Source organism: Podarcis gaigeae, assembly GCF_964106915.1.
Source record: "Podarcis gaigeae genome assembly, chromosome: 12".
NCBI lineage: Eukaryota > Metazoa > Chordata > Lepidosauria > Squamata > Lacertidae > Podarcis > Podarcis gaigeae.
The window spans coordinates 28312096-28433991 of record NC_139688.1 but is presented as its reverse complement, the minus strand read 5'-3'; the positions used below and the strand labels follow the sequence as shown (position 1 = coordinate 28433991).

General features: G+C 44.2%; 1 protein-coding gene across 2 annotated transcripts; it reads right to left on the bottom strand.

Moving 5' to 3' along the window:
* Positions 1-583: 583 nt before the first annotated feature.
* COL1A2 (collagen type I alpha 2 chain) lies at positions 584-65130 on the bottom strand. 2 transcript variants are annotated; one of them, XM_083705194.1, is made up of 50 exons: positions 64177-65130; positions 58121-58156; positions 54717-54800; positions 54262-54318; positions 48558-48602; positions 48009-48062; positions 47468-47521; positions 46753-46806; positions 45208-45261; positions 43589-43642; positions 40655-40699; positions 40091-40144; positions 39937-39981; positions 37720-37773; positions 36207-36305; positions 35928-35972; positions 35726-35824; positions 34290-34343; positions 34047-34154; positions 31809-31862; positions 31597-31695; positions 30781-30834; positions 29477-29575; positions 28865-28918; positions 28424-28477; positions 28090-28143; positions 26693-26746; positions 25769-25813; positions 25179-25277; positions 22445-22552; positions 21244-21297; positions 20758-20811; positions 17727-17780; positions 17552-17605; positions 17347-17454; positions 15997-16050; positions 15845-15898; positions 14583-14744; positions 12981-13088; positions 11656-11763; positions 10329-10382; positions 9959-10066; positions 8060-8113; positions 7182-7289; positions 6374-6427; positions 6127-6234; positions 4431-4677; positions 3244-3434; positions 2325-2567; positions 584-1036 (listed from the first exon to the last, which is right to left on the bottom strand). In XM_083705194.1, exons 1-50 carry the CDS (start codon positions 64273-64275, stop codon positions 890-892), a joined length of 4092 nt encoding a protein of 1363 aa, XP_083561320.1. In that variant the 5' UTR covers positions 64276-65130; the 3' UTR covers positions 584-889. The 2 variants fall into 2 exon arrangements, with proteins under 2 accessions (XP_083561320.1, XP_083561321.1); XM_083705195.1 differs by lacking the exon at positions 64177-65130 and adding an exon at positions 59190-59297.
* Between the last annotated feature and the right edge of the window lie 56766 nt (positions 65131-121896).

Genomic DNA, 121896 nt, shown 5'->3' with positions numbered 1-121896 from the left:
AATATCTCTTGAGGCATTTAAGCAAGGAACTTTACTCATTCAGTGGTTTCTTTTGGAACAGTGGACATGCTTTATTTCAATTTTTTTCACAATTTATTTAAACATCTCACATATACAAAATAGGTACAATTTGTTTTTGAGAAATGATGATTCCTTTTCTGCCCATTGTAGAGGATGAAAATGAGATTTAAAAGAACGGACACCTGATGTGGGAGAAGAGAATGAGGATGGGGTGGGAGAGAAATGATCCACATGCTTAGTCTGGGGGTGAGATGGGATAGTCTGACTTTATTCCGAGACAGATTCCAAAGAAACAATACAACTTAATACAGAAAAGTGGTGTGTTTTTTCTTTTTTTTCTTATCCAAATGACTCTAGCACCATTAAAGTTCAAGTATTGGTTATATATTCCGTAAGACTGAATCAGCACCTTTCACTTATGCACGGGATCAAAAGCACCTCAGATCGTATGTATAAGAATGTGGATCACACTTGGCTTAGAAGTGTATGAGGTAGTTCAAACCTTTGGAAGTTGTGGTTTTAAACTTCCTCTGTGGAAGATAGTCAAAGGCCACAAGTGGTGCAGACTTTCAGGATTTTTTTATTTGGTTTTTGTTTTTTTGGTTTTGTTTTTTTACACAAAGGCTGACATTTTCCACAACAAGGTGACAAAATCTTGGAAAAAAAACACCTCCTGATTCCTTTTTGGGGCTGTATTAAATTGCATTGCACAACGTTCCAACAAATCCTTCTCCTCTTTCGCCCAGATTTTAAGCTAGTAGATGAACTGAAGAAATGGAAGGAGTCAGCTTTCAGTATAAAAGAAGAAATGGCAAAGAGAGAATACTTTTTTTTTTTTTGGTTTTGTTTTAAGTTAGTTTTAGTTCATTCATTTGAAACAGACTGGGCCAATGTCGATACTGAATTCTTGATCAGGGCCACCAATGTCCAAAGGTGCAATGTCAAGGATGGGCAAGCGAGATGGCTTGTTTGTTCTGTATTCAATAATTGTTGAGCCCCATTTGTTCGTCTTTCTCTGCAAGATAGCAATAGCAAATAGTAGTCAGAACAGTTATTCAGGCACCGATTGATCACTGTTTACCAGGTATCAATAGGAGTTCTAATTCACTTCCCTGCTACAAACACCCACCAGTCCAACCCTCCGGCACATTTCACATCAGCTAACATGCCGGGGGCCTCCTATCTCCATCCCCATCACTTCTATTTCCCCTTCTCCTTTGCAGCACCACTGCCCATTTCTTGAACTAACACCACTCATACTCTCATGACATTTCCTTTTCAATCTGATGCCTGTACACTGGTGCTTTAGTAACAGCATTTTGTACAGGAAAGATGCACTCCAAACAGGCACTTTCAGCTTTTCTATGAGTGCCCACCTTGTGTTCAGAGATTTGCAAAAGACATATTTCTTGTTCGCATTTTGTGAAAAATTGCCTCTGTGTGTTCAGCAAGCACTACAGTCTGGGCCTTCATCTAATGGGGGGTTTTATTGTAGAAAAGGCAGGGGAGGGATGAGATGGGTAGCACTGTACCAGTTAAACAGAATGATTCCACAAGTCAACTAATTTATAGTCTTCGCTCTCCAGGAGTGCTAATTTTCCAAGGCCCATGTAACTGATAATATGGTGGCTCTGAGTCAAGCTTTTCTTATAAATTATGTCTCTGACTACTGTGAATACACAGGTAGGGTGTGAAGCACCAATGGCAGTCTGCATGGACCTTGTGGCACTCCAGATATTTGACTCCTCTGTCACTAGCCAATGGCACAGCCAGCATGGCCCACCGTCAGGGTTGACATGGCTTGCGGAGCTCATCTTGCTTTACAGGCCGAGGGAGCCGGCATTTGTCCACAGACAGTTTTTCCGGGTCATGTGGCGAGCATGACTAAGCTGCTTCTGGCGAACCAGAGCAGCGCATGGAAACGCCGTTTACCTTCCCACTGGAGCGGTACCTATTTATTTACTTGCACTTGGATGTGCTTTCGAAGTGCTAGGTTGGCAGGAGCAGGGACTGAGCAACGGGAGCTCACCCCGTTGTGGGGATTCAAACCGCCGACCTTCTGATAGGCAAGCCCTAGGCTCTGTGGCTTAACCCACAGCACCACCCTTGTCCCTTGGTGTTACAATAGGGAGAGATTTTAGTAGTGCCTTTCACAGGTGCTTGGAAAAGCTGAAGACTTACCTTGGATAAACAAAATAACCCTTAATGACTCCCTATTCTAACAAGTACATTAAGTGACCTGGCTCTGTAGGACGGCAGTAACCCTCAAAGATAGTGATAAGCAGGAAGAAACTGGTACTTACAGAGCAGCCGTCTTCAAGAACATTGTACATGAACCTGCCGTTGCCTTCAGCTCGGAGTTCGACATCGTTGGATCCCTGCACTAACAGAGCGCTCTTCAGGCTGCCTGTTTCTGCATCCATGTAAGCGATGCTGTTCTTGCAGTGGTAAGTGATGTTCTGGGAAGCATGGTTAGCCAGTAGTCGCATGAAGGCAAGTTGGGTGGCCATGTCCTTGGTGGTTACACCTTCCTCGTTGTACTCAAACTAAAAACGGAAGGGGATAGCTTCAGTAAAAAATCACACGCATATTATGAAATACATTTTGCACATAAGTCAACACCGTGGCCTCTGAAGGGCAAGGAAATTGGGGGGTGGGGCAGAGTACCACCAGCATTTGAGAAGAAATCGTCAGAACTTAAGTTTTGTCCAAGGCCACTGGGAAGCTCCAGGCAAAGCATCATGGCAAGGGGCCCCACTCACTGGTCAAAAAAGGAGCAGCAGCAGCAGCAGCAGCAGGGAGTTTGTTTCCTCACCCCACTCAATCCCTATCCATGGCGATAATTCATGATGCTAAATGGAAGTTTGAGATTCAGAGGTGGTAGACTTGGGGTGGGAAACCTGTGCAACTCCAGATGTCATTGGACTGAAACTTCCATAATCTCCAGATAGTCGCTATGGCTGGGGACAATGAAGGATTGGAGTCCAGTGGGTCTGGAGGGTCACAAACTCCCTGGATCAAAATGCACCCTCTGTTGGAAGCAAAATGTGGGAATAGATGGTTTGCTGGTCTGATCCAGCCGGGGAGCCCTTCTTATGAACAGGGTTAATGTATCTGTTGTGTGGATTAAAAAATAATCAGCGGGGTTTTTGCCTTCCTTACTAGAATGTTTTTGGCCTTAGAGAACACATTTTTCATAATGGATACAGTATGGAAACTCACCTGAGTACCGCCATTCATCATTTCTCCAAACCAAACGTGTTTCTTTTCAGCAGTGTTCTTGCTGCTGTACCAGTTCTTAGCTGGGAAGCTTTCTGGATTGGCATGGATGCAAGTCTCACCAGTGGAGAAGTCACAATAAACTCTAATGGCATCCATGGTGCAGCCTTGGTTAGGATCGATCCAGTAGAAGCCTATCGTTTTAAAAAGCAACAGTAAGCCCATCTTCATGTTAAATACTCACACTGCTGCAGCCATAGGAACAGTACAAGTACAGTGGCACCTCGCAAGACAAATGCCTCATAAGACGAAAAACTCGCAAGACGAAAGAGTTTTTCGTTTTTTGAGTTGCTTCGCAAGACGAATTTCCCTATGGGCTTGCTTTGCAAGACGAAAACGTTCAATGCATTCCTATGGGAATGATTTTCAATGCATTCCTATGGGAATCCGTGCTTCGCAAGACGAAAAATTTGCAAGACGAAAAAACTCGCAGAACGAATTAAGTTCGTCTTGCGAGGTACCACTGTATGGACAATACAGAAACCTCAAATCCCCCTTTTTAAAAATCACTTACATGGAACTAATAGTTATTGTTTAAGTCTAGTTGTACCATTTATTAACTTGTTGATGTGAATGGCTAAAAGTGGAGAGGAATTAGGTGTGGGGTTGGAACAGAAGGGAGGGGGAGATCCAAAAGTTTTAAATAAAAAAGCCATAACCCCTGATATGGGCTTATTTGGGGGCTGGGGCTGGCTGTGTTGATAAATACAATTCCTGCAGTCTACAAGGAGAGATTTTATTATGTAGATGGAAAAAATTGATCCTCCATCTGTTCTTACCCCAATAGAGTTATGTGAGAGCAACAAAGACAGTCCAATGCAGGGTAACCAACATGATGCTCTGTAGATGCTGTCAGCCTACAACTCCCATCAGCCTCAGCCAGCACAGTAAATAGCTAGGGATGATGGGAATTGTTGTCCATCAACATCTGGAGGGCACAAACTTGGCTGTTCCTGGTCTAGTAGTTTGCCCACCTGCCTCTCCCTGCTACTACCAAAAGGTTTCCCAGACAAAAGGAAGAATGGCAGCTGCATGGACAAATGGCACACACAGATTTCCATTGGCCACCCACCCACGAGTGCATTACATGGTCAGCAAGCCACTGGGTCAAGCATCTAGCACTAACATACCACTGGTCCATTCTGGGTGGCTGAGTCTTAGGTCACGGCAGGTGCGGGCTGGGTTCTTCCTGGAGCCTTCTGGGGTCAGGAGGGTCTCGATTTGGTTGTTCAATGTTTTCAGGGTGGCATCAACTTCATAGTCCTTGGGTCTAAGAGATGGCTGATCTGCCCGGTAGTATTCTGCATCATAGCCAATTTCGTATCCACCACCATTGGGACCAGGTGGGCCAGGGTGACCAGGTGGGCCTGGTGGACCCTAAAAAGGTTCAGAAATGAGCATGCCTTTGTTGAAATCAAATTCACTTGATTGTGCAGAAAGCCCAACCCCTGCTCCCCACGAAGAGCCTAAACAGCAAGGTGCATCAAATGGTTCCTCTGGGGCCTATTACAGAAGTGGCCCATGTTCATTAACCCTAGTGATGAGGCAGTGGATGCTGGACACCAAACATGTAGTCTTAATGAAGCACTCACTAAGCAAAGAACGTGGAGAACTCTTTGCCTGGTTCAACATGACCACTGTCTTGCAAGAGTAAGGTCAAATGTAATATGAACATCAGACGATGGCCAAACAATGTTCCACATGAATTGGGTTTCTTCTACTTATGTTGCATTTTGAAAATTTCTTCTACCTATGTTGCATTTTGAAAATTTAATAACAGGCACCAGGGGGGCAATTTTAACTGGGAATGCAGCACATAGTGGAGAAGAGCTTTGCTGCTGCTCCCCACCCCCAAACAAAAATCATAACTAAAATTCTGATCAGGGTTCTAACTTGTGCAAGGGGCCTATGTGAGGACATCAGGGTCCCCTGCTGCAGACATGTGCCCTCTAATATGTGGAGGGTGGCAGGGATTGGCCAAGGGACATGACGGAGGGAGTGACGATGCCATGCTCACCCCTGCTCTTCCTCACATGTCTGGTAACTGTAGAATGCCCAATCAGGGCTAGAAAGTCAAACAAAAGGGGAGCCATTTTATTTCAAACATTCACAGGGCAATCTTACGTCTGTTTACTCAGGAGCAAGTCCCACTGTGTTCAGTGCGGCTCACTCTCATGTAGCATGCATCTGGAATTGAAGAACTTAAGAAAATAATATTTTCTTTTTTATTATTGCTTAAATTTTTATCCGAGGATCACAGGGCAGTTTGCAATAATAATAAAAACAAATAGCACGGTAACAAAACAAAAAAAACCCCAATAAATTAAAAATAAAAACCCAATACAAGTTTCTCAAACTAAATGCACTAATAACACATTTGCTTGGAGGTTTTGCTTTGGTGTTTTTTTTTAAAAAAAACCAATAGTGGCATATACATTTTATGAAATAGAATATAGAAGGACTGTCCTATGCAAGTTTGGTCAGATGTAAGTTTCACTGCATTCTTTGGGGCTTCCTCCCAGGAAAACTGCATAAGGTTGCAACTCAAGCCTGTAATCCTGTGTCCCTATTCAGGTGATGTGGGACTCCAGCTCGCATCAGCCTCAGCCCATGTGGCAATAATCAGGGGGGGGGGGGAGCAAGCTGTAGTCCAACATTATCCGGAGGGCCCCACATTGGCTACTCCTGCTATACACGCTTACCTGGGAGTTATCCCCACTGAATGTGGTGGGACTTCCTTCTGAGCAAACACGGACAGCCGGGTGCTGCTTGTGTTAAAATTGATGGTTTCAGCCCCATACCCTCAGCATCCAGTTTCATACTTACAGAAGGTCCTTGGCTACCCTGAGAGCCACGCACACCAGCAGGTCCAACAGGCCCAGGAAGACCGTTGCGGCCATCTTTGCCAGGAGGACCAGAAGGACCTGCAGGGCCCTGAAGGAAGCAAGCAAAGAAACACCCACAGATTAGTACACCACCAAAGCAATGAAATGTAGAAATATATAATCGCTTCTTTCAAACAACAACAACAAGACTGTTCAATACCCCACACAAAGGGAGAGTGTTCACATACCCTTGGGCCAGCAGGTCCAGTAGCACCAGGTGAACCTTGGTCTCCATGATGACCCTGTTGAAAGGAGAGAGGTTTTTTAAAACATGACTTACTCCTGTATTGACTTTCACGCAGAATATTCATCCTTGCGCAAATGGCAAATTCATGGTGGGAAGGGAATATAATGGAGGGCTTATTTTGATTCTCAAAATCTGTTTTTCTTTTAAACAAATAGGACAGGGGGTGCAGAAGGTAAGGAAACCTCCAGATGTTATTGAACCTCAACTCCCATCAGTCCCAGCCAGTCCAGGTAGTGGTCAGGGGTGATGGAAGTTGGAGGCTGAGGACATCTGAAGGACGACTGGTTCGCTGTCCTTATAACAGGATGTCCAGTCCCATCCCTGAGAAACAGGAAGTGATAATGACAACAAACATGCCATTGAGCATATATGGTCTCTCGCCCCCCTCACTGAATAACCACCGCCTGCCCCCATGTATCTGGGCACTGGGGCAGGATTTCTAGATGGGCTTCAGTCATACACAACATCTCTGCTTCTGAACATTAATTGCTGGCCTAATGGAAAGGAAATGCCGACGACTCTACAGAGAGCTGTTGCCAGTCAGAGTTGTCGATATTGAGCTATGTGGGCCAAGTCTCACTCCTAGTGTGAAAAGGCAACACCACAGCGATAGCTCCTTCACACAGACTAATCCCGAAGGACCTTAGAGCGTGCAACCAATGATGCAGGGCCTGTGAATGTGCTGATTATCAGGGAAGCTATATTATTTCTGTTGCTGTTTCGTCCCATTGTTCGGGCAACACACTTACAGCAATGCCAGGCAGACCCTGAAGTCCATTGTGTCCCTTGAAGCCAGGTGCGCCTCTGGGTCCCTTGTCACCAGGACCACCTTTCTCACCACGTGGACCTGCTGGGCCCTGTGGAGGGCAGAAAAAGGGAAAGGTGAAAAACAGAATCTTTTCAGAGAACTTTCCACCTGCAGAGTTTGTTTAGACACACACAAGTACGTTTGCTTTCGGAACATTTTCACGTCTAGAAAGCAGATTTACCTCTGTTTAAAAACAATTCTGCTGAGCAAGGACTGCGGCTCAAAATGTCTCAGGGTCCCTCTCCTTTGTTACTCTACCACTGATCTGGTCTAAGTAGGGACAGCCTCGCTTGGGACCAGTGCTATTTTTCTAGAAAAAGAGGTACTGGAACTCATCATGAATGCCTCCCTTGTTCTCTTAGAATGGCAATGGTGCCCACATGAGAGGTGCTGGAACTGAGTTCTGGTGAGTTCCAGCTGAAGAAAAGCCCTGCTTGGGACTAGAAAGTTTCCTAGGCATTGGTTTTTGCTTATATCCAGCCTTAAGACATATAGCAGGTTGTGTCCATTTTGATGAGCCTGTATCTCAAAATTACTACACTCGACACTTGCTTTCTCTTTGTCCTCAAAGGGCTCACAAGTCAATCGCCTAAGGAATGGGAGTTCGGCTAGGTACCCCACCATTGCAATCTTAAAACCTTTCAACCAAAGGGAAAGACCACCTCCATATTCTAAACCTCCTACCCATGCCAAAATTTCCCCATGATCTATACAACTCTCTGACTGACTTCCAGAACCCAGATCTCCATTCCTGTCCTCATCATGGGCCTTCTTACCAAAAGGACATAATTACAGAAGCGAAACAAAATCCGAACTTACAGCAAGACCTCTTGCACCAGCAGGACCAGCAGGACCAGCAATTCCAACGGGACCCTGAAATGGTGACAAAGCACAGTTAGAGAAACTGCTCACTGTAGGTTGTGATGGCAAAGCTCCCTTTCCTTGACCAACAAAGGAATGACCCAAGGGTGGCTCAATACATTCGTAATATGGACAAGAACAGGAAGCACAAGTGGTTCACACTTCATGCCCTCTGCGTTTCTTTTGGCCACAATGCCCAAAGTGTGACTGTAGGTAGTTTTTGTCCCTTCCTTCATTGGAAGCACATGCTAAGGGAAGAGCTGGGATGGTTCAGTCCATTATCAAATGCACTGAACTGTAAGTTCAAGTCACTTGCACTTCCTGTTCACCAGATGTGAAGAGAACACCCAAAGCCAGTCATAGCAAATGGCTGCTGGAATGAAAGAGCATGCGTGGCATTTTCAGAAGGCCCTGTTTTGGGAGGTCTGGTTGCAAAGGGACTTCTGTTTCAAGGGAGCCAAAAAGTGTAACCGTACAGAGAACTAATGCCACAGCGGGGAGTGATGTGCCACTTGACAACAGGTTGTCTTCATTCATTGGAGGCGAAATGGGAAGCGCACTAGGACCACTTCAATGAGAATCAAGAAGGAATACTGTGATCCCCACTGCTTTCTTTTACAATGAACTGGAAGTGGAATGTTCAGTGACACAGTGGAGGGCTTGGCCATAGTTTACAGGATGGTACTAGCCATTATGCCAAGTTTTGAGTAGCGTAGAGCTCCCAGGCAAATAGTGGGCACCCACCATGCAGAAAACAGGGATGGAAGAACAGCACCATCCTACTATTCACTAAGCTTCAGGGTTAACACCTGTAATTCCCTTCCCCATCATAACACAGAAGTGCAAGGGCCAGATTTTAGGTCTGAGAAAAGCTGGCAGATGGAAGTCTTATTGATACAAGGAACAGAATACTCTTCTTATTGGACAGGATATAAGGGGGGAATACTAGATGGAATGAATGGTAGTTAGGGGAATTGTGCATGTGTAGACTGATGAGAAGGTGTGCTTTAGGGACCAGACACTGAATGTAGACCAAAATATCATCATCATCAACGATAACGTTTCTCATGCTTTGGAAAGCCTTCAGCAGTAACAAAATTACCCCTCCATCTAATAGCAAACTTGGCTGGTGATGGACAACAGCACAGCAATCCAAATGGGGCCACTGAAAAAAGGAAGGTGCTGGTTTGTACAAAAATATTTAAGATGCACCCTCTCTATAAAAACCCGGCTTAATAAGGACTGAGCATGCTCAGTGGCCACACAATTCTAAGTGCCCACTGGAATCAGGTGCAATGGAGTACCCTAGAAGACAGCATGGCTGGCCAACATTGGACAGGAGCAGTCCACACTGTGAAGTTCTGCAGTAAATCCCACTTGCCTGGTATCTAACACCCAGCCCCATTCAATAAGCAGTTAAGTCTAGTACAAAACTACAACAGGTCAACTAAATTCATAGAATCCCACCCCACCCCTTCCTAAAGGTTTTGGCTAAGCTTCTCAATGCCACCAGGTAGACTGCCTGTAGGGCTTCTCAGTGTGGGAGGCACCCATTGGTGGTGTAGTGGTTACAGTGCCAGACTAGGACCTGTGAGACCAGGGTTCAAATCCCCACTAGGAAACGAAGCTCACTGGGTGACCTTGGGCCAGTCACTGCCTCTCAGCCTTACGGTCTACCTCACAGGGTTGCTGTCGGCATTAAACAAGGAAAAGGGAAAATCATGCATACCACCCTTGAGCACCTTGGAGGAAAAAGGTGCAATCAAGAAACATGGCTTGGGGCCCAAGCCTTTCGAATGCAGCCCTGATAGATTACATCTGACTTTTGATTTTATGAAAAGCTTAGAAGTCACATACAGGTTCGCCACGATTTCCAGGTTTGCCAGCAGGGCCAACAGAGCCATGGGGTCCAGGGGCACCGAGAGCACCAGCGGGACCGGGGTTGCCAGGAGCACCACGTTCACCCTGAAAAGATGAAGGCAAAGGACAAATGGAAGACATTTAATTTTTTTTATTTGCATTTTTAATACAGAGACAGAAAAGAAAAACAACACATCCCACACCCCCTTCCGTCCACCCCCCCAGTTGTACAACTTTCGTACCAATCTCGACATACAACTAAATACCTGGAGACTTCCCTAAATGGAAAACCTTTAGAAGTCCAAAGGCATGAGCTTGTAGCAAGCACAGGCTCACTTCTGCCTAGAGAAGGGGAAAACGCGATTACCTTGTAACCAGGAGTACCATCACGGCCTGGAGGACCATCGTTACCTGGATTTCCCTGTGAAGAAAAATATAGTCTTAACATCACACACGACATGGAAAAAAAGCTTTACTTTACTGACAGGGGAATGACAGCATGTTCTGTACCTCCCTCCTGCCCCCCAGCTCCAAATCACAGAACAGTTCCAAGTGGAATAATCTGTCACACTTTATTCTTCCATTGTGATTGTTTCCCCCCCAAATTACTAGTTTCAGAGGGATGGATTCAGTTTATTTCTAGATTGTACTGATTTCCTAAGTAATTTAGATATTATAGAAACACATTGATCCATTTTTTTGCACTCTATTTATGCATTTCATTTTATTACAGCTTTATTTCACCAGTCCAAAAGTAATGGAATGTTCTGAGAACTGTGTGATTTTAATGGAAATATTATTCCCCCCCTTCTTATCTTTTCATGTTATCATTTCTTCCTCACTGTGTACATGAAGGTAAAAACAAAAAACAAAAGGTAAAGGACACCTGGACGGTTAAGTCCCATCAAAAGGAGACTATGGGGTGCAGCGCTCACCTTGCTTTTCAGGCTGAGGGAGCCACATTTTCAATGGGCGAGTTTGGATAATCATATATTGGCTTAATAAACTACATTATGAGCGAGCCTTTTGGCCACACATGAAGCCCATTCAGTTTTCCCTTAATGGTGAGAGGGGGAAAAAGATGATTATATATCACCTAGAAAACTTAATTCCTAATTGTACAGATCAGGAAAATATGGCTAACATCTAAGGAACAAGACATCATATTAAGCCAACTTCAAACCATGGCTGAATATACTATCTTGCTCTAAAGCTGCAAACTGTATTTTTCAAGCCTACATGAAATGGGAAATAGTCAATGGAAGATTTCCTGGTTTGTTTTCTCACTCACACAAAGGGAGGAACAAAATGGCCAAGTGTACAGTTCAGACCTCCGTTTATTAAGCTGAGACATGATTATCTGAATATGGTCACTGTGAGTTTTCCTACAATGGCAGCTAGTGGAGCATGGAGATGGATCACTTTATAGGATCAAGTGCATTGCTGTCAACGAATTCCAAAGCACACTTCAACATGCAAAGTACATTACAACTGCTATCCTATTCGTGGATCCCACTTCCATTTCACTGAATTAAAAAACCCCCCACAAATGAACAAACAAAAACCTTCATGTGAATGAAAAACAGCTGTGTTAAATAGCCTTCAAATGTGATTTTAAATGCTGCTGAACATTTAGGATTCCACCTTCCCCACCTCTATTTTCCCCACTGTTATAACCAAAAAGGTATACTTACATCACGTCCAGCTTCGCCCTGGGCACCATTCACACCAGGGGAACCCACGGGACCAGATGGGCCACGGGCACCTGGGGGACCAGCAATACCAAGGGGTCCAGGCTCACCCTAAAAACAATAGCAGGGATACATTTCATTGCTGTTCGTACACTTAACTAGCAAAATATTCAATACATCCTATTTGCCCTTTCATTATTTGACTACTATATAACTTTCAGCTGATGCCAGTAGACCATGCTTGATGCTCTACAGCAAGGGTGGAAGAATCTTTTTAGCCTATGGTTACTAGGTGTCCCCGTTTCCCGGGTTCAGTCCCCAGATTTACAAATCTGTCCCCGGACAAAATCTGTCCCTGGAATGTCCCCAGATTTCATTTAATGTCCCCGGATTTATATTTTAAGCATTGTAGATTTATTAGTAGGGAATGAATGTTGCGTGATTAGTTCAACAGCACAAGACACATCATATGAGGACTTCTGGCGATGTAAAATGGTGGGCGCCACAGCAGCGAGCAGCTCCTGAAGCAAGCCAGAGCCCTAGATTCCTTGGGGAAAATCTGGTAACCTTATTTTAGCCCAGAATGTTATCTCCTTACCCACCAGCCACTGGTAGGCCAAGTTTGATGTCACAATGATGTTAGGTGAGGAGGTTTTTTGCCTGTAGGGGTCTCCAAAAGCCCCTTTCAAAGTGCTATTTAGCACAGTACTTTGAAATGGGCTTTGCAGGTACTACCAGTCAGCAGTGCCTGCAGACTCCCTTTTCACCTGAGCCAGGTTTTTACCTGCCTAACACCAGACATCCTATAGGATATTCTATACCACAGCTCAACAGAAAGCAGCTCTTGCTCATGATACATGTGCAGACTAAACTTCTGAGTCTGTTCCAGCTATGGCGGTGCAAGCAGGAGTTTCCACTGCCAAGGCAAAAACGTGATTGGTTGAACAGCTGACAGGGCAGGACCATATAACCGGTTCCCACTTGCCAAGCAACAGTCAATCCCGGACCTTCCTTCAGGGAATTTCTGGTACATGTCCTGCCAGAATGGTAGAGTCAGCCTCAGGAGGCAGCTAGCTTGAGGGCATCAGCTGAACTCCCACACCAGCATTGGTACCCAATGGCACATCTTATGAAACAGTGCCACAACACACTTGTAGGAGTAAGCCATGAGACAGAAGCGCACAACTCCAAAGGAGCAACTTTACACTGTGTTTCTCCTCCAGGTTAAAAAAACCAAGAGTTCAGCATTGAATTTAGCATGCACCATCCTAATTCCAGACAAAGCATATCCGCTACCTAGCTGAAGACTTGGCGAATATGGTACTCACAAGTGATCCAGCAATGCCTGGGAGACCACGTTCTCCTCTGCTGCCAGGAATACCAAGGATACCAGGAGCTCCAAGAAGACCTTGAGGACCAGGGGAACCAGGGGCACCCTACACAAAGAAAAGAGCAGAATAAAATTTTCAGATCCTATTTGCAGACTAGCAAACTTCCAATTTGTAACATAAATGAAACTGGTTCTTCCCATCTCCTTTGGCAACTTAAATTGATCTCAGATGTGCATGGATCTCTTCTGATGTACTCAGATTAAGGTTATCCAGCCTTCTTAAAGACAAATCAAGCAACCTGTACCCTTGCTTTGAAATCCTTATTCTGTTTAAGTTTGGGAATGGGACCGCATGGCAATGCCAGAATAAGCCTAATGACCTCAAGAGCAAATCAAATTAAAACATATTCATTATTTGCCACTTGCAGGGCCAATGAAACCAGCAGAAAGTGGGACTTCATGCTGCAGTTGCCACACCTGGAGAACGACTAGCAATTCTCAGTGGTGGTGTAGGCCAATGACATCATTGATCCATGGTGGATTATGCTAGCCATTCTCCAGGGGCAACACCTAGAACCATGCAGCCCCCCCCCCCACATCTATCAAGTGATGCCCTTTGCTAACAGGCACTGATTCCTTCCTTAAATTGTCCAAATAAGGTTATTGACCTTATGGTTGTGAATTCAGCCAGTGGCTACAAAGATTTAGCTTAGAATTTTCTGAGACCAATTTATATGCACATCAATACTTTTGTACTATTTGATGCAAGAACATATATTTTCAAAGTCTTCACTTAAATGCATTTTTTCTTTTTTTAGGCTATTCACAAGAGATTTGGGGGTGTGAGCCACATCATAATCCGGTGCAATGGGCAATCCATTGTGTCCAAACATTTTGTGGAATTCTTGCCCTGACTACCATGGAAGGTTGAAAGTCCACACAATACACAGAATTCTGGAGCCCTAAATATTGAAAATCAAGATTATATATATCCTTGACTTCATCCTGCTATTTAGGGATGGGCTCATATAAATAAAACAACTTCAAATAAATAAAGGTTGAATAGGACCTTGCTGAAAGCAGTCCTACTGAGAGCAGCAAAGCTCATGAAGAAAGTGACATATTCCCCTGGAGTAAAAAAATGAAGCAGAACTGGACTCAGAGAAGCCATGTCACTCCAATCCAGCAGAAGACCTGAATCAATAGATGCATCGGTTTATGTCTGCATGTACTTAAAAGGGAGATTCCTATATGCTTTGAAGAACACACACTCATGGGCTGTGTTGGCTGATGTCTGTATTTCTGAGAAATACGGCAAGAATGACTAACACAGCCTTGGCCAACCTGGTGCCTCTCTCCAGCTGTTATGGACTGAACTTCCATAAGCCCCAGGCAGCATCGCTGTGCTGGCTGGGGACTGATGGGAGTTGTAGTTCTGGAGGGCACTAGGTTGGTGAAGGCAGGCCTAAGAAATGGTATTCAGGCATGACTGATCTGAACCGTTTTTAATCCTGAATTTTACCTTGCTGAACAATGGGTAATAATAATGATAATGAAAATGAGGAAAAGGAAGGAAAATGAATTATTTGTAATAACTTACAGCAGCACCACTTTCTCCACTTGGACCTTTCTCTCCACTGAATCCAGGTGGCCCAACAATACCAGGTTCACCAGCACGGCCAACTGGACCAGTGTCACCACGTTGGCCTCTGATACCTTCTTTGCCAGCTGGGCCAGGAGGGCCAGGGGGACCAGTGATACCCTAGGGATAAAGTAGACAGGTAAATAAATGCCCATGGTTACATTGCTGGTGTAACCAGTTCACAGAGAGCAAAATATTAAACCACATAGCAAAGAACTGACAAAAATTCTTGGTGATAAACAAAACGACAACAACAACATCACAACAACTAATCTTGGTGGTGGTGATTTTAACCATGCAGGATTACAACAAGCTTGCTCCTGAGGATCACATGGAATCAATGGACTCCTTTCATTGAGGTTTCTACAGCAGCATTTTTCAGGTTTCCTATATACAGGGAACACTTTCCACACCGACTTGTCCAGTTGAGGAATTCCAGGAGCTCTGCCATAGAAATTTTACACATGGCGCAGGATTCTGGAGCATGTTCTAGCCAAGGATCAGTGGCATATGACATGCAAATGTGTACAAGAGAACTCCAGGAGCACACTTCAATTGAGAGCAAGTGTTAGGGAGGACATGACATGACAATATGGAGTAGAGAGTGAGGAGGGATGCTTACATCCCCCACCCCCAAAACCTTACAGGAAGCTGGTTAATCCAGCCTCCCTGCCATCTCCCTCTCTCCAGACAAACGTTTAGACAATATTTTTGTGAGGGAAAAGTAGTATGGAAATTTGTGGGTGGAAAAGCAATTTCAGGGAGGGGGATTTCAGATGAAAAGAGGCTGTTGGGGAAGGGTCAAGCAGCCTCCTACCCAAATTCCCTTCTTCCAGTGCTGCTTTGAGTAAAGGAGAGAGGAGTTTTCTTAGCCACATTCATTCATTCATTCATTCATTCATTCATTCATTCATTCATATGCACTGTATAGATAAGCCTTCTGCTAATCCAGGGTTTTGGGAAGGGCTGTTGAGCCCAATTGTCACTGTGCCATGTATTCAATGGCTGCATATTTGCTGAAGAAGGTTGGTAGTGATGGATAACTTTCAGAGAAGCTTGTCCACTATTTCAGATCTTCTTTTCAAACAACTGTTGACAAGGTTCCAAGAACCCCGGTTATCCAGGATTGTTCTTTGCAAAGAGGAATTAGAAGCACCAGACCCTTTATGTTTTCTACCTTGTTTAAATTTACAGATGGAATGTTTTCAATGGCTACTTACAGCAGGGCCAGGGGGTCCAGATCTTCCAGCAGCACCAGGGAAACCAGTGACACCCTGTTGGGGGGGAAAAGATCAATGAAGAGATCAGGACTTAGAAGGACCAGCAGGAGGGTAGATGTAGGAGCATCAACATAATAAGTTTCTACACTTACAGGTGGACCAGAATCACCACGACCTCCAGTGGGACCAGCAGGGCCAACGGGACCCTATGTACAAGAAGAAAGAGTAGGAAAAATTAAGATAAGTAGAGTACTGCAAAGTTCCAGCTGTCAAATATTGGCTTGATCATGATTGGAGTTAAAAATTAATGAAAGCTATGCTACTGACTTATTGAAAGCAGGATCAGACACTATTTCATACTCTAATGCAGGCATGGGGAACCCTGTGGCCCTCCCAGTGATGTTGGTGTTGGGACTCCAATGGCCAATGTGATGGGATGATGATGGGATTTGTAGTCCAGCAACACACCACTACTTTGTAACAGTAGTCATAATATGGACAAGACGCCATCCCAAAGTTGCTAACTTGGTTTTGAAGTGTGTTGCCATTACCACTACCTCATACATGAGATAATTTTTCTAAGAACAGTGGTGGTTCATATACTACCAACCACAGGCAGAAAAATTAACATACGAGTTACAGTGTTCACTCAGTTGTTGTTGGCACCCATCTGTCTCAAGAGACAATAGAGGAGTGCGCCATCGGGGGTAAAGTCAAAATGTTGGGAAGTTACAGCACCTGCTGTGGCTGTAGAAACCAATATGGGAGAGACATGTTTTGTCACAGCTGGGACAGATGAAGGCGGCTGGTTCCGCTGCACCATGGCATTTCTTCTCTCTGCACTCCTCCCAGCAGTCATTTCAGTCCAGTCAGTACTCATATACGCTTCAAAGTACTACTCTTCATTCAATGAATTGATAATGCTTATGATAATTGGATTATCAGTGATATACCAGGGGTGCTACTGTATGTCAAAACTCCTCTGGAAATACTGTACACACACAATCTACCCAAGAAAGATGGCCACTGGTATTGGTTCTTTACCACCAATCTATAGCATTTATATATTAACTCTTTGAAAATAGCTTATAAGGAAGGAGTAAGGACCACGACGTAGTTGCTGCTGGAATACAAGTCCCATCATTCCCGACCACTGGCCATGCTGGCAGGAGTTGATTGGAGCTGGAATTCATCAACATCTGGAAGGCCACAGATACCACACCCCTGCAAAGTTTACCTAACTCTGGATTCCTCCAAATGTAGTGCCAAAGGCAATCCAGAATTTCATCCTTTTGGGAATGGCATGCTTTGTTCCTGCTCTTTGGGAAAGATCCTAGGCACTTCACAAATCAGCCTAACAGTAATTCTAGATTTGAACCATGCAAGCATTCTGCTTCACAGCTATGTAATAAGTTTATGGATGTAGCACTATGAAATCCAAAGAGACTACACAGTTTGATCAGAAGGTGAGGAGAGTTTAATATAAAATTCATTTGACTTACAGAGGGGCCAGAGTTGCCAACAGACCCGACAGCACCTTGTGGGCCTTGTTCTCCTTTAGGTCCTCTCTGGCCTCTTTCACCTTTAGCTCCAGTCTGACCAGCTGCACCCTTAAAAAGTCGAGAGGGGAGAAATGTTACTCAAAACACATTATAGCCCCAAACTATTAAAAACCACGTGAAAGCCAATATTTCCCTTCATACTTACAGGAGGGCCGGCAAATCCAGGAGGACCAGCAGGGCCAACCTCACCACGTTCACCCTATGGTAGGGGAGGAGAACCAACACACATCCCAGTGAGAAAAATTAATCACCATTTCATATCAAAGGTTCCTAGAACCCGTTCATGTCACACTTTTAAAAGAAATTATTCCACTACTTACAGAACTTCCACGAGGACCAGCAGGGCCAGCGGGGCCAGCGGAACCGGCTTCGCCCTAAAACAAACACACAAAGGATTCATGTTGCTAGGATACGCACCAGGCCGTCCTCTACTGCAAGTCCATGGCTGAAGACATAAGCGTCTACCCATCAGCCTCTTGGTGATCCACTGATGCAACTCAAACCATCAGGTGCCACAGGCAAGAGAGCAGGTGCATTGCAGCAGGGTGCCTTCAGAACAAATTGATCCCAATGGCTTGGGAATGAGAGCTGAGCCACAAACAAGGGTTCAATCAATCAATCAATCAATCAATCAATCAATCAATCCCAAGGCACTTTTGGCTAGTTTGCCATATTTCACCTGCCAGATCCTGAACAAAACACATTCACTGCATTTTCTAAATGGATATGAGGAAGAAAGGTAAGTTGAACTCATTGGTGTTCTATTTAGGCCCTGTAAAAATGTGTTCTGTCCCCTTAAAGTAGAGCCCAGACTCCTCATTGCCTCTAAGACAAAGCTAGTGAGAAGGGTGTGTAAATAGCAACAACAGAGTAGGCGCAATGCCATCTTTTAAAATGTAATCCTTTCCCTCCAACATTTTTTTAACCATGCTTAACTTCTTTTCAATCAAAGAATGGCCATGAATTCAAAGTGCCATGTTAAGGATGTGCAAGCGTTCTTTGCACTGAAGGCTCCTATGCCATGACAAAATGGTAGTTGTTTGCCTTGTGATCTTGGTGTCGGGGGAAGCTGCTGTTTGAAAAATGTAAGCCAAATAACATCTCTCTGGGTGCACCGTATGGAACCAGTTACACCATTCATTGGATTTCCAGTCATTGGTCTTGACCACAGATCTTAACAGATATAAAACCATACAGACACAGGTAAAAAGGCAGGTAGCCATGCAGCCTACGCTTATCACCCAAGAAGGGGGGGAAATAAAATAAAATCATGAAAAGTACAGTTCAAGCTTTCAATTTGAAGTGTGTTCAAGCAATTGTCCTTATAAGCCTCTGCCTGAAATCGCATGAGAGCAAGGAGCCCCAAATGGCCATTGTGCTCATGTGGGGGGCAGTGGCGTAGCATGGGGGGTGCAGGGGGGGCCGGGCGCACCGGGCGCAACATCTGGGGGTTAGGGGGCACAAATCCATGGGTTAGGGGGCGCAAATCCATGGGTTAGGGGGTGCAAATTACTTGCCTTGCCCCGGGTGCTGACAACCCACGCTATGCCACTGGTGGGGGAGGGGGGAAACAGGATGTCCTGTTTTTTCCAGGGCAGTTGATGCATATATTTTACTAGGGATGTAGGGATGTTCCCTCAACCATTTCATTTCCTGGGGAATATTTACATCTTTAGGGAGTTTTCTGAAACATTATTATTATTATTTAGTTATATCCTGCCTTTTCCCCAAACTTGGACTCAAGGCAGCTTACGGATAAAATAGAAAAAGCTCAAAACATAGAAAAGATAATCATTAAAAAGCAATTAAACACTAACAGAATTAAAACTAGATGGGCAGATCTATGAAAAATACAGATAACAACAACAATAAAAACAGCACAGCAACAGCACCTTCCTTAAAAACAGTCAGTTCCTAAAAGCCTGTTGGAATAGGAAAGTATTCACCTGCTGGTGGAATGACAACAAGGAGGGAGCCAGTCTAATTTCTATAGAAAAGTCTGAGAGCATAAATATGGATTAATCTAAGCCAGGGTGTTGACCCTGTTGCCTTCAAGATGTTGCAGTACTGCAACTCCCATCAGCCTCAGCCAGCACAGCCAGGGATAGAGCTGTAGTTCAGCAATATCTGGGGGGTGACAGGTTCCCCATCCCTAATCAATGATTTAGGCTGCAATCCTATACCCACTTATCTGGGAGCAAGACCCACTGAACTCTGTGTAGACATGTGCAGGATTGCAGGGTTAGAGTCAACTGAGCCTAGTGCAAGAATGGGGAACCTGTGGCCCTCCAGATATTTTTGGACTACAGATCCCATCATCCCTGACCATGATGGTTCAGGGTTATGGGAGTTGGAGTCCAAGAACATCTGTAGGGCCACAGGTTCTCCACGCCTGGCTTAGCAGATAGCATATTTGGCAAAACTGGATTCAAATCTTCACTCAACCTTTGGCTGACTGTGTTCTTATGGGCATGCCATTTATGTTCATTTCTCCATCTGTAAAATGGGACTATTAATAACCACAGATGCTGAATAAGATAATTACTAGGAGGCTCTTTGGACAGGAAGAAATGCTATAGGAATAAGCAGCGGTTTTTTCTGGGGGGTATGCATACCTCTAAACATTTTATGAATCTTTGTACCTTTGTCTATTTACTGTATTTATTTTTCCGGATTTGAACTATAAAGTGATGATTTCCTTGAGTCAAAATGAGAGTACCCCTGAACATTTTTTTAAGGAAAAAAAAAAGCACAGGGAATAAGGAAAAAATAGGATAAGACCCAATGCGTAGGACGGCATTGTAGGTATTGTTTTAACTTTCTCTGTTGTGTGTAACTTTTACCTACCACTAAGATATTTTAAAATATGAAGCGGATTATAAATGCTTTCACACAAACAAACATCTTGATATTTTCCCCATTGTGTTTTATTTGGATGCTGTAACATTGGAGGGGTGAATCTCACCCATGAGAAGCTGCCTTATACCACTAGATTGGTCCATCTAGCTCAATACTGTCCACATTGACAGCCAGGAGATAGTTCAGTTGGCAGAGCATGAGATTCTGGATCTCAGGGCCGTGGGTTCAAGCCCCACATGGGCCAAAAGATCCCTGCATTGCCGGGGGTTGGACTAGATGACCCTCGTGGTCCCTTTCGACTCTACAATTATATGATTCTGATCCAGGGATTCTGTGATCCAGGGTTTCAGGTAGGAGTCTTTCTCTAGCCCTACCTGGAGACGCATTGAACCTGGGACTTTTACATGCAAAACACATGCTATACCACTGGGCGATGGCTCCTTCCCATACTAAATGCAAGCCTGCTAAGCATCTGAAAAGTCTGCCACTTACTCTTTCTCCAGTACTTCCAGCAGGGCCAGGAGCACCAACTGCACCAGGAATACCCTGAAAAAAATCAAGCAGAATTACAGGTTTGAATCTAGGGTGCTTTTTCTCCCCATGTTAAACCCACACCAGAAGAAAATTATCCAAGCTATGGACAATTGCACAAATGATAAAACGACACATTTAGTTTTTGTTTTTTAAAAGGTTTTGTATTGTTTTAAGTTTTCTTAATCCAGCATCAGAAATCAATGTAATAGTTGTCCAAACAAATTGCATTAACTTCCTTAATAATACCAGTGATGTATTTTCAAGATCTTCAGTGATCTAAACTTACTTCAGGCCAATATCACGGACGGTTAAGGGTCTGGGTGCAGAATTAATGGGCTATGTATTGGGACCTAAATCCAATTATTTTTCTCTCCCCCTCTTGATTACTAAAAGGACTGAAGGCTTGGCTCCTAGGAAATAAAGCAATTTAAGAAGTATACTTACCCGTGAGCCATCTCTTCCTGAAGTTCCAGCTTCTCCTCTGAAGCCTGTTGGACCCTGAAATGAAGCGGGACACAGCATGAATTCTGAGTCTCACTGTCTAATTCAGAGGCTTTCAACCTTTTTGAGTCCACGGCTCCTTTGACCAACGACATTCTTTTTGTGGCACCCCTGTGGGGCTCAGGAGCCCAGTTATGTCACCCTTTGCCTGCAGAGCCGGCAGCTCCTCACCCTTTTTCAAACACCCTCTGTTGTGGCGTGTTCCCTTAGCCCTCTCCCCTCTCTTTGGGAGTCCTCTATTATTTCCTTATTTTCATTTTTCATGTCTGTTGCGTCTTTATTTTCTCCCCCTTTGCAACTACCAATGCTCTGGGTTGCCAGTGGAGGTAAAAATCCTCTTAGTTGTGTCTTTTGCAGATGGAAAAACAAACACCCCTATTTTTCTCCATTTTTACTGAATCCATAAACCAGACAATTCTAATATCAACGCCTGGAAAAGAAATTGGATCCACACTAACAAGAGAGTTGAATGTTACAAACACAACCCAAAATACCTCCCAGTGAACTCAGTTCATCAAATAATTATTGCTAGCTCCCTCAAGATCATCTAATATTTTTTATTTTAAAAATCATGAATGACATTATGAAATGAATTTTAAATGTAGCCAGCAGAAGGCATGCTTTTGTAGACAGGAATGGAAGTGTTTAGCATTTTGCCATTACTATATTCCCCACTAAGCCAATTTCTTGCAGATGCCTATAATGTAGCGTCCCTGGAAAACAGTGTCTCACTCACATATTGATAAACCAATGTCTTGATAAACCAGTGTCTCACTCACATATGTACTCAGCTTTGGGTCTTGATAAACCAGAATAATAATAAATTAACTGACAGAATTAAACTTGCGGACCACTTATTACACAGAAGGTTTCCAAGTGACTTGCCGCATATGATTCTAAGCCAGGAAAACTGAGCCTAAGACTTCCTACTCCAGCACAAGTGCTTAAAATGGGGTCTCTTGATTACTATAGCTACTCAGGGGCCGAACCTGGGGTCATCAGCTTACAGAGCATGGGCAGTACCACTGAGCAGCCACAGCCTTTCCCCACCAAGGAAGACCTTGCAATTAAAATACACCAGGGGCGACTTTGCAGATGTGATGAATTATTGGTCAGGAATCAGATTGCCTCTTATTGGCCTTACCTTTTCGCCTTTGCCTCCTGGGACGCCAGCAACACCTCTCTCGCCAGGCATTCCACTGGGACCAGCTGGGCCTGGGGTACCAGCAGCACCAGCGGCACCAGGTTCGCCCTAGGAGAACAGGAAAAGAAAGATTCAACCTTCAAGAGCCCTAGGGGGAAATGAGCCACATGCTTCATTGTGCTGCCTGCGAATAGCTGCTTGCTAGTATTCTGAAAGGTACTGCATTTCTGAATACTGCTGGGGGGGGGGGGAATACTCTCTGCAGTGGCCGCCCAGGAGTGAAGGTGATGTTTCTTATCACGTGACATTCAAACGATCCATTCTCCAAACATGCAGGTAAAAGCAGGTGAATACCTCCTAAGAAGAAATGTCTGGTTTGGGATAGGTCTGGATCAATTTGGAGGATGTCTTCTGGGTGTTCAAAAGTAACCCGATATGAGATTGACTTCATTATCATCTTGGCAACATCAAGCGCTGCCAGGAACCATGTGAATTATATTTTCCAAGGGTTGTATCTAAGCTATAGTCACCATTGAAATTGATGGGCCTAAGCTGGTCATGCCCTTTGTTTTTATTGGGTCTTCTCTGAATAGGAATAACCCCTGAATAGCTCAGTCAGTAGAGCACGAGACTCTTCATCTCAGGGTCATGGGTTCAAGCCACACGTTGGGTGAAAGATTTTTGCATTGCAGGGGGTTGGGCTAGATTACCCTCATGATCCCTACTAACTACGATTCTAAGAAATCTATGAAACACTGGATGTGCTTTCTGTCATCCCTGCAGCAACATCCAGGGCTTGAAACCTGATGGGCAACTGGCAATACCTTTCTGGAGACCCCTGGGTACTGCTACCACCCCTCAATTTGATTAAGGGGTAGCGAAACCAAAAATAGGTCCACTACAGGTTGACGAGGACTCCAGATCCAGAATCAACGGGCAGGGTGGAAATTTACAGAAATCCATCACGGAGCATCCCTGTACATGTCTGGACTCTGCCTCATCACAAATGCTGCAGAGAAAAGTGTCATCCTAACAGGGGCGTAGGAAAGAAGGGGGGCAGGGGGGCGGTCCACCCCAGGTGTCATCATGGAGTGGGGTGACAAATTATCAAGGAAGAAGAAGAAGAGTTTGGATTTGATATCCCGCCTTTCACTCCCTTTAAGGAGTCTCAAAGCGGCTAACATTCTCCTTTCCCTTCCTCCCCCACAACAAACACTCTGTGAGGTGAGTGGGGTTGAGAGACTTCACAGAAGTGTGACTGGCCCAAGGTCACCCAGCAGCTGCATGTGGAGGAGCGGAGACTCGAACCCGGTTCTCCAGATTACAAGACTACCGCTCTTAACCACTACACCACACTGGCTCTCGAACAATTACTGCCCTACTAGGGTGGTTCATTAAAACTTTTTTAAAAAAAAAATGCCTGCTCCAAAGATCTTATCTTAATACACTAGGGATTATATACTACATATGAAATTTCATGCATATCAGTTAATATCTTGACCCTTCTCCACGAAAATAGCTGTTTACTTGGCTGTTTTCCTATGTCATGAAGGCTGTACTCTCAACAAAGCCTTTGCTAGACTCTTTTCGGGCACCTGCTAAAAGCATTCTTCTTTAGGCAAGCATACCTAGATGCTTAGGAAGTTGAAGTAATTTTAATCTTAATATTTTGGCTTTTGTATGTTTTAAAGTAGGGTTGTTAATTTTTCTTGATTTTACTGCTGTGGTGGTTTTTTGTTTTGGTAAACCACTTTGCAGGTTTTTAAAAATAAATTTTATTAAATAAACAAGCAATAAATATAAATAAAATAACACAAGCCAAAACACAATCCATCCTGTAGATTTAAGTATCTGTTCATAGTCGCCTACTTGTTATCAGAGGCTCAGAATCCACAGTCCTTTGTAAGAAAATATGAAATAATGTAAAACCATTTTTGCAGGCAAAAATGTGTGTGTGTGTGTGGGGGGGGGGTGAGACAAGAAATTTTTCGCACCGGGTACCACCTGACCTTCCTACACCCCTACATCCTAAAGCAAGAACGAGTAAGTATATATGAAGCTGCAACTATGCCAGTAGACAAAAGCAGAAGAAAAGGAAGGCTCAATCCCTGATCTAGACAAAGCCACACGACTGACAAGCTCCAGATGCATAATGAGGATTCCAGGCCATGTTCATCTAACAGCATCCTACCCAACCCCTACGCAACAACTTTATTTGAAATTTAAGATGATGTTCTAAAGCACCTATTAATACCAAATAAAAAGCTGCTACTCGGTCAACTCGGCTTGTTGACAAGCTCTTGAGTTTGCCTATGGTGGGTTCTCTGAATCACAGATGCCCTTTCTAGAACAAGGGTGGTGAGCACCTAGCCCTTCAGATGTTGGATTACAACTCCCTTTATCCTTGATGATTAGCCTTGCTGGCTGGGACTGGTGGAACCTGCAGTCCAACAACATTGGAGGCCCACAGGTTGCTCATTCCTCTTTTAATACTTCTCACAACAAAGACAAGTGACTGATACCTAAGCCAAAAATACCCCTATGTGACCACTGCACCCTTTGCCGATAATACAAGATCTTAAAGGCAGCAAAGCAGCAGACTGCTGACATGCTACACACACCAGGCACACATCTATATGGGAGGTTGCCATCAGGCTCCGGCTCAGTGCTTGCATCAAAGAGATGACACTGCCCTCCCCAGGATTTCAGAAAAATAGCACCCTTTTTGCCTTACCTTGTTACCATCAGTTCCTGGTGGGCCGGATGGGCCACGGCTTCCAATGGAGCCTACAGGACCTACAGCACCACTTTGACCTGGAAGACCACGCTCACCCTGGAGGAAGAAGATGGGCAAGAAGTGAATTGGAATTCAGAGGCCTTGAATTTGGATAGCAAGCTTAGCATTTAGCACTGAAGCCTGGAAGATGTTAGTGGTACCACCGGCAAATGCTATTTTTTGCTTCTTCGCTCATACATAGCTGATGAATGGGATCTAGGCTTAAGGGCAGGCCTTGCTCTTCTGCAGGAGTCCTGCATCTAAACAAGAACTCAGAGTGCTGCTCTCTAGATGCAGACATATTATTGACATCCCAGTTCCAAAGACACCGGGACAGAAGGAAGTCCCATTGGTTTCCATGGGACTTGCTTCTGAGCCAGAGTGCTTAGGAGACTGTGTTACCACTCAGCTGTGGTCCTTTCTTCCAAACAGAACCCACTCCAATAGCAGTGGTTATTCAAGGGTATTCTGAACGCATCTTCCTTAGTTCAAAGGCAGGTATTGCAGACTTTAGGAACAAAGCAAAACACAGTGAAAAATAAACTTACTCTTGGACCAGCAGGACCAGCAGGACCGAAATCACCATGAAGACCCTATGCACAAAAGAGAGACAGGTTACGCTTAACTCTGAACGTGTTTTCCTTACTGTCATTTTAAGAATTATTATAGCTACCGACTGAGGTTATTTCAATCCAGTGAGATAAAAAAGGAGATGCACATTTTGATCTCAAAACTGTGGTGCAGCAGAACGTAGGGCTCAAGCCACAAGAGAGAATTTGACTCTGTTGTAGCATTCATTCTCATTCTCTCTCGCAGGCTGGCAGACAACTTCACAGGGTTGTTGTGAGGATGAGGAAGGGACCAGTCATGCACACCACCATTGGAGACATATATTTTAAATCTGTGTGTATTCATAGTAAGAGGGGGAGGGAACCTACCAGTTTAACTGATTAAGTGGCCATATTTCTAAGGGTAAAATGTGGTTGTTGTTTTGTTTTGTTTTTTAACAAGAGCGTTTTCCATGTGTTATCCATATTCACAAGCCAAAAACAAAGGAGCCAAGGATGTCCAGTTGGTTGGAGCAACTCAGGGCAGGTACACTGAATCACTTTAACTTCCCCCTCGGTTTGAGAGGGGAATGTCAGACAAACCATGCCCAAATATTCCTACAGTGTGCTGTAAGCACTGACCATGCTGCCTTAGGGTTACATCAGGGAAAATGTAAAGGGTGATTGCTAGAACCACAGCACAGGGACTGCTATAGAGCTTGTCCCTACAGAGACACAATGGAGCCAGAGACATTCCCTCATGCCTCTTTAGAGGAAGTATGCCAACCTGCTTTTCTCCCGGCCACAATGGACACCTGCATATGACAGATGGACAGCAGGATTTCTCTCACTGCAGTTAGACACTGCATTTGTGTGGTTCAGAAAAAAACACATCTTATCCATAAATGTATTGTGTTCAATTACCCTTTCGCCTGGTTTGCCAGCTTCACCAACTGGGCCTGAGGGACCTGGAAGACCCTAAAATGAAAAGAAACAGATGGTAATAATCAACAACCCACAATCCTTTTGTGTATTATGAAAAGTCACAGGTGAGCTTGTGCAAAAGTATTAGTAAACGCAGTCTAAAATGTGAGGGCTCTTATGTCTCACAGGCTTCGTTCAAGACACAGGAACACAGGATGCTGACTTCCTGTCAGAGCGTTGGTCTTTTTAGCTCAGTATTGTCCACATTTATACTGGCAGAAGCTCTCCCAGGTTTCAGGCAGGGGACATTCCCAGTCCCATCTGCAGATGCTGAGGACTGAACATGGGATATTCTGTATAGGCAACTCCCCATTTACGAGGGGGGTTATGTTGCCAGACACCCGTGTGTTTAAGTAAAATCGTATATGTTGGGAGCACAGTTGAAAAAGCCTGCAAACATCCTCCAAACCTCCTTGCTCAAACTCTAACTCTCCACAGGCCTCAAAGGTCCTGCGGTTGCACTTGCAAAGGCTTGTGGGATTGCCAGTTGCTGTTTTTACGCCATTTTGCCATTTCCACACTCTTTCAGGGCTGTTTTGCCCCTTTGTGTCCCACTTCTGGGTTCCTGTGCACAGTCACACATGCCTTGAACACACATAAATGGGGAGTTGCCTGTACAAAATCCACATGGACTGAAACGTCTATGGATTACTATTGCTGTTCTCTGCCCAAACCAACTTATTATCGTAATTTGAGTGGCAAGCCTCAGATCTTAAAACAGCTCTTCCCTTCACTGAAGTGCATTATACAGATTTTCAGCATGACTCCCTTATATGAAAACCAAGCCATGTGCAAGACAACTCCTTGCAAGACCATATTAAAAGATTCTTAAGAAACATGTGGCTTAAATCAATTCAAATTATCTACCACTCCTGTTTTCGTACACTAAACACATTTATACTCTGTGCCTTGTGCACTGTATAAGCCAAGACATACTGAAATGCTTCTGATCATTTGTTCTTAGCACAGTTTCCAACCACAAACAGTGCAAAATCTGTGTTAACATTAGCTAGTAAGAAAGACCATATTTGGGATGCAAGGGATGCAAATTTTGGCCTCTGATCCTGACCAAGACCCACTGAGAGGCTGCCTCCCAGGAGGATCACTGTAATGTGGAGAGCAACATAACCCCACCTATCAGCCACTGAAGGAGCAGCTGCTCTAATCCTTGCTTTCCTCATCCCTTCCCATTCCTTTTTCCTTTTCTGCTGTGTTTATTAGATTGCGAACTCGTGCACAGAGACCCTCTTATGTTTTAATGTGTGTATAGTGCTTAAAATGTTTCAGGCACTTCTTAAATAATAATATTTATCATCATCCTCACCACCACCACTTACTTGGAAGCCAGGAGCACCAGCTGGGCCAGTTTCACCTTTAGCACCAGGGTTGCCCTAGAGGAATTAAAAGACAGAATAAAAATAAGCATGCAAAGCCTTTGGAGCGGAAGCATAGCTAGACAGCTCTCTCTCCCCCCTCCCTCCCCAACTTTTTTTTCTGTATTAAGATCAAGGAAGTTCAATGGCCACATTGAAATAGGCAATTGTCCCCCTGCAAAGCTACCCAAAGAAAGGCACATGGAGATCAGTGCCCTCCATTGAAGTTAATGGGCAGACACAGGTAGTGGAACTCTGTGTTTGTGTCAAAGGTTAACAATGATGATCATGTACTTACAACAACACCAATTGGACCTTGAGCACCGTTATTTCCCTCGGGACCAGGAGCACCCTACAACAACAGAGGGATGAGTTACGTAAGATATGGACAATACACACCATGTTTGTTATTTTCCTAAAAATAAAATGGCATCACCTTAGCTGACTATTTAATGGTGGAGGTGTTCCCTCCATGAGATGTAACCCAATGACTTTGAACATTGGTACCATGTAGAAACTAACTTATGGCACGTGTACACATACACAGGCACACAAACACATTCCTTGCTTGCACACATGGTAGAGTTGCTCCACAAAACAAACAACTGTTTCATTTGCATTAAAAATGGAAGATAATAGACAGGTAGTATAGACCTTCCTTAGAGGTTGGCAATTCCTGTACAGATCCTGCTCTCTTAACTAATGCATGTTCATTGGGACATAAGATAGCTGCACATACCCGTTGGCCAGCAACACCAACATGGCCTCTGTCACCAGGTTTGCCAGGCTCACCCTAGGGCAGAAAGAAAAGGAAATGAAAACAAGATTAGAACGAACATCAACTACGCTCAAGTTCCTTCATTTGGGCTTATGCATCTCTTCTATTTCCGAAGACCCACTTGTGCTCTCTGAGACTGGAGTCAGTTCTGGGGGGGGGGGGGCGGCACCATAAATGGGTACCTGTTGAGGTCCCTACCCTGGCCAATGAGAACTAGACTTGCTGCCCCTCCTAGTTATGGTTCCCACCTGTTTGCTCACAAATCCCCTGTCCCAGAGGGAATAGGCAAATGTCTAGTGACGGCAGGAAGCACGAAAAGAAGTTCTCTCCCCAGGAAGCCAGCAGGGCCTCCACTAAGGGCATTGTGCCTAAGGACCTTCTCCCCGAGCCCAAACCTGGGCAGGGCATTGATATGGACTGCAACCTTACACTAGCACTGTAGTGCCATCACTCTGGTATTTGTTGCTGGGTTACCAGAAAGATTAACACAAGGACATGAAGTTGGAGTTGCAGACAATTTCTCATGCTACCAGGCTGTTATATGGTGGTACCCCCAAGCTCCATTGCACTTACATTGGGACCTTTAGGTCCTGGGAATCCAATGATACCAGGTTCACCTCTTGGACCAGCGGGACCAATTGGGCCAGGTCTACCATCAGCACCAGCCAGACCCTAGAGGAGGGAAACAAACCTCATTGATTTTTTCCTAGGTATATTGCTTGACCTCCACTGACAGCAGCACACTTCCAATGAAGACATTATATCTATATTGCATATCAATACATTTCATATCAATATCATGATGCTGTAGACTATATTATATCTATGCTATAGATGCTACATTATGTATCAATATCACGATGCAACCTAGCCTCTAGACTCACCCTCTTTTTCTTCCCAGATCTACAAGAGGCTTCCTCAGCCTGATGTTATTGGGTTCCCAACTCCCAAGACCATCGGCCATGTTGGCTGTGGATGATGGGAGTTGTAGTCCAACAACATCTGGAAGACAGCTGACCTGGTTGAGGAAAGCTGGAAAGGGAGAAGTTCTGCTGCAGGCCTGTGTTCATAGGCATGTCTGGAAGCTTCTGTGAAACCATTTTAATAAACCAGCACCTGTGCAGAGCCTGAATCAGTAGACAAGACACCGCAGTGATGATTTCCTAAACTGGCCTGTACTTGGGCCTGGGATGGCAGAACGGCTTTGAACACGGGAATGTCCCAGGCTCAGACTCTGGGCTCACCAATGATCTCTCGAGAAAATTGCTCAGGGACTTGCAGGATGTTGATGAGTGTGCACCTGGGAGAGGGGACCAGTGAACTGTACCAGCCAGGAGGCAACAGTCAGAGGCAGTGGATGATTCAGAGAGGAAGGGTGGAACACAAGATGGGTTGGAAGAAGAGAAGGAAGAGGCAGGTTGGGCAAGTGTGTGTGCTGGCCCACCCTCTCTTTCACCACTGTCTCCCAGAACCAGGAGGGGATTGAAGAGGGACGATCGGAGACAACTTCTAGGCAGATGTAGTCTCAGGCTGTGTGGACACAGCCTGTCGAGCAAGGCACATAAACTGGTAGAGAGGGAGTGCCCCCTTGTTGCTGCAACTGCTCCACAGAGCAGGGAATAGTTGCCTGGACTCTAGACTGGTGTGTGTGGGTATCTGGAACGATAGAAACTACTAAGTGTCCACTTTTGACAATATTGTGTTAGCGATCTACTATGTGCATTCCTTTGCCTAGGGAGCACCGTGACACCAGGCTAAACAGGATAAAAATGTTATAGAACACAGCTGTGGAGATTACTTATAAGTCTATAACTGTTAACTAAAATCTACATTTTTAAAAAGTGATATATTTGTAGGGTAAAGTGTGGGCTACTTACAGGAAGACCTTCTTTGCCAGCAGGGCCTGGGCTTCCAGATTGACCAGGGAGACCCTAAAAAGCACAGACGTTTCATCTTAGTATCATCTTTGAAATTATTTCAAACAGGAATGTTTTGCATTTTTAAGTGAATGGGCCTCATTTTCAACCCAGCAACGTGGATCAGATTGTAATTATCTTCCAATTTAGCACTTCTCCAAATTTTGCGTTTTTGGCTCAAAAAATGCATTGAAATGCTTGTTTTAGGATAAAATGTGCACTGCCAGGTTCACCTCATGGACCAGCTGGACTTTTTAAACAGATTAATGGAGAAATGGGCTGGAATTGATTTATCAATGAACACGACAGAAATTGATGCAGACTGGTAGTAACAAGCGATTGACAGAGCAGTCTATCTACCAATTAAATTCATGTTTGCTGGGAAATGTCCATATTGAACTCATTGGGATTTCCTCCCAAATCACAGTGCAATCCTACACATGTTTCGTAAGCAGGTATGTATTACCTAAACTGCACATTACCTAAACTCATTGTGCTTAACCCCAGGTAAGTTAGGATATGGGTGCAACCCAAATATCCACTGCAGCCTTAGTCTCATATCTGTATAATGGGAATACGAATAATCTCACAACATGGTCATGAGAGTTGAATATAGTGATGGATATAAAGTTCTCATAACCAAACATTACTAACCATCACCATAAACATACTGCATTTTTAAAATGGACCACCCATTTTAAATGGAAACCCTCTATTTATTTGGACACTGCTGCCTTGCAACGTCACACAATCCTCATCCTCACCCTTGATACTTACTCTTGCACCCATGAGACCAGGTTCACCGGGGCGTCCAGAATCACCATTGGGACCCTTAGCACCAGCAGCACCAGTAGCACCACGATTACCAACAGCTCCCTACAGAGGAGAAAGGAACCCACAACCAGCTCCAATCAGAGGAAGCAATAACGACAAGAATAACATCTCTTCAAAAGAAAGAAAAGCAGAAGCAGAAGGAGAAGGTAGCTTACCATCACACCAGCTCTGCCATCAGCTCCAGGGAGACCACGAGATCCAGGAACACCCTACGAAGGAAAAGAAGACACAAATATCTGGTCAGAAAAGAAGAGAGAGTTTTAGCCAACAGGCAAAGGCAAGGCTTGCTACAGCTAAGGATTTACAAAGGAATGCTTGGCATTTGTGGTGGCATCGAGGCCTCCTGAGGAAGCAACTTTTCCTTCGCTTAATAAAAATAGTTGAGCTGGGCACATACGCACCCAATGGCTGGAGTGAAGCCAAAATAGGATGGTATCTCAGGGGCTTTTGCTGCCTTTATGCACTTGCAGCTCTGTCCTCCAACACCTTAGTGGCACTCCTCACCCTCCCCAGCACCTGCTGCGTAAGGTGACTGCCTCACCCTGCCCAATGATAGGGCTGGTCCACGAGAGGGATTCCAGTGGTCTTTAGAGGCTGCTGTAGAGCCCAATAAAGAGAATGGCAAGCTCTCAACTGGAATGGCAGGTACCATTTCAAGAAGGCCAATATAGCTCTGGGAACCAGCAGGGACCAGAGCAGGCAGAAGCATCCCTCACAATTATATTTATCAAAAGGGATGCAACTGTGCTCTGTGACCTTAGGTTCACCTGCACATTAAGCCAGTTTTGACAGGTCCATGTCTCAGTCTTGATCAATATCGTTGAATTTATAGTGGCAGATGAAAACTGATAAAGCAGACCAGGTGCAAAACAACCTGGGACAACCTTGTGGATATGATGAGGCTACCTTCACTACCTGACATTATCCTGCAATGACCATAATGTGTGTTGCAGAGGAACAGTATCAAAGCGCTGTCATCAGTGAGCATGTAGACTGTGAAAATGAGCTAACCACCAAGGCCTTCAGGACTTTTACAATGCACTGCAACCCAGGCCCACAAGACAAAAGGAATGGTTTATCCCAACGGGGGAAAATCAGGACCAATTCACCCATTCAATTTATCCACTAGAGGAAGCATTCCTGGTAAGTGATCTCTTATGCCTCAGCATCCATGGAAAAATAATTTGTGAACATGTGAATGCAAATTGCTTCTTCTTCCAGCGCTAGATCTGGAGATTGGCAATATGCAGCCTTGGCAAGGAACAGTTTTTCCTGTAAAACACAGTAAGTTTCCACTGCTATGCAGGCACAGAGATCACACACGGGACTGATCCAATGGCTAGAAAATACAATGTGCAGCTAAGCTGTCACTGTCGCAAGAGTGGGTTCTAGATCTCTCCCAGATTCTAAGTCCAGCCCCCAAAGGAACAACTGAAGAAAGTTTCAGCAAAATTCTTGGTGTCATGAGAAGCGCTGATTAGCATGCAAAAATTAGCCCTACTGTGTCCCCAATGCACCAAGTTCTAAAGAAGCAAAAAGCCCATTGACACAATTTTAATTGAACAATCATATATTCTCAATTCATTGTTCATTATCCTCATTTACTACTGCTGCTGCTACTACACGTTGGCAGCTAGTGATTTATTTATTTTTACAAAACCACAATTAGTTTGAAAATATTCCAGGACGTTGGATATCTAGCTGAGATGCCGCAGCTGAACTCTTGCTTAAGGCTAAAAGAATGGCCTTTGTCAGAGCAGGCCCTCTGGTAGCCCAGCACTGTCTACCATATTGGGGAGAGACTGGGGTCTCAAGTATTGCCTTCTCCTAGCCCAGCTACTTGGAATACTTTAACTGGACCCTTAGGTCCTCTACAGACCCAGGATGTGCTGCCTCCATCAAGCCATGACCTGCCCACGTATGCACACACATTGGAACATTGTCTGGTGTAGACAAGAATGCCCCTCCAAGCACAGGTAGGCGTAGTCATGTTAATCCCATAGAAAATTAGGAAGCCACCCTAAATACCAAGTCAAACTATTTGTCTGCCTGGCCCAGTTCTATCTACTCTGACCACCAACAGCAGCTCTTTAGGATCTCAGGCAGAGGAAGGTCTTCCACCTGTTACCTGATCCTTTCACTGGAGATGTCCTGGATGGAAAATGGGGCCTTCTGCATGAAGAATTAACATGTATATTCAGCCCAGTACCAATTATACTTCAGTTGGTAGAGCATGAGACTCTTGATCTCAGAGCTGTGGGTTCAAGCCCCACACTGGGGAAATATTCCTGCGTGGCAGTGGGCGTGCCTTCCAACTCCATGTTCTACCTCTGTGGATTTCCCTGGTGTTTTCTATTGGGTTGGGTTTTTGTTTCCTTTTGCAGCACACTTACTCTTAAACCTGCAGATCCAGGTGCCCCAGTCGAGCCAGGCTCGCCGTTGGAACCCCTCTTGCCTTCCTCACCACTTGGGCCAGCAGGGCCAGCAGGGCCGGAAGCGCCCTGTCGGGTAGGAAAGAGAGCAAAACAAGCCACCATTTTGAGAAACAGGCTGCATGATGGGGGGGGGGGGGAAACGGAATCAACAGTGATTTCCACCAAATAGATAGCAGTGCTTCATGCAGTAAAGATACTCACAGGCTCTCCCTTGTTACCGGTCTCTCCCTTGGATCCAGCAGGGCCAGGTTCACCCTGGAGTCAAACAGAACAAGAGATCCCAACAGTGAACACTATGAATTTACGCACACCTTTGTTTTTCTTCTTCTGAACATCTGGGCTGCAAAGTTATCCAAGCAACTAAGAACTGCAGCAAAACAGCCTAGCAGCAGCACCTCACGCAACGATACTCCCCAAACAAGTCTGTACATGCCTACTCAAGAGTTGGTTCCTACTTAAATCAGTGGGTCCCCCCCCCCCACCTTACAGGTAACCAGATATAGGATTGCAGTGTCAGTCATCCAAACTGGGCTGTTCCTAGCCCAGATTTGTGCTTGAATTATTGGGGGGGGGATGAAACCCATATGTCTCACTCCCCAAATCATCCCGTTACCCTGTAGCCTTACAAACAGTAGCTGGCACAGAATGCAAGAGGGCCAGGCCTGCTCCCTTGCCCTGCCCCTGGTCATCTGAGAATTGGCTTGGATGGTGTGTTTATTAGAGGAAGGGAATAATCAATGCAGTACAATAGGGGAATAAGTTGAGCCCAGTTCTATGTTAATAAACAGTTACTAATTCACATCTGACTTAAGTCATGGACAAACTTCATGGCTCCAGTATTCTCCCCAATATTGGTCTCCCTTACAGAGCTGCTATAAGGATTGCCACTGTAAGAACAATTCTTTCATTGGCAAAGTTGACATAAAAGAGAGAATCTGCAGAAGTGACTGTTGTTGGCATTAGACATTAACAGCTTGGTGCAAAACTGCACTAGACCAACAGAAGGCAAAATAACCCCAGACATTTTATATTATCAGACACCGCTTCACACTTGGTTGGATATTAACCATGTAGAAATGGTGCCAAATGTTCTAGCAAGGGCATCGGGCAACTATGTGCCCGCCAGGGAGGCCTTAAGTCAGAGCAAGCCCAGATGCTGGCAGGCAAGACCAGTATCTTAAGTACGAAGGCAACTTAGAGACTAAAACGATGCCCTGCTGGCATTTGTGGCACATACCCCCCTGGGGACTGTGGAATTGGAGGGAAGCATCCACTGGCCTCTGCCACTGAACAGGAGACCAAGGATCACTGGGGAGGCTGCACTGCCTGCCCCCGTCTCCCAGGAAGAGCATCATGGCAATGAGAAGACCAACCTGGCTTATCGGCCAGATAAGGAGCAGCTTCAGGGGGTGGGTTGTTCCCTCCCTCCAGTTCCTGGGGCTGGAGAGCAGAGGAACAAAGGCTGCTGGGTTGTGCATGTGTGTCTAAGTGTGCAGCTGCATGATGGGTGATTTGGGAGATACTGTTTGTAAGCTGCTTTGATAATCACTTGACTGAAAGGCAGGCCATGCATTGTCAAAAACACAAGACCCATAAATTGCAAAAAGGAGGCATATATGGTAGATAGCATCACTTACAACAAGTCCTCTAGCTCCAGCAGCACCAGCGGAGCCAGCAGCGCCAATCATACCACGGGGACCAGGCAGGCCAGGAGCACCAGCTGGACCGGGAAGACCCTGCCCAGAAAGGAGAGAGGAGAACACATGTCACACACTCTCCTCTGTAGCACCACAGAAGCTTTTCCTATGGGACAATCCAGTTTGATGCCTGCATACTTACAGCTGCGCCTTTAGCACCATTAATGCCGTTGTTACCAGGGTTACCCTAAGAGAGAGAGAAAAGGATAATGTTAGGTTTTAAATATATATGATCACCTGCTCATTTTATCTAGGCATATTGGTTTAGGTGTGTGTGTGTGTGTGTGTGTGTGTGTGTGTGTGTGTGTGCAAATCGCTCAGATGTTTCTTTATGCCCAAGTGACATATATAAACAAAATAACTGAAAAGCAGATGCAAGGAAGCACATTCATCGGTAGCAGAAGTTTCAAGGGTAACTTACTGGAGGGCCAACAGGACCGGAAGCACCAGGGAGTCCAACTTCACCACGAGGGCCAGCAGGACCAGAGGGACCCGTGTTGCCAGCAGAACCAACTTCACCCTGTTTGGGAAGAGAGGATGTGTGTGGTGAGTGCTGAGTGTTCGGTGTATGGTTCATTTCAGCACTTATTAAACCTATACTACTCTAATCAGGCTTAAAACAAAAACAAAGATAACATCCCCGGGTGGCTGTCTCTGTTAAGATGAGCACCAGATAGTACTGTAATCATGATCCAGTTGCAGCAAATAGTTCAGCAAAAGAGAAGATATGTTAGCCCTGTTGCTATTATTATTTATTTTACAATCCTAACATTTGAGTTTGGATCATGTGATGCATTGCATCGAGGTGGATTTAGGGCAGGGTGAGTAGTGCAGCCGCTCTGGGGGTGCAGCCAAGAAGGGTGCCTTCTCAAAGCCAGGCAAGCACTTGCCCTGCTTTGGAAGGGAGGTGTTAGGGCTCTGACAGGGCCCTGGAGTCCTCCTGCCTCCTTACAAAAGTAGGGGAAGTGCCTACTGGGCTTTGGGAAAGAGGTGAAAGGGCTCTAGGGCCCTGCCAGAGCCTCACACCTCCTTCCCAAAGCTTGGCTTAAGCCTGTGCCCTCACACAGGATGGCATATTACCAAGGTCTGCCCCTGCGTACTGGCATATGCAGGCTTTTGTGGACCTACAACATCCACATGAAGAGATCATATGCTGTGCCAATGCCGCAACATTAGACTTCCTGACAGAAAAACAAGTGCTTTATCTTTCTCTCTAGCTAGGTGCACAGTTTCGTTACTGCCCATCTTTGCCTGGCTATTACAAACTGACCCAATCATCGTGATCACTAGAACTAGCTCAACAAAAAATAATTTCACCTGCAATTTCCGCACATGCCATTAATTTTTCTTGCTTACAGGAGGGCAAATGCAGTTATGCGAATCTATCCTAAGTGAACAGCTAACCACTGATTCCCCCCCCACCAATGGTTTGGGGAAAACATCACCAAACATCTCCCCTAATGCAAGATGTATATTTTTGGCATAGGGACGGGACCAGTTCTGTTTCTCTGCTCTTTGGTCCAGCAAAGCCTTACATGAGCTGAAAGGTGTGAGGAGATGATTTTCACAAATCCCCTCCTTTGCCCTCCACACTGCTTATCAGAGGACGCCCTAGCTCTCTGGAGCAGGGGGCTGCAGAGAGAAGGAGGAATTGGCCAAAGACCACCTTTCCTCCTTTCCACTAATGCATGCTGCCTTGTGACAGTGGAGGGACACCACTAGATACAGCCCACTGTGTGGAACAAACCAAATAGCATTACACTTTTGCATTTCTACTGCTATTTGATTAGTTTAAAGAAAACTACAAATGGTCGCTGTGAATGTTTGTAGGTGGGAACAACCTGTATTCTTCTCATTGTACAGCTAAAGCATTGCTTGGTTTGAAAACATTTCGTTGAGCATCTGTGCCTGAGGGGGCGGAATATGGGTCATACCTTGGCCCCGGGAGCACCTGAGAATCCTGGAGCTCCAGCAGCACCCATGGGACCCTGTGAAAATAAAGAAAGAGAAATCCTTCAAGATCTGCAGGTGCAATTAGTAGGCTGAGAAGGAGACAAAGGAAAGAGATCGGGCTATAGGAATCAATGACCAGGATACATCTCATGGGATCCTGAAGCAACAAAGTGGATTGCCTATATGACAACAGACTTGAGTCCTAGAACAAGGTTTGAATCTGATCTTAGAGCCAAACCCATGAAAATGTCTCCTTGCATTTTGGCACGCCAGTGCCCACAAAGCAGGCCTGCAAAATGTGGGACCCCTGCCAGGTTTTCCCAGCCCAGGGAGATGGCAAGGCAGGAGGTTTCATCACTCTCAGTTCTGACGTTTTAATCAGAACGTGGCATTTCCATCATTCCCTTTATATCTGATGTTCAGGCATAAGTGCTGCTGCTTATATAGCCAAAACAGTACCATATCTGCACACAAAGGAGGAGAATCAGCAGGGGGAGATCTTGAGGTCTGCAAAAGTACCTCCAACCCACCCCCCACACCAAAAAAACAACAACCAGGAAAGGACCCTGGGTAGGAGGAGGGAAAAAATCCATTGAGGACTGAGCATGTTCACTGGGCACAAAATGCCAAAGAAGGGGAAATGGCTCAATACGTAGCTTGCTATGTCCATCCTAAGAGGTGCCAGGGCATCACTGCTGTCATTACAAGCATTGCTTCTGGGCAAATGCACCTCTGTGTGTGCATGGCTCTAGAAACAAGAATGCCTTGTGCCTCTGTTTGGCCTTCCCTGAGCTAAGAACCATTTTAAAACCTTTAAGGTAGAATAAAGGTTATCCTTGCAAGGATGTATTTTGCTGCTTCTCTGTTTAACATGCTTGCCTAGCTGTTATGATAAACAAGCACCCACTTTCTAGATGCTTCATTTAAAGTGGGGGGAACGGGGCAGAACACTGCATTAGTTACATGCGAGAGAGTGCAATTTTTAGCATCGCTTGCGAAAGTGCAACAGAATGTGTTAAAAAATTGAGGTGCTGTATATTCAGCCTTAGAGCAATGTACTAATCACACTGGCAGTAACTGACCTATTCCTTCCTGAGCTGGCCAGGAGACAATGTGATTGGTTTACTGCCTAGGCTAGACACTGGATATTCCAGGATATAAAGCAGGGATGGGAAACGGATGTCACACAGACACCACCAGACCCCTGTGGACATCTTTCTACTGGGGTCAATCTCCAAATTCCCAAGGGCAGGGGCACTTGGAGTAATAAAGCCTCATGTTCCATTTTTGAATCAGCCAGTTTGCCCCCTTACCAGAGGCAGGAATGCCTGAAGAATTCAGAATCTGTGAATTCTTATGCAGACTGACCCGCTACACACCTCCTGGACTAATGTGTGGATCAGAAATGCAAACATCCTTTGAATTTCACATTCCTGCAAATTTCATGATACAATTCTCAGCTCAAAAAATGTATCCCAATGTGTTGTTTAAACATTTTCATTTTAGCATAACATATGCTTGGGAAAGTGTACATTGAGATAAAGTATGCACTTCAACACAGTGGTTTTTAAAAATGAGAGATTAATTTGGAAGTGAGATGGAACAGACTTATTGAATGAACACATGCAAAATTGGCATGGAGTGGAAATAACGCTGATCAATACATCGCTTCCTAAGAGTAGCTGCTTTATAAGCAGTGAACAAGGGATATCTTTTTATCTTAGCTGCTAAGCACCATCAGAAAACTGATGAGGAAAAGGGATCTTCAGATATATATATATATTTAACTACAGAGCTTCGATTGCTACTAGTCAGGCTGCTGAAGCGGGCCAATAATATTGCTAACTGTGCAGGGAGAGCTCCCACAGCTTCTATGCAGCTTGGGCTGGGCAAATCCAGTCATCACTGCGAAAGCAGTCAGTCCAAAACACTGGATTTCAGGCTTGAGCTGAAAAGTCTGTGGAAGCACCCTGAGAATACTACTACTATTTTGGACAGCTCTTTGATGCCTATCTGGAAATGCCAGATGTTTGTTTTTGGAAAAGAAGGAAAGAAAGAAAAGATTTCCTTTTCTGCAACTGATAAAGGGCAGAGAGAAAGACAGGTGACCATCGCACAGAGAAATCCAAGTGACTGGCGGGTCACAGTGTGTGTCGTTCATCAGGACAGAATAATAGAACATTAAAGTTTGGACTTACAGCGGGACCAGTGGGACCGTTACTTCCATCACTGCCACGAGCCCCCTAAAAGAAAACAAAGGTTCTCTTTACATCTTAAATTCCTGGTACAAAATTGAAGAATCCAAAAGAAAGAAAACGGAAGCCACGTTGTACAGGTAGGGGAGTCACTTACAACTGCTCCAGGAGCGCCAACTCTTCCCCTTTCACCAGGGAGACCACGAGCACCCTAAAAGCAAAGGACACGCAAATCATTACCAAATATTTCTTTACTTCATTTAATAAATTTCTACAGCACCCTTCATGAGAGGATCACAGGGTGGTTTATGATACAGAAACTCAAAAATTCATAACGTTGTTTAGCAAACAAAAACAATACCCTGCACAATATTATTTTCTTTCTAGTACTAGTGGTAATAATAAGCTGCAGTGCAATATTAAGTATAGTCTAGTATAGCTTCAGACTTTTCTCAGTTTCCACAATAGGGTGCAACACTCCTGTTTCAAGTTATGCATGCTCAACTCAGATTTAACTCAGTGGGATTGGTACACACCCAAGTGAGCAAAAGACTGCAGATTTACTGTTGCCCTCAACACAGTAAGTCATATATTCTAGTCAAATAGCATCATTTCTATTAAACACTGAGAATTCCATGAAAGCAACTAGCAAACTTTAACAAATGATAACAGGATTTTTGATGACTTAATATTGTGTAAGTCACAGAGAGAAAATACTTACAGGTTGTCCGGGAGTACCATTTTCACCAGGGGCACCAGGTTCGCCCTGCGAATGACAAAGATTCTCCATTTAGCCCATGGTTTAGGTTGTCCTTTCCTTGCAAGTCTTATTACTGACATAGCAAAAGATGCAGTCAGAACGTTTACACTTCTGGCATTTAAATTAGCGCACAAAAGTTCATACAAAGTAAAGCCTCTTATCAGCTTAGTGATCTAGTTAGCAAAGAGGGCTTGTAGAAGAGAGATAGAACAAATGTTGGCTGTAGCCCAGATAAAACGTGCAAAAGTAAAGGAAAAAGCTAACTGTGTGACAATCTTATGCCCCATTAATTTCATTGGAGCTGAAGTGTGACTCTGGGACTGAGATAAACATGCTTTGCTAAAGGCAGCCACCACAAATGCATGCATGTGTCTGGACAGGTTGATCTATAAAGGTCTCATATACCATGAAGCTAACAGATGCACATATTTCAGCCAAAGAAACTCTACTGGTATTTGCCAAAGTTGATACAGGCTGATGCAACAGGACCTGGGGAAAGGTTTAGCTTTTCTATCCGGGCTTTTGCACTCCCTCTCCTGCCATATGGTTGCAAGGAAAGGCTTTGTACATTTTCTCTTCCAATTTCAACTAATCAGTTGAGGGCTACATGTGAAACTGAACCCAGTATTAACTGCAACTATGGTTTGTTGAGACAAACCAGCTTCATAACCCATAGCCTGAACTGAAATGGTTTCAGACAAGCCACAGTTAACATTAGCCACAGTTTCAACACAGCAAGCGATGGTTAATCGAAAATAGAAGCGAAAGCTTCCAAAAAGCCTCCTTGTGTCTGTACTAGAGGAGGAGGGAAGAGGGGGGAGATGAAGCTAAGCTTCTTCCTGACTCTCCCTGAGCCTGGGTCTTCATTTAGCTAGAAGGCCAACCCATCTCCTTGTGATCAATACAGGAGACCTCATCCCTCAATGCTGGCTTGCTTTGGGACCAATGGAGCAACTTGTATTTTTCTCAGCTTTCTGTTTCCATAGTTTTTTGACTGAGAGTGGTGTTATCTACCCAGCTGCATTTCAAAGCGCCATTTGGTTTGCTGGCTCCACCTCTGAGCTAACATGAAAACAGAAATTCGGCAAAGGAATATATTCCTGGCTGTAAAGCAAGTTTAAAAGCTCTCGTTTCCCACATATCCCATTTTGATACTTGCACACTTAAGTCTCAAGAACACCTACTAGCTTTGGTTCACTCCAATAGTGAAAGGAGAGGCCTGTCAGTGCAAGCCAGTTCCTTATGAGACATGCATTTGCTGGCATTTGCTGGCTTGCCTCAACACATGATTCTCGCTAGGAAAAATGGCAGCAAGCATAGTCTAGAGCAGTGTTTCCCAACCTTGTGCCTCCAGATGTTTTTGGCCTACAACTCCCATCATCCCTAGCTAGCAAGACCAGTGGTCAGGGATGATGGGAGTTGTAGGCCAAAAACATCTGGAGGCACAAGGTTGGGAAACACTGGTCTAGAGGGAGGAGCAGCAGGCTTGGCAGAACACCAAGGTTTGCAGAAGTAAAGTCCACCCCCCGAAAGGGGGAGGACCTAAATTAGTCCAATACTAATGGAACATAGGAAGCTTGTAACAAATCAGACCATTGCTCCAGCTAGCTCAGTGTTATCTACATTGACCAGCTGAGGCTCTCCAGAGTTTCCAGCAGGGTATCTCCCCAGCCCCACCTGGCAGATGCTGGGGAATAAACCTGGGGCCTTCTGCATGCCAAGCAGATGCTCTGGCACGGAGCTATGGCGCCTCCCTAAGTGAAGCAGGCTCAATGACCACAGATGCTGAACTACTGCTGGGAGAACCCTGTATTATTACATTTGTGTGCTGCCCATAAACTAAGAAATGGGAAAATGGAGGAGGAAGGAGAAATGGAATGACTGGAATCAGGAATAGCAGCACTCCACACTATTAACATTTACAGCAGCTCCCACTGTTTTTTATTTACATATGTATTTAAAAGGTAAAGGGGCCCCTGACCATTAGGTCCAGTCGTGGCCGACTCTGGGGTTGCGGTGCTCATCTAGCTTTATTGGCCGAGGGAGCCGGCGTTTGTCCGCAGACTGTTTTTCCGGGTCATGTGGCCAGCATGACTAAGCAGCTTCTGGCGAACCAGAGCAGTGCATGGAAACGCCGTTTACCTTCCCGCTGGAGCGGTACCTATTTATCTACTTGCACTTTGACGTGCTTTCGAACTGCTAGGTTGGCAGGAGTAACGGGAGCTCACCCCGTCGTGGGGATTCGAACCGCTGACCTTCTGATCAGCAAGTCCTAGGCTCTGTGGTTTAACCCACAGTGCCAACTGCGTCCCACATATGTATTTACATATGTATTTATTGGGATTTCTAGTATTCCCCACACAAAAGGGGAAAACTAGAATTCCACCCTTGTCATACATGCACACACAGAGTTCATGAGCAACTCAGGCACTGGCAGGGGCAAGTTCAAACTAGCCACATGCTTTGGGGGATTGGTGAATTCAAAGTTTCTCAAAGATGGAGGCTCCTACTGGCAATCCCGAGTTTCGGAGTCAGAACCAGAAGTGCAGAGTTCTTCCACCTCCTTGGATCCCCAGATGTTGTCAGACTCCACCTCCCATCAGCCCCAGCCTGCTTAACCAAAGGTTGGCTTAGAGCAAGCTGACTATTTATTTCATCTTGCTCCCATGCTAGAATTTGGACCTGTGAGACTTTCTGTTGTGTCCATGTATCTCAAGGGCTTAGTACCAAATTGCTGTTGTCCTTCATTCATAGCATAGGCTGATTTTTCTTAGAAGGATAAAAGCCTACGAGAACAAAACATGCATGCAGGATATAAAACAGAAGGGCTGCCATGCACTCTGTGCTCTTGCTGGAATACCCATGTAACATATATTAAAATTAAGTCATTTTTACCTTGTTGCCGGGAGCACCAGGTTCTCCTTTCCGACCATCCAAACCATTGTGTCCCTATGTTGGAAGAAACAACACTGATGGGTAAAGTGGCCCCCCTAGTTCCCCCCTTTTTAAGGAAACCATTTCTTTATCATGCAGTGGTTGAAACACAACTCTAGCATTGCTCTGTATTCACCATATTGGTTCCCCCACTCGAAAAGGATCATCGTCAGTTAAGGAGGGACACAGTTGTCCTTCCTTAACATAGTTTGGTTCTGGTCTGCATCAGACACAAAATTGACAGCCCTCTTCAGTTCGTATGTTTTCGTAGCTTTATAGATGACTATTACCGCTTCTCATTATTTATACAGTGCCTTCAACATGCATGATGCTTTGAAGAAAACAAAAGGGACTTCTTCCTCAAAAACCTAAAATTTGATACAGAGTGAAAAAACAGAGGAGAGGGAAAGTGGAAACAGGCAGGGACAGTGCAAGGCTTGGGGAGAAATGGTGCCAATGATGGCCCAGCAGTCCCCTAACCAGAGCAGGGCCTAGCCCTGCTTGTGGCAATGACAGCCTGCCCACTGTTTGCTTCTCCTGCCACTGCTTTCTCTGTCACCATTCACCACCCTCCACCAGGCCCAAAGACATGCTTCAGCGGTGGAAAGGTGCTTTCAAATGGGAGAAAGCTTGGCTCCCATCCATGGTGGCCAGCTGCCATCTTAGATTACCCAGAAAGCAATGCTCCAGGCCCCAAACCTATGAAATCTATTTCATAGTTCTGTCGTCCTACCTAGATAATATTTCAGAGTCCTATGCATTGGACGTTACACTTTAGGTAATTTAAAAATGTGAGTGTCCACCGGGGATGGGAGTTGAGCTTGGCTCCCACACAAAACCAGCACTGCTGCCTGCCACTGACAAACATCTGAGGGTCTGGCAGGGAGGGCAGTGAAGGATGGTATGGCTAGGCTAGTGGGCAGGTGCCCTTGACCAGTGCCCAACGTGGCCAACATTTGGCGCCAGGCCTGGAAACAGGGAAGCAACGCACAGTTGTTTAGGGAAATGCCTTTTCCCTAAAGGAGAAAAAACTGGCCTTTCTCAAGACAGTTAGAAAGGGCCACAGTAAACTAGGGGAATGTGGCAGACTAGGTGAACAGCGGTCATTGGCTGTTTTGATGAAGCAGTTACTACCACTTCCTTCGGCTGGAGGAGGAAAGTGGTATGCAGGCTTCTTTTTGGTCTGCACTTAAATACTTAAAACTATACTTTAAAGTGCTGATTGTACGTTCAAAATTTTGTCAATGACAATGCCATATCACAGACACATGCAGGACTTGGGACTAAACACCCTGTGAGATTTATGATGACATTTCCCTTAAGTTGATGGTCATTGCCATTCAAATGGTGTGTGCTTGCTGCATCATGTGATCAATAATGTGGGGTGGGACTTACCTGCCCCCCCCCAATATTTTATTCAAGTTGGCATCCGTGATGAAGACAGAAGCTTTCTTTATTGCCACCTTGGCAAACAAGCCTTAGGCTTCTGTCTAAGACCAGTAGTTGCACAGAATAACACACCATAGGTGTATTAACTGTCATTACCCTTAATTTTGTTCCTGTTTCAGTCAAATGCTCACCCTTATTCCTTTGAAACCAGGCAGGCCAGCAGTTCCAGGAAAGCCACGAGTACCCTGGGAGGGAAAATGAGAGAGAAGGCTTAACATCTCAAATAAAAGCTGCTAGACAAAGTATTTGGGTGCAATATGTTAGTCCCAGCCACCAAGGTGAGCTGCTTGCATGTCTCATTGCCACAGTCACTGATCCCTCCATGCACTGCTTTTGCCTTTGGGTCAGGAAGCTGGCATGACACATAAGCCTACAAAGCTGTCTGGAATCATGCAGAGTCAGACTATCTGTGCATACGGTCTACTCTGAGCAGCAGTGCTCCTCAAACAGAGAGCCTTTCCCACAAGCTACTGGCTGTTTTTAGCTGAAGATGTCGGGAATCAAACCTGAGAACTTCAGCATGCAAAGCACATCTTTTGTCATTGTGCTCTAGCCCCTCCCTTGTCTTTACGGGGTGTGTGTGTGGCTTATTTAGCTCAAGGGCTCCTGGTTGCTGATCCCTAGTATAAAATGTTCCAAATTCTGTTCATTTTATAGACTTATATGCCACACAGCAAACAAAGTATCTCAGAAGTGAACACGACCCATCCATAAAATTGCACAGAAGTACTTAATATCAGTGATTGATGCAGAAAGATGGAAAGACACAGCCCTATCCACTATAAAAGAATGGCTGATAAAACTATTGGACTTGGCTGAGATGGCAAAATTGAATTAGAGAAAAATAATTTACTGACATTTGTCAAGGATTGGAAATTTCTTATGGACTTTTTGCATGAAAGAGAAAATGATCTTAACACCTGGTTTATAGAAGATTGAATGGTTGGGTCTTAAGGAATGAATGTCATATCAAATGTAGCTGCAGGACAGAAAACCAGAAGTCATTTTATTTTTCTTCTTTATCTTTCTTTAGTTTCTTCTTACTTTTCCTTTCCCCCCTCATTTTCTCTTTCTTTAGGTTTCTCCTTTTCTTGTCTTTTCTTCCTTCTGGCTTTGCTCTCTAACAGATTAAGTAGCTGTTTAATCTCAGTATATTATATTTAAAAAATGCTTGGATATGTATTTTTGTATACCTTTGAATAAGTACCAATAATGTTTTTTTAAAAATATTGGCATGCATTATCACATCAGATAATTTACTTGTTTAAACCGAAGGGCCTTAAACTGGAATTTGAAACAAATTATTATTATTATTATTATTTTATTATTATTTATTGAATTTATATAGCACCCTATTCCCAGAGGTACTGTTAATGCTTGTTTAATAGTAATAGTCTAGAGTTCCATAGCTTAGGAACAGATACACTATTACCATAATCCTTGTAGAATAAAAGTGAACATCATGTGGCAACCTTCATAGTGCTGCTCTCTGGCTAGGTGTTAAGATCCAGCAGGTGTAAATAGCTAGAATATCAGCCTTAGTGGGAGGGCGGCATTGTACTTACACTAAAACTACTGGTAAGGAGCAGGGGCTGGTAATTTAATTTCCTATCCTGCAGTTATGCAAACAGATTTAATCAGCAGATTAAACAGGCAACAGAAAACACAAAACTCACCTGAGGTCCAGGAACACCCCTCTCACCAGGTCGTCCAGGTTTTCCAGGATGACCCTAATGAAACGTTAGACGAGATGACTGAAATCTTTTGTGTGCAAAAGCAAGTGAGCTGCACATATTTAACATATCTCTATGCAAGGTATAAAAAAACATAATAACTTAAAAACTGACTAAACATGCAGCATCTTTCCCTCAGGAGACAAAATGTCACATTTGAAGGCTATATTTCCTCTGATATTTTTAGGACAAGAACTTATGATGGAAGTGGTATTTAAGGTACTTATATTAAAGGGTAAGTCCTACTGAACTCAGAAGGGACTTACTTCCGCTCTGGGATTGCACTGCACATTTCTTAATTTCACAAAATGCAGATTTTTTTGGAGATACTTTTCAGAAACAGAACAGTTGGGAAATCCAGCTTTTTTAAAAAACCGAACTGCTTCTGGGTTGCAGAATCTATTAAAATATCCTTAAAACTTTTAATACACTACAACGCTGTGGTGGCATTCCAGTGGAAATTAGGAAACATGTTCAATAAATCAAAACACATGGAAATGGAGCTTTTCTACCAGAAGTGATGGTTATAAGAGTGTTGGTGGGGATGGGACACAGAGGGCAGTCCACAACAAACGCTGATAACCAATGTTTGGAAAAGGAAATAACTCCTACAGATTCCCCCTCCCCCACCAAAATCCTGGTTCAAATGAATACTTACATCTTCACCAGGCTTTCCAGGAGGACCCATTGGACCACGAGCACCTTGGGGACCCTAGTGATGGGGGGAAAAAAGGTTCACTTGAAACAAAACAAAAGGTTCATTTGAAACAAAACATGCTACATATGATCTGGTGACTTGACTAAGCCAGAGTTCTAGATCTGAATTCTTTAATCCAAGCTTGCGGTGGGGGGCTCTTTATTTATGGCTTCTGGGTTTCAAAAAAATAATAATCAGAAGACTTGGTGTTTGGTCTGATTTCAGCTCCCCCAGTGGCCTCAAAGAGTTGCAGAAATCTAAAGCCTACCTGTCTAGCAAAAACCATTTTTTTTAATGTGTTTTCCCTCCGCTTTGAGGAAACCAAGCAGGCGTGGGCTCTAGCAGAATCAGAACTCATTTCTTGCTTCTCCCACCCTTGCTAGCTTGCAAAGGAATCTCAGATAATAGGCCCAAACTTAAATCTGGGGGAAGGGCTTCATTGCAAATGGGTATTTCAGAATTCCTGTCATTCTCTGAATAGAATAAAAATGGATCCACTTACTGTTTGACCAGGTTCGCCGGGTTCACCAGCATGTCCCGCGTGGCCTGGAGAGCCCTAGAAGCAGGGCGGGCGACAAAAGACATTTTGTAAGTACTCTTCTAGCAATGGGGGTGTTTGGAGAAGAGAACTGGGCATGGAAGCAGAGTGAGATTTGGGGAGTTATAGGCTGTGATTCAGGCAAATCTTGGGGTCCTTCAACCCAGACCAGTCTAGACCAGGCCAGGTGGACCAGTGATAACATGGAGAGATACCAGGCAAACACATTGTGTGTTTTGGGCCTTCTGGGCAAGAACACGAAGGTGCAAACTGGGAAGAGAGTCAGGAAACTGTGAAAGCAGAAAGGTCATGGCTCATCAGTTTGTAAACTGAGAACTATATCAGGGGACTGACAACAGCAGTCCTGGACCTGTCAATATAGGGTACCTCTTATACATGTGGGGTTACCTGCTTAGGGTCTAGTCAAGGCAAAATGTGTGTAACTGATGCTTTCTGCATGTGTATCAAACATATCTCTCTTCCTACTAATGGCTGTGTTCCAAATATACTTACAGGGGGTCCAGTTACTCCAGGAGGGCCTCTGGGTCCCATTATACCCTGGGAAAAGTTAAAGAAATAGTTAATATACTGCAGTAGTAAAATGAAGGTCCAGCTAGTGGTTTCAGTATCACTTAGGCTGCAATCCTGAGCCGCACTTACTTGGGACTAAGTACCATTAAACGCAATGGGCTTACTTTTAAGGAGACATGCATAGGACATTTCAGGCACTGTTAATCATTTGCCTGAAATCAACCTTCAAGATTAAACAATGAACCACAGAGTAAAAAAATTGATTATAATATTATAATAGCCTTAGATTATATTAGTAGCATAGCATCATAAAGTCAAAGCTGTATTTTCCTGTGTTTATCTATTGCTAGCATAGTATTAGTACTAGCACTAGTTGAAATTTGCCTCTCATCCTTACATTCACATATGTAATTTGCCTTAAACGCTATAGATATTGTACAACCTTCCCCAACCACGTGTCTTCCAGATGTTTTAGACTACAAAACCCATAAGTCCCAGCCAGCATTGGCAAATGGTCAGGGATGATGGGAGTTGTGGTCCAAAAGATATGGAGGGCACCAGCAGATGTGGGAAGGCTAATATAGTACATAAGAACAGACTCCTATTCAAAGAAGGGAAAGAATTTAAATTTGTGCTTTAGCTTACCTGAAATGTCTCAGACAAAAATTATTCATCTACTGCTTTATTATATTTGCCTGCTTTTACATTTTTATTCATTTTTTAAATTATATTTAACTTTTCTTTTAGGATTGTCAGTCTTTGATTTTAGAAATTGTGGAACCTGAGCTGCATCAGATTCAGAGGCAGGGAGGTGGATTCCAAGAGATTCAGGGATTCAAATAACATACCTGGTTTCCCTTTGATGTTTGGGTCTGATGGCCATTTTGTAATTTATTGTGGTTTGGGGTTTTCCTAATGTCAATACTTTGATCTTGTGATGGGGAGTGAATTGTAATACACACACACACACACACACACACACACACACTCTGTGGTGATGTCTGGAATTCTAATGAATCTCTTTGGAAATTAGATGGCATATACTTAAAAAATAATAATAGTGATAACTCCCCCATGGGGCAGGCTTGGTAGGCTGACCTGCCCTTCCATTCCAGCATGTGGCAGAGAAATCATGCAAAGAGGTGGGTGGTGCTCAAAGCTCCTGATGCCACCCACCTGCTCCTGTTTCTTGTGGTTTTCCCACCTCCAGCTGTGCGGAGCCTTAGGAGGACATCTATAGAGGAATCACACATTGGTGCATTTCCCATCATCACCCAAAAGATTTTGACAACTAGTCCAAACAGCTGCTTTTGACACTAAGTCCTGGCAACTGGCCCAGATGGGTTTTCAAAATGTCACTGTGTCAGATCATTCCCCCTTGAACTGCATTCTCACCAGATTGATCTTTATGAATAAGAATATATCGGAAATGTCTGAGTCCCTAAATACGCCCATAGTCCTAGCTGCAAATAAATGGAGCAGGAAGAGGAGCTGCCAACCTTTGTTTTCTTTAATTAGCCTCAATGATCAAACCGCTTACTCTACAATAATTTCAAGCAGATCCCTGTTGTCTAGGAAGGACTCCAAGCAGGTGTCTGCCAATGATCTTCCCACCACTTGCACAAAAATATGTTCAGAGAAAAATCAGTGGCTATTCCTTAAGCACAGGTGGCACAAGCTGATGGATAATGGTTTGACGATCTCTTCTCAATATGGATGTTTAAATGTTTTCTGCAAGGTTAGGCCTTTCTTTATCACTTTGATGGTTGAAGCACCTCTGCATGTGTAGAGCAGAGAAGCCCTCCCCATTTAAGTGATCAAAAAAGACCTTGTGGACCTTGAAGTTCTCATGGCAACAAGAAGCCACAAGATCAGGGATCAAGAGATTACATGGAGCTTTAAATCAGAAGTATCATTGGAATGGGAGAATGGGTCCAGGACTATGCAGGAGAACATCAAAGCACCTGAACATAAAATTACTCGTATGTTGTCCATAATATATGACCACTGCCCTCTTAATAGCCACCATTAGCTTTAATATACTTTTTAATTTTCTCTAAGCATTTCTCTCTAGGCTTATCATTGAAGGATACTGCAACTTGCTATAAGTGTCTCTAAAACATTGTTCTTTCCCATTTCTTCCACTGCTCTGCAAACAGTGGAAGATAACTTCAGGAAAGGGGTCTTGGAACCAGCTATATGGCTGTACCATTCCAAATTCTGCCAAGCATTGGGCACTGTGCTCATACCATACAGCAGGAGGGAAGCAAATTGTGGCCCTCTAGATGTTGTTGGACTCACATCAGCCCCAAACAGCATGGCTAACGGTGAAGGAGCTGTAGCTGTAGTCCAATAACATCTGGAAGGCCACAGGTTGCCCGACCCTGCTGTAGAGCAGGATTGGCATTCTCCCAGCATGCAACAGAAGGGTGAGGAGTGAGAGCTACAATGCATGCTGGTGATATTGATGTGCTGGCTTCTGTGCTCTTGGCCGGAGGAGGTGACTTCTCAGCAGTAAAAATATGTGTACATCAGTGGCACATGAGGGGTAGGGGTGGATTGGCAGCTGCGCCCTCCTGGCAAAGCTGCGCTTGCCACAGTAAGGATGGGGCAGAGTGGCAACAGTGCTGTGCTTGCTTGGATTGTGAAAGGACAAAATGGCAGAGAGGTCAGGGCAGCTCTGGCTGGGCGGTGGTGGTGGTGACTCCACAGGTGCACGCAAACTTGTGTTGTCGCCACCAATTCAGAGCTCTGCTGAGCTCGCCGCCATCTTGCCCCGTCCTGGCAAGCACAGTCCTGTTGCTACTCTGACCCCTCATACATGCTGTTGCTGCATATACGGAAGGAGACAAAAAAATGTGAGGGCTGCCACCCTTGGGAAGCTGGAAGGGTGAATTGAGAAGACTAGAAGCTATGAGGTACCTTTGTGGAGGCTCACCACATGGCAACCACAACAATGTGGGGAGGCAGCAGAGGGAGGGGAATAGTGGCCAAGTTACACACCAGAGGCTCCCTAGACGATTATAGGTGCCATGTGGTAAACTCAGATGTGGCTACCACATGGTTCCAAGTAACTGGTCAACCTGCCCTGAGGCATTATGTCTTGTGGCAGTACTGTCTCTGGAGGTTTAGGGCCCTGAAGGAAAATACCCTCAATGGAGCCTCCCTTATGTGGAAAGAGGTGGCAAATGTACACTGAGATTTTTTTCAATTGTGCCTAACATTCCTAGACTGCACAAAGCGGAAATGGCAGAACTGTTTGAACAGTTGGTCTTGAGGCACTGTCCAACCAGTTTTACCAGCCTCTGGAACCAGCCCTGTCCTACAATGCTCCTGGGACCTTTTTCACAGTCCACCTATTTCTGAGTCAGGTTTGACCTTTGTGACTTCTTAAAAGAAGTTGCCCCATTTGTTTCCGCCATGTTGCAACCTTATGTTTATATGTTATATTTATCGGTGTGCATGTGTGTGTGTAAAAAACAACAACACAATATCCTCTCTCTTTCTAAAACGAGAAAGGAAATATCAGAAATGGCACTCTGGACAACTTCAGCATTCTCTGGAAGTGATGAGAGGAACCATCAGCCCCTTGCATTTCCTCTCCCCTTCCTTCTTGAGTGGGGGGGGGGGAGAGACACATATTGGCCTAAAGAAGGGACAGAATGAGCATCTCTCCATGCAAGCTGTATAAATAATCTCTCCTCAGACCAGACATGGGAGCATGAGGAATGGAAGAATACTCCTCATGCCTTGTCAAGGCTTCAAGAGAACATCTGAGGTGGTCTACAGTTTCCAGGAATTCAGGTACTAAATACAAAAATACTGTGTATATATTAGCATTTCGATGCAAATGAATGATGACAGTTCATTCTGGGCCTTTTAATTTTTTTTTATTTGTTGTGAAACCAAGTTCCTTCATGACTAATTTTTTTTTAATACCATACTCAGTTCACGTTTTATATAATCCAAAATATATCCATTTGGAAATAAATCTAATTCTATCTGGGCAATCCCATGCATCTTTACCCTTGGAAACAAGTTCTTAGTCTACTTTCAGTTGGCAGGGCCTTCTTAGTGGCAGGTCTATTCCTTCCCAGGGCACAACTTGTCCCTTGTCACTTCTGTTTTTAAAGAAGGCATGTTCCCTTCAGCCTGTCTTTGATGAATGTGCTATGCTGAAACTGTTTAGCAGCTGATGGCTTTTAACTTTAATTATTTTTATTTAACAGTATCTTTATAAGTTTTAAAATTGTTGCATCTTTATAAGTTTTAAAATCCACTTTGGGAGAAAAGTGTGCCCCAAAAGCCATGCCAGAATTTTTAAAAAAGTCCCACTATGTTCAGTGGAGCTTACTTTCTAGGAAATATATTAGAGCCAAACTACACACAATGTTTAATGCATAGTTTGCCCTTGAGTGCAAACTGCCAGGGCACAGGATCCAGTCTGGATGGGCACCCGAATGTGTGTGTGGAGGACAGTAGGGGGCTTTAAAAGTTTGCCCCGCACAATGGGTCCCACTCTGAATCAGGAAACCACACCTGCAGCTTGCATTGCCGGGGGAAATCTCCTATTCACTTCAATGGTAGTTTTTATCTTTATGCAAATTGCAAGTGTGGGGGTCCCAATCCAGATCGGGACCACATCCAAAAAAACCCCAAAACCCTACACACACACCACATGCCAAGGTCCCAATTCAGACCAGGTCCCTCCCCCTTCTCCTTGCTGTCCATGTTTTTTGGAGGGGATGGGGAAGCTGGCACTGAAGCACAAGTCACAAAACATCATGCATATTTTGGCGATTTAACCTGTTGTTTGTATCATAGCTGACATGTTGCAAAGCATGGCTCCTAACTGTGCAGGTGATGGTTTTTGTTTTGTTAAAAACTGTTATAACCACAGAGCATGAGACGACTTGACCATTTTTGATGATCATTATTTCAGCAAACCTGACTGCAGTATTTTTCCCTTGGACATAAATGCCTTCAAAATCAAATCAATGAGGTGAGCTTCTAATCAGGCGCTAAACTCCTTTCATGGGAACCAAGTTCAATGGGCCAACTTCCAATTCATTGGGCTTGTTAGTGCTGATGGCTCTAGCCTGTCTTGCCAGGTGGGCAAGAATCACAGGTGAAGAAATTAAGCGGCCAAGCCCAGCACCTATCACAACACATTACACCTGGCAGCCCATGTTGGGACAGAGCTGCATGGGTGGATAGGAGTTTCTTCCCTTCCAGCTCATGTCCCATGAGAAGGCCAGCAATGTAGTGGTCTCCTGGCTCCAGTCACTGGATTCTATCAGAATCTGCGTTGGAACCAAAGGAACACTGGATAGTTGACCTACCTTCCTTGGAAGTGACCTGGGTAGGGTGCAAAACTCTTCCCCAGTATGGGCTTTCTCCATTCATGAAGCACACTGGATGCAGGAATAACGAGATCCCATGCATTTTCTGAACACGCATGGCTTGCAAGGGATGACAATGCTAGATGCCTGGGCTGGGAGGTACAGCGGGCCGTATAATGCTGCTATATGGTCTGCAGGTCAGTTACATAGCAGAGACACAATGTGGGGAGATTTCTGTGAGCAGGCTGTTCCTGGGGGATTCTCTGTCGCCATCAGTGGCAAGACACAGCAGCCCAATTTGAATTTGTGCATGTACCTGTGCGAGAAAGGAAGCATTTGCTTACCATAGGTCCGGGGCCAGGATCAGCTGCTTTGGACATGTCATATTGAGCAGCAAAGTTCTGTAGGAGTTAAAAAGAGGAAAGCTAATAAAGAGCTTGATCAGAATTTAAATAATATACTCTAATCCAAAATGAAAATGAATGCAGAGTAACGAATTTTCATTCCTACATCTCAAGTCCTTCACGCTTGTTTTTAAAACAACAACAACATCACGAATAAGAGGTTGAGTGAAGGGAGACAGAAGGAATCAAAGTAAAATGGAAAAAGTTCCTTCCTTCCATAAATGTTTCTGTATCTTCAAGGATGTTCCTACCTATGGATCTCAACAGTATTTCTATACATGCCTGAGAAGATACAGCTAAAGATAATGGTCCCTGCCTTTGACGTGACAGGCCTTTTATGATGCTTCAAGACATCACCAATCAACTTCAGTAAAATAAAACATTGGATGCCTTACTCCGCCAAGACCAGGAGGACCAGGGGGGCCTGGGGGGCCTGGTAGACCATCTTCACCATCTCTGCCTGGTGGACCTGCTGGACCCTATGGGAAAAAATGCACAACGTTAAGTTATAAAAATATATAAATAGCTACTGAAGATTTCAAAGCAGTGACATCATTTAAAGTACAAATATATGAGTCTGCACAATCGAAACAGCTGGTGTTTCTGTACTTTACAATGTGGAAACCACTTAAATGTGTCACTGATTTAGTTGTGTGATCCTATGCATGTACGTTTATTCATATTTGCAGGCAGGAGAGAAGAGAATTGCAGCCTTAAAGGCCTTAATATAGGAATGAGGAACCTGAAGCTCTCCAGATGTTAGAATCATAGTGTTGGAAGGTACCCTGAGGGTCACCCAGTCTAATCCCCTGCAATGCAGGAATCTCAACAAGCAGTCTCCCATCCAGTTTGAAACCATACCAGACCCTGCTTAGCTTTGCAAACGTTAAAGCAGTTTTATTGCTTGTTGTGTTGAGGGAAAATAAATCCCATCATGGCTGACCATTGGCCATGAAGGCTGGAGTTGATGGGAGTTGGGAGTCCAGCAACATCTGGAGAGCCACAGCTTTCTCATCATGGGCATAACATGTGGAAAAGGCTGAGCACCTTAAAATTTTGTTGGCATATTAATGCTAGGACTTACTGGGTGACAGTCAATTAAGTTTTACTCAAAAAGAGGTCCATTAAAATTAATGGATATAAGTTAGGTCCATTAATTTCAGTGGATCTACTCTGAGAAAAATTTAGCAGAATACCATCCATTCACATTTTTTATGTCTTTAAAACTTCAATAATGAATTGATTTGAGGCTTGATAAGGATTCTAGCCACACATTGTTAGAGAAGGTTGTTCCTTGTGAGCTATCATACAAAGATTGTGCTAGGGAAGACCTTGCCATGCTAGGATAATTATACCGTAGTAACCTTTTAACCGCCTTTAAATGAGTACATGTTCTAACTCCGTGTTATCTGCTGTTTGGCTTTGGAGAGGTCCAAACAAGTTAATTACTTTTCTGATTTCACTTAACTGTTGCTTGTGCCCCATTTGGTTGAGCAAGTGTGTTTGCAAAGACAATAATCACAATGATTTTCATATATAAGAATGGAGACAAATTTGTTTGCACAAGCCTTAACTCTAAGACTGATGTTCTTAAATGGTATAAATCTCAGCAGAACAAAGAGTCATGCTAATTCCCATTAGTTGAGTAATATAGTTCCAGACTATATTAGTTGAATGAAAAGAAACATATCAAAGCATTATAACTCAATGCACTCTCTGTTTCATGGTTTTTCAACCATCCCATTTTGCTACAACTGCCAAGGATTGCACTTATCAATTCTGTGCTAATCAAAACACTGCAAATTCTGTGTTTAGCTGTGGATAAAAAGGTCAATTTTTACTAAGCCTATTCAGAGTCTAAGGGTATTATTCCAAATAACAACAAGCATTCCAAATATCACTGATGTGATTTAAATAATAATAATTGTGGCTCACATGTTAATCAGATGACCCAACATCTATTCTAGTAACAAGAGACTAGACTGGGATGGACTCAAAGTCAGAATCTTTCCTAAACTGGTTCTGAGTCATCAGATATTTCATGATGTGTGGCAGATACTTCTTTATCAAGTATCCATCTACAGACTCTTGGATTCAAGGTGGCCTCCGACGCAATAGTAAAGGGATCTTCATGTCTTAATAACTTAAAGCATGAAATATTCTGAACAACTCAGAATGTAGCCATATCTGCAGTGACCATTTTCAAAAAAGCTGGTGTGCATCTCACACAGCACAGACGATTTCAGGCTAAAGGCTTGGTTCCTTAGCACACTTTAGTCCTAAATCAGGCCTCCAACCACCAAGTCAAATCCAGCACATAAGCTGTTTATGGCAACTACCAGGTTTTGGCTACCTAACCTAGGCCTTCAAAACTTAGGGAGCTCTTGTCAGGCACCTGGGAGCTCCTTAATAACACAATACTGTGATAGGCATGGTGGGTCACAAATTGTTTGGGTTTAAACATGCTAAATATTGAACAGCAACTGTTACTTCATTCTAAGCTACTACCGAGGGAAGAACAAATCTTGAAGCAATTCTTGGAGGCCCAATTTTTGGCAGGGATGCTGTCAGGGAAAGACTTTGAGGGCAAAAATCCAGGGCCCCACTCAGAAGAGGAGGACATATTAGGGGTCAAGCAGCACATTTTTAAGTGAAAGAAGCAAGACACTTTAGGGAGCCCCTCCTCCCTGTAAGACTATTAAATCCAGAATCTAAAGCTACTTAATTGCACAAGCAATAAGTAATGTATTACCAAATTGCCCTCATAGTGCTTCACATTTTTCAAGGTAGCAAACACATGTTTTCCAATTAATTTGTTCACAGGGCGGGGTGGGGGGGAGTAATAGGATCAACTCTGGCTCCCTGACACATTGTCAACTTCATTTGCTACACCTGCGTGTGCGCGCGCGCACACACACACACACGTAAAGTGGACTCTGGTTACTGAGCAACTGCACTTCTGAGGCCTCAGCCATGCACATTCCTTGACCTCTGTGTCAGACCTCTGTGTCCACAGGCAATTCCAACCCAACGGATCAATCTCTGAACACAACCTGCTTTCCCCCTCTTCCTTCCTCTGAACCCTGAAGAAGCATTGCACCCAATATTACAGGGAGGGGAAATCAGGTCGCATCACCTGTGCAATGAATGAGTCAAATGGTTCTTCAGAGAGATCCTTGTGAGGGTATCGGAGAGGAAAAACAGCACTGCTGTGTCGGACAATGTGCTTGCATCAATGCACAAGCAGCGGGCAGGGGAATAAGCATAGGAGCTCAGGATTGTGACCTCAATTTCCATTCTTGATTTTATAAGGTTCTGACTCAAGTGATTTTGCTGGTGGATGTTATTTATTCACATAGGAATTCCAGAGCCATGAGCCTTTGCTAATCATACTGTGGTTTTATGATTGCTTTTTTTTGAAAAGCTATTACCTGCAAATCAGTCTTAAGACACTTCAATGGGAATAATAACCACTTCAGCCCTTTGCAATAGACCTTTTGAGGCATTCAGTAACACTCTGTCCAAATTCTGGCCTTACCTAAAGCTACACAGCCCTCCGGACCCTTTCCAAATAGTGCCCATAGCACTTTCCCCCCAAATAGATGTGTTCAGTTGTACACAGTGCAGCCTCATTTATGTGAATTTTCTCAGAAGATGCACACAAAAATAGCCATAACTCTGAACAAGGGTTGGTGGGGGGTGGTACCACAGGTTTTTCGCTTTGGACCATGCTCTTCCTTATTCACCAGGGCATGATTTAGATATAACAAGCAAAATGAACATAATCATGGTTCTTTACCCTATCTCCTCGTGGCCCTTTTTCTCCTCTGGGCCCCTGAAAAAGAACAACATCAACAAAAATGTAAATGAGTGTTTCAAGTTTTACGTGCAGAAAGCTATGGTGTTAAAAAGAACTGTCTGCTGATGAAAACAGCAAAACTAGAGCATAGGCAGAACTGAAAGGAATAGCTATTCATAGATTGAACACACTCTTGCTTTCAATGAAAACCAAGAGGACAAATATGCATAAATAAAAATGTATTATCAATTAGTTCTTCATTAAGTGACAAGTATTCATTTATTTTCACATTTGAGCTGCAATCCTATTCCAACTTTCCTCCGAGGAAATCCAAATGGAGCTTATGCCTCAGTAGGATTGTGCTGCTAATCTCCAAACCAAACGCGTATATTCCTCACAAATATTTAGTAATTTGCAACATGATCTGACATCCATAAAATCAGAGAGTCTCAAGAAGAAGGCTATTTTTCCTGTGCATACCAGATCAGCTTTCATGCTGATAAAATTATGGCTTCAACCCACTTACACATAAATCCTAAGCACAGCAGCTAAAGCCGCAAAAAATCAGTTAAATTTACTGAGCTGTATCCAAGTCCTACTCTTGAGTAGGCCTGCAGAAATTAATGGAAGCTACTAATTTAGGTCCATTCATTTCTAGGAGACTACTCTGAATAAAACTTAATTGGATTTTCACCTAAGGTTCACAGTTACTTTGGAGTAAGCCCCAGGGAATTTAGTGCAATTAGCATACAAATAGAGGTATAAAAGAAAAACTGCCAGTGTACTACTAAGCATCTCAGTTGCGTTCAAAAGCAAATTCACCTGAAATTAATAGCATTTACTCTGAAGTTCAGGTTTTCACTTTGGATTTTCCTGACAGTAAAAAGGACCTCTGTTTAGTAAGCCCCACTAACTTCTAAAGGCCTTTCTACCATGAAATGAGGTATTAAATTGCAGCCTTTCAAAAATTCTATTTTCAGCATTTCTGGGTTCTTTAAAACTGTAGCAGATACCCAGGAACAGAGTACAGCTCCGTAATTTTTAAGAAAATCCCTTAAAATGTGCTTACCCTGTGTCCTTCCGTTTCCTAGAAAGGAATGAATATGAAGTTAGAAGAAATCTAACGTTAGCAATATTTCACAGTAAGTACTAGACTCAGCCAAGTTAAGGCAGAACAAATTAAACAAGCGGTGGAGGGTAGGGAAAGAGCTATACAAGTTAGTATTTGCTACATCATGCAAGCACGATATTAAAAAGTCATACCTGAATTCATTCATGCTTTACGGGTGCTAAGATGTCTTTAACAGTTCTCTGGCTTTAAAATAGACTTATGAATCTCCAGAATATCTGTGCATGCAAGACCCTTCTGGCTACTGTGCAATATCCTCTTAATCTTACATTCACCTATGAAGGTAGCCTTTTAACAAGAAGGACGGCCCATTAGGAAACTAGGGGTGGGCACAAATCTGGGCATTCCTAATGATGCTAATCTGCAGTGGTATTGCCCATGCAATTCTTGGCAGCTGCAGTTAGTAAGTGGCCATTCAGGGGGGTGGAGGTAGGGAGATAATAAAATAGCCCACTCTTGTCCATTTTATTTTGAAAGGAATGATACTGACCTCATTTACATCTGGAGGGGGAAACAGAAAAACAAAAACAAAAAAATGGATAATGTTTAAGATTCAAAACAGTCTGCATGTGAAACAATGTACTGTATTTTTCCGTGTATAAGATGCCCCCATGTAAAAAAGGGGCCCCCAATTTTTGGGGATTCCAAATTGAGAAAATGGGGGGAGATTGTATCTGTGTATAAGACAACCCACAATTCTGAACATAATTTTTTAATTTAAAAAAACTAGTCTTATACACGGAAAAGTACGATAGTTGTGATTTCAAAGATGAATAGCAGGAAATGTAAACATGAAACGACATTTTTTAAAGTGGATGACATTCTTATTGCTGCAACAGATCTCTGACAGAAGGAGGGCCTGCCCAACTTGGAAAGGCTTTTTTCTGACCCCAAGGCTTGAATGGATGTATTTAATAAAAGGTTTTATAAGAATCAGAACTTGGTTCTACAGGGCCACGGGTGAAACGCTCAATGTGCCATGGGGATTTTTCTTGCCCCCACTGATGTCTGTTACACACACCAAAGAAATGTGACCCCAGAAGGAGAGGGCCTCCTGCAGAGCAAGATCTCATAGGATGTGAGATAAAGGGAAACAGACAAAACCCTCCCAAGCACGCACAAATGTGCTTTCTGCTGATGTAAGAGGCTCCGTGGATCACACATTTCCCCTTGAAAATGCTTGCAACGGCAGCTTTTGAAAGTGTGCAGGTGCTATAGAAAGCCCAAAACAGTGAGTTTAGCTTTTGAACTTGAGATGATTCAAGCCGAGGTCGTCCATATTCTTGTAAATAACATTAACCTAAACTTAGGACCCACTATTCCTTCACATTGTTTCAGATTATGGGAATTCCTTGAACAGGATTATGCTGAAGATTTGTATAGGATTTTCTGGAATTCAGAAGTTAAGTTAGCAACCCCCCCCCAAAAAAAACCCCAAGCCTCTCTTTCACGCTATTTAGGCTACAGTCCTAAACCCACATACCAAAGAGTAAGCCCCACTGTACTGATTGAGATTCGGTTCTGAGAAGGCATGTCTGGGATGGCACTGTTATTCTGCTAAACTTTAAGCCGGGAAATAGCCATACTTCGAAATAGCTTAACAGGTGGAATCCCAGATCTGGCAAAGCCAGGCTACTTAGGTCTGTATACCCAAGGGGAATTCGGCCTTTCATTATTATTATTGTATGTATGTATGTATGTATGTATTATTATTATTATTATTATTATTACATTTATGTCCCATCTTTCCTCCAAGTAGCTCAAGGAGGCATACAGGGTTTCCCCCTCCAATTTTACAACAACCCTATGAGGTAGGTTATGCCGAGAGAGCGAGAGCGCACGACTTGGGTTTCTCAAATAGCAACCCTCCATATGCGTTGTGGTGTGGCTTCTGTTCCAAGAAAAGATCAAAAATTCCACTGGGGGTGGGGAGGGCATACCAAAAGCAGCTTTGGGAATCCGAGGACTAGTACTGTAACTTTTATTACAGTTTTCTAACATAGCCCACATTTTGTGCATTGGACATTCTTATTTTAAAAACAAACGAACAATTGTCCTATTAAGCATTTCCTTCCTGCCAATGGAGCACAAAGAGCTAAGCCTGTCACTCCGAGACAGAGATGGGGAACCCGTGGGCCCTTCAGATACTGGTGGACTCCAACTCCCATCAGCTCCGGCCAGCACAGCCAATGATCAGGGGAATGGTGTACTTTGCAGTCCAACAACCATCTGGAGGACCAGAGCCTCCCCACCCTTGCTCTAAGGGCACAGGGAATTATGCTCTATTAGTTCCTGCTCCCCTGCTTGCTGTGAGATGCATCTGGAATGCTGCATATTACAGGAGGAGGAGGAGGAGGAGGAGGAGAAATGTTCTGTCTGAGCAGCAGAGCAAAAAAAGAGTCACGACTATGTACCTCCTCTCTGCAAGTCAGAGCCTCCAGAAGCTTTACTTACAGATTAGTACAAAAATGGGGAGGAAACGGTATCAATCAGTCTGCACACATGCATTCATGTGCCATGGAGGAATTTTGAGTGGCAATTGGGAAAAGCTGCTCACCCAGAGAGAATTGTTCCATGATCAGAGTAGCTAAGTGCAAAAGTTTGCTTATGGAGTGAAAATCTACAGCATAGAGCGCACTATGCTATTCTCTGGAGGTCAAGTCCAATTGTGTTCAATAAACACAATGTTTAGGATGGCAGCTCTAAATGTATATCTTAGACCATTGGTTGGATGAGAAACCTTGACTATCTCTTCTTAGTATCTCAAGGAAATAATCATTGTTTAAACATTTTAAGAGTAACATCGGTACAGAATAACAAAGTTGATACTGATATGAATGGGGATTCTGATAGGAAACTGGATTAGGGTGGAAATGACTGATTTTGTAATTATCAAAAGCATTTCGATAATGGTTCCTATAAGGTGATGGGATAAAGTTAGACATTCTTTTTGGCACGGTACTAGAACTTGTAAATGGAACTTGCTAGGTGGGCTTATTCATGGATTAGCTGTGGAGATCTATATTTTGGGAGAGTATCTCTAAATGTTAACTGGGTTGGGGAACCCGTTCTCTCTCACTGCCACTAAAGGGAGAGGCTCTAGTCGCAGTTGTAGGATTGGTAAAGAGTTGAATGCAACTGTAAAGACAGCAGTGTTCCTAAATTAATTTTGGCGAATGCTCAGTCATTAATTGCAATAACCCTAGGAGGACCCCTGGCTGCCAACTTGTTTCATTGAATCCAGTTATGTATTGGGCAGCAGGGCCAATGCTTCTGCTATAGGACAGCATTTGCCATATGCAATGTACAAAGGACTACAGGCGTTTCTGATGCATGGATGTGCTGCACGAGCCAATGTGAAGGCTGTACCTTGCACATATTTAAACCACAGAGAACTGGTATGGTAGTGATGCTTGGGCTGGACACTTTCCATTTGTGCAGCATGAAAAGTTCTGAGTTAAACAGAACTCTTTTTGTCAGTCAGATATAAAGCTAAAGGTTGCCTGCTCTATGCCAAACGATCATCACTAGTGTGGTGCACTTGTTAGCAAGTCTGGCTAGGGTATAGAAAGCCCAAGTTTAAATCCATACTCAGGTTGTGAAACAAATTGTGGCCTTGGGGAAAGGGCCACCTCTCAGCTGAGCCTACCTCACAGGGTTCTTGTGAGGATAAAACACCACTCTGATCTTACATTGGGGTACCAATGCAATAAATATCTATTTGATGGGACTAACCTGGCAACAGCTGTCTGTGCCAAGTTTCACTATTTAACATTATTCACATGGGGGCCTACAGATAATCTAAGGTAATAGAATTTACGTGAATTACCTGACAAGTGTGGAAATCATAAAAATAGATGAATTTTCTGGGGAGAAACTTTATACTTCTCGTCTACCAGAAGAGGTCGCTAGAGCTTTTTAAAAAGGGTATGTTTGGAGGATGTCTGGAATATCCATTTCGTCATATTTGTTTCTCAAACAAAAAGGTCAGGAATCGTACACTTTTCCTGGTTTGCTGTAGTTTTCTAAAAGCGCGTCTCCTTCCCTTCCCGGAATTAATAAGAGCAAAACATTCTTGAGCAAATCGCGACAGAATTTCTGCCCTCTCTCTCCTTGCGTGTAACTCAGGAGTAACTAAATTGTCTCATATATATCAACGTATCTCTAAAAGCGCTTGGTGGTCTATCTGGACTCCACACGCTCCACGTCGGGTCCTCTGCGCTACCGCCTCCTTCCCTCTAGAGGGCGCATTATGAGCATCCGTAAAACGCTGCACAAAGCTCGTGTACAACGCCCTAAAAAGCGACTGTTCTCAAAGACTTTGGGGGAATCTGTTGTTTTCTGAAATCCCTTGATAAATCGGGACAATAACCCGTCCCTAGCCCCAAACCACTAGAAGTTCTCCAAGGAGGCGATGCTGATAAATTTAGGAGTTCTGGATTTATCATTGTCATGCATTGCATCTCCAACCCCAATTTTGCTTTTCTCTTAAAATGGGGGGCGGGCGGAGTATGGGGAGGGGGAGAGAGAGGTGCGTGGGTGTGTGGGAGAAAAGACTGCTTGGCTTCTTGCCAGGACCTCTCCACATGAGCCCAAGGAGGGCTGGGAGGGGGCGAGTTTAAGCAAGCTCTGAAGAACTCTCATCCCTTCACTCCGTCTTATGGAAATAAGAGACAGCTCTTTTGCCAGCTGGAGTCAATGCAAACTACGATTCCCCCCCAAAGTCTAACTGGATGGGGCTTGGGGGGGGGTAGAGTTATAGTGGGCAGCAGTTTCTCGGGCTTTGGAGCATACCCAGATCTGCACGAAAACTTGTCCTTGCAGCTCCCGGAGAAAGGAAGCATTCGACGGCAGGGCAACATTCCTTAGGACGAAGTTAGGAGAGGATTCCGCCGCCGCCGCCCAAATCCCTCTCTCCCCACCAAACCCTGCTCCAAACAATCTGAAGGCACTTACATTGACTGGTTGCTAGGCATGAAGTTACTGCGAGCAGCAACAAAATCCGTGTATCCACAAAGCTGAGCATGTCTACTGTCTAGACATGCAGACTCCTTGTGTTTCAGAGTCCCCGGGTCGGTGGTGAGCTAGAACTTTAGGGACGCAGGCATACAGTCGTGGTGGCGAGTAACTCCAAACTTAGCAGAAACCTGCTGCCCGGGATGCTAAAATAATAAAGCCCTCGACGGCCCTATTTATACGGCGAGGGGGTTCCTCGCGCTGGCCGAGCCGTAGAACGCGCCGCAGCCAATGGGAGAGCCCGCCTTGCTCGGCGGAGGGGCGGGCCAGGCTGCGAGGAGCCCGGGCCTGCGTCACGTGACGTCTTTTTTCTTTTCTTCTTCTTCTCATTCCCAACCTGTCCCCGCCGTTTTGGCAGAGCTGCTGTTAGACGGGGCGGGGAGAGGGAGATCTGGAAGCGAGGAAGGGAGAGAAGAGGAAGGCGCAAGGGGGAGGGAGGAGGGGTGAAAGAGGTGGGGTGAAAGAGGTGGGGTGCTGGGAGGGAGGCAGGCAGGCAGGCATGAGCTGGGGATGCTAAATTGGTTCCATTCTTTTTGAGGACGTGGACACTTTGAGGCTTTATAAAGGAAAATCTGACTGGCTGCCTGGATTCTTTTTCTTCCTCCCCCCCCCGTCCCTCACACCCCACTTCTCCACCCCTCCCCCTTTTCTTTTGTGGCTTGCGCGCCTGGGAGGCTTTCGGCGTCTCAGGGCGAGGCTTTCAAAGCGGGAGCTGTCCAGGTCCTGCCATCGAGGTAAAGGAGGCGAGAGCAGGCAGAAGGACACGCCGACGGGGGAGCATCGGAAACCTGGAGCGACCTGGAGGCTCCCTTGGTTTTGACACCCAGCCACCCACCCCTCCGCCTCGCAGATCGCGCTGTGCTCTGGGGAAGGGACGTGGCTCCGCGATGGGGCGCCTGCCTTGCGCGGAAAAGGTCCCATGTTCGTTCTAGCGTTTCCAGACGCTCCGCCTGAAATCCTGGAGAGCCGCTGCCGGTCCGTGTAGACGCTACTGAGCCAGGTGGAGCCCATGCTCCGATATGGCACTTTCCCCTATGTGACTGACTCCTCAGAAAGCAGAGCGAGCCAAAACAAAAACAAAACCCCCCAGACTTCCTTTCCAGGCGACCCCATCCCTCGCTTCCTCTGGAGCAGTCCTCTGGAATGGGGCTACTCTGGAGTAAATGAGCTTTGGGTGGCAGGTGGGAAAGGGGGGAGCTATTTGACCCCCTCTGAACCTGCGTGGTAAGATCACAGGGAGCCCGTCGGAGGAAGACGAAACACACAGCCCGTTATCTTGCCCAGACTTTTTGCCTGTCCAACCCTATAGACCAAGCCTAGGGCATTGCCTCCTAAAGCAGCTCCAGAATCGCCCCAAGGTGAGGTATAATCCCCCCCCCCTCTTTCAACTTGGGGGATGAGCTTCTCACTTCCTTGACAGCCACAAACATCTCTATATACAAGTGCTACAAGTTCTCCCAACGTTCTTCTCTGTGAATCCCATTGGTTTCGCCCGTCTCTGTCCTCTCTGGCTGCGTTGATTCTCAATTCCCCTTTCCTGGATAAGACCCTGAAAAAGAGTACTAGCAGTCGTTCATTGCCACCCCCCCCCCACACACCTAAAACAAAAAGCCCTAATCTCGTTTAGCTTCAACCGAAAGAGAGCGAGAGGCGGGGTAGGTGTTGCTCTATGCTCCCATTTTACAGACAAGGAACGTGAGGCTGAGGAACAGTGACGTTGCAGTGCAAGGAGCTGCTCTGCCGGGACTGCATCGCCCCCCGCCGCCCCCAACCTCCACAAGGTGAAGGGAGGCTTGCCAGAGTCTTGAAAGCCCCTTCCTTTCTCCCACAGTCCGTTGCTCAGCCCCATTGGTTCCAGAAGGGATCTTGCTTCCAAGAAAGCATGCTTAGGATTTCAAGTCAATCTTGGAGTGCGGGGAGGGGGGGGGTCGATTCGGTGGGGTGTCGCCGCCCATCGTCCCATCCGCGGCTGTCCTGATTTTCCCAGCTCCTTCCCTTCCCCCCTTCCCCTTCTCTTCTGCGGTGGCTGACGTGGTCACTCCTCCTTGCCAAGCCTGCTTCTATCTTCTGAGGGGGGGGGGGGAGGTGGTGTCTCTTCCTTCTCGTCCCTCCCTCGGAGCGGCAACCGCTTTGGCATGTCAAAGGTGGGGGAGATGGCCGAGTCACCTCATGGAAGAGAGATTTCCCTTCCCCAAGATTCTGACGCAGGAGCCTATCCCAGCTCCTTCTCTGCGCCTCCACCCCGCCCACCAGCACCAAAAGGATGGAGGGGGGGGGGGAGAGAAAGAGAGAGAGAAAGGAGCCTGCAGGCTGAAGTTCCTCCCCTCTTTTTTTGTTGCGGGGCAAAAGGAATTCTTGCCGGGTCCCACCAGCCAGCAGCAACAAGTTAAGAGACATAGAAGCAGCTGGAGCAGCTGGAAGGTGGGGAATGGGATTCTTTTATCACATCAGAATTTAGTCTTGGGACCTGAGAAGCAATGGCAAAGGTGAGAGTGTTCCTGAGCATGTGCAGAGCAGCAGAGACTGCCCCACCAATGCCAGCCAACCCACCACCTGCCTGCCTTCTTGCTTGCTTGCAGCAATCAGTCCAGAGGCATAGCTGTCAACGTTTCCCTTTTTTAAAGGGAAATTCCCTTATTCCGAATAGGATTCCTCGCAAGAAAAGGGAAAAGTTGACAACAATGTCCAGAGGCTGGCCCTGCCTGCCAGCTGCCTCCTCCCTGGTCTCCATGACTGGCCAGATCCATAATACATGTTCAAAACGCTGTGATACCCCTTTGACAGTCATTGAACAAGTCCTGAAGAATTCTGGGCGCTGCAGTTTGTCAAGGGTGCTGGAGGGTAATGAGGAGACCCCCTATTCTCCTCACAATCCTCTGGTGGGTTTCACAGTTAATCCCTCTTACCTAGAGACTCTGGGAACTGGAGCTCTGTGAGGGGAAGGGGGGCGGTTTTCTGAAAACTCTCAGCACCCATGACAAACAGATTCTTTGGGGGAGGCTGGCTTTAATGTATGGTGTAGTAGAAATCACAACCTGAGTTCTTCCTCCAGTCAGAGCCAGGACACTTGTTGATAAACCCAGAGAGCCACTACCAGTCAGTGTAGAAAGGAATGAACTAGGTGGAGCCATGCTCTGGCATACAATATATTTGTTGCACGCCACCCCACTCTCATAGCCGTGTGCAATTCCAGTTGTCCCGGGTTTCAGTTTTTTCCGAACGAGGGACAGTTCATTTACACATATATACAGTGGTACCTCTGGATGCGAATGGGATCCGTTCCGGAGTCCCGTTTGCACCCTGAAGCGAATGCAACCCGTGTCTGCGTGTGCGCGGGTCGCGATTCACCACTTCTGCACATGTGCATGACGTAATTTTGAGCGTCTGCGCATGTGCGAGCGGCGAAACCAAGAAGTAATGCATTCCGTTACTTCCGGGTCGCCACGGAGCACAACCCGAAAATGCTCAACCTGAAGCAAATTTAACCCAAGGTATGACTGTACAACCTGAGCCTACGACTGAGGAGCTCACAGAACTAACAGCCCAGAAGGCATTGCTTCTCCCATCATCACAACCTTGGAATCAAATGGAAATCAAACGTCTGTCATGGATGCTTTAGCTGAGATTCCTGAATTGTACTAGATGAGTCTTGGGGTCACTTCTAGCTCTACAATTCTATGATTCTATGGCTCTCACCCTCTTGTTCCTGCCAGTGTCCAGCCTGGCTCTCACACACCACTTTCTTTCTTACTCCCAGTCAGGTGAGGCCCACCTATTTTCCTTCTGGCACAGAGCAACCTTCTTACTTAGGCCCATTAACTCACCAGGAAGTTGGCCTGGCTACTTCGATAATTAAATCCCCATTAGAATTAGAAGGCACTCGGGGAATATACCAACCAATCCCCAAAACTCACAACAATATATATAAGGCACCTTCCTATGTTCCTTCCCTTCCCAGAGCTGCTTCGCGAGGCAAAGGGCAAGATGGCGCCCGCACCATTCCTTATATTAAAGCTGACCCAAATGCTAGCTGGATCTTCCTTCTGTATGGGCAACAGAACCACACCTGAAGGCAGAAGGCTAACTTAGTGGGTGGAGGGCAGGCCACATAGTGGTATACACTCTTCTCCACCACATCACTGTTGCCTGCCCCAACCCAGCACCTGCCACCCGAGCCACCTACTTCACTTTGCCCAACAGCAGCCCTGGCTGTTCCCTTCTTTGTTTCAGTCCAAAAAAAGCAAATTAACTTCCTGATTAACTTTTCACACAGTTGCAATAGGGACATATCTGTAAAATATCAGCTTTCTTACATACTTTGCTGAACTTTTCCGCTAAGTTTTCTTTCTCATTTCTTTTCTCTTGTCCTGTTTTCAAACATTAGTAACAAAAGAGAGATCTTCCTTCCTCTCAAGCCCTACTCACCAAGGAATACGAGAAACCTTATTAAAGCTGTTCCAGAATAAAATAGCATGCAATTTGCTCAGTAGGGGGAAAGACCCTCAGTAGCTTTTGAGATTAAATTCCACTTAATTTCCTTCCTGTGCAATAAACCATGCACTGCTATGAACACCTTCTATGACATGTGCTTACCTGCTTGGGCTTCAAACAGTAGCAGTGCATTTTGCAAAAGCATGGGAATGAGCTACTTTGTCTTCCATTTACCTAATAATTAATTGGTCTAATTGGGAATGCCTGCTATCTTGTTCTCTTTTAACACTTCATAATTTTTTATTGATCATAAACTACTTATACATACAAAAATAGACATTATTCAAACACTATTTGGTCTGGATTATATATGCAAACAGAGTTGCAGCATTAAAACATAACACTTGTTTAATCACACCAACAGAACTATAGTACATTTTTATCACACTGCACAGCAATAAAATAATCTACATGTTTCGGGAAAGAGAAACTTATACAAAGCTATAGAAAACTGCAAGCCAATTTCTATGTAAGCAGCTATACATGAGACAAGTAGGACAACTGAAGTGATTTCTAGGAACAACCCCAACATTTCACTGCTGAAAACATGTACTTCTGTTAATTAAAATAGGAAATCTGCAGGGTAAAGTGTTGGAGAATTGCACCTGATTAGATTTGAATTAAGGCAGGGCTCACCAATATTTTGGAGGGCAAGTGAACACGTTTGGAATTTGCTGCTTTGCATTTCCAGCACATATTGCTGGCTGCAGTGCAAATATGATGAAACCTTGTGGATGTTAAGTCCCAATGAAAAATGAACTTGTAGAAGCTTTCCTTTAAAATTGTGCTACATGTTTGTTGAGGGACATTTTGCCATCCTGTTCATTTTGTTTCATGCACAGTTCCTTCTTACAGGGGGAGCTGGAAACACTGTCTGGGGCTTGGAACAAACAGATCTTAACTAGGGCACATAATCCCACTTCTTCCTGTCCTATTTCTGCAAGTGGGGAAAGGAAGGTGGCCTATGATATGTATGGACAACTGCTCCCTTCATGTCTATTGAGAGACCTTAAGCTCACTTGGAGCACCAGAGATAATGAGCAGGCAGGTGCTGGTAGGAAGAGCTGGTTGTGAGGATGTGGGCTTAATCAGAAGATGACTTCTAGTATGCCAGCAGGAATCTCAGACAAGCTTTCATCCTGGCTCCTTTGGGATGTGGTAGAGCTGGCAGCTATGTAATGTTTGTATTCCAGCCATAAACTATGATAAAAAGGCATTAAGGTTCAGACAGCACAACAATATTTGAATAAATGAACAACAACAACAACAACAAACCCACTAGGAAGGAGCAATTATTTCTAAACTGTTGTTCCATCAGGTTTTTGGATTTGTATGGTAAGTATTTGTGCTAACTGCTGCTGTTAAAGTTGTGTTTTTTTATGAACTGTTGTTAGATTTTATGTTATGGTTGATTGTATTGTGGGTTTCAGTACTTTGTTTTGGACTGTAATAGTTATTAGACACCTTGTGGATTTTTTTTCAAATGGAAAGGTAAGATAGAAAATATTTTTCATGGTTAGTCAATGCAGTGCCTTCTAGATTTCGTTAGACTACAAGTCCCATCAACCTCAGCCAGTATAGCCAATGGTCAGGGATGAGGGGAATTGTGGTTCAACAACATCTGGAGGGCACCATCTTGGATATCCCTAGTTGAAGTAAACACATATTTGTAAGTTTTCAGGAGCCAGCCTAGGCTGGCAGATGGAATGACTTCCTTAGGATTTTGAGCTATCAATGACCAGTATCTCATCATGTGTAGAATGGAGAAAACAACTTCCCATTTCATTGTTTTGCTCTACAGGTGGATGAATCAAGAGACCACTGCTGTCTGCCCTTGGCTTAGTAGCAAGGAAGATCAGGCTTCCCCCACTTGATATCCTCCAGATGTTATTAGACTACAGTTCCCATTATCTGTGAGCGCTGACCATGCTGGGTGATGCTGATGGTACTTGGAATCTGATAACACACAGAGGACACTATGTTGAGGGAAATGAAACCAATAATGAAATATCAGGAAATGTGCTCCGGAAACAGTGAAAATAACACCCACCCAAAGAGACTGTGTGGTACATAGTGCACAAACAAATCAAGAGTCTATTATTCTGGGCTTCTCTGCATAGGAAGCTGCCTTATATCAAGTCAAACCAGACACCTAAAAGACAACAGGCAGGACACAAGGTGCACATCCCTAGGTGCACAATGCTAGCACCACCACCAAGAAGACCCTAGTCCATCTGGCCACCCATTGCCATGGAGTGCACAATCAGAGCATCACAGCATTGGTCAAGCCCTCTGTTTGAGGCAGGAAATCCAGCACACTGGTATCTTCAGTCAGTGGCTGTCCAGCCTCTGCTTTGATAGGGAGAGGAAGCTGATTTCATTGCTGAATGGCTCCTGGCATCAAGAAGATTCTCCTAACCTTCAACCAAAATCTACCCTCCTGTATCTTAAACTCATTGGATCTGGTCCTGACCTCTGGAATACCAGTGTACAAGTCTTTGCCCTCTGCTCCATAGCTGTCAACTTTTCCCTTTTTTAAAGGGAAATTCCCTTATTCCAAATAGGATTCCTCGCAAGAAAAGGGAAAAGTTGACAGCTCTGCTCTGCTCCCCCACAGAATCAAAGAGTGAGCTGCAAAAATACTTTTTAAAAACTCTGTAGAGCAGAACAGACACCCAATTTTTCACATCACTTGCTTATTCACTCGTACAACTGGGTGTGCCCAATTTACCTTTGAATTCATGTTTCCTTGCGCATGTATGCACACACACAAAAGGATAGAGCCGCAGCTAATGCTTCTTGTACTTTAACAAGCAAATACTAAAAATAATGGCAGTATGCTACTGTCCTTTAAACTCGGTGTATGTGAGAAACCATGACTCTAAGCCAGACTTCGCTTGCTAGCCTAGGAGCGGGCTGAGCATACTTATAAGGATTTACCTGTAGAGAAAAGAAACAGAGAATTGCAGCAGGGCCTGCGTGTCTCAGCATGCAAGGGAGTTTGGCCTTTTTTCTTTGCGATGGGTATGGATAGGCTATGCTTTCCGCAGCTGCTTCCAGGCCCATAACTTACACTGGAAAGTAGTTGATGCTGTCACATTCCAGATGATTTTAAAGACTGAGCTGGCCCAGCTGAACTTTTGTTGGCTACCTTTGCAGACTCTCATATTTCCCTGCTCCCTCCCAGCTGCTGGCAGCAGAAGCCAGACTCCTTCTACCACTAATGCAAGTAAGAGCTGCTCCCTATAGGTGTGTTGATGGTTGTCCATGCAGACTAAGATTTAATACAGCAACTCAGAGGGGGTGGCTCCCATGCAGGACAATCACATTTCCACGTCCCTGACAGTATTCTAATATAAACTGGCTGATGGTGAAACCGGCGAACCTGGACAGGATATTATGGGAGAAATTACTTTCTAGGTTCCAGTGTTTACACCAAATCTCTCATAGGAGAAGAGGAAGCTGCCTTAGATTGAGTAAGACTATTGGTCTATCTAGCTCAGCATTGTCTACAGTGATTCTCCAGATTTCACGCTGAAGCCTCTCCCAGTCCTCCCTGGGATCTTCTGCATACAAAGGAGATATTCTGCCAATGAGCTATGGGCCTGGACTTATCAGAGTAAGGTTCACATGTTTACTGCTGGGGTGGCAGAGTCTTCACACAAAGGATTTACCGCATAGTGAATACCACATTTGGGTAAACATCTGGAAAGCTCTTACGGCAAGTACAGGGGGAACCGCTTGAGGAATGTGTCATACGACCATTTTGGAACACTTGAAATTGTCGTTCTCTGTGTTGGTGTAGGGATCTCCTCAGCATCCAGTTATTGCTGTGATTCCCAGTCTTTGGAAGAAAACATTACTAATCCCAAGATGATCTGATGACTTTTCTCCTAGGTATGGCGTGTTTTGGCCACTGGGAAAATCTGGCACCAAATGTAGGCTTTGATATGTGTGATGCATACCCCAGAATTAAGTAGGGAAATCTTTCTCAATCTGGTGCCCTTCGGATGTTCAGCTCCCATCAGCCTCAGCCAGTACATAGTAGGTTGGTCCTCCAGTGCTGCCCATGGCCACCATTCTTTCCTTCCCAGGAAAGACATTTTGGCATCTGAGGCAAACCACAAAATGGTACCTGCCTCCTTGCCAGGGAGAAGGGATGAGTGAAGATCTACAGCAGGAGCAAGGAGGGAATCAAATCCACCTTACCTGGGTTGAAGAAGATGGGAAAAAAGACTGTTGCTTCTGCAGTATGTTATGGTATCTCCTTATGTCTTGTAAGATGAAGGAGGATCAGATTTGTGCATGAACTAAGTTATATCCCAGGTAGAAAATGGAAGAAGTTAAGTGACCAGAAAATAATCTCTGCATAAACTCTGAAGTTCAATTTTAATAATAATAATAATTTATTATTTATACCCCGCCCATCTGGCTGGGCCTCCCCAGCCACTCTGGGCGGCTTCCATAAAAACCAAAAATATAGTAAAATATCACACGTTAAAAACTTCCCTGAACAGGGCTGCCTTAAGATGACTTCTGAATGTCAGGTAGTTGTTTATCGCTTTGACATCTGCTGGAAGGGCGTTCCACAGGGTGGGCGCCACTACCGAGAAGGCCCTCTGCCTGGTTCCCTGTAGCTTTGCTTCTCGCAATGAGGGAACCGCCAGAAGGCCCTCGGCGCTGGACCTCAGCGTCCGGGCAGAATGATGGGGGTGGAGACGCTCCTTCAGGTATACTGGACCGAGGCCGTTTAGGGCTTTAAAGGTCAGCACCAACACTTTGAATTGTGCTCAGAAACATACTGGGAGCCAATGTAGGTCTTTCAAGACCGGTGTTATATGGTCTCGGCGGCCGCTCCCAGTCACCAGTCTAGCTGCCGCATTCTGGATTAGTTGTAGTTTCCGAGTCACCTTCAAAGGTAGCCCCACGTAGAGTGCATTGCAGTTGTCCAAGCGGGAGATAACCAGAGCATGCACCACTCTGGCGAGACAGTCCGCAGGCAGATAGGGTCTCAGCCTACGTACCAGATGGAGCTGGTAAACAGCTGCCCTGGACACAGATTTGACCTGTGCCTCCATGGACAGCTGTGAGTCCAAAATGACTCCCAGGCTGCGCACCTGGTCCTTCAGGGGCACAGTTACCCCATTCAGGACCAGGGAATCCTTCACACCTGCCCGCCTCCTGTCCCCCAGAAACAGTACTTCTGTCTTGTCAGGATTCAACCTCAATCTGTTAGCCGCCCTCCATCCTCCAACTGCCTCCAGACACTCACACAGGACCTTCACTGCCCTCACTGGTTCTGATTTAAAAGAGAGGTAAAAGAGAGGCAAAATGTCACTGACTTTTGCCAAGTCAGTGACATTTCTGAATTTGCTACATATTGGAACCCAAGCAAAACTGGTACGCAAGAAGATTTAACTTGCAGAAAACTCAAATGCAGATTAATTTCCATTTTCCTCTTTGTGAGTTAAGAAAGCTGATTACAAAAAAAAAGACTGAAAGGGAGGAAACGTTTCTGAAAGAATTCACCCAAAGTGTAAAGGCTGACCACAAGAATTCCAGTTGCTAACGAAGTCTAACACTGTAGAACGAAAAAACTCACTGAACTCAGCAAAGCCTCTTTGGAGAGAGGGCAATCAGTTTTTAAAATGAGGCGAAGTCAGGTCTCCATGTCCACATGTTAGGAAATGTCCTGCTACCTTTCCTCATAGGGCAATTGGCTGCTCCTATTCTGAAACTTTCCAACAAAATCCTTCTTGAAGTGAGGGAACTAGAACTGTACACTGTATTCCAAAGGCTGCCACACCCTAGATTTGTATCATGGCATTATGATATTGGCAGTATTATCTTCAATCCCTTTCCCAATGATTCCTAGCATAGAATTTTCACAGGTGCTGCACACTGAATCGACACCTTCATCAAGCAATCCACCACAACCTCAAGGTCTCATTCCTGGTCAGCCACTGCCAGTTCAGACTTCATAAGCGTATATGTGAAATTAAGGGTTGTTGGGTTTTTTTTGCCCCAACGTGCATCACTCTACACTTGCTTCCATTGAACCAAATTACTTGTTGCCACCATTGCCAACTTCCATCTCTGTTACACACACAGCCTGTCCAATGGCACCCTTCGGGAATTTCCTATCCTAGGTGGGCTATTTGATACATTTTCCTTTAAGGCCAGCCCCGGATTCAACCTGGCGCGTAAAGTGCTGCCTTTGGCTTGGTCTACATCCACAACAACATGAGGTGATGGAATGGACAGTACCATTTCACGTGCTCGATGCAGGATGGCATTTTTGAATGCTGCTTCATGCAAAGCAAAAAACAAAACAAAAGCACCCCTTTCCTTTTGTCAATAATTAGCACATTAGAGAGAAAGGTTCTGGATTAGCCCTCTCACCACTATGCTGGTTTTCTTTGCAGATAAATTTGTGCATATATGGAACATTGGTGATGTAACCCCCCACCTGTAGTCTGAAACGGTAAAGTCCATTCTACCAGGTCGGGGCTCTCATTCAGCTGTATGTGTGTAGCAAGCCTTTCCCTGTGTGTGGAGTCCCTTTGGACCATTGGTGCTACACACTCAGTGTGGTGAAGGGCCAGTCACAACTTCGTCCTGTACGCTAAGATCCCTTGCAAAGGAGCATTGCGTCATTTATTCATTTTATGTGCATGCCGCGTTTCCACACACAAAAACCAGTCTCAAAACGGCCTGCAACAAAGAAAAATGGAAAGCATTTCAAACAAAACCAATTTCATAACAACATAGCCAAACAATAAAATAACAATTTCATAATAATAGCATAGCATAACAGTAACAAGGCAACAGGACGCAGGTGGCGCTGTGGGTTAAAGCCTCAGCGCCTAGGACTTGCCGATTGAAAGGTCGGCAGTTCGAATCCCTGCGGCGGGGTGCGCTCCCGCTGCTCGGTCCCAGCGCCTGCCAACCTAGCAGTTCGAAAGCACCTCCGGGTGCAAGTAGATAAATAGGGACCGCTTACCAGCGGGAAGGTAAACGGCGTTTCCGTGTGCAGCTCTGGCTCGCCAGATGCAGCTTTGTCACGCTGGCCACGTGACCCGGAAGTGTCTCTGGACAGCGCTGGCCCCTGGCCTCTTAAGTGAGATGGGCGCACAACCCCAGAGTCTGTCAAGACTGGCCCGTACGGGCAGGGGTACCTTTACCTTTACCTTTAACAAGGCAACAATTTCACAACATTGCAAAACAAGAGCAAATATAATAACACACAAAAGCCTACATTTCAACACTATAAATATAACAAGATTACATGAGCAACATGCAGCATATGATAGCAAAAATAAGAAGGGAGCGTCAGTTTCAGCTTAGTCCTAGAAACCCTCCCTCGCATGATGTTGCTCACAGTCCCTTTCCTGGCGCCACTAGCAAGGCTTCTAAGGCTGAGGGTGAGGTAATTGGTTCATAGATGCTACTGTTAGGCCTGTCAGTCGCGCGAAGGGTGAATTGCTGTTTGCTGCAGCATGAAATGCACATTAAGCTTGTGAAATATACTCTGTGTAAATATCATAGCAATTTATTACTTGGGACAGTGTTCACAGTTATGGTGGCTAGGAGGACAATTACCACGCCCACATCAAGCATAGTGCTTCTTTGCATAAATTTATCACCCGTGGATAAGTGGCTCTCTGTGGTCCATAAAACAACTTAGCTGGACAGAGTCATTATGGACACGTGTATGTGGGAGTGGGTGCAAACTGGACAACAGGAGGATGTAGAATGCTAAGTGGGTGCCCAAATCCATTACAGCCCGAGCAATTCAAAGCGTCTAAGTAGACCTTTGCAGAGTTATAGGAAAATCCTTGGGCTCACTTGGATTGTCAAACAAAGACACCAGCTAAGAATATAGGAGCAAAAGAGCAGCCTGTAGGCCTGATCTTTATTGTTGCAACAACACGTCAAACAACCAAATGGAAGAAGCAGGAAGAAGCCCCGAACAAAGGACGGCTCCCCTCTTCATAAGTTTCCTAAACTACCCATAACATGCTTAGTAAAACATCACACATACAGCATAACCATGTCACAAATTGGAAGGGGTTTTCTGACAGAAACCTGAGTATCAGCTTTGCCCCTCTTCCTTCCTTGACCTCCACCTCACACCCACTAAGCAATTCAAAGATAAGTAGTTACATGTTCCTGTTTCCCAGCCAAGTTAATCGCACCCTTTTGTCTTGACCTAGCTTTGCTCTTGTTTCCAGAATGGCCACCTGCCTGGCACCCAGGTGTCAGGATGCCAGAGATTATCACCCAAGCAGAGGGGCTGCTGAGTACGTGGGCTCACACTTTAGAAATCACAGCTGCCCTCATGCATGTCTCAAGCTTACCCCTTGGCAGCCATTTCCTTTCTGAACAGAACAACATTGTAATAGAGTAAATCAGACACTGGAGTGATTTTATACGAATTTCTGAAGGTTTTCTGCTACGAGGGAAGTTGAATACTATGTAACCTTGAACAAGATGCAGTAGCAAAACTTTGGTGGGTTTTATGGGGATATTTACAAAATTGAAAGGTGCCAGTTTGGGGCACAGTCTGGGGTGTGAAGTGTTCCATTTAACTGGAAACCTTCTCATAAATTCTGGTAACAGCAGTAACGAATCTGGAAGAAGCTATGAACTGCATGATACAGTAAGCCAAAGAGAACTGTAGGAGCATGTTTGGTGAGGCAGAACCATCCTCCCAACACTGCTGTTTACGTGAATGGGACTGGGGTAGTGGCAAGGTTGAGGCTATGCTGGTAGAAGTAACTCCTCCCCACCAATTTGGCGCTCCCGCCACTGCACCTATATTGCCCTGACCTTGCAACCAAAGCATAACTTTGGCAACTTTGGCTGATGAGTTTGCCAGAGAGAAAGAAGTTGGTGGTGTTAATACCTGTCCTTATTTCTGTGAGGTTTTGGAAAGTGGTACAAAGTAAAGGGCGGGGGGAGAGGGAGGAAAGAAAGAAAGAAAGTTCCTGTGCAGTGAAATCAAGTCTCTTTGGCATCCGAAACAACTCCTAAATTACAAAGGCAAAAAAGCAAGATGGGTGTGTTAATGATTACAAGAAATTAAAGACCAACAATCCCATTTTTTAGTCTCATCCAAGTCACAGGATGGGTACCCCTGGATTAAGAGATTAAAAGTCTTGTTGCTTCCTGGGCTAACAAAAGGAAGGTAAAAATTAACAGCAGCTAAGTCACTTCTAGGCTGTGGACTTAATTTTCCAATTAAACAAGCCATTTCAGAGGAAGCAGAAAGGGAACAAGCTGGAAACAATGGGCATACTACAGAGGTGCTCACTGCGTGCGTTAGGCAGGCACTATGTGTTCCACCTGCATTTTGGTTATGGCGCAGGCTGCTCCTATAGGCCTTTCCAGAACCATAATTCCAGCTTCCATGTCATCCCTTGCAAAGCCGCTTTGCATCACAACTAGTAAATTGATCTCATAACACGTCTCTTGACAATCCTGAATTTTCACAATGCTTGATAATGTTGCATGCAAATAGGCTTGCCCAAAGAGATGATGTCAGCTTTTTCCTGACCAGGTGGAAATTCTAGGACCAGGTCCTTTTTAAAAAAACAAGAATCCCTTTCTTTGCAGGAAGGATAACACATGCACAGTATGGGTGCCTTCTGCAACATCTAACTACTAATATACAAGATGAACACCCTGGAAGCAGGCAATGCAAGCTGTTATCAAAACTGTGGTTTCATCCCCTCCACTTACCCCCAGCAAACATGGCGGCTGTTTTCAGTCCATCTAAAACAAAGCTTCCTGTTCAACTTTCTGGTTTCTTTTCTGCCTGGTCAAAGATTGTTCTGGAGTTAGACCGCCTGCCAGGATGCCCCCATTCATTTGCTTCCACTGAGGAAAGGACGAGTGATTAAACCTGATTATTCACAAGCAATCCCATTAACACACAGGACACACCCACTCCAGACGCATAAAGCGCTCTTGTGGCACTTTCACAGTCACAGGGAATCCTGGGAACTGTGGCTTCTCATAGTAGCTCTGTGAGGTCAGCACCCTTAATAAACTACAGTTCCCGGGATTTTCTATGTTGGTGAAAGTTGGACAACAGTGCTTTAAATGTACGGTGTGGATGTGACAATAGTTAGGGTTTTGGAGGGGGGAAGGGGCCAAGTTGTTGCAAAATCTATTTTTAAAAATGAAGTTTTTAAGGAAATTTGGCAAAATCTAGACTTCCGATGTCCGGATTTTCCTGGGCATTTCAGCAATTTCCGCCTGCATGCTGTTACAGATGGCTGGATCCCTGCTAAGTCTGGGAAATTCTGGATGTATGGCCAACCCTACAATAGTTATGTAACCTCGGGTTACAGACGCTTCAGGTTACAGATGCCGCTAACCCAGAAATAGTACCTCGGGTTAAGAACTTTGCTTCAGGATGAGAACAGAAATTGCACGGCAGTGGCGCAGCAGCAACGGGAGGCCCCATTAGCTAAAGTGCTACCTCAGGTTAAGAACAGTTTCAGGTTAAGAACGGACCTCCAGAACGAATTAAGTTCTTAACCCGAGGCACCACTGTAGTCTATCCCCTGGGAGAACAGGATGCTGGACTAAATATTTCTAAGAAACATACAGAATCCCTTTTGCATACAGAATCCCTTTTGCAACATGGATGTTTTCTCTTGCTCTTTAAGTCTTCACATACCAAAAGCAAACCAAGCCCTCTCTGGCCTTTGTTTCATTGTGCCCTGGGAAGGTGCCATTTTGTGGGCTGCCTTGATGCACTGCAGCTGGCCTGGGACATGCATTTCTTTCAATCCCCAGAAGCTATTTCCTGCTGCAACACTTTCTCCCTCCCTTATACCTCATTCTCCCTCTTGGTCTGCAGCTTTTTCCTAACTCCATCCCTTAAGCAAATAATGTTTCTTTACAGTGTCTGAATGAGGGAATAATGAATAAATATAGGGTAAATCTCTCCTCAAAACCTGCCTTTTCCTTGAAGCCATTGGTACGACTTATTAGATGATGCCCTCCAGATGTTGTTGGACTACAACTTTGAACAAGGCAGTCAGCATAGGCAGTGGTCAGGGATGATGGGGATTGTAGGCCCATAAAAATACAAGGTGTAAAAATACACCTTGGCTACCTCTCCCATACTGTATTGTACTTAAGTATGTCCACATCCGCACTATAAATTGAAAGCACTCTTTTATCTCTTTAACAGTCATGGCTTCCCTCAAAGAATCATGGGAACTCTGGTTTGTTAAGGTGCTTAGAGTTGTTAGGAGACTCCAATCCCCCTCACAGAGGCTACAATTCCTAGAGTGGTTTAACAATCAAACTCTCTTCCCGGGAAATCATATCTCTAAGGAAAATTTTGTTGTTGTTGTTTAGTCGTTTAGTCGTGTCCGACTCTTCGTGACCCCATGGACCAGAGCACGTCAGGCACTTCTGTCTTCCACTGTCTCCCGCAGTTTGGTCAAACTCATGCTGGTAGTTTCAAGAACACTATCCAACCATCTCGTCCTCTGTCATCCCCTTCTCCTTGTGCCCTCCATCTTTCCCAACATCAAGGTCTTTTCCAGGGAGTCTTCTCTTCTCACGAGGTGGCCAAAGTACTGGAGCCTCAGCTTCAGGATCTGTCCTTCCAGTGAGCCTAAGGAAAAATAAGGGTCCCCTAATCATAGCTGTCAACGTTTCCCGTTTTTAAAGGGAAATTCCCTTATTCCGAATAGGATTTCCCTTTAAAAAAGGGAAAAGTTGACAGCTATGCCCCTAACAACTCTCAGATTCCTCAATAATTGGGGAATCAGCAGCCCTCCAGATGATGCTGGACTTCAACTCCCATCAACCCTGCTCCCATCTAGCATGGGTAGTGGTCAGGGATGATGGGACTTGTAGTCTAAAATTGTCCGGAGGGCCACAGGTTTCCCATTCTTCTCTAAAGCACTTCATTTGCTAAAGGAAAGGTTTGAAACTACGATATAGATTTTGTCAATATTAAAAATTTGATAAGGAGTAAGAGGAACTTTCTTTGAAGCTGTTACTTTACAAAATAATTTTATTCTTTCAGCATAGAGAGTGAATTTGCTGTGTGTATGCCATGTATGTGAGATATATATATCTCAAGAAGAAAAGGCCACAGAAAGCCACACCCTTAGGCCGGCATAATAGCTATTTAGCTTGCACTGAAATTTATCTGAGTCATGGATTTTAACCAAACACATTTTAAAAACCCTAAATATATCTATGTTTTTCCAAGGCTAGAACAGGATAGGATGGTAATATGGTCTTAGCCTGGGATCTGCACTTGGCCGTACCCTTTTATTTAAAGCAAAAATGTCAACAAAGCCTTCATTTTAAGTTTCTGTAGAGGTATGTTTGTGGTAGTTTAATTGTTTGCTCTGAAGGTCTTGGATGTGATTATTCCTGGCCAAGTTTAGTGAACAATCTCTGCCGAAATGGGGCTGAATAAAGTATTGTGCTCACTCTGCTACTGTCACTCTTTTCGGGTGGGATTCCATCACATACCAGCAGATTCAGGATGCAAAATTATAGCTGACTGGGATAGTAAAAGAAATTATAGGTGAATGGAAAGTATGAGATAGTTTGCTTTGACACATTTGAAAGTAGAGAACAGGAGAAATTTGATATGGTTGTGAACCCACCTAACTGAATTCACACTTTCTGAAATTCATGAATGGAAGCAAAACTCTCATTTCAAAATCCAGACTTCTCTGAATTTTGTGCTGCAGTTCTCCAAAAGAGTAATGCATATGAAAACACATATACTAGGAGAAAGTAGGCATTGAAATGCACATATTAGTGAAAACAACATAAAATGCATCGTTTTAGGCAGTATCGTTTGCAAAATGTGTATATTGGGCAAAATGGCAATGTGTGTGTTTTCAGAGATATTTGCACTGAAAGGGCTTTTTTAAAAAAACCCCAGCACAAACGATAAATTGATGCAGAAATGTGAAGAACTGAAGTTAAGATTAGAAAAACGAGAAAGTGATAGAAACTAGAATTGACTGATTTGCCCATCCCTATCGGAAAACGCTCTCTGTGCTTCTTTACAAGATCAATTTATTCTGAGAGAATAGCAGCCTTAGCTGTAATGAGTTCAGTGGTTATCTTTTTTCAAACAAATGTGCTATTGGGTGGGAAATGAGGAATATGAATCCCTGAAATCTGAAAACTTCACTGGGTGCCCTTCTTGGGGGGGGGGGGGTGTCACATGAAATGACCCCTGACCAATGGTAAAGATGTCCCAACATGAACACCAGTTGCCAACAAGATAGATGCCATTAGAGTAACTCTAATTTTATTGAGGTCATCCCAAGGTAATACAGTTCCACCTGCCAAATCCATACCAGATATCAGTGCCGTGGGTGCCAGTCACAAAATGGCTGCTGTAGGGTGCGTGGCATGACACAAAATGGCTGCCACATCTAAAAGGGCAGAAAAGACAGTTTGAACACCCAACGGCATGTTTAAGGGGGCATGTTGAATGCAAGAGAAGCTGAGGCAGCAGGAACTGAGCAGGAAGAACAACCAGTCCCTTGTGCATTGTGTATTTTTGAGATGGCATTTACTGAGACCATTTGCAGGTGCCATAGGAGATGGGCACACTAGCATCTGTGATTGTCACATTGGTAACCCCCAAGTTAGGGCATTTCACCGCACGCAGATGCTCTTAAATCTAGGAATTAAGCATGCAGGAAAGACATTACTCTTTCAGCTCTCAGCATCCATGTTTCGGTCAGAGCCACCAGAGCTCTGTTTTACGAATTTCATTTTGCCATTGACCTACATAAGAGGTGGAATTCCTCTCACAGACATTTCTGGGTGGGGACTACAGAAGTTCAGCGAAGGCAGTTAAGAAGCAAGTGTGCCAGAGCAAAACGGTGCGTGGCAAAAGCCTTTGCGGCTTCTTTTTCCTCAGTGAGCATGTGCTTCCATTCTGGGATGGCTCAGGCGAGCCACGTCTGCTCAGGGCGGGCTTTGCAGAAGCCTTGGCTTGGCTGGCTCCCAGGCACTCAGCTATGTGGCACTATTGCTACCGTTGCAGGAAGAAAAAAACAACAATCTAGGATTACGTTTTCCTTCTAACTCACCAAGCGTAGTCCTGCACTCAGGAACTGCTATTCGTATTTATGAGGCCCAAAGCCGATTGCTAAAGAGTTACGTTTCCCCCACTGGTCCAAGTCTGAAAAACTTTGCAGCGTTGCACATGAAGGTATAAAGAGGGTTGGAGGCTGGCAGATTGGGCTGTGATATGCAAAAGCTAAATGTTCCCAGAGTAATATGGGATTTATCCTTCCCTGCCCCCCTCAGCTATGTGCTGGTTCCAGTTTCTTCTAGCAGTTTTTCCGTCTGGCATGAAAAATGAACTTCTGGCTTTTTTCAAATGCTACAGCTATGGAGCTGCAGCTACGTTTTCCCCCAGGGTGTGAAAAGCAGCTGAGATAGAGAATATAAGGAGCTGCCTTGCTGTTTCATTTTGCCCTGTAGAGCAAAGCTCCAGAGGAACAGTTCAGAGATTGGGGAAACAATGCAGGGAACGGGGTTTTAAAAAAGCACAAGCACAACCAGGGCTGTCTTAAGCATATGCGGTGCCGGGGTGCAAAGATCCACCTGGCGCCCCCTCCCGGTTACCCAGTCTCAGGCGCGCAGGAGGGCGGAGCCAGCTGGCCACCTCAGCGTCTTGCAGGCTCAGTGGCCCCACAACAGAAGAGCCCGCCGTGGTGCTCCAACTGATGGGTGGGCTCTTCCCTGGACTCAACTCTTGGGCCATGGACTCTTGGCCTGGCGCCCCTGAGAGCCCAGAGCCCAGGTGCCCTGCACCCCTAGCGCCTATGGGTAAGACAGTCCTGAACACGACTCCCCAACCACTGCTGCCCTGATCAATATTATTCTTCATTTAGAAGAAAAGAAGAAGAAGAGTTTGGATTTGATATCCTGCTTTATCACTACCCAAAGGAGTCTCAAAGCAGCTAACATTCTCCTTTCCCTTCCTCCCCCACAACAAACACTCTGTGAGGTGAGTGGGGCTGAGAGACCTCAGAGAAGTGTGAGTGGCCCAAGGTCACCCAGCAGCTGCATGTGGAGGAGAGGAGATGCGAACCCGGTTCACCAGATTACGAGTCTACTGCTCTTAACCACTACACCACACTGGCTCTCTGTTGGAGAGTCAGGTCATGTTCCACCCCATACATTTAAAGCACTTTTATACCACTTTCATAGTCATGGAGAATCCCGAGAACTGTAATTTGTTAAGGGTGCTGACCGTGTTGCCCCCCCCCCCAAGATTTTGTATGTTTATTAGAAAAGACAAACACTTAAAAAGCACAAGAAAAGCCTGCTGGATCAGGCCAACCAACAGCCCATGTAGTCCAGCATCCTCTTCTCACAGTGGCCAACCAGATGTCCTATGGGAAGTTCTCAAGAAGGATCTGGGCAACAGCACTTAGCCCAGTTACATGATGATGGTTGCATGCATGGCTCACTATTATCCCAGCAAATCCATCTGCACACCACTACCTGGAAGCCCTGCTAACCTTGAGGCCTGAACATTGTTAAACCGGAAATATTAATTTATGTAGTTTGTAATTTTGCTTGTTCACCGTATGATGGAACTGTTAAGTTGCATATTGGTCCTGGGCGTGCATGTCACTTGCACTTCCAATTTTCTCTCCCTCCCCGCCACACCTGAACTGGGTAGGCAAACTCAGGCCCGGGGGCCAGATCCAGCCCAATCGCCTTCTAAATCCGGCCCACAGATGGTCCGGGAATCAGTGTGTTTTTACTTGAGTAGAATGTGTCCTTTTATTTAAAATGCATCTCTGGGTTATTTGTGGGGCATAGGAATTCGTTCTTTTTCTTTCTTTCCAAAATATAGTCCGGCCCCCTGCAAGGTCTGAGGGACAGCCCCCTGCTGAAAAAGTTTGCTGACACCTGCCTGAAACAATTGCCATTACTGAAATCAATGGATTCCAGTCATGGCGTAACTCTTGTTGCTGCTGCTACTGTGGTTCTGGAAGAACCGTAGGACCATCATCACTAAGACGGATTGCCATAATGCATTGACTAGAAGCTCAGGTAACATTTGTTCAAATACAGATGTACGTAGAAAATGGCAAAGCTACATCTGTTCTCAGTACTCTGGTTTGCTGGTGAAAGTCAGGTCAGACACCCATCCAATTTATGCAGTTGCACTGAACTTGGGCTCAGTAAAACAACAAGGCCTTGGGAGATCTGCCCCTTTAAAAAAGTTACAGTGCCTTGCAGGCAAGTGCTGCTTTTTGGATAGATGCCAGAGTGAGGTATAACTTAAAGCAGAAACAGATGTTCACCATTGCAGCTTGGCTGCAAAGCATATATGTTTCTAACACATCTATTGCTGCGCTCAGGGTTGGAGGAGACACCCCCCCCCCACAAACGCACCAAAAGAAGTTGATCCTTCCACTTAACAGGCTCCGAGTCCTGAGAAAGGTTTTTCCATGTCTCTCATTTTGTCGTTCTCTGTTTAAGTTATAAATGCATTTTTGCCTTCCCGGCTAAGCATTATGGGAATGCACTCTTAAGTGATTGCAAATGTTTCTGCTATAATTGTTTCCATTAAATAAGCTAAACGGAACCTTATTTAAAATCTAACTAACAGCTCCGCAGGAAAGGTTTAACAAGCAATGGAAGATGCAAACTGGGAAGGGGGATGGAGACAAAACACTGTAGAAATCTTGCCTTCTCTTTCTTCATGCAGGTAAGGTTGAGAAAGCCTGGAGAGCTGAGGCTCTAGATGGAAGAGAAGCTGAAAAAACTGACAGCGTGGAGCAGGAACTTTTTTTTCCAGTGCTCTGCGGTTTTGGAATGCTGACCAAGAGCAAAATGACGTTTCCAGAAAAAACAGTGTCTCGGGCCAAGCCAAGCAAGATACTTAAAGCGACCAAAGCAAAGCAAGAGCCCGCTAACAGTTCATAGCAAGAGACCGTGTTTTCTTTTCCAGCCTTCTACATTAGGAAACTGTGTCTGGAGGATGCAGGAGAGAGGAAAATCAGAATAAACACTTTGCCGAGACTTCTTTGGACATCTGGACAACACGGGATATCAAAGGGAGATGTGCTGTTTTATCTTTGTATAGGATTTTCATTTCTTACGACAGAGAATGGGGAACCTCAGGCTGGGGATTGAACTGGGGGCCTCCACACCTCTCTGCCTGCCCCCCTGACTCTTCCAGGCCACACCAATCACTGGCCCTGCTATGCATCCTTGAGTGTTTTTATCATGTCGGAATGGATGCTTGGATGGTGCATTAGGGCTAATGGGACGCTACCACACCAGTCTCAGTTTGTCCTCAGCTGGCCCTCACCTGCCTGCCTGCCTACTTGCAACTAGCTTCTTTGCCTGCGAGCAGTGGCGTAGCGTGGGGGGTGCAGGGGGGCCGGCCGCACCGGGCGCAACATCTGGGGGTTAGTGTTAGGGGGCGCAAATCCACGGGTTAGGGGGTGCAAATTACTTGCCTTGCCCCGGGTGCTGACAACCCACGCTACGCCACTGCCTGCCAGCTTCCTCCTCCTTAATCACAATCTTGCCCTTGTTGAATTGGACAAAACTAGAATTTGTTGGCTCAGTCTGTCACTGGTTTTAGATCCACTTTCCATGGGTCTCTCTGCATCTGCCCTACCAGTTGCAATTGCCACCAGCCACCATTAATGAATGTGCATGTGTAGAAACTAGCCTGATGTACACCTTAGTTGCTGTGTCCACCATTGGCATGCGACCCCTGAAAGGTTTCCCAGAATGGAATGTGGTCCTTTGGATTGAGAAAAGGTTCCCCACTCCTGCCTTACAAGCATGGATTGCCCTTTAGACAGGATGGTCACTATCACCAAAAAAGGTGAAACACATCACTAAAGGACGAGGGCACAGATCTGCAAAAAAGTTGCATATTCTTACCTATACGCATAGTCACAAATTAAGAACCATTCGCTCTAATTTATATAGAAGTACAACATATCTTGCCATCTTTATCTTTGAACCTTAAAACAGATGGCTCCTTCAAATGCCCCCTGCAAAGTCTTATCTTTGCACTGAGAGCCAGTGTGATGTAGTGGTTAAGAGCAGTGGACTCATAATCTGGTGAACCAGGTTCGTGTCTCCGCTCCTCCACATGCAGCTGCTGGGTGACCTTGGGCTAGTCACACTTCTCTGAAGTCTCTCAGCCTCACTCACCTCACAGGGTTTTGTTGTGGGGGAGGAAGGGAAAGGAGAATGTTAGCCGCTTTGAGACTCCTTCAGGTAGTGATAAAGTGGGATATCAAATCCAAACTCCTCCTCCTCCATCTTTAGGTTGCTAAATCATGCCTGTATTTCTGTACACACCCTTCTTTAGCCCTCCCATGTGTTGTGTGTTTTAACATCTGTAGTTAGTAAATAGCAAAGGATGCATGCATGTCCTGTTATTTTCTAAAGCGCAACATTCTTAACTTTAGATATTTAAAAACAATGCAATAAAATGGAGGACTCAACTTGGCCTGTGTTACCAGGATAGGAAGTTAAACTGCTGCCCCATTGAGTCTGCTTTGACTAGCAGTAATTCTAAAAGATTTTAGAGACATCCCGCTCCTAGCTCTTCTACCTAAGGCCCAATAATATGTTAAGCAGGAGATCCAGGACTGTTTTACACTGATATGTTGTTGTGGTAATGTCTGCATGATGAATTAAATAGATGGCACACCACCCCTTTAAGAGAAAGAGCTACGACCCAGGAGGCCAGTTCCTGGAGAGCTGACTCAGAGGTGTACTCTGGCTGGAGGAATTCCTCTTCTACTGTGCTTCATTAAGAAGAATGCTTGATTTTCCCTTCGCTCGTGGTGTATTCATACATGAGCAGCAGAAGAAAAAACGGTAGCAGAGGTCACCAATTTGAGCAGGACATTGACAGAGGAAGCAGGGAGCAAAGAGCACCTTGGGGTATTTTGTATGGGGGAAATGTGTGTGTATAGGAGAAGGGGAGCAGCATTCGCATGGAATAAGAGGTGAAGTCTTCTTCTGGACCAGGAAATGGTTAAGTAACAGAGAGGAGTAGTGAATGGAAAGAGTAAGATAGAGAAAGTGGAGTCCCCCAAATATCAGCACTGGGACCTGTGTTTTTAACTTCTTCATAAACAATCTAGAGTTGGGAGCAGTGGAAGTGCCCAATTTAGCTGATTATACCAAGTTATTAATGGTTGTTAAAACAAGCAAGCAAAGAAACAATTCTGAAGAACTCTAAAAGGAGCTCTCCAAGCTGAGCAAATGGGCATTAGAAATGCAATTCAATCTAAACAAGTGTAAAGCGTTGCACATTGGGGCAAAGAGTCCTGATTTCACATAGATGCTCATGGGGTCTGAACTTGATAGTGATTGACCAGGGATGAGACCTTTGGGTTGTTGTGGATAGCTTGGTGAAGATGTCACCCCAGTGTGCAGTCGCTGTTTGTTTGTTTTTTAAAAACAACAACTCCACTCCACTTCCCAGTGGGGAGGAGTTGCGGTGGACCGCGTGGCTACCCACTCCCCACTGGGGGAGTGGGACTTTGTCCCCCATTGCCCGGGGGACCCCGACCACATCAGAGCCCGGTCCGTTTAAGCTGAGGTGCAAGCCAGAGGGCTTCCTCTTTGGCTCACTTCCTTAATCACCTGCCCTCCCTCCCTATTTTGCAGGTTTTAGGCACTGGCCTTGCTATGGACCTTGGTTGGTCGCCGTTGAGGGGCCTGGTAGGAATTTTTCCACTTGGCAAATTGGTACTGGCCATTTGGTTTTCACCTACCTCATAGCAGTCATCCCAACTTTGTTAGGGTTGCGGTTAGGCATTGTTTGACCTTGTGTGGGGGAGGTGAGGTGTGGCCACCATCTGCCCCTCCAAGCTTAAGGGTATTCTGTTAAAGGAATCCGGGGGTGTTGATCTTGTCCGAAGCCCGGGTCTGGGGCTAGGGCCTTGACACGACCCCAATGGGAACACCGGGGGGGGGGGCCCTCGAGTTGGTATGCATTGACAAGGCTCCCCCTACCGGTGGTTTACCCTTACCAGACTTCCTGCGCATTGGGCAAGAGTCAGATATAGTCGGGTCCAATCAATGCCTAAGCCAATACCGCTCACATTCTGTATATCAATAAAGTTGTGGCCAAATTTGCCCAATAACATAAACCTAATATCCGTGTCCTTGTGTGTGTTATTTCCCAACAAGGGGGTGGCTACGGGGTCTTGACATGCAATAGGCATGTCAAGGGATCTTTGCAGCAGAACTACAATTCCTGTAGTTTCATAGGAACTATCAGTTAAATCACTGATGATTTGCAGCTCTGGGAAGGGGGTTGCTTAACAGTTCTTAGCACCCTTAGCAAATGACACTTCCCAAAACTCCTAGGGGAAGCCATAGACTGTTTAAAGGGGTATTGTGGTGCTTTCAACGTATGGTGTGAATGTGACCTAGGTTTTGCCTGCGTCTGGTTCTTGATTCCTCATCCCACAGCACACCTGAGGCTTGCCCTTAGTTCGGCTCCCCAAAACATTTCTGATTATATGTGCCTATATATAAACTGTTCAGGAGCCATTTACACAAGCCTTCAACACTGTATCAGTTCATTGTTTCAAAGAACTGTGGCTGATCTGGGCTTCTTCATCTTTCAGGAAGTGAAGGGGGAAAGTATATCCCAGTCACAGTAGTTCTTCTGAGCACCAGGAGGTTAAATGCATTCATTTTTACCTTCCTAGAGCAGCCCTCCATACGCTGGCGGAGATACCAAAATATAAATCCCACCTCCTCTTTCCCCACCCGCCGTGTGTTGCTGTTCAGCCACAGAAGTTCTCATCACGTGGTACAGCTGGAATTTAAGCAAAGGCCTTTTTTCATTAGCCTGGAAAGAGCTGCCTGCTGAATGCCGCGGTCTGAACGAAATACTTCAGCTTATAAACAAAACCATATGGAAAGAATGATCACATCACAGCCAGTCTCATCCCACCCCCACCCCCTCAGTCTTAGGAGGTGTGTTTCATTTCCCTGCCGTGGAAGTCTTAACTATGCTATTTCTTAGACACACAATCCTAAAAGTTCGGAAAGCAGGAAGCTGCTTGATCCCAAGTCAGAAACATTTGGTCCATCTAGCTCAGCTAATGTTGTCTTGGTAGACAATGTTTATTAAGTTAATCAAATGCTAAATAAATAAGAAAAGTTTGGAAGATATTGGGGAACAGGAAGGGGGAAAATGGGGGCAGAATGGTAGCCGGGTGGAAGCAGGAAGGCAGCAACTTTAAGCAATGTCCTGTAAGTAGGAATGGTAGGATCCACCAATTTTGGTTCTCTCCATCTCTCATTTTTGCAGGTCACATTTTGTAGCAATTTGTGATTTTAAAAAAAACACAACCTCATGGAAATTCATCAGCATTTTAGTGCTATTTTCTCTTAATTAACACATTTTTATATGCAATTTTGATTAACACACACATTTTTGCAAGCAGCTTTCCCTAATACAATGTGTGTGGTAACTTCTGATGTGTATGCTAAGACCCTGATGCTGGGAATGATGGAGGGCATAAGGAGAAGGGGATGACAGAGGATGAGCTGCTTGGGCAGTATTCTCAAAGCTACGAACATGAGTTTGACCAAACTGCGGGAGGCAGTGGAAGACAGGAGTGCCTGGGGTGCTCTGGTCTATGCTGTCACGAAGAGTCAGACACGACTAAACGACTAAACAACAAATGCTAACTTCACTAATACGTATATTAATTATTGCATTTTTGTAAACATTGGTTGGAGAATTGCATTGCAAAATTCAGATCAGTTGAAATCTCTTTTTTTTAAATAAATATTTATTAAAGGTTTTCTTAGTACAATAGAAAAAACAAACAAAATAACATATAATTTTTCCAATATCCACATTTTCTTCACTTCTTTGGACTTCCTCGCATCTCTCGTTCCTGCGTTCCAAATTTTCGAACTTTACCCAGCAATTTATCACCTTGTTTCAATTCTTATATTATAATTTTCTGATATTGTATCCCTAATTTTAGATAATTTAACCCAAACCTTAAAAGCTTAATTTTAACATAATATTTATCCAAAATTTATCTTTTCTTATATTTTCATTTATCTTCATATTCCTTTTAACTAACTTATTGGTGCCATATTGTTGATAATCTTACATCTTTCTTAACATTCATACAATTTACAATATTTTTGTAAATAGTCCTTAAATTTCTTCCAGTCCTCCTCCACAACTTCTTCTCCCAGGTCTCGGATTCTGCCAGTCATTTCTGCAAGCTCCATATAGTCTATCAGTTGCATCTGCCATTCTTCCAGTGTGGGCAAATCTTGGGTTTTCCAGTATTTAGCGACCAGTATCCTTGCTGCTGTTGTTGCATACATAAAAAATGTTCGGTCCTTCTTTAACACCCTCTGGCCAACGATGCCCAAAAGAAAGGCCTCTGGTTTCTTAGGGAAGGTATACTTAAATACCTTTTTCAACTTGTTATATATCATTTCCCAGAAAGCCTTAACTCCAGGGCAGGTCCACCAGAGGTGAAAGAACGTTCCTTCAGTTTCTTTACATTTCCAACATTTATTATCAGACAAATGGTATATTTTTGCAAGCTTGACTGGGGTCATGTACCACGTATATATCATTTTCATATTATTTTCTTTCAAGGCATTACATGCCGTGAATTTCAAACCGGTGGTCCATAACCTTTCCCAGTCAGCAAACATAATATTATACCCAATGTCCTGTGCCCATTTTATCATAGCCGATTTGACCGTTTCATCTTGTGTGTTCCATTTTAGCAGCAAATTATACATTCTTGAAAGTACCTTAGTCTTAGGTTCTAGCAATTCCGTTTCTAACTTTGATTTTTCCACCTGGAATCAGATCAGTTGAAATCTCAAATGATAGCTGCGTTTCAGCTCTACATCTTATTTACATCCGCAGGTGAGGCAGTGGATATGCTTGGCCATTGTCTTGCCTCAGTTATGGACTGGATGAGAGCCAGGGAACTGAAGCTCAATCCAGATCAGACTGGGGCACTGTTAGTGGGCGGTTCGTTAGACTGAATGGATGGGAAGTTGACTGCTCTTGATAAGGTTACATTCCTTCTGAAAGAGCGGGTGCTCCTGGATCCTTTGCTGTCGCATGAGGCTAAGGTGGCTTTCCATCAGTTTCGGCTGGTAGCCCAGCTGCACCCTATCCGGACAGGAATAGCCTAACTTCAGTTGTCTCTGCTCTGATAAACTCTAGGTTAGACTACTGCAATGCATTATATGTAGTGTTGCTCCTGAAGACAATTTGGGAGTTTTAGCTGGTGCAGAATTCAGTAGCCAGGTTGCAAGGGCAAGGCAGTTTGAGCATATTATACTGATCCTGGCCCAGCTGCACTGGCTGCTCAATTCAATGTGTTGTTTTTTTACTTATAAAGCCTTAAGTGGCTCAGGACTGCAATATCTCAAGGATCACCTGTCCCCATTTGAACTGACCCAGATCCTGCAATCTTCATCTGAGGCCCACCTTTGTGAGAGATCCAGAGGGCAGCAACACAAGAACGGGTCCTTTTTGTGGTGGCCCCCCACTTGTGGAATGCTCTCCTCAGGGAGGCCCACCCGGCATCTTCATAGCACATCTTTAGGCACCTGGCAAAAACATTACTTTTCTTCCAGGCCTTTGGCTAATTAAACAATCTATGACCTTTAAAATCGGGGGGACTACCTTGGGTTAAGAACTTTGCTTCAGGATGAGAACAGAAATTGTGCAGCAGTGGCACGGCGACAGCTAGAGGCCCCAGTGGCTAAAGTGGTACCTCAGGTTGAGAACAGTTTCAGGTTAAGAACAGACCTCCAGAGCGAATTAAGTTCTTAACCCGAGGTACCACTGTGTAGAAATTTAACAAACAAACAAATATTGTTTCGGAAAGTGTGAATTTGATAGATTTGGCTCAAAGTGCATATTGAATTAAATTTCTCCTTCATTCCCTATCTAGGAATAACCCCCCCTGAATGCTGTGGTATCCTACTTCTGTGTAAACATGTATAGGGTTGTGTTGCAAAGGTTTTGAAAGGAAAAACAGACTATCCTAATCAGAATCTATCAATAAATTTCCTAGCCGCAGACAGCTTTAAGTACACATTTCACTTAAGGTTTGATAGTCTTTAAATGTCTGGAGGTAAATAAATACCACACGAACGGTTGGTTTCCAGGAAAAACACTGCCAGCCTAAGTAAGATGTTTATACAGCAAGCCTTTCAAAGTAGACCCTCATTTACAAGGAAACCTGCTGCCACGGTCCATTGGGATATTCATTATACAGTCAAATATTGACCTAACAAACATGATATTTCCTCAGTTATGGCACCTAGATCCTCCAGTTGCAAACCAGAAATGAAGACTGACATTAAGGTATTTCTACTAATGTTTCATTACAGTACACAACAATTGCACAACTGTCATGTACTGTAATGGAACATTAGTGTGTACAACTGTACAATGTGTACAACTGTTACACCTTGCCCTGGCATTTATGAGATATCTTGCAGTTAGGAATTGAGAAGTGGGTGGGGGAATTTGGCTCCCTTTGCATTTTAATATGAACCTATCTAATTCACAATTACCCAAACATCAAATCCTTCAACATTTGCACTTCTCTGAATTTTGTGAAGCAGTTCTCCAACAAAATGTATACTTACAAAAATACATATATGGGGGGAAATGAAGACCGCTGCTGCTGATCCCTAGGGATTATTTGTGCGTAGGAATAACTGGGCCCAGGTTGCTTCTGTCATCAGGTCCCACCTACAAGAATGAAAGACTTGCACATCTGTTAATAAATTAGGAAAAATTGCCACACATCTGCCTGATTTCAGGTTTGTGGAAGCAAGATGTGGTATGAAAAGCAAGTCGGATTTTCTGGCCATCGGATAGCTACACCCTCTGCTTTCTAAACCTTCTGTCAACGTTGACACCAGGCATTCAGGCTGTATTCAAATGATTCTCCACATAGTATTCCGTCTTCCCCTTCCCCCTGAGTGGGGAGAAAATTGAAGCTTCTCCTTCTCATTAACAGTTGCATCCGAACATGGGAAACTATGGTTTGAGCAAATGATGGTTTGTCACATTCAGGTGCAACGGCAAAGTATGGTTAGCTGGCTAACTGGGGTGTGTGTGTTCAAACCTCCTCTCCTTCAAGCATTGGGGAAGGGCACAGGGAGTGATGAGAACATGGCACCGTGATCACTCCTTGCCTTCAGAATTAACTATCAGTCCCCCTTTCCATGGAACTCTGGGAATTGTAGTTCTGGGAGGAGAATATGGGTAATAGAATTTAGAGACGGAAGGAGGATCATTTTGTCCATCCCCCTGCCATGTGGATCTTCTGACAACATCCTTTATAAACTACAGTTCCCAGGATTCTTTGGGGGAAAGGCATGACTATTTAAAGCAGGCATGTCCAAAGTCCATTTCGGGGGTCTAATTCGGCCCCTGTGACAGTTTATTTCCTGGGGTAAAAGGGGTAAAATCCTAAAAAAAGGTCAACAACTTTAGTTGGCCCTTTGGTCGGCCCTCACGGCCCTTTGCTTCATCAAATCTGGCCCTCTTTGAAAAAAGTATGATACTGCTTTATACATACACACATACATATTTGCATACACATATGGCTATATATCTGTGAGGTACTATATCTAATCTAGACCAAAGAAGTGAAGTAAATATAGTTGGATTGCTATGCTGTGACAGTGTGATCTAGCATTATTTAAAAATCTCCTCGTTGCAAAGATTCCAAGTTTTGCTGATGTGGCATTAGGAATTCCAAGTCCTGGGTGTTTTATTTTCTAGCTTGTGGAAATGAAGGTATTCCTGGTGACTCCGCCTCTTCTCTTTCAGAACTGGATGCTTAAACACGTGGCAGCTGACTGCATCACTGCTATGAAGCATAAGCGCTCTTTGCCTTATTTCCTTCCTTCCCTTTCCAGAGGATTTCTAACCACGATTCCAAACGAAGAAGATGTAGAAAAACAACTGGGTGCAACAAATACTTCTTCAAATTGCAAGCGCAGAGATATGGGCTGTCCCAGGCACATTTTTAGAATAGATGAACAACAATGATAAATTAGGAATTATCTGTTACACTCTCTCATGTATCCGGAACTAAAGCATAACCATTTCTTATTACGCCCTAAACAATAACTGTAAGCATTTGTACCATTTTATATAAAAGCTAAAACAGTTATCCCCTCTCTTTATTCTCCCCCTCTGTCTTTTGAAACGGAGAAGGCTGATTCTCTGGGTGGAAGCTAGGGAGGGGGAATAAACCAATTTCTCTGCAAAATGCTTCTTAGGGCTTGAGCTTCTGAAGATAATGTAGAAAAGAAGTCACAAAAATATCTCACATTGAAAATAATTGATCTGTAGAAAGGACTTTATAGAGGCTGTGTTTGTACTTTTGCAACCCCAGACATTTTTTAAAAAGAATACTTTAAAATAATATTTACTTTGAAATATTTATTCAAAGCTAGGTTAGGTCCTTTAATTCTGAAGACAGGATTTATTGATTTGAAGCCAGTTAAGGTACTTTAAGTACCTTATCCGGCTTTGAATAAATACATCTAGTCTGCAGTACCCTCCCCCCACCTCAACGTATTTTATGATTTATTTTCCACGTCATCTTCAGAAGCTCAAATCCTAGGAAGCTTTTATGCGAAGAGCCAGGGTTCCCCCCACCTCCCTAACTTCCACCCATCAGGTCATCTTACATTCAAAATGAAGCAGTTGCATCTTACACCTAGGCAGACGTTTTGCCATGTTTTTTTTCTTTCCAAGGGGGGGAGAGAAAAGGCTGCATTTTTATATTCCAACCCCCAACCGAGGGACTGGGCTTAAAGAAACTGGCAGTGGGGGGAGTTACACCCCAATGTGATGTATGACTCTTGAAGAAACTCTTGTTTCCTGCTTGGCAGGGGGTTGGACTCGATGGCCCTTGTGGTCTCTTCCAACTCTATGATTCTACGATTCTAAGAGGCCAAATGTTAGCTACATCTTCAGTTGGGTTAGTACTGGAGATCTATTAAGGAAAGGGATTAATGTAAGCATATAAAAAATGTAAAGGACCCCTGACAGTTAATTCCACTTGCGAATGACTCTGGGGTTGCGGCGCTCATCTCGCTTTACAGGCCAAGGGAGCTGGCGTTTGTTCCCAGACAGTTGTTCCGGGTCATGTGGCCAGCATGACTAAGCAGCTTCTGGTGGAACCAGAGCAACGCAGGGAAATGCTGTTTACCTTCCCACTGGAGTGGTACCTATTTATCTACTTGCACTTTGACGTGCTTTCGATACGATACGATATCTTTATTGTCATTGTCCCTTGTGGAACAATGAAATTGAAAAACTACATAAAACTACATAAAAACTACATAAAACTACCACAAAACTACATAAAACTACATAAAAACTACATAAAACATTCAAAAACCCCTAAAAACTCTAAAACCCCATTTTAAAATACACTATACTACATAGACCCCTTATGCTGCATTTAGAACCAGAATTGCATTAGTGTAGAAACTGTTTTTCAGGCGGCTAGTCCTGGCCTTTATAACCCTATACCTTCTTCCAGAAGGCAGAAGCTGATAGAGATCATTTCCGGGGTGCGTACTATCATGTGCTATCTCTGCCGCTTTCTTATGGCACCTGGCAGCATAGATTTGATCTAAGGTGGGAAGAGTGCACCCAATAATTCTCTCTGCAGTCTTTACAACCCTGGATAGCATTGTTTTTTCCCTGGCCATGCAGCTCCCAAACCACACGCACAGACCATAAGTTAGTACGCTCTCCACAGTGCAATGGTAGAATGCCATCAACAGGTCCTTTGGGAGATTGTTTTTCCGGAGGATTCTCAGAAAATATAACCTCTGCTGTGCTCTCTTCACCAGGTCTTTGCTGTTCTCTCCCCAGGTTAGGCCGTCTCTCAACTCCATTCCCAGAAATCGAAACACTGAGACCTGTTCCACGCACTTCCCCTCAATAATAAGTGGCTGAATATTCAATTTACATTTCCTAAAGTCCACAATGATCTCTTTTGTTTTCTTTAAGTTAAGCAGTAAGTTGTTTTTTCTGCACCACTCCCCCAACTGCTCAACTTCCTTCCTATAGGCCGTCTCCCCCTCTCCAGCCGTAATTAAACCAACCACCGTTGTATCATCTGCGAACTTAATGATCTTATTACTGCGGTATTTGGGGGCACAGTCAGCTGTATAGATCGTGTATAAAAGCGGGCTCAACACGCACCCCTGCGGCGTCCCCGTATTCGTGATGAGATCCGCAGAGACGTGGGAACCCAACCTGACCCTTTGGGAACAGTTTGATAGAAAGTCTAATATCCACCTGTACAAACATGGTGGAAGTCCCAGGTCTAATAATTTGGGCACCAATCTATGTGGAAGAATAGTATTAAATGCAGAACTAAAGTCTACAAATAACAGTCTCGCGTAGTTCCCTTGCTTCACCAAATGAGTCAGGACAGCATTGCCACAGCATCCTCTGTGGATCTCTTTGCCTTGTACGCAAACTGGTAAGGGTCAAGTCCCACTGGCAGACAAGATAAGATGCGCTTCCTCACCAGTTTTCGAAACATTTCATTATAATGGGTGTCAGTGCCACAGGGCGAAAATCATTCAGACTGTCTATCTGCTAGGTTGGCAGGAGCTGGGGCCTCACCCCATTGCGGGGATTCGAACCGCCGACCTTCCGATTGGCAAGCCCAAAGCTCAGTGGTTTACACCACAGCGCCACCCGCGTCCCTAATGTAAGCATATAACTTCTGGCAATGGTTGTAGTTCTTCTGAGTAGGATCTATTGGAATCTATGGAACCAGATCAGGATGAAAGTGCTTGTTTGTTTACAATCTAGCTGCATTTCCACAATCAAAATGGAATAAAGAAAAGGTACCCAAAAGAAGACTAACTTTAACAAACAGTAAATGTTCAGATTTTAAGAAGTAGGAGGAGGGGACTTGGCCTTTTATTTGCTGCAATACAAATGCAGTATGTGGCAGTCTTAGAAGACTGCCTGGGCTAGTTCTCAAAGCTGTGCAGTTGAAGTTCTCATCTGGAAAACATATGCAGAGTTAGACGGGGAGCAGGGAGAGGCATGAGCTTGGAAGCATTTGCTCACACTAAGATAAAAGGAATCTCATGTAGGAATCCTGCCAGATTAGAATGGGCTCCTTTCACATTGTGACGTGTCAAGGAGATGGAAATCAGAATGTCTACTAATGCTCCTACAGAGGAACAAATACACTTGAGGTGAATTCAAACTTTTGCCTGCATTGTTTGCCACAATCCAGCTTTACATCAAGTGGGGGTGGAGGCATTGGAGTGAATTTATCCTCTGAAGATTTGGTCAGAATGGAGAAAGAAGTTTGTAAAACAATTAGAAAAGTGTCAAGGAGGCTAAAGGGTATTTGTCACTAATCTTTCTAAGGCACACTTACCTGGGAGTAAGCCCCATTGGGCTTTGAAATAAACACAGCACTGCATGACATTAAATTCATTTTTTAATAAATTTATTCATGTAAACTTAGATTCCTACAAAGCGTGTTCTCCCTAACAGAGAGCACGTGTTGCGGTTGGGGGAACAGGCCACCCTGTCATGACTAGGCAAATTTGGGGGAACCCAGCCTTTAAGAGGTTAATTGGGTTGCTGGGGATTTTTAAAGGTAAAAGGTAAAGGTACCCCTGCCCGTACGGGCCAGTCTTGACAGACTCTGGGGTTGTGCGCCCATCTCACTCAAGAGGCCAGGGGCCAGCGCTGTCCGGAGACACTTCTGGGTCACGTGGCCAGCGTGACATCGCTGCTCTGGCGAGCCAGAGCCGCACACGGAAACGCCGTTTACCTTCCCGCTGGTAAGCGGTCCCTATTTATCTACTTGCACCCGGAGGTGCTTTCGAACTGCTAGGTTGGCAGGCGCTGGGACCGAGCAGCGGGAGCGCACCCCGCCGCAGGGATTCGAACCGCCGACCTTTCGATCGGCAAGTCCTAGGCGCTGAGGCTTTATCGATCGAAAGGTCGGGATTTTTGCTTGTTGCCAATTTGGAGAAGGGGTCAGAAGCTTTAAATATAGGGGCCAGACGATGGGACGTCCTCTTGGCCGTTTTGCACTGGACCTACAAATGTCATGCACAATCACAATGGACAGTGACAGGCATTCCAAACTAGGATATGAAGTATGACAATATTGCTGTCTTTCTTAAAGCAGCATTTTATTTCACCGAAGCAGGGTCTGTTGAAGTAAGCCATCTCTTAATTTATAGCATGGCCAACGGCAGATGCATATTGCTTCGCCCCCATTTCTTGATCCTCTTCTGGGCTGAGAGAATATTTGAGCCTTCCTGAACAGTGAATACTTAGCATAACTTCTGAGAGTTCCAAAAGACCAAGATCTAGAACTTGTCCTCTTCTCACAAAAGAGGAATTGTGTGCCTATCACGGAAGAGGTGGAATTGTGGGAGGGATAAGTTATTCCCTAGGCTACCACAAGGAGACAGAGGAAGAGTTTCCACTGATTCAGAGAATCTTAATACTTTCTCCCATCAAGGCTTACTGAGTTAAGAAAACTATTATTCAAACTTCTCCAAGGTTAAAAGAGCTGGCATTCAGAAAGGTCATGGTGTGGACTGTACCACACATAGGTCTGCACCACCTTAAAATATATGGGAGGAGGTCATTGAAAGTACTTCCACATTACCAATTTCCTGCAGAGGTGGATTTAGGGCAGTACGAGTGGTTCTGTATAAGTGACTGGCAAACTATGTAAGTGTTTGGCTATGAAACACTTCTCAAAGCTCCAATAGTAGCTGGTAAATGCCGGTTACCATAGCACAATATCTATGCAAGATTGTCACATTGCAAGTATCTAACAATACATTCAATGTGTCAAAATTTACAACTAAATATTCTTGGTAGTGGTGTGTTTTGTGAAAATTCAGAATCCATTTTTTTAAGAGGAGAATCTTGAAGAAGATGGGGTTGGAGTGGTTGCATTTGAATGGAGGGAAAGGACCATGTGGACTGTCGTGTGTATTAAAATCAATGAAACAAATACCTCACACATGTCAGGAGATGAGAGTCCCATTGACTTCCTGGCACCATTGAATTATATACTTGAAACAGTATACAGACCTCATTGCCTGTTTCTTGGCCTCCATCTATGGACATAAACTGGGGAGAGGCCTACCTCATATTATACTTCTGGAACCATGGCAACATAAAATAACAAATTCTTGTACATATGTCATATAAGTGAAGGTCAGGTTTAGATGAAGTGTTGACTGATCTCAATTTATTTCAAGATGATTATATTATACTGTGGAAAGAGATTAAAAAAGAGTTGGAGATTTGGGGAAGGATGAAACTTTCCCCATTAGGTAGAATCTCAGTCATCAAAATGAATGTATTGCCTAAAGTATTGTTTTTATTTCAATCGATCCCGATCACTAACAAGTTAAGTTGCTTTAAGGAATGGAAAAAAGATATTTCTAGATTCGTCTGGCAGAGGGAAAAGCCTAGAGTTGAACATAAAATTTTGATAGACACTAAAGTAAGAGGAGGCTTTGCCCTGCAATTGTATTATGAGGCGGCTTGTTTGTGTTGGCTAAAGGAATGGATTGTACTGAAAAACATGCACACTCTAGATTTGGAAGGCTGGCACGCTTATCTCTGGTATGATATTAAATTTGGCTGGCATGCTTGTCTCTGGTATGGGAAAACTAAAATATATAAGAGTTTTATGAATCATGTTATTAGGAGGAATTTGTATAGAGCCTGGAAGAAATACAAAAACTTGCTGGAAAAGAAAACACCCCTATGGTTATCGCCAACTGAAGCAATTACAATCAAGAGAATCAATATGGATAGACAGTGGGAGACCTACAGCGTTTTGCTGGACTTCTCAGGGAGTGAACCCAGATTGAAACCAATGGAAGAACTAAGGAGCCAAGTTACTGATTGGTTACGGTATTATCAATTATATGATATGTTTAAACCGGATAAGAAAAAAATGATTTTTGGACCAAAGCTAACAATTTGGAAGAGAGTTATTGCAGAATAAGAAAAAAACTTTTATCTAACATGTATAAGCTATTATTGGAATGGGAAACGAAAGACGAGCTGGTTAAAGCCTCAGTGACCCACTAGGCAATTGATATAGGGTATAATATAGAACTAAACCTCTGGAAGAAACTCTGGAAGAAAGATCTGAAATTTACTTTATGCTACATGTTGAAAGAGAACTACATGAAAATGATTGATAGATGGTATCTAACCCCAAATAGACTAGCTAAGATGTATAAAGTGGAATTGGATTTGTGTTGGAAATTTAAAGAACTGGAAGGAACTTTTTTCCATATGTGATGGGCATGCAAAAAATTAAAGAATGTTGGGAAATGATATATAATGAGATAAAAAAAATGTTTAAAGCAACCTGCCCCCCCAAAAAACCAGAGACATTCCTGCAAGGAATGGTTCAGATAGAGGTACCCAGGTGTCAAAAAAACTTATTTACGTATGCAACAACGGCAGTTCATATCTTGTTAACCAAAAAATGGAAGGTGAGGGAGGTCCCTAGCAAGGAGGATTGGCAATTTAAGATGACAGAATATGCAGAGTTAGCAGGTCTAACAAGTAGACCAAGAGAGCAAGAAGAACTGGTATTTAAAGAGGAGTGGAAATTTTTTGCTGAATATGTAGAAAATAATTCTCTACAGTTGAAATTGCTGACAGTATTAAGGTAAATTAAGCAGTATAACATATTTAAAAGGGATGCAAGATGGGAGAACTGAATTAGATGGATATACAAAAATATGCAGGAATGGTGGGCAAATGAAAAGAATCTTGGAAGGGGAGGGAGGGGAGAAGTTGAATGGATGGCTATAATGGAAGATGTTTATTTTGAAATGTAAAATTCGAAAATGTAATAAAAATATTATTAAAAAAGGTTAGATACAAAGAGGGCAATAGGTTCTCCATCTATTCTATCATGTTGATTTTCCCTTTATGTATGTGCATGTTTCAGATTACTTTTCACAAAGAGTTGAGCCACTATAATAGAAAACACTTGTGATCAGCAGTAGTCAGACAGGCTTTGTATGCTCACTAACAATGATTTTATTTAGTTGATAAAAACACGGTTTCTTTATCAGCTAAACGACTGAGAGTTAAAAGAGCAAAGGATAACCTTGCTGTGTTTGTCTGATTTACCCATTAATTTTATTCCTCAAGCGATAGTTGCTTCTGCCTGAGAATCTATCCGTATGGGATTAAATCGATGAACGTGCATGACCTGAATGGGATCTGGTCGATACTCTTATTTACTGATTATGAAAAAGCATACCCTGTGGGATATTGTAACAGAGGCATTTACTTATCTTCAAGAATACTCTGCTAACCAGCTCTCTCTCTCTCTCTCTCTCTCTCTCTCTCTCTCTCTCTCTCTCAGCTGACTGCAGAATATTCCAATCAGTCTGCCCTGCTGGAATGCCTTGTCATCTTCAGTGGTTTATGGTTTCCCTCATCTGGAGTTGTTCATCCTCTTTATATGGGTCTTTCCTTCTTGCTGCCTCCCCACAGGCTGACTTTGTCTTTCTTGAAAGCTATTTGGTGATAACTGGAAAGAGAGAGCCCTCTATAGAGTAAAGAAAATAATATATCAATATTTTGCTATTGCTTGTACATTTATTGGTTTCTATGTAAAATGTGTACAGGGTTTAATTATATTAAGCAATATAATTTCTAACAAATAATATTATTTTACAGAACACCTATAGCTGCCTCCCTATAAGGCACCAGCATTTACTGGAGTAGGTGAAATAAGATTTAGTGGTAAACGAGCTCTACTCCATCTACTAGAGCAGTGGTGGCCAAACTTGGCCCTCCACAGCTGTTTTGGGACTACAATTCCCATCATCCCTGACCACTGGTCCTGTTAGCTATGGATGATGGGAGTTGTAGTCCCAAAACAGCTGGAAGGACGAGTTTGGCCACCACTGTATTAGAGCTTTGCCTGAGGCCTTAAAGGGAGGTACCTGCAGATTTGTTGTTCATCGAACTATTCTGCAGGACGTACATTACCTTTATTCTGAGAATTCATAAGCCTTCTTTAATTGGAAAGGGCTTTAAGAGTAATGTTCAAAATAATAAGGTTAAACAGTCCCTCCTTGTCTGCAAGACAAGGAGATAAGTAACTAGGTAACCTTTAGAAGACACCTGAAGGCAGCCCTGCATTGGGAAGTTTTTTAATGTTTAATGTTTTATTATGTTTTAATATATGTTGGAAGCTGCTGAGAGTGGCTGGGGCAACTCAGTCAGATGGGCAGGGTATAAATAATAAAATTATTGTTGTTGTTCTTATGGAATAGGGCACTCCTATTTTCATCGGAGAAATGTTGGAGGGTATGGAGAAAGTCCCATGAATTGGATGTGATTCTTTGGTGCATATATGATTTGCCTGCTAAGAAGGAAATTTGCATGGTTTTCTTTCTTTCCCCTATGTGACGAAACCCCCTAACACATCGTCATAAACACTAAGAAAAGTAGACGGCAGCCATTTTGTTCCTCCAGCTCATCACATACTTATGTAACCAGAGTCATGTCTGTTTTGTGTTAGAAAAGAGGAGGAGGCACAAAGTATGTTTCTTCTTCCTTTTTTCAGAGCTCCGAGATCCAGAGTTTGTCTGGAACCTAAGCCAAAACAACAGCATGAAAGGAATGCAGCTGGCAATCATTAAGGAAAACTAGCCGCGGACTATGATTAAAACAAGATGGAATTCCTCATTTTTCTTTTTTTAAAAAAAGGCAATATTTGAGCCAATTGAGAGCTACTTCAAACAAAAATAGGAGGATTCAGCTTATGAATATGCATGAAAGAAAAAAAATCCCTGCCTTTTATTGCCTCACAAAGCAATCTCAGCTACCTGTACACTTCCTTCCTCCTTCCTTAATAAGACCACTTCACATCTCATTCCCAGCACTATTGGACTTTTGCTTTATCTTCCTTGCTCCCTTGTATTTTTCTATAGCAGGAATAAGAAGCCTGTGGCTTTCCAGTTGTTGCTGGACACCAATTCCCATCAGCCCCAGTCAATATGACCAGGGGTCAGGGCTGATGGGAGTTGTGGTCCAACAACATCAGGAAGCCAACGAGTGCTCCATCCTGTGCCCTATAGCAGCTGCTTCCAGACAGTCATTATTTTGTAAGTGGGATTCAGTCACATACTGGCAAATACATATGGCTCAATTAAAGTGCTTTTGGTGCCCTTAAAAAAAAAAATCAAAATTTTTGCAGCAAGGAAAATGATGCCCTGAAAAGTGTTGGCTGACAATTGCTTGACGCAACATTGTACAACCTCCCCACAAATCAGAACAGATGCTCAACATCCAAGTTGTCTGGAAGTGACGATCGACTATTGGATCACCTTGGCTGGAATCCTATACATCCTATACCCGAGAATAAGCCCCAGTGAACACAGTGGGACTTTCTTTTGAGAAACGCACAGGGATTGCCTTGAATATTGCTTAGGTTACAGCTAAAACACATGCTAGTGTTTAGTTGCTACAGAAAGGTAACAGCGCTTCAGTCTAACATTAAAAAGGAAAGGCAGCTAAAAGGAATTTTACTTCAAGCCACTAATTTTTGAGAGTGAGCCTATTCATTAGCAAAAAGAAGGTCTTGGGATACTGTGAACAGTTAGCTAAATCATGAGGTTGGTTCATCTAACTGCTTGCTTGTCATGATCCTCACTCTTCTTTTAGAAGACCATAAAACTCTTCGGTGCCCAATTTAAAATGCTTAAGATCATGCAAAGGAAATTTGAGGCTGTACATAACATTCACATATAATTTCTGGAGTGCTATTAGTGTTTATATTTGTTACTTACCCATCACCTTAGGGTTCCAGGGGAGGTTACAGTGGTACCTCAGGTTACAGACACTTCAGGTTACAGACTCTGCTAACTCAGAAATAATACCTTGGGTTAAGAACGTTGCTTCAGGATGAGAACAGAAACCGTGCGGCAGTGGTGGGAGGCCCCATAAGCTAAAGTGGTACCTCAGGTTAAGAACAGTTTCAGGTTAAGAATGGAACTCCATAATGAATTAAGTTCTTAACCCGAGGTACCACTGTACATCAAAAAAAGATAATACAATATGACAAAACAAGTAGAAGACACCCTCAATTGTTTGCTGCTATCTCAAATGATACATGGGGTACAGATTTCAATATCAGTGTGATTAAAGTCACACATTTCTAATTTACTGGCCCCATCAATTAATATAAGTGTTTACATTTACTTATATTGCATACCTCATTTGCCATTTTGTTGCTGATTCACCCTGTTTGGACACATTGTTTTGGATCTCTTCACAGAAATAGTTACCTTGGATTTTTACCATCCCAAATCATTTGGTGTCTCCTGCAAACTGCTCAAATCATTTATGGAAATGTTAAAATAGCATATACCTTCCTTCCACTGTGAAAACTAATCATTGTCTCCTCTTCTTTCCTTCCTGGTTTTTGAGTTGCTACTAATCCATAAGAGAAACCATCCTCTTATTTCATGACTGCTAAATCTACTCAGGTCCCTTTCGTGAAGGACTTTGTAAATAAGATACCAGATCACCTATATCTATAGGCTTACTGACATTCTCAACCTTGTTACAGATAGGTAGCCGTGTTGGTCTGCCATAGTCAAAACAAAAAAAATTCCTTCCAGTAGCACCTTAAAGACCAACTAAGTTAGTTCTTGGTATGAGCTTTCGTGTGTATGCACACTTCTTCAGTGTATCTCAACCTTGGTAAGCAAGACTTCCCTTTGTGAAAGCTATGCTGACTCTTCCTTAAGAATTACAGTGGTACCTCGGGTTACATACGCTTCAGGTTACATACGCTTCAGGTTAGAGACTCCGCTAACCCAGAAATAGTGCTTCAGGTTAAGAACTTTGCTTCAGGATGAGAACAGAAATTGTGCTCCAGCGGTGCAGCGGCAGCAGGAGGCCCCATTAGCTAAAGTGGTGCTTCAGATTAAGAACAGTTTCAGGTTAAGTACGGACCTCCGGAACGAATTAAGTACTTAACCTAAGGTACCACTGTACTATGTTATGTTCCTACCTACACCATACATTTAAAGCACCCTACACCATTTTAACAGTCATGGCTTCTCCCAAAGAACCTTGGGAATTGTAGTTTGTTAAGGGCGCTGGGAATAAAAACTCTGGGAGGAATCTGTTCACAAAAAGAGTGTGCTCTTTTATTGGGACAATTTTGCAGTGTAGGATAATGAAAACCTTTGATTTGCATGGAATAGTTCACATTTGATAAACACTTTGGTTTGATGAAGTGTCCTCCTGAATAATCTATAAACTTGCATACACATACCCAAATGCAACTACAATAAAATATATCACATTTGTCTTAAATATTGTGTGTCTGTGTGTGAACAATTCCTGGAACCAGAACAGCAATTATACCAAATTGTCACTGATTTTTTAAATCCATTCTCTTCTCTGACTTGGGACCTTTAAGCCCATCATTCCTTTACTTTCTATCCTGCCAATTAAACCCTCCCCCCCAACCTTTCTTTTTTGACCCATTCTATGCACTTTAAAAGCCCATGAGAAGTATATTCAGTTCCATGTTACACCGTACAAAGGTAGGTTCTTCTGAATACACTTTATAAATGCCGCAACCTGCCAGCTATGGCTTGTTGACTTCCTATTCCAATTTCCACCCTACCATTTGTTAACTAAGCTTCCATTTTCAGATTTCCAAAGACAGTTTCAAAAGTCCATGCTATTCCTTTAATTATGGTTTGAAGCAGAGGCACACACACATTCCACAAAACCAACCATTACCTTGGAACATGTGATTAGAGAGTGAAATGAAGAGGCCTGCTTCATTTGTCCAAAACCACAAAAAGTAAGTTGACAAAGCAATGATGCTCAATATAGATCAATGAAAGTTGCTCGCTCTCTCTCTCTCTCTCTCTCTCTCTCTCCAGTGGAACTCAGCACTGATCTGCTGGATGCACATTCAGATAAGTATTTTCAAATAAGAAGTTCTGCCTACACAGGTCACATTGGCACAGACCAACAACTCCTGTGAGATCAAAGAATGCAAATCAAATAACCAGGAGATTTGACTTGACTTCCTGTCTGCTTGAGTGGAGATCAAAAGCTTTGGTGCATTGGTTACTCAGGACAGATTTGAGATCCTGTTGAATCAACAGTCTCCTTACCTGAGCTTACAGAGGTGGTCTCCAATGCAGTGTTGGGATTTAAATACCCAAGCATTTAAAGTAGAACCAGGAGCTTAGTGGACTGCCACCCGCTGTACAAACTAAGTTGATTTTAAATATCTTCTGAGGTAACCCTACTGGTTCCATGACTGGTAGATTTTCACTTGGTGACAAGGCCTTCTTGGAGACAGTGCCCACCCTCTGGGATGCCCTCTGTCAGATAACATATGAGATGGAGACAATAGTGACATTTAAATGCCTCTTAAAAACTTATTCATTTACCAAAGTTCTCTGGGAATCTCACTCTTTCACTATTCAATCCTCTGTTTTATGTACTGCTCAGTTTGTGAGACATAGTTTTGTTTTCATCTACCAGTGTGGTGTAGAGGTTAAGAGTGGTAGTCTAGTAACCTGGGGAACCGGGTTCGTGTCTCCGTTCCTCCACATGCAGCTGCTGGGTGACCTTGGGCCAGTCACACTTCTCTGAAGTCTCTCAGCCCCACTCACCTCACTGTGTGTTTGTTGTGGGGGAGGAAGGGAAGGGAGAATGTTAGCCGCTTTGAGACTCCTTAAAGGGAGTGAAAGGCAGGATATCAAATCCAAACTCTTTTTCTTCTTCTACTACTTTATAGGGAAATGGCATAATCCCCCCCATTGTGTTTATGTAAACCATGTAGAGTTTTTGAAGTTTATTTTAAGAGGTATGCATTGTGTGTGTGTGTTTTAAAAAAACTAAATCCTTTGTGCATATGCAAAAAAGGATTAGGGGACATTGCCACTTGGTGTGCCCCCCCCCCCCAGCTTCTGTGTTGAGTAACATGGGATCATTAAAGCCTGCTTAGACAGTTGTGACTGATACACACTGGAACTCAGAGGGCAGAGGTAGGAAGACCAATAGCCAAAGTCAACGCCAGTGAGAGGCGGAGGCAACTCATTTTAGTTTTGTGCCCATCCTCCTCCTTGCTGTGTTCTACAAAGGCAACGCAGGCCCCATGGAGGAAAAAACTGAGCTCCAGGGCTGCTTCCTGAGGTCTCCAGCAACTGCTACTCAGAAGCATCTAACCATGGAGGCTAGGAGTAACCATCATGGCTAGTAGCCATTGATAGCCTACAGAAACTAATAACCTTGAAAAGAGCTGACCTTTGGGATGACATATTGTCTCTGACCACATCATTAGGGACACTCATTGGGACAAGAGAGACTAACCTCTGCATCTCGTGGCTGACAGTGTCCATGTAAGGTGTCTGCCAATGATCCACCATGCAAGGACTTCTTACTGTCTTATGTTCTACTGCTTTGTATCTATAGGAAAAAGAATCAACCAAAAACACTTAGCCTTCAAATTGCCTAGGTTTCCTTCTGAGTAGTGCTGGTACCGTTAATTATAACATAAGAACCTCTTATTACACTGCCGCTTTCATACTATAAACTAACCTCAGTATGTTTAGTCTCCAAGGAGGGTTATACAGGAATGTGGACACTATTTAAAGCAAATTTCAGAGCACTTACTCAAACAGACAACACTGAGTTAAGCCACATTAGACCTACTGCACGGGCTACTTGGTTAACTCTTAAGTTGTGCATAGCTTCTGGTTTTTTTCAGAGACTTGAAGGCAATATAATAGGGGCATCAGTGCTTGTAGCAGCTCTTCTTTTCAAAATCCCACTATGGCATTGGGTTAAAAAGGTTTTTTTACAGGGTTTTTGATGTACTATGCAAACATGGATACTTGTTTGACCAGAGATAATAATGGAACAAAATTTTAAAATGAACTAGGAATGGTAGGGTGGAAGGCTGGAGTGAGAGTTAATGACAGGCAGGACAAAGGCAACAAGATTTGATAGTGCACATCATTACCTCAAGGACTGTCTCTTTCCATATGAACTGACCTGGACCCTAAGAACATCTTCCAATGATCATCTTTCTGAACACAATTCAAAGTGTTGGTGCCGACCTTTAAAGCCCTAAATGGCCTCTGTCCAGTATATCTGAAGAGCGTCTCCACCCCCATCATTCTACCTGGACACTGAGGTCCAGTGCCTAGGGCCTTCTGCTGGTTCCCTCACTGCAAGAAGCCAAGTTACAGGGAACCAGGCAGAGGGCCTTCTTGGTAGTGGCACCCGCCCTGTGGAACGCCCTCCCACAAGATGTCAAAGAGAACAACAACAACCTCTGAAGGCAGCCCTGTTTAGGGAAGCGTTTAATGTTTGATGGATTACTGTATTTTAATATTTTGTTGGAAGACACCCAGAGTGGCTGGGGAAGCCCAGCCAGATGGGCAGGGTATAAATAAATGAATGAATAAATAAATATCATCATCATCATCTTCTGAGGCCCTTCTTAGTGTGTCTCCTCCACAAGAGGTTCAGAGGGTGGCAGCACAAGACTAGGCCTTCTCTGCAGTGGCTCCCCATCTGTGGAATGCTCTCCCCAGGGAGTCTCACCTGGCGCCTTCATTGTACACCCTTAGGCACTAGGCAAAAATGTTCCTCTTTAACCAGACCTATGGCTGATTGACATCCAATGCCCTTTTAAAATGTGTTTTGGGGAGGGGGCGTTTATTTGGTTGTTCTTGTTTTTATTATGTATTTTGTGTTTTTATATTATGATTTTACGTTGCAACTGTCCTGAGACCTGCGGTTATAGGGTGGTATACAAATAATAATAATAAATAAATAAATAAAATATCATATACATTGGAACTATCCGTATGGAAGCTGATTCAGAGGAATCCTAAGGAATCCCAAGTACAAAACAGAAGTCCAAAAATTTAATGTGGGCGGTGGGGTGGGGGGAAGAGAACCCAAACTAGGTGAATGAGGACTGCACAGGATCAGTGACAGTGGAATGCTAGCTGAATGTTTATGGGGAGAGAGAAAGGAATGGAAACAGGAGGTCTCCATTCTGCAACATTTTGTTGCAGGACCGACTTGTGGCTATCAAATCCTTATCAGTAACAGTGATAAGCAGTATTTCCGGCTACATATAGCCCAGCCCCAGAAGCAGCTGGAACTGTTCAAAGGATTTTAGAAAATTTGGGGAGGAAGGGGGAGGGGGAACCACCAATATTTAAACACACACACTGCACTTCGCTCTGTTAACCCATGGCATGCACTCGATGCGGTGGACTGACTTTCTGCAGCACATTTTCTTTGCCGTTTTATAAGAAACTAATCAAATTCATATGTCGTCTGTGAGGTGAGCAAATTGTTCCATGAATGCAGTGCTGTGACTGGACTCATGCATTGGTTGAAGTGAGGAAGCTACAGGGTTGGCAAGACCTGGTTTTCTCCTCTGTTACCAGTGAAGGGAAGTGAGGAACAGTACAACAATATTGATAAATAAAAAATACACCAGCCTAGCACTGGCAGTGTATTCTCTCCCCCCCCCCCCCAGTGTATGTTTTAATTCAGGTTCAGCTTTATGCATAAATGATAAATGATTTTTTCTTTCTTTCTAAGGGACAGAACTGAATCAAGATTACCATCTGTAGAAGGGCTAAATGAAATTTGAAAACGGCAGATGTTTGGGTGGGTGGGGAGATAGTGTGGCTGACAGTAATACCAGTCATTTAGGATGAAAAACTCGGATGAACAGCTATAGTGCAAATTCTGAATTCTAAATAAAGGTCTCCTAAATGATATGGTCAAGAGTTCCAGCTGAGAGCTAGGTCACAGTTAACCAGGCCTACATTGCTACGAATAGCAATTACCATAACCATAAAGTTATATTATCTTAAATAGTAGTGTTCATCATCGTGCCGTATACACAGTGCACATTTGGCTAAAGAGACGTCGCATTTCCCTTCTTTGTTACAGCCATTCTCTCAATCTGGGAGGGGTTCGTATAAGATTCAACGTCAGGTCTTAGTTCTACAATTCCCATTTCCGTCTGGAGTGCATGGGGGGCACAAGAGATGGTTGAAATGAAGATAGTGGAAGCCCTTGAGGTGGTGCTCCTAATAATAAATATAAATATAAATATAAATATAAATATAAATATAAATATAAATATAAATATAAATATAAATATAAATATAAATATATTATTCCCCGCCCATCTGGGTGGCTTCCAACAAAATATTAAAATACAGTAATCCATCAAACATTAAAAACTTCCCTAAACAGGGCTTCATTCAGATGTCTTCTAAAAGTCTGGTAGTTTTTGTTCTCTTTGACATCTGGTGGGAGTGCGTTTCACAGGGGTGCCACTACCAAGAAGACCCTCTGCCTGGTTCCCTGTAACTTGGCTTCTCGCAGTGAAGCACCCTGCTTGTTCTGTTCTACCGCTGGTGGAGAAGTGGCACTGAATTCGGGCAAGGGTTCTGGTGAGATCTCGGTGAATTCACATGAGATCTGATGGAGTGCCAGAAACTGGCACAATCTCACATGAAATCGGTGCAGGCTCCAGGGCAGATGACACAGGTTGCAACAGCAGCAGAGCAGGATTGCATTTCCTGTTTCGCAGCTGGCCATCCCTGGGTCAAGGTCACATTCCAGCCAGGCAAAAATATTCCAGGAAGATGTGAAGCAGGGAGACTAGAGGACGTGGCCTGGGGGAGAGGATGCAATCTTCAGAGAGTCCTAAGAGCCAGGTAGAGAAGTTTGGAGGGTCACTTTTGGCCCCCTGGGCCTGAGGATCTCCATGTCTGAGATAAGGGGCCAGTCCCCATTTCCTGAAAAAGATAGTCCTTGTTTTCTGCTGAGCTAGCTAGGCTGACCAGCATGAGATTCATAGGTGACCGGCACCTGGTTTATAAAATACATGAAATGTGATTTGGATTTTCACTCTTGAAATTGCAAGACAGTAAATCAGCACTGATGTCTACCACCTATGGCATTTTTTAACATATATAATACCTCCAAAATACCTTGGTTACTGGTTTTATTGTAAATTTTACCCTGCATTTTATGGTATGTTGATTTTTATGAAAAGTTATTAAAGGTCAAGCTATAAAATTGATAAAATGATAGTAGTCTTTTTTCCGTGTCGCTGTTGCTTATTCAGAAAACTGCCTCCGTGTTCCTTCTGCAAGTTCCTTAGCAAAATGACACCAACTATATGAGAGAGAGAGAGAGAGAGAGAGAGAGAGAGAGAGAGAGAGAGAGAGAGAGAGATATGTCTCTGGCAAACTACAGCAGACCAAAAGAAATGTAGATCATATTATGCCACATGGACTCATTCTGAGTCATATCAGACGCTCGTTTTGAAAGAGTTAACGTGTTTCTCATCTGGGTATTCTTACAGTTCAGGAACTGCAGCTGTATTGCAAAGGTCTGCAAAATGCATTAGATTCCTTATGCTTTTGGAGGAGAGATGGATTTTCATAGAATGAGAAAATTAGGGCACGTCATTCCTTCCCTTGCATTTGAATTCTGTTTGTGATCCCTGCTAAACTTTAGCCGTTGCATTAAGCCCCTATGGGAAAGATCTTCACTGTTTTCCCTTCTTTTGAGAGCAGGACTCAACACTGACTCAACATTTCCAGCCAAAATACTCACCCAGTTAGCTTTCTGGGAATCTCACCAACCAGAATCCAAATCTGTGTTGGAGGTGTGTGATTCTTTGCAAATGAGCAGAGGGGTGAAAAACTTATTAACCAAACAGAATTCCCCTCTTACCGAATCCTTCTTTAAAAAGGACCTCTGAACAAAATATTATTGAAATATTTTCAGTTTCTGCTGAAAACTGATCTGCTTCTTCATAGCAATGAATAGAGAAATTGTTATTAATCTGTAAGGTCACTTCCAGATGGCCAGTACTTTGTCGGGTGGGGTGAGTGTTTAAGTGCTTACCTGAAATATAGGTTTGTGGAATTAAACTGGATTATAGCATTCTGTCGCTACAAATCCACTTTCTAAAAATTGACTTTTGTGGTTGGGAAATGCACTGAAAAGGCTGGTACAATGATCAGTTGGCAGGAAGGTGCATAACCTCTGTTCAACGAAATCAGGCTGAATTCAGGATGAATGTTCATTGTCATATAACCACCTCACATGCAAATCCATATGAACGTTGATTAAAGACCGGACACAGTCTAACCTCTGTGTAAGTTTTGTGCTAGAGTATTGGGATGAAAGCTCTATAAATAGGTTGTCACAGGGGAATGTGCCTGTAGAAACCTTTAGGTGGTGATGTCAGCACATTTTTGTACTGACCAGAGGAAGGAGGGAACTGCATCTCAACAAAATTATAGCAGAAGCTGACAAATACAGCCTCAAACGTTCCAGTTAGATTCCCCTCTCTTTTTCTTTTTAGAGTTGAGGCCTGTTGTGTCTGCACCTGAATGCAATAATGATACTCATTCCTCATTAATAGGAGAGCAATGCTCCCTGCATGTTAGTGTGGTGTATTGACTGGAGACTTTGGCTTGGTGACATCCTGGGTTCGAATTCCCACTCATCCATGGAGCTCACTGCCACTGAAATCATGTTGGTCTTTCTAGTACCAGGATGCGCCACATTTACACTAGATTTCTACGTATTATGGATACAACCTCTGCTTCCTGTTCCCAATTTTGCCAAGTTTAGGTAGCAGAGACTTTGCCTAAACTGCTCTGTGGCTAGGGCTGCCATGTGTCCAGATTTCCCCAGACGTTACCAGGATTTCAAAGGCAGAATTGATGTCTGAGGGGGATTTCCGAAAGGCGGCGCTTTGTCCTGGATCTTAGGCAAGTCAATAGAAAAATTGCGGGTTTGGGGCATTTTGATTGTGTCTGCCTGTTCATAATGCTGTTTTCATACTTAACCCACAGATAGAGTTGCCATATTTCAAAAAGTAAACACCCCAAAAGTTGTTGAGTTTTTTTTTTTTTTTTTGTTTACTTGAAATTCCCCCCTGAAGTCACTTCTGTATTTCCCGGTTATGTCCTGCTGGAAAATCTGGATGTATGGCAGTCCTATTCATTCATTGCATTCCTTGAAATAAAGTTCATTTTCAGATGAAGTGAAGTATTTTCTTTTTGCCTCTCTATATACATATATTGTCCATGAGAAACAAAACATAATACACAAACACACAGGATCTACCGGCTGCTGACGCAGTCCAGCTCACTACAACATAATGTCAGGGAAGACATGTCGACTCTCATGTTAGCTGCAGACCTTGACATGTCAAATTTCAGTGGCATGATTTTTCTATTGACTTGCCTAAGATCCAGGACAAAGCACCGCCTTTTGGAAATTCCCCCACGGATGTCAATCCCACCTTTGAAATCCTGGTAATGTCCAGGAAAACCTGGACGTATAGCAGCCATAGGATAAGATCATGCAACTAGGGCCACACCTGCACTATACGTATCATGCCACTTTAAACAGACACGGCTCCCCCCAAATAATCCTGGGAACTGCAGTTTGTTAAGGGGGAGGAGTGAAAGTTGTTTGGAGATCCCTATTCGCACTGTTCCCAGAGTTCCCTTTGAAAAGGGGGTTACTTGTTTAAACCAATCTGGGAACGGCAGCTCTGCGAGGGGAATAGGGGTTTCCTTACAATACTTACCACCCTTTATAAGCCACAGTTCCCAGGATGCTTTTCAGTAAGTCATGCCTGTTTAAAGTAGTACGATGATGCTTTAAATGTATACCTCTGGGTATAGGGCGGTATATAAAATAATAAAATGGTAATAATAGTGCAGTTGGGTATCCAGACCTGAGTGAAAGGGTTTTTTTTTGGGGGGGGGCTTTATTAGGGCCCCCAATCTCACTCCTCTCTGCAGTGAGGAACGATTGCTGAGGAATGATTTCAATAAAAGGTTAATATGAGAAAAAAACGCCATTTTAAAGTGCATCATATATATATATATATGGATTTGCTAATTCCACACAGGGTAATCAGATGCTGTGTTTAAGGAAGGCTGTGAAGAAATCCACAGAAGAAGCGGAATATGCTTTATAAACCAGAGGACAAAATGCAAAGGGGGTGGGGAGAAGCAAGAGAGTGGGAGAGAGAGAGAGCAAGTAATAGAGAAAACAGACAAAGAAACTGTGAGGGAGAGAGGAAGGGAAGGAATAAAGTTGAGAGGCCAATATTGGGGGAGGATAGCTCCTCTAGGCAGTTGGTGAAATCATCTCCCTCTAAAGGCCTTTCGGCACAATCACACGGAGAAAGCCACAAGTGCATCATCCCAAGGCATTGTTCAGTGACACAGCGCATCCTGCTATGTGCATGTACTGTATCTGAGGGGAAGGTACCATTGAAAGGGGGGGGGTCAACATGCTGCAGATTCATTCCTTTTGACCCACAGATTCATTCTGCCCACAGGCAGAAATTCTAATCTGAGGCACCAGGAGGGCACCATGCATGCACAGCTCTTGACGCCCACTGGTGTGGGGTTTTTTTTTTTGGGGGGGGGGTAGCTGGAGCTCTGGAAAAGTGCCTGTTTCGACCCCTCCATATTGTCCCATTCTGAAAGCAATATTCACTGTCAAGAATCTTAGTCACATTTCCCCATAGACAAATATGTGGCATTCACCAAAGTGGGAAAGTGGAGTTTTTCTAGCGCAAAATCGCAGCTTCTCCAGAGACAATACTTGTGTTTCTGCTGATCTCAGGGAGAGAAAGAATTACAAAACTTTTAGAAGACATATGAAGGCAGCCCTGTTGAGGGAACTTTTAAATGGATGACTGTCACAATCTGGTTTACTACTCGGCTTAATCAGGGGCGTAGGAAGGGGGGCGGTGGGGGCGATCTGCCCCATGTGCCCTCACTGAGGGGGGTGACATTCAGTGCACCGCCCGCCCGTGACTCCCAAGCCTACCCCGAGCTGTCGAGATAAGGGGGGGGGGAGCTGTGCTGCTTTGTCGGTGGCATTCCCCCCCTTCCCCCTTGGGGGAGGCTTGGGAGTTGTGGGCGGGTGGTGCGCCGAATGTCCCCCATAGGTGGCTTGCTCCGTCCCCATGAGCAGCTTGCTCCACCCCTGGCTGTAGGGCACGTGTGCTGCTCTGGGCACCCGAGCGGCGATCCCACACCTAGGAGGGCACCCTCCGTGCCACACGCCCCTCGGGAGCATGCCCACCCTGGGCAGTGCGGACATTTGCTCCGCTGCTGGGCTTAATTAGGCAGCAAGCAGACTCCTTCAGTTTTCAAGCAGTTTACAGCAATTACACTCAGCCCTTCCCAGCTACTGGCTCCTTTTCAATACATTGAGGCGTCTGGACTATGACTCCTCCTCCAACAGGATAATTTCCAGGATCCCTCCCCTTCCGCTTCTTTGATTGACATCTTTCTTTGACCCTCGTTAGCCTACGAGCACAGGGAGATTCATATTGACTTCCTGCCCCTTCATCTGATGAATTCCTCCCCTTCCTGGTTGCTACCAGAGATTTCTTATCAGTATCTGGGCTTGTCGCCAGCCCTAGTACACGTCCCAGAGAATTTCTTTCTTCTTTTTCAACAGAAGAAAAAGAGCAGGGTTGAGAGAAGCCACCTTCAAACTGCTGGGAAGGAAGGAAAAATACCTTGCTGTCTCTCGGAAGATCCCTGTCTCTGGCAATCTCTAGTTCACTGTCCCCTTCATCATCTCCATCGTTGCTCTGGGGAGCCATATCTCTGACAATGACATTTTATGTTTTTATATTTTGCTGTAAGCCGACCAAAGTGGCTGGAGAAACTCAACCAGATGGGCAGAGTATAAACAGTAAATAATAATAATAATAATAATAATAGTAATAATAATAATATCTATTACATTACAATCTGACCAGTGCAGAATGACACTGGTTATACGCTTGGCATAATTTTATCCTCTCTCCTGATCATAGTTATTTCTAGCGGTGCACTAACAGTAATAACTGCAATTAGAAAGTAGACACAATAAGCTAAATCCATTGGTGTTCAATTAGCATTAGTAAATACACATGAGGTCAGAATTCATGGACTCTAGGAGTCATCTTTATAGAGCTCCTAAAACCTGTTCTTTTAAGAGACTTCTCACAGAGCTACAAGAATTGTAGGCCCCTAACAGCTCCCCGTGAATCCAATGATCTATAATTCCCAGGATTCTTTGCCGGAAACCGTGGCTGTTAACATGATACAATAACAGTCTAAATGTATGGTGAGAATGTTGCCCAGATTCCAGGGTCACGAAAGCATTTGTATGGGACAATTCTTTTTTTACTGAGGCCGTTAATCCTAGCCAGGACCTTGTAGGCTACCTAATCTAACTCTTTCCTCAGTGCAGAAAATCCAGAGTTTGAGCACCATCAACACCAGATGGCTGAAGACCTCTAGCAAGGGAGGTAAAGTAAAGGTAAAGGGACCCCTGATTATTAGGTCCAGTCATGGCCGACTCTGGGGTTGCGGCACTCATCTTGCTTTATTGGCCAAGGGAGCCAGCGTACAGCTTCCGGGTCATGTGGCCAGCATGACTAAGCCACTTCTGGCGAACCAGAGCAGTGCACGGAAACGCCGTTTACCTTCCCGCCGGAGCGGTACCTATTTATCTACTGGCACTTTGACGTGCTTTCAAACTGCTAGGTTGGCAGAAGCAGAGACTGAGCAACAGGGGCTCACCCCATTGCGGGGATTCGAACCACCGACTTTCTGATCGGCAAGTCCTAGGCTCTGTGGTTCAACCCACAGGTCCACCCGCGTCCCTTAGCAAGGGAGAGTCCATGGCTAATTGGTCCCACTGTTGAGTTGCTCTTAGTGAAGAGATGGAGTTCAGTGGTAGAGCATCTGCTTTGCATACAGAAAGTCTCAAGTTCATTCCCCAGCATCTCTAGCTAGGGCTGGGGGAGACCCCCATACAACCCCTGGAGAGCCACTGCCCACCAGTGCAAACAGTATTTAGCCAGCTGTACTCAGTATAAGGCAATAATCACCTGTGTGCCTAATAACTTTCTCCCAATAACAGAATCAAATGTAATTTACCATATTTTTCGCCCCATAGGACACACCGGCCCATAGGACGCACCTAGTTTTTTTGGGGGGAAATAAAGAAAAAAAAATCCCCCCCAGGCGCTTGTGGGGCCAGCAGCGGGGAGAAGCGCTCTTCTCCCTGCCACCAGCCTTCAGACCAGGTCCGGGGACAGCGGCGGGGAGAAGCACGCGTCTCCCCACCATCAGTCTCCAAACCACACCGGGAGACAGCGGGATGGGGGTGTTCCGCCTCCCCGCTGTCCCCTGAGCTTGTGGGGCTGGCGCTGGGGCTCTCCAAGCTTCAGCGAAAGCCTGCATTTGCCCCAATAGGATGCACACACATTTCCCCCTCATTTTTGGAGGGGGAAAAGTGCGTCCTATAGGGCAAAAAATACGGTACCCCCCATGTAAGTAAAGCCCATTAATCCCCGTGCCCTAGGTCAACAGAGAACATGCCTATGCCTCCTCCTTCATCTCCCAAGGCAGATGGATGCCAACCAACAAGGAACGCCTCGTGGACTTTCTTGCTATGAAAAGATTTCCTTGTGGTTTTCAATGTTGAAAAGGACTCAGCCACGTAGACTGAGTCGGAGGAGCTGGGGGTTGCGGGGCAAGTGTTTAAAGCCCAATCTCTTGGCTGGAGTACAGTTCACATCCCTTTTAAGGAAAGGAAACGCTGGCAAGTTGGACGAAGTAGAGAGAATCTGGTGTCGTTTTTCAGCTGTTGCAATGAAAGGGGGTGTAAGCAAGCATGGAATGACAGATACTGTAAGCAAGCAGCTCACACACCCAGTGAATCCAACGCAGAAGGGGTAACGGGATTTGTATAAAATATGGATTCTGTTCACACCCAGTTCCCCCCTCCACATCTTCTTCCCATACCCACAGATTCTTCTGAGTGCCTCTTTACCCAATTCCCCTTCCCGCTTTGCCTCTGAAAAAGCAAAGTATTTCTCTACCATTTTTGCTGTTCCTTTTCCACTCCCTCTCTCCCTCTATAGCTGACCCACATAGCTTTAACAGACCATAGTTCTGGTTTTGCCAGCGAGAAGCCAGCCATCAAGAAGCTGCCATAAGGTTTTCATTAAGACACCTTTTTTGGAGTTTAATCGGAGGAGAAGTTTTTAAAGTGACAGTAAGAAGTCTACCAACCCAGATCCCTTTTGAAAAGACAACTGGATTTAACCAAGAAAGGAGCACCTGCAATTCCACCTAAATTAAAAGTTGAGATGATTCGCCATGCTGCTTTATGCAAACCTAATAAGGGTGGGGGATTTTTTTTCAAGGCTGAAGATTGTTAAACCAACTGACAATAAAATACACACACGTCTTTTAATTTTGGGGAGCACATTCACACATGAGACTCATTCCCTCACTCCCAAGCCGTTCTGGTCTCCATTTCCATCCAGGAATGGGGCAGAAAATGGATTCTGTCTGCATTTAAAAGCCAACCTACCTAATTTGCACTTTCTGAAACAATATGCAAACCGAGATACAGCTGTCCTTTGAAATGTGCATGTCTCCGAATTTTGCAATGCAGTTCTCCAGCCGAAAAATGTGTCCAAAATGCACATACTAAGGTAAAGTGTGCATAGAAATGTATATATCAGTGATAATAATATGCAGAGAAAACCACTGGGGGTAGCCAATGTGATGTAATAATAATAATAATAATAATAATAATAATAATAATAATAATTTATTTATATCCCTGCCCATCTGGCTGGTGTTCTCCAGATGTTGCTGGACTCCAACTCCCATCAGCCCCAGCCAGTATGGTCAATGGTCAGGGATGGTGGGAGTTGTAGTCAAACAACATCAGGAGAGCACCACATTGGCTACCTCTGTCTTATACCATCACTGGGAGCCTTACTCCGCATACTGTGTGCTGCTTGGGGTGGCCAAGTGTCTACTTTACAGAGGACAGTCCTCTATTTGAAGGGCTGTCTGAGGGCAGTCCTCTGTTTGAAAGAGCCCACTGTTGAAAGGGCTGCACAATTTAAGTCCAGTTTAAAGATAAAGAAGCATAAGAAGGAAGATGTCACCCACAAACAGGATCTGAAAAGGAGACTGGGTAGGTAGACACTCAGAGCATCTCGTCACACTGTTCCTGCTCTCATATTTCTATTTAAATTATAGTCCTTGATTCGCATCTAAATTTATACACATAAATTAGAATGCAAATCTTATGTAAATCGATGTCTTCCTTCCCTGATGAAGTGTTTCCTGGGGGTTTTTTTTGGCAATGCATAAATGCCCCCTCTTCACGGGTGCTGTGCACACAGCAGCTTCTAGGACCGGAGACAAGAGAAAAGTCCATCTGCCTGAACTCTCGACAATGAATCGAATCCCAAGCCTCTTTGTTATATTTTTAACTCTCTCCTTTTCATCTTATAACCTCACTTGGGTAAATCAAACCGCCCCATATTACAGGGTGTATCCAACTTCAGCAGAACCCTGAAGCCAATTGTTTTGAAAGCAATTTTCCAAAGAGGACTGCCTCGCTTCCCTTTCAGAGAGGGAGAATGCCACGTCAATCTCTGGTTTTAAATGCCGAGAAAAACCCTCTCTCATTGCTTTTGCAGCTCTTTATGCGGTTCTGGGTGGTAACTTCCTCCTGGAGGTTTCTCCCCACCCACCCCCACGTCTGCAGAGCCTTCCATAATTGTACATCACCGTTATGCAGAGAAAAAAAATGCCTCTGAAAAGCCAAAAATGAACCACAGGGACCACCTAGTGTTCTTTATGCTGTACTTTCCACACACAAAATATGCAAGGCAATTTGAAAATAAGGCGCTTGTGTTTCTTTCAGACAATACTCCGCTGGGGTGTGTATGTGGGGAAATGAGTGCTACAAACTGACGCTGTATATAATCTCCCCCCTCCAGTATTATCTGTGTCAATGCTGCCTACGTAACACTGATCCACAGTTTTGCCCAAGCAGCACACAAGTGGGGGGAAAACGAGATGGAGCATAAACTTCAGCACCCTGAAAATCTTAGTGAGACAGAGGAAAGTACCTTATACAGTGGTACCTTGGCTCTCAAATGCCTTGGTATTTGAACAACTTGGAACCCAAACACTGCAAGCCCAGAAGTAAGTGTTCTGGTTTGCGAACTTTTTTGGAAGCTGAACTTGCTCCGTTTTGAGTGTTACGCTTCCAATTTGAGTGTTACGTTGAGGTCTGTTCTGTCTCTCTTTGCTATTTATTTTGCGTTTTTGTGGCTTTTTGTTTGACTGTGTGGAACCCAGTTCAGCTACTGATTGATTGATTGTGTGACTGCAGTACATTGTTTATTGCTTTCATTTTATGGATCAATGGTCTCGTTAGATAGTAAAATTCATGTTAAATTGCCATTTTGTTGTTGTTGTTTAGTCGTTTAGTCTTGTCTGACTCTTCGTGACCCCATGGACCAGAGCACACCAGGCACTCTTGTCTTCCACTGCCTCCCGCAGTTTGGTCGAACTCATGCTGGTAGCTTCGAGAACACTGTCCAACCATCTCGTCCTCTGTCATCCCCTTCTCCTTGTGCTCTCCATCTTTCCCAACATCAGGGTCTTTTCCAGGGAGTCTTCTCTTCTCATGAGGTGGCCAAAGTACTGGAGCTTCAGCTTCAGGATCTGTCCTTCCAGTGAGCACTCAGGGCTGATTTCCTTAAGAATGGAGAGGTTTGATCTTCTTGCAGTCCGTGGGACTCTCAAGAGTCTCCTCCAGCACCATAATTCAAAAGCATCAATTCTTTGGCAATCAGCCTTCTTTATGGTCTAGCTCTCACTTCCAGACATCACTACTGGGAAAACCATAGCTTTAACTATACGGACCTTTGTTGGCAAAGTGATGTCTCTGCTGTTTAAGATGCTGTCTAGGTTTGCCGTTTTAGGGGTTGGTTTTAAAAGTCTGGAACGGATTAATCCAATTTGGCATTACTTTCTATGGGAAAGTGTGCCTTGGTTTCAGAATGCTTTGGTTTTGGAACAGACTTCTGGA

Coding starts and splice junctions, on each gene's coding strand:
- COL1A2 (XM_083705194.1), bottom strand. CDS start 64,275: ATGCTCAGCTTTGTGGATACACGGATTTTGTTGCTGCTCGCAGTAACT. Junction 48,603..54,261: donor ATCCTGGCCCCGGACCTATG/GTAAGCAAATGC, acceptor AACTTTTCCCAG/GGTATAATGGGACCCAGAGG. Junction 35,973..36,206: donor CCGGTCCTGTTGGCCCTCCA/GTAAGTTACCCT, acceptor TCTCTCTCTTAG/GGTAACCCTGGTAACAACGG.